At 45.1% G+C, this 128,749-nt stretch overlaps 4 protein-coding genes across 6 annotated transcripts in view; 3 read left to right on the top strand and 1 right to left on the bottom strand.

Moving 5' to 3' along the window:
- The first annotated feature begins 13,912 nt into the window (after positions 1-13,912).
- On the top strand, positions 13,913-33,583 carry TANGO2 (transport and golgi organization 2 homolog). Of its 3 annotated transcripts, none has more exons than XM_068124284.2 (8): positions 13,913-14,101; positions 22,480-22,568; positions 25,564-25,683; positions 25,877-25,994; positions 26,324-26,394; positions 26,731-26,800; positions 26,913-27,011; positions 33,137-33,583. In XM_068124284.2, the coding sequence occupies exons 1-8, from the start codon at positions 14,046-14,048 to the stop codon at positions 33,261-33,263; spliced, it is 750 nt and encodes a 249-aa protein (XP_067980385.1). In that variant the 5' UTR covers positions 13,913-14,045; the 3' UTR covers positions 33,264-33,583. The 3 variants fall into 3 exon arrangements, with proteins under 3 accessions (XP_067980385.1, XP_078639285.1, XP_067980384.1); XM_068124283.2 differs by having other exon boundaries at positions 13,914-14,101; positions 26,647-26,800; XM_078783159.1 differs by lacking the exons at positions 26,324-26,394; positions 26,731-26,800.
- A 3,114-nt stretch (positions 33,584-36,697) lies between these two features.
- On the bottom strand, positions 36,698-105,180 carry LOC137432394 (syntaxin-1A). Its single transcript, XM_068124289.2, has 10 exons — positions 105,008-105,180; positions 51,762-51,848; positions 48,757-48,856; positions 48,310-48,384; positions 46,639-46,712; positions 46,055-46,163; positions 44,306-44,379; positions 43,715-43,852; positions 43,400-43,510; positions 36,698-37,860 (listed from the first exon to the last, which is right to left on the bottom strand). The coding sequence occupies exons 1-10, from the start codon at positions 105,035-105,037 to the stop codon at positions 37,786-37,788; spliced, it is 873 nt and encodes a 290-aa protein (XP_067980390.2). The 5' UTR covers positions 105,038-105,180; the 3' UTR covers positions 36,698-37,785.
- Positions 105,181-105,528: 348 nt separating this feature from the next.
- On the top strand, positions 105,529-111,678 carry POLR2J (RNA polymerase II subunit J). Its single transcript, XM_068124280.2, has 4 exons — positions 105,529-105,855; positions 107,044-107,133; positions 107,310-107,484; positions 109,517-111,678. Exons 1-4 carry the CDS (start codon positions 105,803-105,805, stop codon positions 109,550-109,552), a joined length of 354 nt encoding a protein of 117 aa, XP_067980381.1. The 5' UTR covers positions 105,529-105,802; the 3' UTR covers positions 109,553-111,678.
- Positions 111,679-112,930: 1,252 nt separating this feature from the next.
- PRPF19 (pre-mRNA processing factor 19) overlaps positions 112,931-128,749 on the top strand; it is a 17,159-nt gene continuing 1,340 nt past the window's right edge. Inside the window, exons 1-13 of the mRNA XM_068124282.2 lie at positions 112,931-113,248; positions 115,305-115,454; positions 116,615-116,691; positions 116,908-117,049; positions 117,309-117,379; positions 120,573-120,635; positions 120,735-120,776; positions 120,884-120,958; positions 121,073-121,148; positions 121,284-121,393; positions 121,519-121,677; positions 122,541-122,610; positions 122,721-122,806. Coding sequence (XP_067980383.2) covers positions 113,230-113,248; positions 115,305-115,454; positions 116,615-116,691; positions 116,908-117,049; positions 117,309-117,379; positions 120,573-120,635; positions 120,735-120,776; positions 120,884-120,958; positions 121,073-121,148; positions 121,284-121,393; positions 121,519-121,677; positions 122,541-122,610; positions 122,721-122,806 — 1,140 coding nt within the window. The 5' untranslated portion in view covers positions 112,931-113,229. The remainder of the gene's footprint in view (positions 113,249-115,304; positions 115,455-116,614; positions 116,692-116,907; positions 117,050-117,308; positions 117,380-120,572; positions 120,636-120,734; positions 120,777-120,883; positions 120,959-121,072; positions 121,149-121,283; positions 121,394-121,518; positions 121,678-122,540; positions 122,611-122,720; positions 122,807-128,749) is intronic.

Genomic DNA, 128,749 nt, shown 5'->3' with positions numbered 1-128,749 from the left:
CAAAACTTTAAACAAAGGAGGGACTCCCCATGGGGAATATTTTAGTGATAGCTCTGACGTCATAGGTCACATGTTATGGCAGTCATCTTGGATTAAAGGGAAAAAATGACATCTGAAACAGTGAAACCACTCAACGAAAGCCAAGACCGAAAGTCTAACAGCGGCGTAGCCGGGCTTGTTAAATATTATATACCGCAAACACACATAATTAGCTTTTTTAAACAGTCGCTAATGCTGCCTATTACATGAAACAAAGAAATTTGGAGGAATCCCAACATCCGTGAGGTAAGTTTCACTTACAGAACCGAGGGAAGATCTACTGTAATCTAGATAATACTGTTACAGATTCGGCGCTTCCGCCTTTGTTGTTATTATATACTCGTAGGATTTTTTTAGTTTCAGGTAATATTGTTAAGATTCTGTGTGAAATGGGGATTACTTTAGTTAAAGGGAAAAAGAAATGTATGTGAAAGAAAAAGGAAAATGCGGCAAAGAAACCGAAAGAGGAGAGAGGCGGAGATCAGAGGGAGAGAGGATGGCCATGAGAGAAACAGCCATGAGTCGGATCGAGGCTGCGAGCGGAGTTTTATTATATTGGTCGCTGCGAATGAGTTGAGGCTTCCGGTGAAAGGGATTGTCAGTGACATCGTCCTATATTGCGATTGCAATTAAACCTGTGTCTCAGGTTTTATCACCAAGCGTGAGCAATTGTTGGCGGGAAAGCAAAAGCTTTCATTACAGGCCGATCGGCCATTTTTTCCTTGAAGAGGCCGTCCACCTTGTTCTTTGTGTTTTGTCGTTGGGATTCCATATCGACATCATTGTGTGCATCACCGTTGGTTCCCATATCGGCTCAATTCCCATATCGACCTCCCACCTCGTAACTCCTCATTCGCAGCCGCGCCGATACCTGCCTGTTCTTGTCGTTCTGCACGACTTCGACCTTCACCTCAAGTGGAGATTCGTGCACGGACTTTGGGATTGTTACATTCCACTCACGTTTGGCGTATCATGAGTTTATTGTTTTGAGAGCATTGGGGGAATGATGGTACCATCATATGCATTGTTCATTTGATGCAAGTGATATTTTCATGGTACTTTCTTTAAGAGTGTTATTATTGTGTATGTGAGAGTTCTTAATACAATTACTTGTTTTGTTCTACACAATTGCATTGGTGTGGTTTTACCATGGTTTATTAGAACACTCAAAATAACAAATCTTTCTGCCGTGTTCCCTCTCTAGACTCTGAGGAGCACCGTACCCGGAGTTTGGGGAGGTAACACGTAACAATACCCCTCAAGGGTTGTGTAGGTACCGTTTTGTTGGAAAAGATGTAACGCCGATGCTTTTGCTTTTTGATGGTTATTTTAACAATCGGTTTGTTTGTGTTTCACACTAAATGAAAAACAAAGGTAGAGCATGGCGATTGTGATATATGACAGGTTCGACGATATGTTCGGCATGAACGGCATATAAATCAAAATGTCTGTGTGTGGAGAGTCAGCCGCCGTACTGCCGTAATGACATCAGACGTAATCACATCACCCTGTCATGTCACAAGATCTTTAGCTCTGATTTGTATATGTTTGAGGGGACATAAATACATACATACATGCATGCATACATACATACATACATACATACATACATACATACATGCATACGGACGCACAAACACTGTTCTAGACGGCTTTGCCTATGGGCTACACCGTAAAAATTTGAAACTTGGCATGTCATCAGCTCCCCCTGGGGTGTACAACAGGATGATGCGTTGATGACATCGGTGGTGATATTCCAGCCATAATTATTTGAATTGAAATCCTTCTCCGAAAAATCTGAAACTTCACCCATCTGATCTACGACCCGATGTGAGTGGTGTTAAATTCAGGACGTAATGTGGTCTGGTGGCCATATTGGATTTAAAATATAAACGTAACAAGTAAACGAAAAAACATGTTTTAGGGCTACACACTTTTCTTTTTTTTAAAGTTTTAAACCTTTTTTAATTTTTATTTATTTATTTATTTAATTATATTTCAATACATGGAAATGTACCAGAAAACGTGGGCCAAATTTCAGCTCTCTAGGACATATGTAACCTAGAAAACAAACGGCTCAAAGATTTGAAACAGGACAAACAAACAAAGTTCAGATGAAGTTAAATAAAAGTGTGTAAAAAATCTTCTTCTCCAGAACCGCTTAACAGATCGATGCGAAATTTCATATCGACTAGCCATGAGGAATACAGTTTGAATTTATCTTCATATTCATCTTCATGAGCGCAATTTAGACTAAATGTGCTCAGAAGTGGTCATTAAATATTGTAATTAATCAATAAGCTACAGATGATAATGGCAATGTATGTGACATAATGGGGTGCATAAATTATATGAGTATAGGTATATCTATATGGCCCATAATAGCAGCTGCCGCCATAATAGTCGCGTGTTCAGTTAACAATGGAATCTATGTTCAGAATGAGTACCTGAGGTTGAGAATCTCCCAGAAAGTCTCCCAGAAAAGGTAAAGGCAGCAGAAACAGTAAATAAGTTTACATTGCAATTAGATAGGTACTCAGATGCATTTAGAGACAGAGGGGTATATTGGTAGGATACCTTGAGTATGCATAGGTGATTGTGAACACTTGCGCTTAGTGATGCCTGTGAGAAGGGTCTCATCAAGGGATAGTGTGTTGTTGCCTGGTGTTGTATATTTTCACCCTAAAACCCCCTTCCCCACCCCGAATCTTTTTTTAAAATAATGAAACAAAAACATTCTCCTCTTATTAATTTTTAGCCCCTTTTGTGATAATCCTGAGGCTGCCACTGTTCTCATCCACACTCCTCCCCTCACTCGCCCTGTAATGTCTCCTTCCACCGGCGACAACATTCCAATATGGTCATGTGACCGTTTTAGGGTGAAGCGTGGGTTTACCGTTTTAGGTTAATCACCAATCATCGTTTTTAGCTCACCTGGAACGAAGTTCAGGTGAGCTTATGCGATGGCGCGTCGTCCGTCCATCCGTAAACACTTGAAACTTCTCCGAAACCGCTGATGAGATTGTGACCAAATTTGGCACAAATGATATTTGTCGTGTTGTGACTAAAGTTTGTTCACGGCATTAAAAAGTCGGGGTTTAAGGGGGTCTACCGGGGGTCAAAGTGGGTCCGGGATTGACTCCCCAAAATAGGAATTTGCTTTCTTCTCTGAAACTACACACACGAGTTCGATGAAACTTGACCACAATATTCACCACCCATGATGTACCAAAGTTTGTTCACGGCATTAAAAAAAATCTGCCCCTTTGGGGATCTATGGGGGGCAGCCCCCCAAAATAGGTATTTGCTTTCTTCTCGGAAACTACACACGCAATTCCTATGACATCAAGTCTTCCTGGGAATTCTTCCAAAGCAAACTGCTCTCTCATGCACAGATTTATCCCATCTCGTCTTCAGTTGTCATACCCTTCCTCCCGTCCATGGTACACTGAATCTTGTGGTGAGGCAGTTGCCCTGAAACAACTTGCCTTTGCCTCTTGGAAGGCAAATCCAACCGAAGGCAATCTCAGTTCCTTCCACCAAGCTCGGAACAAGTGTGTTTCTACCCCCAGGAGTGCCAGGAAGCACTATCTCTCCACACTCAAGATTGAACTCTCAAACCTGTCTCCTTCCTCCAAATCCTGATGGCGTCTGGTCAAATCCGTTACTGGTGTTTCCCCTTCCAGCCCCTCCCTCACCTCAAACTGCCACACAGTTGACACCGCACGTGAAAAAGCCGAATGCCTCAACTCTGTGTTTGCCTCAAAATCTTGTGTCCCAAACCCATCTCTCTCAGTTCCCACCTTACCCAGTCGAACCCAGCTGCTCCTGGACACTGTGTCCTTCTCTCCTGACAAGGTGGATACGTTTTTGTCAAACCTCGACTCTGATTCTGCAACTGGACCAGACAGCATCAGCCCACGGGTCCTAAAATCCTGCTCTGCCGCTCTATCTCACCCCCTCTCTGTTCTCTTCACCCTATCTTTTGCTCAAGGTCATCTGCCAGCATCTTGGAAATCAGCCAACATCACCGCTTTACACAAAAAGGTGCAAAAACAGATCCTTGCAACTACAGACCAATCAGCCTGCTCCAAATAATCAATAAGGTTATGGAAGCCATCATCGCTTCTGACATCAAATCCTTTATCTTCTCCAATGGCTTGATCGCTGATCATCAATTTGTATTCAGACCATGTCACTCTACTCTGGACATGGTGCTTCTGCTGTCTGAACAATGGATGGAGGTCCTCAATGCCAAACCGGAAATTAGAGCTGTCTCACTTGACATATCATGTGCCTTCGATACAGTCTGGTATCCCTTCCTGCTCTCCAAACTCTCCTCCTATGGTATCCATGGAAATCTCCACTCTTGGCTTGCGAACTTCCTCTCTGGTCGTAGTCAACGTGTGGCCGTGAATGGGTTTCTCTCATCTCCTCTTCCTGTTCAGGCTGGAGTTCCCCAAGGCAGTGTTCTGGGCCCTGTGCTTTTTCTGGTCTTCATCAATGATCTCTCTGACTCTCTTGAAAATCCTCTCTATCTCTTTGCTGATGACTCCACTCTCTGCTGCTCCATTCCCCATCCCTCAGATCGGCAGTCTCCAGCCTCCTCACTTTCTGCAGACCTTGACAAAATCACAGACTGGTCAAACAAGTGGAACATGTCTTTCAATCCTGACAAGTCTCACACTCTCAGTATGTCTCTCCGAAAAGACCGACTGGACAACCCTCCCATCTACTTTCTAAATAATCCTCTCCAAGAAGTTCTGTCACTCAAGCTTTTGGGTCTCACTATCTGCCATGATCTTTCCTGGGAAAACCACATTTCAAATCTGGCCTCCAAAGCCAGTCGCCGACTGGGCATCCTCCGTCGTGCGAAGTCCTTCCTTGGCACACCTGAGCTCCTCACCACATACAAGGCTTTCATCCGCAGCTCAATGGAATACTGTTCTCCCATCTGGGCCGGTGCTCCTGCGTTACACCTAGCTCGGCTTCACGCTGTTGAAGCCAAAGCTTTCAGAATCATTGGAATCTCCCGCGATGAAGCTAACTCCAAGGGCCTCTCACTCACTCACCGCAGGCAGGTTGGTGGTCTTTCTGTCTTCTACCGACTCCTCTCCGGCCTTGCCCCCCCAGCTCTCTCTGTGCTCTGTCCCGCAAATATTCCTGCAGGTCGCACAAGATCTGCCAGCAACCCTCTTATGGTTAAACTGCCAAAATCTAGGCTCTCTGCTCACCTTCACTCTTTCATTCCTCTTTTCTCCCGCCTCTGGAACAAACTCCCCCAATCCCTTTAATCCCACTCATCCCTCCAGGTCTTTAAAACAGCTGTTCACCACCATCTCTTATCTTCCCACATCCAAAACCTTGATCTTTTCTAACCCTGTTAAATCACCCCAGATCCACTTTTTTGAAATACCGACTTCATTCCTGGAAGTCCTAGCAGTGTCCATGTGTTTTATACCTCTCCCACCGCCCCCCTTCTTCCCATGCGTCCTCCCCCCCTAAGCCTTCTCCCTCCCACAGATCTCCCGATGTCCCTGCTCTCAAATGTTGTACTTGTGTGCTTCCCGCTCTCTCCCAATCTTGTCTCCCGCTCCCTTTATTGTATGTTTTGTGTGTCCGTTTTTTTTTTGTGATTGATTTTTGGAACAAACTCCCTCACTCCCTCATTTTTGTGATCGAGCCTCGATCTTGTATCCAAAAAAAACAAAAAACAACGACCGCAATCTTAATCACCCGTGTTGTACCAAAGTTTGTTCCTGGCATTTTAAAAATCGGACTCTAAGCTGGTCAATGGGGGTGCTTTCCCCCCAAAATAGCTATTTGCTTTCTTCTCAGAACCTACACACACAATTTCGAGGAAACTTCACCACAACCTTCATCTTCCGTGATGTATCAATGTTTGTTCAAGGCATTGGAAAAAATTGAGGTCTGAGGAGGTACACTGGGTGGAGGAGGAGGGGGGGGGGGGATTGGCCCCCAAAATAGGCATTTTTTCTGTTTGTTTAAAGTCTTATTATTATGATCTTGGTATGATTCTACATGCTGCTCTGTCTTCTAGAAACCATTCAAATTGGTTTAAAATACCTTTAGTCGGTGCAGTACACTGTTTATTCTACCAGGTGTGCGCCAGGTGTATTGCCCCTATGTTTTATTTCTGGGTGCTTTTTGCACTCTTTGGTCTGATTTCGAAAGGAGGAAAGGCGATTTATTTTATTTAACGGCTGATCTCCATCGAGAGTGAATGACGTCACCGAGAGAGCTCAATTCTTGCTCCCGCCGAATTGGAGTTAAACCCAGAAGTGTTCTTCTTTTACTCAAGGATATTCCATCCCTGGGGAGTTTGTCTCTGAGTTCTCGGATTTTTCTGCTCACGAACATTTCACGAGTTATTTAGTTTTCTTTATACTGCTCGTCGTTGGTTTAATATCGTGATTCCTGAGTGGAGAGGGTTCTATTATGTTTATGAACTTGGAGGTAAATTTTCGGTCATGAACGTTTATCTTCCCCCGTCGCACCGCGGAGCGAAAGGGGGACTATGGTTTTCCGTGCGTGCGTCCGTCCGTGCGTGTGCGCTTGCGGGAGTGCGTGCATGCGGGCGTGCATGTGTGCATGCGTCCGTCCGTGCGTGTGTGCGTGTGTGCGTGCGTGCGTCCGTCCGTCCGTGCGTGTGTGCGTGCGCGCGTGCGTGGGTGCGTGCGTGCGTCCGTGCGTCCGTCCGTGCGTGTGTGCGTGCGGACGTGCCTGTGTGTGCGTGCGTGCGTCCGTGCGTGTGTGCGTGCGTACGTGCGTCCGTCCGTGCGGGCGTGCGTGCGTCCGTCCGTGCGTGCGTGGGTGCGTGCGTGCGTGCGGGCGTGCGTGCGTATGTGCGTCCGTCCGTGCATGTGTGCGTGCGGGCGTGCGTGCCTGTGCGTGCGTGTGTGCGTGCGTGCGTGCATGCGTGCGTGCATGCGTGCATGCGTGCGTGCATAAGCGAAGGACCGAATTCGAATTTGGTGTGCGGGTGCAACCCTCGTCAAAATCCAAGATGACCGCCGCCATGTATGTCTGAACATTGTGAGCGAAATATCTTGAAAAATAAGCGAAGTACCAACGTCTAATCTGGTGTGTGGGTGTATCTAGGCACAAGGAAGAACGCTATTGAAAATTGGGTCGCCACGTCAAAATCCAAGATGGCCGCCACCATATATATATGTCTGAACCTTGTGAGCGGAATATCTTGAAAAATAAGCGAAGTACCAACGTCTAATCTGGTGTGTGGGTGTATCTAGGCATAAGGAAGAACGCTATTGAAAATTGGGTCGCCACGTCAAAATCCAAGATGGCCGCCACCATATATATGTCTGAACCTTGTGAGCGAAATATCTTGAAAAATAAGCGAAGTACCAACTTCTAATCTGGTGTGTGGGTGTATCTAGGCATAAGGAAGAACCACATTGAAAATTGGGTCGCCACGTCAAAATCCAAGATGGCCGCCTAGCGTCTTCCACTTTGTCAACTCACATCACTTCACCGACCGGGGACCTCGGCGTAACACTTGTATATATTCGTATTATTACCTCCACTGCCGATGGTGGACGGAGGTTTCAATGTGTCACCCGTCGTCTGTCTGTCTGTTTCCTGTGATGCAGGATTTATTTATTTATTTATTTTTTTGTATACAAGATCGAGGCTCGTAAAAGAGCAAACATTAATCACACAGAAAGACAAACCGACACATAAAACATATAACATGGGGAGCGGTAGACAAGATGGGGAGGGAGGGGGAAGGACACAAACACAACATTTGAGAGCAGGGACATCGAGAGAACTGTGGGAGGGAGAGGGCTTTGGGGGGGGAGGCATGGGAAGGGGGGTGGGAGAGGTATAAAACATATGGACACTGCCAGGACTTCCAGGAAATAAGTTGGAATTTCAAACAAGGTGGATCTGGAGTGAATTAGCGGGGGAAGAAAAGATCAAGGTTTTGGATAGGGGAAGATAAGAGATGGTGGTGAAGAGCTGTTTTTAAAGACCTGGAGGGAGGAGTGGGACTGAAGAGAGTGGGGAGTTTGTTCCAGAGGCGGGAGAAAAGAGGAATGAAGGAGTGAAGGTGAGCAGAGAGTCTTGATTTTGGCAGTTTTACCATAAGAGGGTTGTAGGCAGATCTTGTGCGACCTGTAGGAATATTAGGGAGACAGAGCCCAGAGAGAGCTGGGGGAGCAAGGCCGGAGAGGAGTCGGTAGAGGACAGAAAGACCACCTACCTGCCTGCGGTGAGTGAGTGAAAGGCCCTCGGAGATAGCTACATCGCGGGAGATTCCAATGATTCTGAAAGCTTTGGTTTCAACAGCGTGAAGCCGAGCGAGGTGTGAGGCAGGAGCACTGGCCCATAGGGGAGAACAGTATTCCATTGAGCTGTGGATGAAAGCCTTGTATGTGGTGAGGAGCTCAGGTGTGCCAAGTGTTACGTGCTCCTCCCTGACCCCCTGGTCACGATGTACCTCCGAGCCCCGAGAGGAGCCACGGCAGAAAAATATGTTATTCTGTGTCAGAAATCAATAGTGAAACCACACCAATGATTATCAACAAACAAATATTGTATTAAAAATCACACAAAAATAACGGTACAACAAATAGCAAACAAAAGTACACTCAATACATCTTATGATGGTACCATCAACAAGCATAGGATAACTCACGGAGTTCCAGGTGAGTGGAAAAACCTTCCCCAATGTCTCTATATACCCGTCCTCAAGACGAAGTTGACTCGCTCCAGCGATCGCTAGAACAATGTCCAATCGAGACCAGGATATAATGTTTCTTTGAAGTTATGGACAGATTTGGACAAAATTTCGTGGACATGTTGATTGTGTGACAAGGACGAATTTATTAGATTTTGAAGAAGATCCGAATCCTTAAATTTTTCAGTGATTCTTCACCATTGAGTGATATGGCCAAAAGTGATATATAGCAGGATATCTTTAAAAGTTGTGGACGGATTTGGACGATACTTGTTGGACAGGTTGTGTGTGTGACAAGGAAGAATTGATTAAATTTTGGTGAAGATCCGGATCCGGCTACTATAAGTTTTTAAGTGATTCTTTACCATTGGGAGATAGGGCCAAAAACCAACATATAGCAGGATATCTCAAAAAGTTATTGATGGATTTGGACGGAACTTGTTGGAGAGGTTGTGTGTGTGACAAGGACTAATCGATTCGATTTTGGTGAAGATCTGAATATGGATTCGGCTACAATAATTATTTAATCTTTAAGTGATTCTTCATTAAGAGATCGGGTGAAAAGTGATAAATAACATATGATATTTAAAAAAGGTTATCGACGACTTATGAATAAACGTGGTGGATGAGTTGGTTTGGTGACAAAAACAGGCCGATTCGATTTTGGTTCAGGTCCGAATCCAGATCCGGCCTATGAGTGGGATACAAAACGTAAACTGTTCGCCAGGTGGAGGTATGCTCTCTACTGACTGCCGTTCTAGTTTCTGGTAATATTTCATATTTGTGTGAAATAAAATTATCACTTTTTGCTGCAATGTGTCCGTGTCCGTCTCTTCACATGTTGTGTCATTTTATTAGAGTTGCGGCAAGTTGCAGTGTCCTGATCACAAGTTTCACTGCCGATGGCACCAATTTGTCAAGTCCAGCAAGCGTGACAACTTGTGATTCCATAACTATGAGGGACACCTCTTCGTGGTGGTTGTACCCCCCCAATGCAAGTCTGGGGCCAAATATTCCCCATTCTTTCCTGCTGCCCAGATCCTAACGTTGCTGCTTGTTGGAGTCATGCAGCACTGAAAGAAGAAGAAGACCGTAGAAAATTAATCAGATGGAAATGTAACAATGTTTCATGTGTTGTCATTTCAATACATTCCTTTCTTCCTGAAGTTGCAGCTTGTGGGAGTAATGTGTTAATGCGGCACTGAAAGAGGAAGTTAAAAATTCGCTGGAAATGTACCAATGTTTTACAATATTTGTTTTTTTCTTCCTGACTTTGCTTCTTCGTCTCTTAAAAAAAATTCGATTTATATGTTTTTGATTTGAACTTTTAATAATGTTTTGAATAAATGTTTTTTTACAATTGCTCTTTGAAGCTCTTCAAACGGTATGGGTGAGGGTACTATGATGTCAGCCTAATGTCGGGCAAGCCTAATGTCACATTCAAGGCTTTCATCCGCAGCTCAATGGAATACTGTTCCCCCCTCTGGCCCGGTGCTCCTGCCGCACACCGAGCTCGGCTTCACACTGTTGAAACCAAAGCTTTCAGAATCAATGGAATCTCCCGAGGAATCTCCTGCGATGAAGTTAACTCCGAGGGCCTTTCACTCACTCAGCGCAGACAGGTTGGTGGTCTTTCTGTCTTCTACCGACTCCTCTCCGGCCTTGCCCCCCCCCCCCCCCCAGCTCTCTCTGGGCTCTGTCCCCCAAATATTCCTACAGGTCACACAAGATCTGCCTGCAACCCTCTTATGGTTAAACTGCCAAAATCAAGACTCTCTATTCACCTTCACTCTTTCAATCCTCTTTTCTCCCGCCTCTGGAACAAACTCCCTCACTCTATTCAATCCCACTCCTCCCTCCAGGTCTTTAAAACAGCTGTTCACCACCATCTCTTATCTTCCCCCATCCAAAACCTTGATCTTTTGTACCCCCGTTAATTCACCCCCAGATCCACTTTTTTGAAATTCCGACCTCTTTCCAGGAAGTCCTAGCAGTGTCCTTAAGTTTTATACTTCTCCCCCCCCCCCCCCTCCTTCGCACGCCGCCTCCCCCCAAGGCTTCTCCCTCCCACAGATCTCTCGATGTCCCTGCTCTCAAATGTTGTGTTTGTGTCCTTCCTCCTCTCTCCCCATCTTGTCTACCGCTCCCCTTATTATATGTTTTATGTGTCTGTTTGATTTTTTGTGTGATTAATGTCAACTCTTTCACGAGCCTTGATCTTGTATGTTGGGAAAACTCGGCTCGGCCTACAACATCTGATTAACGTTGGGACAATGCTACTTTCCTACATCTGATTAACGTTGGGACAATGCTACTTTCCTACATCTGATTAACGTTGGCCCAACTGTGGGACAGCGATCCCTACAACGTCTGATTAACATTGGCCCAACTGTAGTATAGCACTCCCTACAACGTCTGAATAACGTTGGCCCAACGGTGTGACAGCACTCCCTTCCAATGTCGACCCACTGTTGGCCCAATGGAAAAGATTTAACCTTTTTGACGTTGGCCCAACGATATAGATGACGTTGGCCCAATGACGGCGATGACGTTGGCCCAACGACAGCCCAGCATTGGAACAGTACCGTACTCCTTTCCAACGTCTGATTAACATTGGGCCAACACTTCATTCCAACGTGTGACCAACGTCTGTCTAACGTTGGTCCAACGTTGTGCCACCCTCCCTTCAAAGGTCGGCCCCCATATAGTAGCCTGGGCCGATGTTGGCTCGGCCTTTGTTTTTGACGTTGGTCCAACGAAAGTGCTGACGTTGCTCCAATGTTGGCCCAACGGTGTTGTGTTAGCCCACGTAGATATCCGCCCACGCACAGACACTCTTTGCTTCCTATAACTAGATGGTATTCATAGAATACTTACCCTGCACAGTCAACTTGGTGTGAGCCAACTCTTCTGTTTTTGAACGTTAAACAAAAAAATTGATCCAATATGGCTGCCAGACCCCATGAGTGAAGACATCATAAGTTTATATTCTCCAATATAATTGCTGCATAGATCACGCTCAATAAATTTCAAACTGATGAGACTAATCGTTGTCCCTGTGGAATTATGACGTCATAATTATGGCACCAATAACGTCAATATTAACATTTCTTATTCCCCATGAGGAGTTTGTTGACAATGAGCCAGGTCTCAATTCTTTCCATGGAGTGGTTTCACAGAGAGGTGCGAAGTTTTTCCAAGATGGCGCCTGTACCACGTGACCTATGACGTCATAATTATCATTCAAATATTCTACAGGAGGACGCCCCACCATGGTGAAAATTTCATGTCAATCAGACCAAGAATTGCAGAGAAAACAAATTCATACTGATCAAATCAAGTGTTGTACTCGTCGAATTATGACGTCATAATTAAGGCACCGATGGCATCATCATTAACATATCTTATTCCCCATGGGGAGTACTTGACAATGAGCCATGTTTCAATTTTTAACTCAACTGGACCACCGTCCAGTTGAGTTCATCACATTTTAAACCCTCTGGCGTCCGTCGTCTGTCGTCGCCGTCGTCGTCTGCCGTCCGTTAACTTTTCGACGTTAACACTCCAGCGTCCACAAATATCAACCAATTCTGATCAAACTTGACAGGCAGCATCCTTACCACAAGGACCAGGTTGGTATTACATTTCAGCCCGATCCGTTGAAAAATGGCGGACTTAGGCGACCATTTTGGTTTTGGTCATGAAAACGTCGTTAACACTCGAGCGTCCACAAATATTAACAGATTTTGATCAAACTTAGATTGATTAACCCTTACCACACAAGGTAGGTTGCTATTGCATTCCAACCCGATCCGTCACAAAATGGCCGCCATAGGCCGCCATATTGTTTTCAGCTCCAAAACGACGTTAAGACTTTAACGTCCACAAATATTCATGGATTTTGATCAAACTTGGTGTGTGAGACTCTTACCACACTAGGTAGGTTGCTATCGCATGTCAACCCGATCTGTCACAAAATGGCCGCCAGAGGCCGTTGTCCAGTCAGTTCAGTTGAGTTCTGCTTCACTGGAAGCTCTAGCTTTTCTATGGTGCGGTTTCGGACAGAGGTGAAACGTTTTTCGATTTTTCAAAGATGGCGCCGGTACCACGTGACATATGACGTCATAATTATCATTAAAAAATTCTACATTAGGAGCCGCTCATATTCTGAAAATTTAGTGTGCTTCGGGCTAACAGTTGCAGAGGAATTTTTTTTTTCATATTGATTAGATCAAGCGTTGTACTTGTCGAATTATGACGTCATAATGAAGGCACTGTTGACATCAATATCAACATACTTTATGCAACATACTTTAATTACCTGGCCAGCAACTGCACAAGCTCTCACCTTGGCTAACAACGTCCTATGTGGACCCTTATCAAAAGCCTTCTGAAAATGAAGCCACCCATATAACTCTTACCCATCTACATAACCATCAAATACTGTTTTCATTTCCTAGAGTGACGTCAGTTCAACATCCATACTAATCACAAATCACTAACTTTTTCTCTCCAGTCCAAAATTGATCGACACCCTTTCCCCCCCCCCCACCCCCCGAGGGACACGTCACTCACGTCATGACGTCACTTGGGAAAACGCAAAGCGCGATGACGAAACATTCCGTGGCGCATCTATGATGGACCGAATGGCCTTTTCCTGCGTCCAATTTTATTGTTATTCCTTATTTCGATTTTACAGAGCCGACTTAAATGGAGAAATCCTTCGCAAAAAACGTATATGTACCGATATCACAATTGAAGGGAATGCTAAATTCAAAATCAAAAAGAGCCGATGATCCAGGTTTATTTATATCATCACAAATTATAATAAATATGTTAATGTGTAAGAACATGCCGAAAAATTCTACTTACTAATATTAAAGCGAATCAAGGTATTGTAATTAAATTCTCAAGTAAGTCTCTTTGGGAGTCGGCAGTGTCCGGCGCTTTAACACATTGGGGTGTATATCATCGAATATTGTAAGCTCCGCTGGCGTTTTCAAAATGCTGTTTCACTGCTGCTTCCAAATACGGTGCGGTTAAAATTTTTATTTTTGAAAGTGTTTTTGCACATTTCTTTCCTTTATTTGAAGGTGCTCAATAGATATACAGGATGTTAAACTCTATAATGTTGGCATTCGATTGGCTCGCAATAACGCACTGTGTGATTGGGCAACTGATGACTGATGTTGTCACAAGACAAGGCTCGAGACATTCTCTCAGGGGATACGTAATTAAAGGGACGTTACAAGGGTAAAGATTATTTGAGCAGATTTTCTCATTAATGTGCATCATATTCTTTAAATTCGATCCCAGGGCGTCCACCACGGGGGCATACAGGTATTTCGCGTTGCACGATGGGATTGGAGGGGTTTTTAGTTTATTTATTTATATTCCTTATAATTATGTTATTTGTTTTTTATTTAACGTGGCATTTTTCCCCCCTTGAGGCCGAATGTATGTTCACAGAGTTTGTTTAATTTCTCTTTCAGCTTGACTATGGTTATTCTTCAGAATTTGGATATTGTACAAGGACGTTATGTCGGCTATATTATGACTGCACTCCAGAGTACCTACAAGTGGTATTTGCGATATTACTTGCATCCAAACTCCGCCACACACTTGTGTGTTCATTCAAAATAATGATGATTGGGGGCTGGCAGGATGATGTACAACTACATGAGTAGAGGTACGTGCACTCGCCACTACGTACAAGATGTACGTACAAGATGTACGCGCACTCGCCTCTACGTACAAGATGTACGCGCACTCGCCTCTACGTACAAGAGGTATGCGCACTCGCCTCGACGTACAGGAGTGGAGGTACGCGCACTCGCCTCGACGTACAGGAGTCCTGTGACAGAGTGGTGCTGGAAACCCACCTGAATATGCACCTGAATGCTGTGATGTCACCTAGCATGGTGAACGCTTTGAGACAACGCTTTGGATTTTATCCCAGCCGTCTGCACTCGAATTAAGGATCACAGGGCTGATGATCGTGGCGCTAGCTCCTGTGTCCACTACGGCGGCTACCCCCACGCCAGCAATTTTGCACCGAATTGTAAAGCTACCTGTACCAATTTGGCCACAATAGATGACCTGTCGCGTCAATGAGGGCTCTTCACCATCCCCTACTACCGAACACGGCCCTGCATGCTCGGCACATATTAGTTTCCCGGGCCCTGGCGGAGGGGTGTTTGGAGTCGGCTAGTCCGACCCGTACGAGGTGGGGTTGATGGTCCCGGCTGCCGGGGTCCGTCCCGGCGCGGGGCTCGACACTCCCATGCACGGTGACCCAGCCGGCTACAATTAAAGCACCTCACCTGGTAAGGTGCTTGCCTCCTAAATTCCAAATTGCCCCCCCTGTAGGTCCTAATTGGGGCATTTGTCCGTGGCCTACCGTGTGCCACTTCTGGAGCCGCCTGCCATGGTCCAGATCCCGCCAGGCGCTGGTCCACCAGCCTTCAGACCACGCCTTCCAGGTCAGGGCCCCTTTCGGGGGCGGACACCCTCAGGGGGCCGCCACCAGCCATGGGCCCTAGCTGTCGCACCGCCACTGCGTGGCGCTCACTTCCCCGGGCCAGGGGCCTCCCTGCTTCCCAATGGGCCGCAGCGTCGGCCGCCTGGCTCAAGGTACGCGGGCGCCACATGGTGAGCTGTTGCCGAAGCTCGGGGTCCGGGAAGGCCTGAATGAAATGGTCCAGCGCCAGGCTTTCCTGGGAGGTCGCTGCCATGTCTGCGTGTGCGATTCCCACTGCGTGGCGAATGTCATAGGCAAGCTCCCCGATGGTCTCCTGGGGCTTTCTTTTTCGCACCGCGAGCTGAGCTTTAACAAGCTCGCATTAATTAAGGATTAATTAAGATTAATTAAGGCCGCACGGAGATCTGGCAGGGTGATAGCACCCGGTGGTAAGGCCGTCAGAATCTTCGCTGCCGCGCCGCGCAGTGCCCCCACAAGGTGTACCCCACCTTCGTCCGGGTTCCAACCATTCCCCCTACACACGTGGTCGTACGCCCTCAAATCACTCTTGCGGTCATACGGCGCGAGTGGAACCTCATGGCTGCCCGAAGGCCGGACCCTGTGCGTCGCTCCCTGCGGAATTAATGCGGGGCCGAACCGTTCGAGCCCCCATAGTACACTATTCCCCGGGGGCTCGCGTGCGTCCCCCGTCCCTCTAAAGACTACCCCTGTCGGTGTCGATGCTTGGGTCGCCTCGTCGCAACCCGCTACCCATTCCATACTCACACACCCCGGCTCACCAACACCTCTCACACTCCCCATGGTCGGACATCCCTGGGCACACTTTCTCTCCACGCACTCAGGACCAGTCGCACACCTTACTATCAGCCTCTCACGAACGCCCGGGTCTATGCCCACTCCCAAGCTCGTCGAACCTCCCCTCACACCATATACATTTCCGACATTATCGCCACTCACCTCGGCGCTTCTTCCTCTTCGCTTCTCCGCCGCCACCTGCAAACTCTTTATTTGGTTAGCAAGCACGTCATCACGATGTGAACACAGACCTTGTACAAATTCCATCACCTCCTCCTTTATTTCATTTTTAGTCTTCCTCCGTCTCCTTTTAATTTCACTCACCCCTTCTTCTACCTCCTCTAACTTTTGTTTCACCTCTTCTATTTCCCGGTGCGCCCCCACAATCTCTTCTTCTAAGGCCACCTTGGTCGTCTCTATATGGGTCCTGACTTCTCGTTCCCTTGCCCCCAACGTCTCTACCACGTCATCCAACTTCTTTGTCAGCCCCTCGTGTACCATTTGACACCCTTTCTTCATCGCTATCAGTTCTCTTTTTATTTCTTTTTGTGCTGCTTTCAGTCCCCCTATCACATCCGTGTTCTTACCCACTTGCTCCTTTAATTATTTCTGTCCCACCGTCAGCTTTTCTATTTCCCGCGTCAACTCCTCTATACCCCCATGTAACCTAGCCGTACTCTTCCTCAACTCCTTCTCCACGCGCTTCTCGCGCTGCTTTACCTCGTTGCGTACCCCTACTACCTCTTCGCTCAACCCGTGCCTTATTTCCTCCCCCATTTCTTCTATTTCCCTTTTAGATGCCACCCTCATTTGCTCCAATTCATTCCTTTGGGCGTCCATTTTGCTTTCCAGCCCGTTCTTTACCTCTTCTAATTGTTTACCCATTTTTCTTATGTCCCTAGCTGATTTGTCCCCCATCTCCTTCAATTGGCCCCCCATTTCTTTCAATTGGCCACCAATTTCGCTTCCCAATTCATTTTTCGCCTTCTCCAATTCCCGGGTGGATTTGTCACTTTGGGCGTCCAATTTGTTTCCCAATTTATTCAACCCGTCTTTCATTTCTTTCATTTCTGCCCTTGATTTGTCCCCCTCTACTTTCAATTGGTTACTTAGTTCTTCCGTGGCTTCACCCGACCTGACCATAAAGGCCCTCAGTTGCGCCATAAAGAGGTGCATATCCATTGGCACCGTGGGCTCGGCTACCGCGGCCATGTGCGCGGCGCCGCCATTTTCTTCCCCTGCCACCCTTACTGCTGCACCCTCATCAATGCTCTCCTCTTCTTCCCATTCTTCCCGGGGGTCCTGGGTTGTCGATTCTAACCCCTCATCTATCTCCTCTTCTACCCCCACCGGCATCCGACCGTCCTGGTTATCCATGGCACGATCTTAAATTTGGATTTTACTAATTAAATTTCGGCCGCTCGTAATTTTGAGTGCGTTAAGTGCACTTCGGGTCCAATCCCACTCCTGACACCAATTGTTGCGGATCTCAGCATCAGCCTTTTCCCCTTACCAAGGGGAGATTAGTCCCCTTGTCTTTGACTAGCCGACGGGACCCGGGACTGATGACGTCCTTCCCGGACAGCGCGAAGTAGGGTCGTAGGACTAATCACTATTACCTAATTACTCGCGCTGACCGCAAACGAGGAAATAAGCCCCGCCCGAATCACGGGTGTTGGTGGAAACGCCGAGCGGTAGCGAACCCGTGACCCGAGCCATTATCAATGACTAAAACCCGACTAGTTTGAGCGAGCAAAGGGCAGCTAATGCTGCTAGCGGCCAAAGCGTAACAAACTTGAGGGATGCCAAATGGGGCACGGGATCGAGTTTGCCCATGATGAAAATGAAGGGTGGCCACAAAATGAAAAGGACCTCAGCTCATTTCTTTACACAACGCAGATGTCACTAGGGAAATTGCCTACTCTTACACATACTATGACATAACTAATTTTAATGGGCCTACGTGTTGCTTGTGGACTAACTATGGGGGGCAAGCCTTTAACCTTTAATGATGTCATATTTACAATCTCAAAACCGCAACAATATTCACTGTCGCTAAGTCACACGTTTGAAAAAAAAACAAAAAAAAAACCTTTATAAATCATACAATTTTTACAAAAACATATCGTGATTTTTTCATTACCTCTGCCACCAAAGGTGGATGAGGGTTATGTTTTCACCCCTGTCTGTCTGTCTGTTTGTCCGTTTGTCTGTGTTTGTTTGGGAACAAGATATCTCAAAAAGTTGTGGACATTTTCAGACGAAATTTGGCAGAGATGTAGTGTATGTGACACCGACGAAATGATTAGATTTTGCCTTTTGGTGAAGATCAGGAACCGGATCTGGTACTAGAATTTTTAAAGTGATTCTTCACCATTGGGTGATATGGCCAATCAGGCGGAGGTATGCTCTCTACTGAGTGTCGTTCTAGTTACTAATTCTTCATCTGAAATACACGTTTATTTATTTTGTGTATGAATAAGTTATCCCGCCATGTGTCATGTGAACTTGTGCCCTTGTTATTTTTGGTGGTGTGACAAATGAATGTCGCATTTGTCATCCTGCAAGCATGTCGAGCGATACCATGATGTCGAGTGAGATACCATGATGTCTCTTTGGAAGTTTTTGTCGCCTCGTGGGGGTGGTCAGGTCTAAAAGGATCCTCTTGGTCGCTGCCAATCAGTGTGGCTTTACATAAAAATGAACAATTATGTTTGAGATCAAGTTATGTCTCGCTTATGAAACTTCCCAGTGGTAAAATTCACTTGTCCTTTGGATAGGTTTACTTGGGTTTTCACATGTCTGACAGACAAAGTTTTCTGTCCCGGATAGTCGGATAAACGTTAATTTTTAGCCCTGGTATTAAAACAGCAGAAGATCAATTTAAATCTCAACCCTTTCTCTCTGTCTGTCTGTGTGTTCCATTACGAGCATTAGATCATGTATTTTAAAAGACAAAGTCCTCTCCAGTTATTCTTGTTTGGGTTTGTCTGCATTTAATTGGATGCGCACTTGTTATCTTCCTCTACGTACTCAACATTAACCAACAGTTGTTGATCAACCCCCAGTCAATTCTGCTCGAACAGGCCTGCGGCACGGAGATGGCCGATCGATCTCCCAGGAGTGACCCAGACCTCCCTCACATTTAAAATGTTGTGCTCTTGCCCTCGTGGAGCCAGGACCACGTAGTCTTCCATAATGTGTTTTATTGAGTGTGAGGCGGCCTCGCAGCGGTTGCAGGTGTTGCAGGTGTCGTCGGTGATGTCGTCGAGGCCATGTTTGTACTGGATGGTGTCCACAGTGGAGGTGTGAATGGTGAACACTGATCAGACCTGGGAAGCAATTTCTCTGCGCCATCGCTGGGTGGCGGTTTAGTGCCCAGGACACTGTTTTGGCCCGGGTTCGTTATTGTGTTTGTGGTGATTTGGGTGTAAATGTGTTTTTTGTAGTTGTCATTGATCGGTGGGAGATGCTTTTGAAGGACGTCGTTGTAGCGCGTTTGTGGTGTCTTGATGTGTCTCGGTGTCTGTAGATGGTTGGCCATGTGGTGGCATGAGTGATTACTCTGATAGACTACGGATTTTTATGTTAAGAAAATAGGCCTTTTATGTTTTGAAAAGCGGAATTTTTTTTTTTTTATGTGAAAAAATCCCGAAATATTTTTTTCCCCCGTTTTATTCATTTTTTATTATTACCAAGTTTTTCAGAAATCAGTCAAAAAAAGAACAAAAAATGGTAAGCTTTTTCCTGCACAACATTAAGCACTCTGGGCTAGTAAACAGGTAAAAAATGACGTTCAGGTACCTTTATTGCAACCGCATTGTTTGATAAGTAGAGGACTAGAAGAAATTGACAAGACCCTTTTAGGAACGGTTAAAGTAGGTGTTTGAAATCATTATCTTGGTAATGTTCTCCTTGGTGAGGCGGTGTCGGCGGTCGGTGAGGACGTTTCTGTAGACGGAGAAGGACCTTTCCACGTCGACGCTGACGATGGGGCAGTACCTCAAGAGGGGGATGTCAGCAAGCTTGACTCCAGCCGGCACACCAACCTCAGATCCGTGCTGATCTCCATCCAGGATCAAAGCCACTGTCCTCAGCACACCAATGTCGGGATTGCGCTGCAGCACCGCCTTGAACTTGGTGAGCAGGATCTCCTTACGGCAGCCTCGGATCTTTTCGAGCTCCTCCTTGGCCTGATCAAGGAGCTGGAAGGCCTTGGCCAGCTCCATGCCGGCCTCCTCCAGCTGCTTAAGGATCTTCGGGATGAACGACACATGGGCATTTAAGAAGACCAAACTGAGCTTGATGTCCGCCTTTCCGAACAGGTCCTTGGCACTCCGGATTGCCATCGCGTCGTCATCGTTCAGCTGGTCCACAATGTCCTTGACGGCCTCGAAGTGCTCGGCGTAAAACACCGCGGCGTCGATCCACGTCCCCCACCGAGTCAGAATGGGCTCCGGGGGGAGAGAAAGATTGGGCTGCTGCTCCTTCCAAAAGACAACACGCGACGGGGCTTTGACGAACACCTTCTTCGTCATGGCAATCAGGTCGTTGACGTCCTTGAACATTTCTCGGACCGTCTCGCAGACACGGTGGAGCGCGTGGGCAACGCAAGTCACATGCGTGCGTTTGAGATCGCAAGTTTGAGATCGATCGCAGCAAGTCCGGGAAGAGTTCCTTCAGGGCATGGCCGGCCTTGATCATATAGGCCGCGGCGTCGCTGACGAGGACCTTGAGGCACTCCGGCTTGAAATCAGGCCAAAGATAGCGCAGCGTGTCATTGACTGCACGCATGATCTCCCCGGAGTTGGTCTTCTCCAGAAACATGCACTGGACGAGGTGGGGACGAAAGTACCCCTCCTTGGACAAGCGTCCCGCGATGATGTTGGCCACATATCGACCTGCCGAATCGGTCGTCTCGTCGACGGACATCCAGATGGGCTGCTGTCTGATGTCGGCACGGATCCCCGCCAAGGCCTCGTCGTAGCACTTGTTGAGGTAGTGCTTTCGAATCCAGCTTTCATCGGGGATCTGGAGAGTGATGTGCTTCTCCAGGAACGACCGGAGGGCAGGGTTTTCCAATTTCGACCATGGGATGCCAGCGGCCAGCATGGCCTGGCACAGCTCCTGAGCCACGACGTCGCACTTGTGCCTCTTTCCGCCACCAAAGTCCTCCATGGTGGCTTGCGTGACTGTCCTCTTCTTCTTCAAGCCAAGTTGCTCTTGTGGCGGTCTCCTCGGACATGTTGGGCCAGCTCAGACTTCTGCTTCGCCCGGAAAGTCTTTTCACAAGCTCGACAGAAAGCCGTGTCACTCGACACGTACTTGAAGGTGGCCCCATCGCCGCCAGCGTTGAATTCCTTCAGCCACTTGTCACGAAGAGCAGCACTCATCTTGATAGGAGACTTGTTCACACTTTGTGTACACTCTCTCACTGTAGTACACCGCCTCACTGCTGTACACGCTGGGGACGCAACGCACGCAAGTGGACGCAACGTTTTGTTTTTGAGATCGATCGCAGTTAAAAATTTCGATCGCAGTTAAAAATTTCGATCGCAGTTTAAAATTTCGAAAAATTCCCTAATTTTTTTTAGCGTTGCCAGACATTTTCGACCAAAAAGGGCATTTTATTTTATTTTTCCCGAAAAAGGGCGAAATTCTTTTTTTCTCCGAAAATAGCAAAATAATTTTTTTGCGCGCAAAAAAGCCGTTTTATGTGAAAAAATATTTTTTCTTTTTTCACATAAAAATCCGATGTGCAGGATTAGGGTCGGCTCTTGCAGTTCTAAAGACCTGCACACCTCTCATGTATAAGTGGTGTTTGACTTTGTGCACTTAACCTTTGAGCTGTCTCGTCTGGATTCCTTTCCTGATCCGACTATAAATTGTTGGATTGGTGTTTGAGAGTGTACGGTGGTACGCAAATTATCCGGCCGACGGTTTCAAATGTGCAGAACGAAGCTGCCAAGCCATGCAGTTTGTCTCTCCTTTGCCAATTCAATTTGTTCACTCAGACTATTATGGAGGCCATTGTGTAAAACGTCTCGTTGTGCCCTATTCTGACACCCACCAGCACAAAGGTTCGCCATTACCCTAATTTGTACACTTGCGGTCATCTCCGAATGCCATTCTCAGTACTTGGTGATGGTGATGTAACTGATGATCTCACACCAACATCATGGTAAGAACACTTTAATCAGATCTCGTTGTTGAAGGTACATTTGATTCGCAAATTATGTCACCCCTGTTCCCGCAGTGTCATAAAGCCATCGGTCATTTTGGCATCGGTCATTTTGCAAGTTTGAGCATTCAGAAAGACAGTAATTTACTCGGACCAATAAAACTGGGATGGGGTTGTATTTCGGAACGGCTTTTAAATTGTAATGTCTGTAGTATTGCTACTTGTCGACTTATCTTGACCATATGTTGCTCTTGTGCTCAGGTTAGTTCTTGCTGCCAACCGCGATGAGTTGTACAGCCGCCCCTCAAAACAAGCACATTTCTGGCCTATCAATCCCGATGTACTTGCAGGTAATGTTACTGTATAGGAGGTGGGGAAGGTAAAGGGGGAAAGGGGATGGCAGCCCTTTCTTATTGGAGATGCAGCATTAGGACCTCAAGTTGAAGCATTTTATTACTTCTTCTTCTTGCACGGGTATTGCAGTTTTTACAATAAGTGCCAGGTTACCTTCGAATATTTTTCAGCCTTTTGTCAAACTGAAACATTTGACACATGTGGAACATGTTTATAGCGCAAAATGCTTGTTCGTGTGTTTGTAAAAATGAAGCCTCGTGTAATACATAATTTTCAGGATTCTGAATGGCATACATTTTGCACAGGTTTATAGTCCAGTGCAGGAAAAGCTTCATTGATCTGGGTTTTAATCACATCAACTTCCCAGAGCATCTACAAACAAGCAATGTTAACTCTACGATAACCTCATCTCACCATCTGCAATAAATCCGTTACTCATCTCAAGCTGATAGAGGAAATAGTATGGGGAAGGAAGGAAGGGATTTGTCGGATGTACGAGAGAACACGGTGGGGGGCTGGGGTTCCAAATTTCCACATTGCCTGCAAATGGCTTTTTCCTGTTAATTTAGAGATTCCAGGTTCGATTCTCTGATAAGATTATTGATTAGACCCAAAGTTCCACAAAGCTTTGGCCAAGCAAATGCTATTCCATCCGAAAAACGAAAGCGATGGCATGTCAGCGTGTGGTTGATGCCGTGACTGTTTGGTATTCACAAGTCAATACTTGTACTAAATGAACCTAACAGCATCAAATACACTTTGTTGTGAGGTTATTAAGAAGCAATAATTATTTATTTTTCCTCCCCTATCATATTGAGGATTTTTAGCTATGCATTATTTTAATCAGGGCACTGATCTTCCTTTTCAACCCTCCTCTCCCCCTTTTGCCCCCACAATATGCATATCATACATGTATATGGGAACGAAGAGGGCTCAATAGTGTGAGAGGATGAAAAAGGATAGGAGTCAGGGGCAGTACAGGTCACATGAGGCTTACAGGGAGGATATCAAAAGAAATCTCCACAATTTTGTATCTGTAATCTAGGTGGATGATCATGATTGACAATTATTCATCCAGAAAATGTTTAATATTGTTATGTTAATTGGGGAGGGTGGGGGAGGGATGGGGTCAGTTATTAGAATTGATGTATAGATTTACATTTTCAGGAAGGACATGGCATTTCTACCCTGTAATAAGGTCCTGTTTGTAGGGATAAGTCGTTCAGTTTGCTTGTGCCCTGCTGGAGGATGGTGTTGTGACCTGCAGCACCTAAGACAGGGTAAGGTGACTTGTCTTCGTTCTACCTGTTGAACCGGGTGCGGGGCAGTTAAGAGAGAGAGAAAAGTGTCAGTATATGCCACAGTGTGAACGTTTGCCACCCCACACCCTCCTTGAGATGGCACATGCAAGAATAAGAAGAAGTAGAAGAAGAAGAAGTATAAGAAGAAGAAGCCCTGTCCTCACACACAAGCTCCTCTGTTGTCGGCTTGTAAGACAATGTGTCATCGGGTGCACAGATCGAGGTCAGCATTGCTTTTTGGGAAAGAGCCAGGTTCGCCTGATTGGATGAGGCACAGTTGCTAGGCCAGGGGATGGCCGGAGATTGGCTGGAGGGCTCAGACAGCAAAGCCTGAGGGGGTGGGGTAATTTCAGGTGTGTGGGAGGCGTGGCTGTGAAGTGAGCAGTCAGTGGATGGACTGGACTGGAGGGACAATGCTTATCAAATGCTCTCGTCGAGGCTCACACTTAGCCCTGCAGCACGTCAGCATGTCCTCCTGCTATAGTAAAAGCTGCTCCTGTCGTCGATCTGAGGACATTTTCCTGACTGCTGCTGCTTCTCAAACTCGTCCGTTCTTTGTGTGCAGCATTTGTGTGTCCGTGACTCCCAGTTCTTTCAGTTCATTTACTATACTGTTAAAGGGAAACAATCATGAAATTTTTTGACGAGATATGTTTTAGAGGATGATATCCCTGACCCATTGGAGGAAAAGAAAAAAAAAATTGGCAGAATAATAAGCTGGATAATCGTGTTTTAAAATCGGACCGTTTCCACTTCCGTGAAGCAAATGAGCTACTTCCGTCTATTTGCGTGACATCACAGGTGCACAAGTCAAAAGTGTGTACCTGGTGTCGACTCACTAGCCAAAATAGCATGTACGCATTTCTTGTAAATTGCGCATTCCAAAATATTTTGTTTCTAAAGAAATAATTTCAGAATTGTTTATAAAATGTGATGAAACTACAAATGCTGAATCCGCGAATGTCGCGGGAGCAGGATGGAAACTACTCCATGATGTAGCACAGATCGACAGGTTAGGCCTGGGTGTTCGCCCACGAGCAATTGTGCTTATCCCAGGTGTATAACCACGATGTATTAGATATGCAGATAAGCCGTACCCATGTTTTTACTTCATGTATGTACATCGGGTTATTTATTTGTTATTATTTTCGGCACCGAACGCAGCATTATACACCGCCCAAATAAAGGGATGTGTTTACTGATAGTGAACCGAAACCTGGGAGGGGACATGTATTGCAAAGCAATTCTCGCTCTTGCTAGTTTGTCCTTTGATGTTCTTTGAAGCAGATAAATCCTTGTGGTGAAAGTTTCCATAATTTCATTTTGTTGAGGTACTGTTTTACATTTTGGGAGAATGCACTCCTCTGCAGTTTTCAATTTGGTGCCATCTACATAGTACATATGCATCACTCAACGTCCTCCTTGTTTTAACTATGTGCCAAATAAGTGTCCCTTTTTAGAACGGGTTCAGTTAAGACTCTTAAGCGTCGACAGCTCAAAAGTTCTGTTCAGCTCACAGTATCTGTGATCAAGTATGAGTTTTGGGCCTAGCAACAGTAACAGCGTATAGGTGTTTGTTTCCCCAATACTCGGCATTTTAATCAAAAGCTTATCTTTCAATAAAGTATGGCCCGTCTCATTTTTAAAGTGGAAAATCTTCTCACCATCTCAGCTCTAACATGACTTTCAGGCACAGATGAACAGGACAACTCCCGAGGAGGAACATGGTTGGGGATAACTAGAGGAGGACGACTGGCTGCCCTCACAAACATCGCTGCATCTTTACCTCGTCCCGAACTTCGGAGCAGGGGTAGAGTTGAATCTCTGGAACTTTCTTTGTTCTACGTCGCGAACACCACCGAGCTGTCTTAATTTATATGCTGACATATTTAATTGCGATATTGCTCGTTAACCGGTAACCAGTGTATCTTTTATTATTTGCTTTCCTGTCGTGTGCCACGCTGTTCATCGGGTTTGTTTTACCTGTGTGATGACCTGCACAGGTGAGCTTGTGACTGGGTTACTGCTCAACAATACAACAAGTGAACTGGAATACCTGCATTCTGTGGATAAGGAAGGAGAGAAATACAACCTTTTCAACCTCATCACTGCAAGCTTACCGTGAGAGAGTTTACAATGGGCACGAATAGGAGGTGAAGAAGGGAGTGTTTTACCTGGGCACGGGTGGTGGAGATTGAAGACAGAAATAAACAGTGGGGTTGGGGAAGGAGAGAGTGAGAGGTCACTCGGTGATATTTAATTGTCAAAACAAAATGACTATTGGTGAGAAGAGATAATCACATTTTAAAAAGTGAATTAAGCAACAAAAGCAGCCATTGAATTGAAAGAAAAGGAGTAAATCCTAATTGATTTAACTAGCGAGAGAGATGGGGGTAATGTAATGTAAGAGAAAAGAATCGGCAGATGGAAAGAAACCTTCCTTTCCACAGTGCAAATGGTGGAGGAAGGATGTTTTACTTCTCTAACTACGGGGGAATGAAGCCAGTGGAGCTGCAGGAAGGCATGTTCTCAATCTCACAACATTCACAAACACCCTCATTTTCACTCTGCCCTCTTTCAATGGTATTCAGCCCCCTCTTGTTAATTCCTCCACTAATTATTTATTTTTGACTACACACCTCTTCCATTGCCACCTCATTCCTTAAATTGCATCACACTTCCTTTTAACGTTGCCTCCTCCTCTTGGCAGTGTTCCCCGCGTGGTGTGTTCTTCGTTCCAGGCTAATTGTCCATTATGTACGACGGCTTGCAGGTGTATATGGATTGAGCAACTCTTATTTGGATGTACCATGGGGTAAGGTGTCTAAAGGAAAGCAGCTTTTCTCCTCCATATTAGAAAACCTGTCCTCTTTGACATCTCGTGCCCTGCTTAAGGAGCTTACAAATTTCCTCAGCAACACCGACGTGTGAGTCTGTGTGCACGTCCACGATCATTTCCTAATGTTCCGTGTTTTTGTGATTCAGCTGGAGTTTGAAAAATTGCCGTAACCTCACCGGTGGTTCCTGTGCCTTTCCCAGCAATTATCCTGATCCTTTGATGGAAGAGCAGTGGCATTCGCAAGCGCTCAGAAAAGACCAAACGGCCATCTTCGTTCAGGGTCCATACTCCGGCACAAGGTACAGGGGCAATTGGCCGAATGATGAGATTTAAATTCACCAATTTAAACCAAGGTTGCTTGAATTCCTGCCACTTTCACTGTGAAGTTTATCATCTGGCTCTCGGTATTTGCGCTAATAAGACTGGGCAAATCAAGAGAGACACTTTGTGAGATCTCCTAAAACTACAATCCAGATTTTTTAAAAATTGGTTTTGCAGATAGTTTCACTTCACACAATTTATTCTGAATTTGGCTTTTAGTCATCGCAAAGTGACAGCAGCAACTGCAGTGTTCCAATGTGGCAGCTGACACTGACGACGCATGAATTTCACCTAGGTCACAATTTTCTCAAATTTAAATATATCTTTATAATAAGCAGGCAGCAAAAGTACATTTTTGTTACCAATTGCTGAACTGATATTCTTACATGCAGATTATTTGTATTGTAGAAGAGATCGCGGTTTGGAATGAGGTGATTATGGGTTAAGGTTTCATGTAGATGCAATTGTTCCGTAAACCTAGATTTTGTATTCATCGCCCATTCATGAGTGGAGATTTTGTGTCCATGTTGATCCATGAGCCGGGATTTTGTAAATATGTCGCTCTTCAATCAGCCTAGATTTTGTTGAAAAAAACAAAAACAAATCAAGTAATGGTTTAATGTGTTTAATGTTTAATTAAATTATCCCCATAATGTGCAAAAGTTTGGAGTATTTTCAATCTTGTGATGCTATTCCCCATTAAACATTTGTAGGAAGTTTAAAAGTGTGCAATATAGGTAAACAGTAATTCAAATCTGTGCAAAAGTCAATTCGATATCAGATACCTTTAAGTAGACAAAATAAATTTGGAAAGTTTTTTTTTCTTCTTTTTTTTCCCCAATACATAATCGCATTATCGTCGCTCAGTTCGTCAGGTTACCCTGTTCGAATCCGAAAAGTTTCGTCAATGCAATTGTAATAGTCAGCTTAGTTGGCGGACCTGGGCCGGAATACGGCCTTTTCACTTACGATACCATACCCGTGGGACCGTAAAGCCAGCCAATTGTTATGCTGATTGATACCAGAGTCTTGTCCTCTATTCCGGACAAGTGATGCTGAGAGGCACGCAGTACGGTCTTGAAACGCGCTGCTTTTTATGTCTGGATGGCATGGGGTTTGGTGGATGTTATCCAACTAGACATAAACCATGCATCATCTTAGAAAGCTGAGTTTGTGTCTGTGGGTGGGCCATAAGTGCTGCCCATTCTACAGACCACACCCTCCCCCCCATCACAAGCACCTCCCATTAGCCAGGCGACACCAGTGGGCCAGAAAGGGCCGCCATTTTTTTTCTCTCCACATAAGCTCTTTGGCTTCATCGGCCTCTGGTGTACATTTGAAGACGAAACAATGTGTCCTATAATTAAATAAAAGGTACTGTTTTAAAGAAAAAATTGATTGCATCTCATGTAGAGGAAATGAGGTAATGCATGTTTTGTTTGGAGTAATCCCAGCTGCAGTGTAATATACACTGCCAAAACCATAAGTAATAATAGTGTGTAATAATAACAGTGTAATATATATATATATATATATATATACCCCACCCCTTCTCCTCCCCTCCTTCCACTCCTTCCCCTCCCTCCCACCCAACCTCTGCCGGACTCCCACCCGTGTGTGTGTGTGTGTGTGTGTGTTCATGACCTCCATAGTTCCAAAATGATGAAACATAGCAGCCCCAAACTTTGCATCCATACTTCTCAAACTCCAAGGGAGTGCATGAATGAAAACTAGGTGTTTGGGTGTATTACAACACCCCTTTTTGAAGATAAATGAATGGCCTTATTGTCCCCCGTCGCACAGCAGAGCGAAAGGGGGACTATGGTTTTCCCCTCCGTCCGTCCGTGCGGGCATGCGTGTGTGCGTAAGCGAAGGACCGCATTCGAATTTGGTGTGTGGGTGCAACCCACGTCAAAATCCAAGATGGCCGCCGCCATGTATGTCTGATGCCATGTATGCCTGAACCTTGTGAGATGAATATCTTGAAAAATAAGCGAAGTACCAACTTCTAATCTCGTGTGTGGGTGTATCTCGGCATAAGGAAGAACGATATTGAAAATTGGGTCGCCACGTCAAAATCCAAGATGGTCGCCACCATATATATGTCTGAACATTGTGAGCGAAATATCTTGAAAAATAAGCGAAGTACCAACTTCTAATCTCGTGTGTGGGTGTATCTAGGCACAAGCAAGAAGGCTGTTTAAAATTGGGTCGCCACGTCAAAATCCAAGATGGCCGCCGCCATGTATGTCTGAACCATGTGAGATGAATATCTTGAAAAATAAGCGAAGTACCAACTTCTAATTTGGTGTGTGGGTGTATCTAGGCATAAGGAAGAACGCTATTGAAAATTGGGTCGCCACGTCAAAATCCAAGATGGCCGCCTCCATGTATGTCTGAACCTTGAGCGAAATATCATATCATAGCATGTTTTCTGCGTCTTCCACTTTGTCAACTCACATCACTTCACCGACGGGGGACCTTGGCGTAACGCTTGTTTAATTGAAACAAAAACAGGCTATATCCTTGGTCAATCTGTTATTCCTCACAGGGTCTTGTACTTTTTCGGCCTGCTCAAAAACGCCTTTCCTTGGAACAGGCTGCAATGGTTTCTGTACAATTGAGCACTCAAAATTTACGTTTTCACTTTCCTCACACATCATCGAATGTCTGATATTTATACCTTTGAATCGCTGTGCACATCGGTATTGCAGGCGCCATCGTTTTCAAATTAAGGTCCTTCGAGCGATTTTATGCATTACATGATGCGATTTTCCACAATGACCTCTCATGGACAAATTAAAGTACAGTCGGACCTCGACATTCGCAGGGGATACGTTTCTCGAAAATGCCGTGAATGTTGGGACCGCAAATGTCATGGCATTGTTTCAATGGGGAAAAGGCAGACAGTAAATTGCACTAAGAGATGCTGTGGAGTATTTTCATTCTGTGTAATTCATGGGAGATGACGTATTACGCAGCTGGTGGGATATCCCGCAAAGCAATGTTCACAGTGTGAATGGTGGGACATCCCGTGAAGCTCGCTTAGACCGCAGCTTAAATATTATGTAGCCTCAAAGCCGTGAAAATGAGGAGCACACGGCTGAGAATGGAGAAGCCTGTCATACTCTCGGCTGGTGGAAGATGTGGTTTTTGCGTATGTCCATTTGCTTTGTGTATGGCTGGTGGAAGATGTGTTTTGGAGCTGTGTCAAGCGCGCGGCTCTTGGAAATATTTTTTTGCGCTCGTGGAAAACTGCGAATATGCGGAATACAGGGCCGCAAATGTAGAAGCAGGTCACAATTTATCAACCGCGAATAGGTGGAACCCATGAATTAGGGTGGTTCTTAGCTATGATAATGATGACATCATAGGTGAAGTGGTATACCAGCCAAAAATGTTTTAATCGAATTCCTTATTCTAAAAATCTGAAATTGCATGCACATGATCTATGACCCATTTGTATTGAACAATTAAATTTATGACATCATAGGTCACATGGTTTGGCAGCCAAATTGGATTGAAGGAAAATATTAAATAATTATATCTCTGAAACCGCTCACCCTATCGATGCGGAATTTTATAAATATCAACACTGTTGCATATAGTTTGAAAATGATGTCATAGGTCACGTGGCTTGGCAGCCATCTTGGATAGAAAAACGAACCTTATCCGATCAACACGAAACTTCAGAAACGTGATCCCCTACCCATACATATGCAGAGTGATGGCATCTACCCATTGTGGGACTATGCGGAGGCATATTGGCGACAGTCGTATTGTTCTAGTTTGAATTGTTTTACTCCTAAGGTTTAATTTTTTTTGGTATTGAGGTAAAATTTCTGCATGTGAAATATTTTTTGAATACATCACGTTTTAGGGGTTGCACAGTGACTCATGGTTGCCAGCCACTCATTGTTGCCCGATAAGCGTTTATTTCCTGCAATCGGGAAACCTCTTGCGATGTTCCGTCACAACTTGAAGCAGATACTGGGTTTGCTGTTCATCCCTTGTCAGGAGACGATTGTACTCTTCAATGAGACCAACTCCATACACCAGAGTACAGCTGTACTGTATTCAATTAACTTATAAAACAACTTCAAAATGTGCAGTACATAACAAGGTCATAGGTCAACTGTATTGGTCAAAATCACAAGTAGAGCAGTGGAGAATAAATAATCAACTCCAAACATTTATGCGAGCCAAATATGTGAAATTACAAACTCCGTGTGCAACCCCAAAATTTAGTCGAAATGGGTTAAAATTTCACCACAAGGGTTTTTTTTCATACATACAAAAAAATGTGTTTGGAGCATGAGTTTTCTAACTTTCATTTTGAAGAACCATCCTACCGTGAATGTTTGGGTCAGACTGTATTATAATCATATAATCATATATATATGTAATCATAGTTCTGATATTTTTAAGAGAGTGGGAAATCTATATAGTATTAGATTACATAAGATAAAGGCTTCTTCGTTCACCTCTTATATCTGGCTGCATGGCGTATATAGAGCGTCGCAAAATAATGTCATAAAAGCAAGCCATTCCTTATCAACCAATGTATGTAAGCCATGGCAATAGTCGCAAGCGGTTTTATCACGGTGGTCACAGTGGCAACTCGTTTTTAGAAACGAGCTGATAAAATGTTACGACAATGTTAAGGCGATTATATAAACATGTTGTTCTTCAACTGTTTTGTTGGAATGCTTGCTTGAGCGCTTTAGCCACTTGGCTTCCATGGTGATACGGCAGCTCGGTACAGTACTCTGTGTGGGGTCATCTCAGGAGTTAGGAAGGCAAATTAAATTGGAGAATTAAAAGCAACGGGACAAGCATGATGTCCGAGAGGCATGCACATTCTCTCCAAGCTGTCTGGCCTGGATTTGAATCCCGACCCAGCTATAAACTGTCATCCCTGTGCTTCATAGGCAGGGTGATTCATCAATTTGTGTGCCGTCCCTCGGATGGACATTAGACTGGGTGTCACGTCTGACAGCACGCACTAAACTAAACCGCACCTGAACGCTAAAATGCTCCTGAACGGTGAAAGATAGGAGGAAACCTCTGAAACAAAAAATGTTGGGACGGGCCCCGGGAAGGTTTTAGGCTAGGTGGCGAGGCCGGTCGAGGCCGCTTCGGCCGGGCCGGGCCCATTTCGCAATAAATCTTCTTTCAAAATTCTCTTGAAGTACTTACTGTATGTTTCTTAACTTATGTTATGTTAAGTCTTCAACTTATGCACTTAATAGGAATATCTGACTGATTGCAACACATGCTTTCAAAATTCTCTCTCGCGGGGCTCGACAGAAGAAAGAACAAGGAATCGTTGAGCACTAACTGATACTGGGCTCGCGTCAGACCTATGTACAGAAGATTAAATTCATTCAAAAAGAACCTGGGCAACGCCGGGTGCATTCAGCTAGTCAGTAATAATTCGATGAATTTACACTAAAGCATGAATATCATTCGAATAACACAAACTTTTGCACAGCACTGTATATAATAAGATCCAGTGTCTGTCATTTGTTGCATCTCCTCCCAACAAAATCTCAGCTTATGGAAGAGCAAGATGAGAAAAACCTTGTGGAAGAGAAAACCACGAATCACAAAGTTGGAAATGGTACCATATTAACTGGCAAAGACCCAGGCAGTGCAGGGCCAAGAAACAAATTGATTTGGACAAAAACATTTTCATTATTTACATTTATAAATAGCCAAGGCCAGTGTGAATTTGGCGTCATGCTTTGTGCGACCTGGCGACAGTGTGAGACGCTGCTGATTTGGTGTGTGAGGCTCAGTGCACTGTAATTGGCTCTTGGCAAGTGACATCAATACAACCTTGCTGCACATATTTTCCCGTCTCCCTTAGCAACAAGGTGATTTGTCGTTTCATGCCAATGCATATTGTGAATTTTTATGAAGTGTGATCTTTGAGACGATATTTAATCTGCAATCTTGTGAATAGTTTTGTTTTAATTACACGATTGTTCAGATTTTTAAAAACCAGCTTTTGCAAAGGCCAGTAACCCTGGAAATGGCACGAGAGGAAGTTCGGCCATTTGAAACTAACCTAATTCCAAGGCCTCCTGTGGATCTCCAGGGCTCAGACCGTGGTTCTCGTTGATGGGGCTGGCAATGTGATCTTCCAGGAGAGAGTACTTGAGTGGAAAGAAGGCAATGACAAGGTGTGGAATGAGAAAACATTTGATTTCACCATCAAAGGGTGAAAGTGCTGCAGTGACCAAATGTTATTTTGTCAAAGCTGAAGATTTGATTGTAAAATGTACTGTTTATAAAACGCAATGTTTGGTGAAAGTCGGTCTGGTTTACGTAACATCACTCAGGATGGAACATTACTGCTATTTTATTGCAACTTACCTCTTGGTTTGCAGTCATACATTTTGCTTGGGAAATTAAATAAAAGTTATCGAATCAGATGAAGGACAAAGTGGAATCGCTATTTTATTTTGAAATTATGATGTTCTGCATTTTGTGATATATGAAGCATGTTAAATGTGTTGAAATGGAGTGCTCACCTGCTTCACTACCTCAGTTGTCGTGTCCTTTTCTTTGTTGCAATTGTTAATCTTTCAATGATACATACCGTACTCTTTCCAGAGCGTCGGTGCCGCTGAAGCAGATTCTTGGCAAGGGTTATACTGGGTGGTTTGCAATTACCCTCCCGGCAGGGATTTGTAATTTGTTCAGGATGCCAGTGATAACTCGTCTGCCCTTCATGAAGGACATTGGGATCTTTAACGTCCACCGACTAATGCCTGTAGACAGGAAGCTTGTTTAGCATCCATTAGGGAAAGGCACACCGATGAATCACTGTGATGACAGTTTATAGCTTGGTTGGGATTTAAATCCTGGCTAGACGGCACACAGGTGTGTGTACCGTGATGCCATTCTTCCAGCTACGACCTTTCAATACATGGTTGAAATCTTGTATTTCTGCTCTTCCATGAGCCTCAGCACCTGCATTAAAAAAAAAAAAAAAAAAAAAACGGTCCTGCTTTTGGCCTTCACCTTCACTCTTTTCTTTGGAACAAACTCCCACACCTCCCTCCAGGTCTTCAAAACAGCTGTTCATGTCCATCTCATATCTTCCCCCATCCTAAACCTTTTTTCTACCCCCGTTTATACACCCCAAATCCACCTTTCTCAAATTCCGACTTCTTTTCTGAAATTCCTAGTTGTGTCCATTTGTTTTATACCGTATCCCCACCCCCAGCCCTCTCCCTTCCACAGATCTTTACTGTTGTGCTTCCCTCTCCACCCTTGTCCCCCGCTCCCTTTATTATGTTTTATGGGTCTCTGTTTATGTTTTTGTGTTTAAGTGTTAGCTCTTAAACGAGCCTCGACTTTGTATACATAAAAAAAAAAAAAAGAAGACCTTTGGCTATGTGTAATCATGGAGGTGGTATGATTGTCAACCAATCACCGTGTGTTGGCGGATGTTGGAAATGGCATGATTGGCAGCTTCATAGTTCAAACTCAAATTAACCAGTTAAATGAAAAGTTTTTCATTGATTAAAGTAACTAAACTCCACTCACTTGATCAGCAGACTTTTTCACTGAGTGACATGAACATAATTATACATACAAGCAGAGTACCCACTGTTTGGGTAGTTGTTCCAGGTGTGCAACACGTTCTTTTGACTCATCCTGCTATTTGTGTAGTATATGGGCAACGGACCATTGCCTAAATCGCTCCTGAAAAACAAACCTGAGTTGTGTACATGAAGCAAAAACGTGTACTGCTGTGCAGATATAATACCTAGTTGCTATATACAGGTAGTGGGCAAAAAATGGAAAAAGCTGGGTAAATGAGGGACTCCAAGAAACAGCTTCTACACAGGTGTGGCCCATGTTAATGAAGCAAATAACATCCCAGCATGCTTAGGGGCATGTATAAAAATGCTGCACAGGCCTGGTTGCCTATAATTATATACACCCCAAATCCCCCTTTTTCAAATTCCGACTTCTTTCCTGAAAGTCCTAGTTGTGTCCATTTGGTTTATACCACGTCCTTCCGTTACCCTCCCTTCCACAGATCTACTGATGTCCCTTTTCCCTATTGTCGTGCTTCTCTCTCCCCCTCTTGTCTCCCGCTCCCTTATATGTTGTGTGTTAGCCCTTACACGAGCCTAAACTTTGTATACAAAAAGTTTCACAAGTCCATGACTCCTATCGGCTCCAACCTTTTGATATTTGATCCTTTTAAGCCGCTTTGGTTTTACACTGAACAGAAAACTTAGAGGGCATGGGAATTGTGAATATGACACTTCTGAAGACATATTTAGGCTTACCAAAATGGCACATGTATGATTTATTTTTTTCCAAGTTACAATTGTGTGAGATCAGACGAGCTATGCAACCATGGTCATAGACCTGAAATACGTAAATACCCGCTCCATTAAATATAGATTGGAGTTTTCCTTCCTGTCCATCTTCTAATTTTGCCACTCCTCAACCTACCCCCTTTCATTTTCCTAATAATGCAACATGTCTACCTCTGAACTAATTTGATCCTCCATCTGACTCCATTGAGTACCAGTTCACTGGTAATTCCATGTTTGTCGTTAAAGGCGGCAAAAAGGGCATCCGGCCGTAAAACATTGCTTCAAAAAGGGGACCAAAAAACAACAACAACCACGGTTCCCGAAAAAGGCCAACCCCCACTTTGCGGGGAAAAATGGCCTCTAAAGGTGGTTATATATATCTGACAATCTTCTACCCTCAGCTTCGCTCTTACATGAGTGATGTATAAAAAGTGTGAGAAAAGATAGAAAATGAGGCCGATTATAGACATTGAGGGCAACCATCACCTTGAAAGCTTGAGCAATGACCAGCAAGGTATTTTGAGTGTCAGGACAAACCAAATTAATTACCAATGGACATGATTGAAGAGCCTTCCTTTGAGGAAGTGTTGAGGGGATGAATAAATATTTGGCCACCACTGTTGCAAGACCTGAAAATAAGTCCCAAATAACCAACAAAGGGAAAGCAGATTTACTATTCGGTTCTATAAAAAAAGTATGGCACTTGTCAATGGTTAAACAACCCTTGAGACCACTTCGCTGTCCTGTATGACCAATTAGTACCCCAAATCATAGGTGTGAACCCCATTAAAATCTGCTGCCCATAGCTGATACTTGGGGAATCTGCCATTTCTTGTATATTGCATCCCATAACTCTTGGTAATTTGATTTGTCATGAGCCCGTAGTTGGTGATCTCACCCAATCGCACAGAAGCCACTGGTAATCTTCCACCAAGATAACTTTATTGCACCACATCACACAACCCTGTGTATCAACACCAAAAGGCTTACGTACGGCTGCTTCAAGTGTTAGAATGGGATGCAACGTGACACCCGATATCACAATCACTCCTGAAAACCCCTTCGAACCAAAATGGTTGTTTTGTCAGCAGTTCATTGCAAGATTCTCATGTTTAAATTATTTCCTTTGGTCATCCAGATCCATGGAGAAGGGACTGTTCCCATTTTTTGTAACTGTAGTATGAGGTCATCACACTGCTTCATCAATCAGCACTGCTCGAGTCAGCAAAACCTATTGCCCAGTGATTAAGCAAAAAAAACAAAAAAAAACGATCTCAACCAAGCCAAAAAAACCCAAAAACAAACAAACAAAAAAAACAAGTTCAAAACCTTTATTACACTTTATACAAATAAAAACCAAAAATTTACTTCATTTAAATACATTTGTTACAATGACATTACTGCAACAGAAAAACAGCATTATAAACAAAAAAAACATTTTTAGATTGTTCCACAGACAAGGTACCATTGGCAGATAGTCATTAAATTGAGGTGCAATACAAGCAAGAGAACAGAATCAGAGTAGCAGGTTACGGGTGCTGCGATTAGTGTTCATGTACATGTACATGAGAAAATAGGTTTTCAAAACGAGTCCATGTTTGTTTTGAAACTTTTACAATCACTGGTTAGTGTTGCATCAATTGTACGAAGTCGAAGCATCATCCGAACAGGACTTAAATCTTGGAGGAAAAATGTCTAAAAGTTAAAGAATCTATGGGGGTTCGAGGACGGGGATGATGCAAAAAACAATGGGAATTTTTTTTATGGTGGATGTAATCTGGAAGATGTAATTAAAAAATTTTTATTTAAAAGTGGACGATGTAATCTGGAAATTTTTTTATGGTAGATGTATTCTGGTGGATGATGTAATGTAAAAATAATTTTTTTTAAAGTTGATGTAATCTGGAAAAGAAAAATTATGGTGGATAATATCTGGAAATTATTTTTAAATGGTGGCTCTATTCTATATTTTTATTGTGGAATGTTGAGCAAATTAGATGTTACATGAATAAATTGAAATAGTAGGAGTACAATACAATGGTCCCGTTTGTGCAATACGACATTACGGTTTGATTTTTTTTTAAAGGCAGCCTGAACCAAAGCAATTAGCTTCACAGTTTGAGTCAGAGGCACAGGTGAAACAGCGTGTTTTTTTACAGCCCTTTTTAAAACGACGCACAGAATGTTTAAAGAATTTGAGACAAATATAGCTTTACACGAGTAAAACAGTGTTCTGGTCACAAGAAGAAGAAAAAGTTTGAACTTCAAGTCCTTCTCTTGGTCAACACGTGAGTCGTTCTGCTTGTCGAAGCATCTTGGATAACGATGTTTGAACCACTTGCTGGCTTTGGAAGATGACAGAGTTGGTAAACCATCTTGTTCTCTGATCTAGAACCACCTAGGGTTAGCTTAGTGTTACGGCCAGAACGACGATGAGGATGAGAATAAGCGTTACACCCACTCCGATCAAAATTATTTTCTGCAAAAGGGAAAGGATGGAAAAGGAGGAAAGTGTCGGTAGGAGGTAAAAAAATAAAAACTCAGCCACATGATTGAAGAGCCAAATATAATGGGTTTACTCAACTGTGCAAGGTTTGGGCTTTTAAAATTCATAAAATAACTCACCGTCTCCATCTCAACAGTCCTAATTACTCACCGAGTGGGATCTCGTCGGGGAACAATTTTGGCCCAGGTCTTTCACGAACCGGATGGTCAGGATTATTGACATTCACATGAACGGCTCAGTTACAAAAGTTTATCCAGGGTGCCGGCGATAACTCGCCTCCTCTTCGTAAAAGACACTGTGGGATCATTTAATGTCCACCAGCTATTGCTAGCAGATGGGACGTGCAGATTCACATCCGCCCCATATACGGCACACATGTTGATGCACATAAAGCACCCTGCACATAAAACACCAGAATGGCAGTTTATAGCTGCACTGAGATTTGAAGCCAGGCTCAAAGGCACGTGTGCATACCTCTGTTGTTCTTCCGTGGCCATCTCAATGACTAAAAAATTTATTTTAAATTCAGAAACCCATTTTAGTTGTCAATTCAAAATATTCCCTCGAAGTTGAATGGCACCCCGAACAGCTATATATTGTAATTCAAAACAAAATGTTTATATGACCATCACCATGTGAGGAATGAGGTGATGTAGGCCAAAAATTGTAATTTGTTAAATAAATGAATAAAAGTGTGTATGTGGAAAATATACTTTTTTTTAACCTGGTCTATAGTTACAGCAATAATGTACACTACTGGTCAAAAGTTTTAGAACACCTCAATTTTTCCAGTTTTTATTGAAATTTATGCAGTTTGATGTCCCAATGTACTCTGAAATTAAGCATAGAACAAATAAACAATTGGAGATAAAAAAAGAAATCATAGAATCATTTTGTTTAACAAAATTTAATTTAAATGTTTGACTCGGCAAAGTAGCCACCTTTGTGCAGATATAACCGCCGAACACACTCGTGGCATTCTTTCTACAAAGGAAATAAAATATTGTTCGGGAAGTTCTTCCCAACACTTGCAGAAGTTCCCACAAATGTGTTGCACTTGTAGGTTGCTTTGCTTTCACCCTTCTGTCCAGTTCATCCCAAACCAGCTCGATTGGGTTTAAGTCTGGAGACTGTGCTGGCCATTCCATGATTTGAAGCCTACCATCTTGTTCTTTTCCTCGAATGTAGTTTTGACACAGCCTGGAGGTGTGTTTAGGGTCATTATCTTGCTGTAGGATGAATGGCGCTGGTATTGCATGGCACTGCAAAATGCTGTGGTAGCCCTTTTGGTTCAGGGTGCCAGTCACTCTGTGCAAGTCGCCGACTCTGGATCCAGCAAAAGAGCCCCAGACCATCACGCTTCCTCCTCCATGTTTGAGAGTTGGTGTCACACAATGAGGAACCATCCTTTCGCCTACTCGACGGCGTACAAAAACCCTGCATGTTGAACCAAAGATTTCAAATTTTGATTCATCAGTCCATAAGACCTTCCAGTCTTCAGTAGTCCACTGGCGGTGCTTCATGACCCAGGCAAGCCTCTTTTTCTTATTTTGCCATCTTAGCAATGGCTTTCTTACTGCCACTCGACCTGTCAAACCTGCAGCTCGAAGTCTTCTCTTCACAGTTGAAACTGAGACTTGCTTACTTCGACCAGTGTTAAGCTGTGCTTGAAGCTGTTGACTCAGAAACTTGTCTTCTGATTCTGTTGTGGCTTTGGGTCTGCCAGACCTCTTCCTGTCAGAGTTTCCTCCAGTTTCCAATATACTACTTCCTGCAGTGCAATATTGTCCAAATAATGCTTCAGAGGGTGTAATAACAGTCTGTTCCAATACTGCTTTTATACAGACAGGGGGTTTGTAATCAAGTAATCAGCAGAGGTTGGGACACCTGTAGGAATTGTTTGCATCAACTTTCAAGGCTTAATTTACTTACATTGCTGCAGAACAGCTGTAAGTTGTTAACCCATTACTTGTTCCCTGAAGAAGGCATTTTTTTAACAATATAACTCTGCAATTGCATTATTTTCCCGTTTTTGCTAACCTAAACTTCTTTTTTTTTTCTTTTTTTTTTTTACCTCGAGCAGTTTACTGCTTACTTTTGTACCATTTCAGGTTATTCACTGAACATTAAACTGGGTAAATTTCAATAAAAACTGGAAAAATTGAGGTGCTCTAAAACTTTTGACTGGTAGTGTGTATTGGTCAATAATAAAATGGCTGGAATAAACAGGCCATTGATTGACCGAGGTGATCAACGAAAAGCTAACCTCCAAAACAAGAACGAGAATTGCTTTGCAATACATGTCCCCTACCAATGTGATATTTTTCTTTGTCCAAAAAGGGCAAAACTGAATAATTGATGAAACTTCCTGAAACTCAAACTTGTTCTGTAACTTATTCTAATAAAGCCATGTACCAAGTTTCAGTTGAATATGTTATAGGGTATGTGGGGAAAAGTCTGAAAAACCACAGGTTGGGTGAACAAGACAGATGGAGAGCAAAACTAAAAGTCCTCTTCGGTGAAATCAGTAGGGGACTAGTAACCACTGATGGAACGAGACATTTGATTTGCTGCAACGAAAGGTTAACGCCCAAAACGTCACCACCTTGCTGCCCATGGCAGTTAGCATACCTCAATGAACATTCCATCCATTATTATGCCGGTGCATCTTCACGAGCGTGACTAGTTTTTCATTCTGCCACATATATCAAGACTTGGTCTCACGACCGGGTGGAGTTCATAACACATTTTGCAAAGTTATCCACTTGCATGCTACTTCCACAAAATGCGCCGGATGTCTCACTTACCCCACTTTGGTATGCACGTATGCAATCATCCTGCAATAAATACTGTAACGCAAGCAAATTGTACAAGGGAATGTGTGGAATACAATCAAAGCGCTTTGGCGAACCGACCTGATCGGTGTATTCTCTTCTACACAAAGAATGGGGCTTCCAGCTGAACCAGTTACTAGCAGAGGGTGGGGTGAGGGCATAGGCTTTTGTCGGTGCTTTCGTTTTCAAATTAAGAGTTTGGGGCGATTTAATGCTTCCTGTGATGCAATTTTCTATGATGGCCTCTCACAGACTAAAGAATATAATTGAAGTTCTGAGATTTTAAAAGGACTGGAAATCCATATATGATGGATTACATTAAGGCTTCTTCGGCCACCGCTGGCATATCTGGCTGCGTGGCATATATAAAGCCTCGCTGCTCTGAAAATGCCAAAAAAGCCAGCCGTTCCTCATCAACCGGTTTGTAAGACACAATCCACAAGCAGTGTAATTGACTTTTATGTGGGGCCATTCCCAGGAGTTAGGAAGGCAAAATAAATTGGAGGATTAGAATTAATAAAGCAATGGGACAAGCACTACGGCAGGATGGCCTGGGGGCAGGGGGAGGCTGGGAGTCCAGAGGGAGGGGAAGGAGTGGGAGGATGGACCCTGTGTTTCCAGCAGCACCAGGTACCTTTGCTAGTAATGAATAAAACTTGGTAGTAATGAGGTAAAATGATTGCAATAAAGCATGCACAATCACTTCAAACAGAGAATTGCAGAATGAGGGTGAGGGAAGTGAACAATCTCGGATGACGGGTTGGATGACTTAGCCGGCCAATGGGCAGTGGGAGATGGTGGGCAATCACAGGCGCACCGCACGTGCCCGCTGTAGCGAGTATGAAACTAAGTGCTCCTCAAAACTGTTTGGCTATGGGAATTCCGGATATGCGAGTATCCGCCAAATGTTACCATTCACAGAAATGCTGGGGGAAAAAAAAAAATATATATATGTATATATATTTATATAAATTGCACCCGTGTCCAAAGGAAGCGTTTCAGTTGGGCATTTTTCCCTGCGCTCGCGAAGTGAAAAGCAGGGTTAGGCATTCGGTTACGTACGTGCGGCGTACGTGTCTGCATTTTTAAAATTAACTTTCTCGGCAACCGTTAGTCTGATTGCCACGAAATATTACCATGGGGGTGCCTCCACCCGTAGAATTTTTTTTATTCATAATTATGACGTCATAGGTCACGTGGCACGGACGCCATCTTGGAAAAACGTTACACCTCAATATTCCTCAAACAGCTCCATGGAAAAAATTTAAACATGGCTCATTGTCAAGTACTCCCCATGGGGAATAAGATATGTTGATGTCATAGGTGCCTTCATTATGACGTCATAATTCGACAAGTATAATGCTTCACTCGATCAGTATGAATTTTTTTTTCTCTGCAATTGTTGGTGGCATGAAATTTTGACCATAGGAGCACATCCTCCTGTAGAATATTTTAATAATGACGATTGTGACGTCCTAGTTCACGTGGTATAGGCGCCATCTTGGAAAAATCGAAAAACGTTACACCTCTATATCTCCGAAACCTACGCAACAATTACATTAGAGAATGTAATTACCTCCGCCACCAAAGGTGGATGGAGGTTATGTTTTCACCCCCGTCTGTTTGTTTGTCAACAAGATGTCTCAAAAAGTTGTGGACGGATTCGGACAAAATTTGGCAGAGATGTAGCATATCTGACAAGGATGAAATGATTACACTTTGGTGAAGATCCTGATTCGGCTACGAGAATTTAAGTGATTCTTCACCATTGGGAGATAGGGCCAAAAACGATATATAGCAGGATATCTCAAAAAGTTATGGATGGATTTGGATGAAACTTATTGGACAGGTTGTGTGTGTGACAAGAATTGATTCAATTTTGGTGTAGATCCGGATCCGGATCCAGCTAGTATTTTTTTTTTAAAGCAATTCTTCACCATTGAGTGACATGGCCAACCAGGCAGAGGTTTGCTCTCGACTGAATGCCGTTCTAGTTTTATGATGTAATCGCTCACGTGGTCTGGCAGTCATATTGGATCAAATTTTTTAAACGTTCAAAAACAGAACTGTTGGCTTGCACCAAGTTGACTGAGCAGGGTAAGTATTCTATTAATACCATCTCGTTGAAATATTAAATAGGCAAAGCCAAGAAACAAATGAAACCCATAAGAATTACCCTTTATAATCCTTTAGAATTAAACATGGTAGTTAGAAAGGTTCTTCTTCATTTTTTATGAATGAAAGGAAGGACATAGCCAAATATTGAAGTGGCTTCACAGCTTAAAAATAGAAGGCTGCTCTTGAGCAAAAGATGAGTGTTTGTGTGACAAACAAGGAGAGTTCAGTGTACACATTTGCTGTATGTTCTTAGTGATGTGTATATTTTAGAAAAATTCACCGTCCTACGACATTACCATTTGAAAGGGTGTCCAAGGATCATGAATAAGCTCGCAAATAGATAACTTGAAGGAAAGTTAACATGATAAATTAATGTACTTCCTCATGGAATTCAATATGTGCTACTTGGCAACCACCAAAATATGTAAAATCTTCCTTGTATGAATATCATGATTGCTAAAATACCCAAAATTGGAAATAAATGGTAAAAGGCTACTATTGCACCTTCGTGCAAGATCAATCGAATGTCATCATGTGGTGAGTGGTTGAAAGGAACCAACCTTTCTGGCCTTGCTCTGCATACGGACAGCGTGCTTTGTCTCCTGCTTGGCTTGTTCAACATAATCGACAGAACAGAGTACCGATCGCTCGATATTGTTCACCATATCACCCTGCACCCAAACAGGAACCGAGGAAATGGTGGTGAGGCACAATGGGTCACGGTGTCAGGCAGCACGTGCCAAAAGACGTGCTATTCAGAGAACTGTGAAAGGAAGTGGTTCTAGGCAGCAAGCTAAGGGTCAGGTATTGAAGGCACTGCTAAAGAAAAAAAAGAAAAAAATTGGTGCCAAGGTACAGTACTAATGCATGGATACCTGGCTTTGTACGAGTGAAGCCATATCCAAAAACATGTCATGCAGCTCACGGATGCTGCTCTCGAGGCGGATTATGTCAGTGTGCCGTGCCTCGATCTCGGACAATGCTTGACGGATCTCACCACTGTTCACCTGAATCTATAAAACATTACATCAGGTGTGTGAGGACAAACCAAGGTGAGACGAACAAATGCATTCCACTATCCAGCATCAAAGATGGTCCAGGATCACAACCGCAGTGTCCCTTAAACCACCTGGTTCTTTCTTATAATTACTAGTGGGGAAGAGAGAGAGAGAGACCGAGAGACAGAGACAGAGACCATAGAGAAGGTGATCATCTTTCACGAAGAGTTGTTGAGTTACCTTTGCCAAGTTACAACACCCTTGCCAAGTTTTAACTTCCTGTCCCGACTGAGGGTCGATAAATTTTCAGGAGAACCTTTCGTAGGTTTATTATTTAATTGGTCACCAAACATGTTCAAATGTATTCCACATTCAACCAATCATCTTTTCATCCTCCTACTCCCCCCGTTTGTCCGTGTTGCACGGGCTCTCTGTCCCATTCACCCACAATGCACACCTTCCCTTTACCCCGTCTGTGAAGACCGACGACGTGTTGGATTCCAACATATTTTCCATCTCTTCATCCGTTCTTGATTTACCAGCTGAAAAATAAAAGAAGCAACAATCAGCACACTAGTTTTACAATCACTATCACCACCAAAAATATCAAGATACAAGATAGTAAATGCCGGCAATCAAAGCTATATTTTTAGGAAAATCTTTCGGTTTTCCTGGTGACGGTATATCCATCATGGATAGTCCTTTTCTAGTTTAATCCACCACCTGATGCATCGCCACAAATGAATGGGTGTTGATACTTTAATTCGGTGCTTGGCAATGGACGAAACGGTAGGTTTCACATCCCATCTTTAATACCACATACACAATCCCTCCTGATATGCTCCAGGATGCAGAACTCCTGGGTCTAGTAACTAATAACAACCGACAGTCATTCGATTCAATCAAAATTGGACGTCAGTTTAGTTACAAGTCCACTAGTAATTGCTGTTACATCCATAATTAGAAATAGTTCCTTAATCCCATTTTGGCAAAAGCTGCTGGAAGTGTGTTGCTGTGGTATCGTGTCTTGGTACAGACAAGTATATACTTGGTATTTGACAAGTGCTACCTGTGCTGCGTCACATTGTGTCAACTACAGTGCTGTTTGTTGTTCCCTTCGGGAGCCAACGGCCATCCAGTAAGGAGACAGTGTCTCCTAAAAAAACACCCATCTAGCTGTTCTGGTTTTTAGGTAGTAGGTTGTAGACAGCAACTGTTCAGGGTAGTACTATTGTTCGGATTTAGGAGCATTAAAGTGGTGCCTGGAACCATCTTGCACTCTTCGTGTCAGCATTGCTGGTCTTACTTTCTGTGACACTCAATCACTACCGGCCGAGCTTCAATCTCTCTTTCTTACAAACAAACATCAAAGACTTATCGGACACTTTTCTTAGTCATTTTTACTCCTCACTTTTACATTCTCTCTTTTATTTATCTTTCCTCACATTTAACAATGGAGTTATTTTATTAAGGCCTGGCCTCAATGAGGACTATATTGTCCGTGACTGGAGCTTTCAATATTGAAGCAAAAAAAAACAAACAAACAAAAAAACTGCTAGCAGTAGGCTCTCAACATGTGGATTACACATAGATGTGCCCGCCATCAAAAGACAGTCTATCTAAGCAAACTATGTGTATTTGACAAGGCTTTGACTTCATTCACTCCACAGTTGTTCCAAATACCAACAGGGAAATGCCACATTTAAAGTGCAGTGTCCCCCATCATGGTCGTTTTAGAAATGCAGGCAATTCGAAATATGGCACTAAAAATGGACAAATGTACAAATACATAAATAAATTAGAACGGCACTCAGTAGAGAGCAAACCTCCGCCTGGTTGGCCATATCACTCAATGGTGAAGAATCACTTAAAAAATTAAATAAACCTCATTATTGCGACCCACAACGAGTCGCAATGGTCCGTGGGAGGAATACGACCAATTCAGTCTTTGCTTTGACACATTACCTTTAACAGGTAGGAGTCCCATATAATATGGATGCAAATATGGCATAAAGTTTCAGGTCACCCCACTCAGTACATGTATGCACCAGATAAAACATACCATATAACACCCCTCCCAACCCTCATCTCACTCAGTGTATATGTAATACATGGCCATTAAGTTACCCTCCACAAGAAACTATAAACCTTACATACATGACAGACTCAAACTGGAACTCTAAAATAGACCAGTTTTGATATTGTTGACTCCCGTACCAATTTCCAACTGCCGTTGGATGCGCTGTTTGCATCGCTCACGGTACTCGCACTGCATTGTGTTGTAATTAGACATGATGTCCATGAACTTCTGAGAAAGTGTCGTGTACTGGAAGACAAAATGGCGGATGTTATGTTAATCAAACAAAAGTCAAAATATAACTAGAACGGCACTCGGTAGAGCGCATACCCCCGCCAGGCTGAACAGTTTACGTTTTGTATCCCACTGATAGGCAGAAGAGTCTCTGCCCATAAAATGATCTCAAAGCCTACCTTACTCGTAGAGGGCATGTGGAACCTGTGCCAACTCATTTGCATTGAAGGAAAACACATGACAGGTTAGAACAAAGGTGGGGAAATGAAGCTTAGAAACAAACATTTTGGAGGGAAGACAAAGGGATCTTTACTCAAACAACCTGACTCTGCCTGGTATACAGGTATACACTTACTACATGCTGAACATGTTCTATGAAATAACAATTACAAACTACTCCACCTTTACGGTCGGTACTCCTCAAGCCATTACAGTAACAATATCCAAGGCAATTGTTGTGGTGTCATAGCTTGGCATCGTAGTTAGTTACCTGGACTTTTTCGATTCTTTGCTTTGACACATTTTCTCCTGATTGTTCGTCATGTGAGATCCTTTTGTCCATGGCTGAAAAGCAAACACCAGGTAACCATGCAATCATGCTTGTAAATATCACTCAACACAAGGTCAGCGCATGTCCCCCAAAACCGTTAATCCATAAACGGAATGGAATAGCAATACACACAAAAAAATTAAACATTAACCTACTTTCCTGAACCTGCTCCCAAATGAAACTTTCCTCAAGAAAATTCCCAACACATTTACATTCCAAAATGGAAGCTAAAATCATTAGGAAGGGATAATCTATCAAGTGGAAGGGATAATGATGGGGGTTACGTCCCTGGTAAATTCGACGATATTCAAAACCAATTTCCTTGAGGAATAAGGGGGTTAGGTTCCTGTGCTTCGAAAATGTAGAGGAAGGAGGGCGGCAGCCAAACAAACATCACAATTTAAAGAAACACGTAAACATAAATCGCTTTACGAGTCTCCTGCCAAGTTCAAGCAGATTAAACCACGGCTCTCAACATTCCTCCCATATTAATCTCTTGAAATTGTAATCTGTCGATGTGTTTCTGTTACAAATTGTTCTGCAGTTCCAAAAACAGCGAATCATACAAAAATACGCAATTTGGTGTCTGTTTGACTGGGGGGGGGGGGGGGGGGGGGAGTTTGACCACGATACATTTGGTCGTTCCTTGTCCAACCGCAAACAAACTTGACAGGGGCCTAAGGGTCACACGACGGAGGTTGTAGTGATTTAACTTCCCTCCCCAAGGGGGGATTTGCACCTTGGATGAACTCCGCGCTCAGGTGTACATCCGTATTAAGATAGCTTATCGTGGCGTTTTTACAAGGCCGCTTCCAATAACAAAACTAATAACACGAAAGATAACAGCATAATACGTTATTACAAAACAATATCGATACTAATAATATTCCCACTCCCCAAGTGGTTTTCCTCCTTGGACAAACGCTGTGATAATGGGTATAAATAGATCATCATGGCGTTTCGTGGAAAACCCTTACCGGAAGTAAAAACAAACAAACATTTAAACCACAAACACGTATGATTACCTTTTGAAACAGTCGCCACTGCTGTTTAACACTAAACTGAAAGGGAGGAAACCCAGGGTGTGTTCATTTACCATGCAGCTATAGCTAGCATTCGCCAAGCCAGCCGTTCTTATAAACGCTTTTGAATGGAGTGCTTGCTCGAATGATTAATCGACTCGTCGAGCGGTCTATAAGAACCTTGGTAAATAAACACACACCCTCCCAACGTCCTTGAGCCCCAACCCTAAAAAAACAAAAAAACAAACAAAAAAAAAAACCCTAGATCTACAAACCCTACACACCCCAACCCTAGATCTACTGTAATCAATATACCCCAGAGAGGCATGACCCTTGCTGCCACTCCCATGGGGAATGGGGGTACTGGTACATAAAATTAAGAGAATCACTTTTGTTTATAGTTTTTCTTCACGCACCTCTTCCCGACCCTGCAATCACATCCAAACCTTATTCCCATTGTCTCCTAAAGCCCCTAACCTCGATACGTGCAATATTATTCAAAAAGGAGTTTTTATTTCAGTTACACCAAAGCACAACTCCTGTGTAAGTATAATCCTAAGTGTCCATATATCCGAATGAAATGACATACCCTTCAGCACAGTCCGTACAAATGTAGCATCTTTTTTGACATCGTCCATCAGCTGATCAAGCTCCGCCTTCCTGTCTAGGTTACAAAAAAGAAAAGAATGATGGAATTTATAAACATTTATTATGCAAATAACATGACAGGTATTGTGTATGGGTTGTCAACAGCTGGGTGCTATGAGCCGATTGCCAGGTGCCAGGTACAGTGTGCGAATAAACCATTATGTCAGTATTTGTAATCGGGTACTTGTGGCTGGCTTTAGGCCAAGCACTCAAGATGTATACACTGGTATTTGGTTAGATGCTTTTCAAGATGGAGTAATCTTGTCGCTTATGACCGACTGATGGTGCTGGCTGGGTACCCGATGACCGACTGATGGTGCTGGCTGGGTACCCGATGACCGACTGATGGTGCTGGCTGGGTACCCGATGCCCGTCTGCAAACACTCACCATTATCTGCTTGTGGAGTTGTAAGGATATCGGAATGCTTTTCACGCATGAGTTTGAGATTTTCTTCCATTTTCTCAAAAGTTGCGTTCACATTTTCAACCTGCCATAAAGAGGAAGATACATTTAGGGAGGACGACGAGTCGTGCTTCGCCAGCATGCAATACATCAACCAAATAACATTTTAGTTACAGAATCACAGTTTAACTAACGTGCCGATGACCATTTCTGAACGTATTTGGGTCATATCGTGATGTTAATTATATAACACGAGACCAAAGCTGCTCCCTCCGGGAGGGATGATAAAGAAGAACCCTACCTGGACCTCTCTCCTTGGTGTTAATTATACAAGACTGACATGCTAACTTTTGCAAGTGAACGAAGTTAAACGCAGACAGAGCCTCGTGTTTTGTCCCGTCAAGATAGATTTCCAATTCTGAACACCACCCGTGACAAAGCTTAGTGAATGACTGTCTTTTTGATCATGCCTTGTTACTTGCGGGGCCCTCGGCTGTGCCAATGACTGATCTAGACGTTTAATGAACAACCACAGAGTACTACGACTCCCGATACACGAATTTCATTTCATCACTTCGACGACATTTGGCAGTAAAATGGACAAATGGCTGCAGGTATGTATTTTTCCTCACGTAGTAAGGAATTAGAGACTTCACTCCAAGTTTTTTTTTTTCTAAAAATAATAAATGTAGTACGCACGCACGCACGCACGCACACACACACACACACACACACACACACACACACACACACACACACACACACACACACACACACACACACACACACACACACACACACACACACACACACACACACACACACACACACACGACAGGGTGGTGTGGTGACCTTCAATACTTCCAGTTGGGGACTCATTATAACTATTTATTGATCAAACAAGTACCTGACACAGCAACAATTTATTAGCCTTGGCAACAGAGGACTCTGGTCCTGACTGAGTCTTTGGGCTGGTTATTACTCTTACTGTAGTGTTAGTGATATTGAACTGGGAAATGGCTGTTAACAATATCGGGTCATAACTAGGCCTCAAGCCTGGTTTTTACTTCACGGTCAAGGTGGCTGGCTTAAGATCTTGAGTTTGAGCCTGTGTCGTGCTGTTAACACCAGGTGGGTTGACTCAGCCTGCCATACTTACGTAATGGAAAACCAATGACCAGGTTAGCAACTATCATGCCACTGAATAATGGAACAGCTGATGGTCTCCTGTAGGAGTGGAGGGTATAAAATCAGCTATTTCTGAAGTTGACTTAAAGGGGAACCCAAATGCTCAGACCATGCTAATCTAGCCCTTGACATCCTAAAAATGTCGTTTTGCGATTTATAAAGTGGGTAATTTTGCGATCGTGACTTTCCCTTTGACACGCCACAGCACGTTCTCATGGGTGTGCTCACCAGTACATGCCTTCTTCTGCTGTCAATCATCCCCGAGCTTGAGCCCGACTCTGAGTAGCATCTACTCCTCCTTTAAAAGGTTTTCCTGCCCGGTGGTCTTTCCCGCCCAGCGCGCTCAAAAAAGCAGGAACGTTATTCCTTCCTTCATCTGAATTGCAGTTGCCTGTGATGCAGTGGCTTACAAGGTGTGTGTGTGCGTGCGTGTGTGTTGTATGAGAGTGTTGATACAACAACAACAACAACATGCATTTTAAGGCCATTTTCCCTGCTAGAGCGGGGGTTAGCCTTGCGGGGGTCCCCATGACAATCTTCTCCATATTGCCCTATTTTCTGCATCTCTCCTTGTTAACCCCCTTGCTCGGAATTTCTTCTTCCACCACCTTCAGCCTAGTCTTTTTCGGTCTTCCCCGTCCTCCAATTCCTTCTACATTCATTTCCATCACTCTTCTCAACCAGTCACTTTCATCCTTCCTCAACACATGACCAAACCATCTCAACCTGTTCCTCTTCACAGCATCAATCACAGGCTTTATTCCCATCATCTTTCGCAATTCATCATTTGTCTTCCTCTCTCTCAACGATACTCCGCACATCCACCAAACCATTCGCATTTCCACCCTTTCCAGCCTTCGTTGCTGCTCTACGTTTACTACCCATGTCTCGCTCCCATAAATCATAACACTTCTCACACATGCAGCATACACCTTTCCCTTCAGCTTCAACGACACTCCCCTCCTCGTCAGCACGCCACTCAGTTCCCGAAACTTCTTCCATGCACATCTCACTCGAGCAACCGTTGCCGAGTCTGATCCACCTTCTCCATTCAGCATGTCTCCGAGGTAGCAAAATGTTTTCACACCTTCCAGCTTCACGCTGTCTCCAAGATCCAACTCAACATTTCCTCCATCTGCAGCTCCCTCTGTGCACACCTTACATTTGAATGTAGCTGCCACACTGGTTAATGACCCTCTCAGATCACTACATTTTTGATGAACCCACTCAGCGCACATTGTACATTGAATGGAGTTCACTCCGACACCCCTCCTGCACACAGCACACGGCCACTTCCCAGTTCTTTCCACCTCACCACATGCTTTACCACTTGCCATCACCTTCGTCTTTCCGATATTCACCTTCAGAACTTTTGTCTCCATACATTCGAGTGTTGACAAAAAACAAAAACAAAAGGAATTTACGAATAGCGGGTTGTACCTGATATAAACGTGAATAATGTAAAATGGTAATTTGAAAAAGAGAACCGAATTTGTACTGTGGTGCATGTAATGGCAACCGCTGTATGTGAGCCATAAATAAAAGATGATTTAAAGGAGAAATAAAGGAAGAAGAGGGATATAGAGGAGGAGGAAGAAGAAGACCTACTATAGCTCACACAACGCATATCCACCACTTCCCTTAGACAACGGGTGGGAGCCTATCTGGGCACATATACCAATGACATAACTGACTCGGGGACTACTCCCACATGTCAGGATGTGTGTTCACCTGGGGTACAGTTCAATAACCATCACAGTATCTACTGAGAACCAAGCACTGAACATTAATCAGTAACAAACCTCCTTAAAGAAATCTGGCATGAATAGTTCTTCCATAGTGATGCTGATGCTGATGCCATCTGCCTCAGCGTCTTCATCCTCCTTTTCCTGTTCAACAAAACAAGTGTAGACAGCAACAAATTTCAGGATTATATATATACACAAAGAATTAAGTTAAGCACCCCCCCCGTTTTTTTACAACCTCGCACATTACAAGTTTGTCGTCGTCAAAACAGTGTAATATACCCATGATATTGCTATATTTTCTGGAGAAGTGATATTATGGTCACATAAAAACATAACAATCATGCCGTTTTCAATATTTTATTCTGAATAATTTAAGGTGAAATTTTTTGGGAATTTTAGGCATATTTTCACCTCAATTTAAGTATGGAGCTATAGGTCCATCACGGACAGTGTGGATGACGTTTATGTTTTCTAACGTACAGTCATTGTTCTGAGAAGACCTCTAGCGATCTTTGCGTCAATAACGTGTGTAGGACCCACGTGATCGGATCACTGACTCAGCCCTACGTCTCATAGACCCTGTAAGCCGTCGTATGCGTTGCTGTGGCAGGTTGAACCCCCTCGAGCACGTTTGGGACATGTTGGGACGACAAATTGCGAAGATGGTCCCTCCAATAGCCAATCTGGATGAATTGGAACGTGCATTACATCGGGAATGGAACAACCTGCCACAGCAACGCATACGACGGCTTACAGGGTCTATGAGACGTAGGGTTGAGTCAGTGATCCGATCACGTGGGTCCTACACACGTTATTGACGCAAAGATCGCTAGAGATCTTCTCAGAACAATGACTGTACGTTAGAAAACATAAACGTCATCCACACTGTCCGTGATGGACCTATAGCTCCATACTTAAATTGAGGTGCAAATATGCCTAAAATTCCCAAAAAAATTCACCTTAAATTATTCAGAATAAAATATTGAAAACGGCATGATTGTTATGTTTTTATGTGACCATAATATCACTTCTCCAGAAAATATAGCAATATCATGGGTATATTACACTGTTTTGACGACAACAAACTTGTAATGTGCGAGGTTGTAAAAAAACGGGGGGGGTGCTTAACTTAATTCTTTGTGTATATATCAACAGAATGTGTACAAAACTAATACATTTTACATCTAACATTACCCCACATTTCAGAGTACTGGATATTTCATCCACCAATAATTAATTATTCAGCAAAGAAACCACACAGTACAAACCTGAGTGAATCAGAACAGTTCTTTGATAAAACAATGTACAGTATTGTTACGGCCACGGGTTTCGGGGCTACTACGAAGAGGTTTGCCTCCGTTCCCTCCTGAACTTACCAGATCTCAGGCTGCCGTGCACGAATACGTTCGTACTTCGGCAAGTTGCTAAGCAACTACAAATGCCAATTGGTCGGTCGCACGATATCAAGGTCCTACCAATATGGCACCGTTTACCTGCATCACGTGACTTGTCCAATCGGGGAACGTACCTTCTGGCAGTGTATCAATCTTGTCCTTGGATTGCAATTTGGGCGGCTGAGCTACCACTTGATACCCACCGGGCCAATTAATGAGCCGATTATGCGGGGAAGAACCTCCCGCCTTCGCAAACGCAAACAGTTGAAAAGGAAAACTTCAACAAATAATTTATTTACTGGTATTTACAAGCACATGGATCATGCGGAATGTGGGGAGGGACTTGAGGGCATTAATGTTCAGAGGAGAGGGATGGGGCATGCAAAGGCTTCAATGGGGAAAGGTGAATCAATATTTACCAACAGTCGCTGATAGCGTACAGCGGAACTTAAAAATAGCAAAGCAAAAATGGATGAGCAGCAGAAACTTAACTTAACCTGTGCCTTAGGATGATAACTATGATTAAACAAGAGAGGGCGCCACATCAGACATTCATGGAGGGGGAAAACGAACGACGGGAGTGAAGGCCGTGTGGGGAGCACGGCCTCCCGTTTACCGGACGGAACCAGTCGTGGTTCCGTAACCCATCACTAAGGGAGGGGGAGTGAATGGGATGAATACTGGTGGGGTGTAAGGGTGTAGCCATGTAGTGCATGTGTTTTGGCCCCAAATTTAGTCAGCGCTCCTCCATCGCAAGGCTCCCAGCCCGAGCCACCAACACAAGAGACAAGCAGGCAAAGGGCAGGCACCAACATGAGCACGGGCAGGCAACGGCAGTCACCAACACGAGCATGGGCAGGCAACGGCAGTCACCAATATGAGCACCACACAGCAATCAGGCATGCAGGCGAACAAGCAGGCAGGCGATCAGGCAGTCAGGGTGAGAGAGAGCAAGAGAGCCCGGGGCCTTTTAGCAAGGCCATGGCAAGGGTGGGGGCCACTTAAGAAGGTTCTTCGGCCTTCTGATTGGTGGGCCGTCGCATTGCCCCGCCCCCACTAGTCCTCTAGAAGGTTCAAGAAAATTCCTCAGGCCCTGATTGGTGGCCTGTTGCTCCTCGTCAGCAGCCTTCTAGAAAGCCAGTCGGCGAATTCTAGGCTCCGATTGGTCGGCTGCCCCGCCCCATTAGCCCTTCATAGCCGGATGCAGTCATTCGGTCCTTCCGGCCGGCGCACCGAACGGTTCTCTCCTCAATCACTACTGGGCCGGACGCCCGCCATCTACACTACAAGCACGGAGCAGATCCCGCTGCCTGCTGATGGCTTTCAGGATGAATGAAGCGTCTGGACAGGTCGCTAATGGCCAATTAGTACCTGCAGCAAAGGCCGTTGCTTTTGAGTGAGCCAACCAACCAGGTGTGGAATCGACGTCTTGCGTCATGAAAATAAAACCAAGTGTAAATAAAAAGTGTATGAATTTAAGGTTGTATTTATGGGTTGTAAAAAGGAAATGATACTCGGGAATAAAGAAAAGGTGCGATGTTTATATTAGCGTGCGTACAGTGCATCAATGAAGCTCGTATGGACTGTATTTACCTCAACGAGTCTTTGTCCCAATGCCGTTTGTACGGGCTTTTACCATTATGCCCTTTGTCGCCTGTGGGACATAGGGCTGCACTCATTTCTCGGACGACGGCGTGACATGCAAATGGCGCGATAAGTAAATTAGAGCACCTGCTGCACCCGCTGTCAAGCCTGTCTGTATACACTGTCCGGTGAATTATCCCTAACGAGTGGATGGCCTCTACCCATTCTCCAACGCATAATGACATGCCATATCCGTACAAGGGGAAGAAATTTTTTTCCGCTTTTTAAGGCCATTTTTCCTGCTGGAACGAGGGTTAGCCTTGCGGGCCCCATGACAATCATCATGGTTCCCTTTTTGAGGCAATGTTTTTATGGCCGAATGCCCTTCCTGACGCCAACCCTTTCGTCATCACTTACGACACGCAGAGATACAGTGTACCTATTCTAGACTGGGGCACACCGGCACGTTCATCCCAGCAATCTGGTACTCAATTTGCCGACCTCGGAAGGACGATAGGCTGAGTCAACCCCCGTATAAGGGGAAGAAACTACGATAATCTTCTGCTATTAAATAACTATTGTAAGGGACCTGTATGGTGGCTGCCATTGTGTCTTAGCCATTTCCTAAAACCGCAGCAGTATTATACCAGAGGGCCAATCACTTGTCAGGCAGGCATTTTTATGTTCACAGATGAATGAATCAAAAGGAATGAATGCATCCAATGATCAACTGCCTTAACGACTGGTGGAATGACAAAACGATGGCACCGTTAGATGGAATGGTAAAATTACCTTTGGTGGGCACACGATGGGTGGGGTAAAACAAAAATATCATCTCAGCATGCACATGAAGCACAAACTCAAAATTACCCAATCACTATCAAGATAATGGAAATGCAACTTATGAAAGTACAAATTTTTATGCCTCTGCCGATGAAGTGGCCGGAGGCATTATGTTTTCGGGTTGCCCGTCTGGCTGTCCGCTTGTGATAACTTGAGAATGGCAGAAGAGACCTATGTCAAACGTGGTACAGGTATGTATAACACAGCGTTACCGTATTAACGTACAGTCACGCGACACACACCACACACACCCCGCTATTCGCCTGGAATGTGCTGCAAACTACAAAACCACGAACAGCAGGGCATTGTTTCAATCGAAAAAGTGGGGATTGGTTCCCGATTCGCAAAAATCCACAAATGTCGAGGCAAATCCCGTGAATGTCGAGATGAAGAAATGATGCAAACCAGCAGCCACATGCTGCATACGAAACAAGAACAACCAACAAGTGGACAATTTTTTTTTGGTGAACACAGTTTGGATTTTGACACCATTTCAAAACTATACAAGATTTATATTGAGAGTATGTAGAAAAAGATATACATTTGCCTTCACACGCAGCTTCGGAAATAAGTAGGTTAACAATTTAAACTAATTTGAGAAATTGAAAAATGCACTCATTCATCCTCTAAACATGTCAGCATTATCAAGTTATAATCCTAGCAAACTGCAAGACATAATAAAATAGACCATGCTTTTACAACAGTACAAACAGTAATACAATACCAACTCACAGTGAACTGGGGTACAAACACAAAGGCTAGATCAAGATAAAAATAACCTGAGGGCAGCAACTGTGCACAAACCAACAATTTAAAAACAGATGAAACAAGAAAAAGAGCAATCAGAGATTGCAAACCCTCACCAGGATGTATTTTCAGTGGTTTTTAAGGCTTTTGTGTTAACAAATATGGCGGCCGAACCACGTGACCAATGACATCAATATATTTTTTTCTAAACTAATTTATTCCTAGATTATGCTCAAGAAATTTCATCTTAATCGGATTAAGTTTTGTACTTGTCGAATTATGACCATAATGGAGGCACCGATGACATCATCATTAACATATTTTATTGCCTATGGAGAGTTCTTTACAATGAGCCATGTCTCAATTTTTTCTATTCAGCACTTTTGGAGATATAGAGGTGCAAATTTTTTCAGTTTTTCCAAGATGGCGGCCAAACCACGTGACCTACGACATCATAATTATCATTAAAAAAATTATACAGGTGGAGTTGCACCTATGGTGAAAATTTCCTGTCAATCGGACCAACGGTTGCAGAGAAAAATCACATTTATTCTGTGCGGACAAACAAACAAACACACAAACAAACTGACTCAAATGCAATACCCTCTCCTCTGGCGAGGGTAACTAGAACGACACTCAGTAGAGAGCATACCTCCGCCAGGTGAACAGTTTACATTTTGTATCCGAGAGTAGACCAGAAAATCAAAATACAAAATCACATTGAAGCAAAATCATCCATCCACAAACTTTTTGAGATATCCTGCTGTGTATAAAAATTTTGGCCATATCACTCAATCGTGAAGAATCACTAAGAAATTAAATAAATCTCATGTGCGAATCCATATTCAGATCTTCATCAAAATAGGTTCGAAACGTCCTTGTCAGACACCCAACCAGTCCACCAAGTGTCGTCCAAATCCGTCCACAACTTTTTGAGATATCCTGCTATGTATCGTTTTTGGCCCTATCTCCCAATGGCGAAGAATCACTTAATAAATTCTAGTACTGGATCCGAATCCGGATCTTCACCAAAATCTAATCATTTCGTCCTCGTCACATACACTACCTCTCTGCCAAATTTCGTCCAAATCCGTCCACAACTGTGATATTTTGTTCACAAACAAACGGACAGACAGATAAGATAGACAGACGTGAAAACATAACCTCCATCCACCTTTGGTGGCGGAGGTAATAAATAGACAGATGGTGAAGAAAACAGTGTTGCTTCTTTCTTTTTGGGATGTGATGCTCCATCCTGAAGTGGTTGACTCTGAGAGAAGGTCCTCCACATCCTCGATTAATGTCATCGTAATTAAAAGCTTGTTCAAATGTTCCTCCTTTCAGATACAGTCATATCCCAACTAACTGGACAGCTTGGTAAAAATGGATGTTTGTTGTTCAGAATCGGTTTATAGTTTTGTTATGGAAGGAAGGATTTTGGTTAAATCCACTTAGGAGACATTATCAAACTAATCCCAGAAATAAAAGCTGATACTATGCTCCAAGAAGTTCATGCCATGGTACATCAATCTCGATCTTTTTTATACTTCTTTATTCATCAATTAAATGCCCTCATAAACTGCTGGTGGGATATTGAGGAAACCCAGAAGGAACCTTCCATACAGTGGTCATTCCTAGGTTTGTTGGAGCCAACTCCCAACTCGTACTTCATGTGGGTCGTTGTCAGGTAAGGGATGACAGGATAACTCAGGGGCTCCATACTTGCATTCGCGCCATCTTGTATGCATTTGATTCCCAACCCGACAAACTGCAAAAAGGCTTTGCATCGATTAATCAGTTATCCTTTGGAGACGATATTGAGGTAGCTGATGAACCTCCTAACATTTCCTTGTGATGCCAAACATCCCATGGTAATTGTTAGAACGTCTTTCCTGCGATGCCAAAACAGTCACGTGAAAAAGTAAGTACACCCCATGTAAAGTTTTTACTTTTTCAACATATTTCAACATAGATATTTGATCTTCATTTCAACAATATTGATAGATAAAGGTGATATAATATAACAAATGTCCTGAAACATTTACATTTTGTAGTCCATTGTATAATTAAATTTAACATAAATGCAAATTTCGCATGTGGAAAAAGTAAGTACACCCTTGGCTCTAATAGGTGGTATTGCCCCCTTTGGCAGAAACAACCTCAAGTAGGCGTTTCTTATAACTGTCTACCAGTCTCTGACTGACTGGGAAAAAATTTTGCCCACTCCGCCATGCAGAATTCTTTCAGCTGTGCGATGTTTGAAGGGTTTCTTGCATGCACAGCTCGTTTCAAATCCCCCCACAACATCTCGATGGGATTTAGATCCAGGCTTTGACTTGGCCATTCCAGAACCCTCCATTTCTTTCTTTTCAGCCATTCCTTGGTGGATTTACTGGTATGTTTAGGGTCATTGTCATGTTGCAAGGTCCACTTTCGGTTGAGCTTCAACTTTCCGACAGATGGTCTCACATTATCCTCAAGCACCCTCTGGTACAATGAAGAATTCATTGTGGATTCTATGATGGTGTGCTGCCCAGGCCCTGATGCAGCAAAGCTGCCCCAAACCATAATATTTCCACCACCATGCTTTACAGTTGGTATCAGGTTCTTGTGGTCAAATCCTGTCTTTGGTTTTCGCCAAACATGTCTTCTGGTACTGTGGCCAAATAGCTCTACCTTGGACTCATCTGTCCAGAGCACATTGTTCCAGAAGTGCTGGTCTTTGCCTTGGTGTTCATTGGCAAACTTTAGTCTTGCCCTGATGTTCTTTCTGGACAGCAAATGTTTCCTCCTGGCACACCTCCCATGTAGATCAAATTTGTGCAGCCTCTTTCTAATGGTAGACTCGTGCACTTTGACAACAGCGGCAAGAGCTACCTGTCGGTCCGGTGATGACATTCTGGGGTTCTTAGAGACTTCTTTCAGCATCTTGCGGTCTGCTCTCGGGCTGAACTTGCTGGGGCGGCGTGGCCTGAACAAGTTGGCAGTTGTTTGGAATCTTCTCCACTTGTCGATTATCTTCCAGACAGTCGAATGATTGATTTCAAATTGTTTGGAGATCTTTTTAAATCCCTTCCCAGACCTGTAGGCATCTATAACCTTCTTTCTGAAGACCTCAGAGAGCTCTTTTGATCTAGGCATGTTGACGCCGCACACTTCAACAACAAAGAGCAAACCAAACTAAATGTCTGAGGTTTAAATAAGACAGGTTCCTCCAAGATCCTCTCTAACGATGTTCTAATCATTTGCACCTGAGCTGGTGCACCTGATTCTAATGTTAGGTATTTGAAGTAGTGATAAATGTAGGGGTGTACTTACTTTTTCCACATGCGAAATTTGAATTTATGTTCATATAAATTATACAATGGATGACAAAATGTAAATGTTTCATGATATTTGTTATATTATATCACCTTTATCTATCAATATTGTTGAAATGAAGATCAAATAGCTGTATGTTGAAATATGTTGAAAAAGTCAAAACTTTACATGGGGTGTACTTACTTTTTCACGTGACTGTGTGTGTGTGTGTGTGTGTGTGTGTGTGTGTGTATATATATATATATATATATATATATATATATATATATATATATATATATATATATATATATATATATATTGTTGCGGATATGAGGACTGTATTTTTTTTGATTGTGTTGTATTGTGGTAAATTGGTGATGAATATTGCTCGAGTCTGCGCCTCCTGCCTCCGGAGCTGTGTAAAGGTCAAAAGGGCGTCCCATAATTAGTCCACAAGCATACACGTCAGCCAATAATAGAATACCCCTGTTCGATCGTTTTTTTTTTGTTGTTGTTGTTGTTGTTGTTGTTGTTGTTGTTGTATACAAGATCGAGGCTCGTGAAAGAGCGAACATTAATCACACAGAAAGACAAACAGACACACAAAACAAATAACATCGGGAGCGGTAGACAAGATGGGGAGAGAGGGGGAAGGACACAAACACAACATTTGAGAGCAGGGACCGAGAGACATGGAGACATCGAGAGAACTGTGGGAGGGAGAGGGCTTTGGGGGGGAGGCATGGGAAGGGGGGGGGGGGTGGGAGAGGTATAAAACATATGGACACTGCCAAGACTTCCAGGAAAGAAGTTGGAATTTCAAACAAGGTGGATCTGGGGTGAATTAGTGGGGGTAGAAAAGATCAAGGTTTTGGATGGGGGAAGATAAGAGATGGTGGTGAACAGCTGTTTTGAAGACCTGGAGGGAGGAGTGTGATTGAAGTGAGTGTGGGAGTTTGTTCCAGAGGCGGGAGAAAAGAGGAATGAAAGAGTGAAGGTGAGCAGAGAGCCGAGATTTCGGCAGTTTAACCATCAGAGGGTGGCTGGCAGATCTTGTGCGACCTGTAGGAATATTTGGGGGACAGAGCACAGAGAGAGCTGGGGGAGCAAGGCCGGAGAGGAGTCGGTAGAAGACAGAAAGACCACCTACCTGCCTGCGGTGAGTGAGTGAAAGGCCCTCAGAGATAGCTTCATCGCGGGAGATTCCAATGATTCTGAAAGCTTTGGATTCAACAGCGTGAAGCCGAGCCAGGTGTGAAGCAGGAGCACCAGCCCATAGGGGAGAACAGTATTCCATTGAGCTGCGGATGAAAGCCTTGTATGTGGTGAGGAGCTCAGGTGTGCCTAGGAAGGACTTCGCACGACGGAGGATGCCCAGTCGGCGACTGGCTTTGGAGGCCAGCTTGGAAATGTGGTTTTCCCAAGAAAGATCATGGCAGATGGTGAGACCCAAAAGCTTGAGCGACAGAACTTCTTGGAGAGGATTGTTGAGAAAGTAGATGGGAGGGTTGTCCAGTCGATCTTTTCGGAGAGACATAGTAAGAGTGTGAGATTTGTCAGGATTGAAAGACATGTTCCACATGTTTGACCAGTCTGTGATTTTGTCCAGGTCTTCAGAGAGTGAGGAGGCTGCAGACTGCCGATCTGAGGGAAGAGGAATGGAGCGGCAGAGAGTGGAGTCATCAGCAAAGAGATACAGAGGATTTTCCAGAGAGTCGGAGAGATCATTGATAAAGACCAGAAAAAGCACAGGGCCCAGCACACTGCCTTGGGGAACTCCAGCCTGAAAGGGAAGGGGAGATGAGAGAAATCCATTCAGGGCCACAAGTTGACTACGACCAGAGAGGAAGTCCGCAAGCCATGCATGGAGATTTCCATGGATACCATAGGAGGAGAGTTTGGTGAGCAGAGCTGGGTGCCAGACCGTATCGAAGGCACGTGATATGTCAAGGGAGACAGCTCTGATTTCCTGTTTGGCATTGAGGACCTCCATCCATTGTTGAGACAGCAGAAGCAGCATGTCCAGAGTAGAGTGACCTGGTCTGAAACCAAATTGATGATCAGAGATCAATCCATTGGAGAGGAGGAAAGATTTCATATCCGAAGCAATGATGGATTCCATGACTTTGCTGATAATTGGGAGAAGGCTGATTGGTCTGTAGTTGCAAGGATCTGTTTTTGCACCTTTTTTGTGTAAAGCGGTAATGTTTGCTGATTTTCAGGATGCTGGCAGATGACCTTGAGCAAAGGATAGGGTGAAAAGAACAGAGAGAGGGTGAGATAGAGCGGCAGAGCAGGCTTTTAGGACCCGTGGGCTGATGCCATCTGGTCCAGTTGCAGAATCAGAGTCGAGGTTTGACAAAAACTCCTCCACCTTGTCAGGAGAGAAGGTCACAGAGTCCAGGAGCAGTTTGGTTCGACTGGGAAAGGTGGGAACAGAGAGAGATGGGTTTGGGACTAAGGATTTTGAGGCAAACACAGAGTTGAGGCATTCGGCTTTGTCACGTGCGATGTCAACTGTGTGGCCATTTGAGGTAAGGGAGGGGATGGAGGGGGAACAAACACCAGAAACGGATTTGACCAGACGCCACCAGGATTTGGAGGAAGGAGACAGGTTTGAGAGTTCATTCTTGAGTGAGGAGAGATAGTGCTTCCTGGCACTCCTGAGGGTAGACACACACTTGTTCCGAGCTTGGTGGAAGGAACTGAGATTTCCTTCAGTTGGATTAGCCTTCCAAGAGGCAAAGGCAAGTTGTTTCAGGGCAACTGCCTCACCACAAGATTCAGTGTACCATGGACGGGAGGAAGGGTAAGACAACTGAAGGCGAGATGGGATAAATCTGTGCATGAGAGAGATCAGTTTGCTTTGGAAGAATTCCCAGGAAGAATTGATGTCAGAGGCAGTGGAGATGGGAGACCAATCCAGACGATTGATGGCTGCTTGAAGACCGTCCCAGTCGGCCTGAGTGAAATGCCAGACTCGTCGACGCTGAGGAGGCTCTCTGAGAATGGCCAGAGAGATGTCCACTTTGACAAGCACATGATCAGAAGAACCGATTGGAGCAGAAGAAGAGCAGCAGACATTAGCAGGGAAGTTAGTCATAACCAAGTCTAGAAGAGAAGATACTCCATTGGCTGAGATCCGGGTCGGGAAATTGACAGATTGTGTCAATCCCAGTGAGTCACAGAAGTCCTTTGCTGAGGTGCCATGACTGGTGAGAGAGGAACCCACACCCAACCAGGTGGCATGATGACAATTGAAGTCACCACATATGAGGAAGAGAGAGTTGGGATGAGTGGATAGAAGTTGGTCCATGTTGTCAGACAGTGAAATGTAGATGGAGTCATCACTGTTTGGGGGACGGTACAGAACACATATGAACAAAAGGTGGGAGCGGAGAGGAAGCCGTAGCCAGAGGTACTCCTGGGGGTGAGGAGGAGAGAGGGCAGTGCAAGGAGAGTGAGGAAGAGAGTTTTTGATAAAGATAGCCACCCCACCACCAGGCCGAGGCTCAGGTCTATCATACCGGAGGAGGGAGTAACCAGGAAGAGATATTAAGGAATCAGAGACATCTTGAAGGAGGAAAGTCTCTGTTAAGCAGATCAAGTCTGGATTGTCAGAAGCAACCTGTATGGAGAGATCAGTCAGGTTTGAGCGAAGGCCCCGGATGTTTGAGGTCCATACCGTTAATGAAGAGAGAGGGGGAGCATCGGGTACAGGACAGGGGAGGGGAGGAGTAGGGTAAGATGAAGGATGAGAGGGGGAGGTAGGGAGAGCAGTTGTTAGTGTGTCAGCGATTGCAGAAGAGTTCCAAGAAAGGGAAGGATGAGGAGGATGAAAGGTTTGAAGGTGAAGGGATGAGGCACAGAGAGGGGTTGTTTGAGGGGGGGCAGAGGAAAGAAGAAGGTTGGGGGGGGTGGAGGTATGAGATAGAAGGGAGACGAAGTGGGGAGGAGGCAGCTTTGAGGAGGAGGGGGGAGGAGGGAGAATTGGAGAGGAATGGTATGGGGGGAGATTTGAATGGGAGGGGTTGGGGGGGAGTTTTGAAGGGGAGGAGTGAGGGGGGAGTTTAGGAGGGGAAGGGCAAGGGGGGAGTTCAGGAGTGGAAGGGCAAGGGGGGAGTTCAGGAGTGGAGGGGTAGGGGGGGAGTTTAAGAGTGGCAGGGCAAGGGGGGAGTTTAGGAGTGTAGGTGCAAGGGGAGGGATTTGGATGGGAGGGGCAAGAGGGGAGTTTAGAAAGTGGATGATTAATGAAAGACGAACATTGAAAACAAATTGGGTTTGTTGTGATTTTCAAGTTAGCAATCCGGTTCAGAATGATGGAGGAGGGATGGAATGAATGTGAATTTAGACCATGTAGTGAGGGAGACGTATAAGATATTGAATTTCTTTTTTTTGAGGTGGAATGAGTTGGAGAGGAAATTGAGAAAAGCCTTTTAAATAGGAAGAAAAACAGCGTGTTGTAAAATACCACTGAGTAAAACACTGAAGGGGAAAGGTTATACATATTTAAATAATATTTAAACAGAACCGTGAACAATCTTATGTGCACAAAAATACCAACGGGGGGAGAGCCGAGAGGGACCACCACGAGTCACGTGAAGGGCAAACGGTCAATCTTATATCTTATTCTGTTATATCTGTTAAACGGTCCACCAAGCGTTCACCTCCACCAAGGCTCCACCAAGCTCCGCGTATCGGCTCCGGTAGTTATATCTTATTTTGTGTTTTAGGGTAAGGCTGTGTCTCCCATTAATTGAAATACTCCATTGCACCAGTGAAAGACATAGATTCCCTTCATTCCCACTCCCAAAACTTCATTCCCACTCCCAAAACTTTCATTCCCCTTCCCAAAACCTCCATTCCCCCTTTTCGTCGATTCGAAACTACCTCCGCTCCAATTACCGCCATTGACCACGAGGCAGGGTCGGAGAAGAAAGGCGTGTCTCCACCTCGTCATAGAGGGGAGGAGTGAGCCAGCCCCACTCGACCAACCATGAGCCAGGGGTTTGGCTAGAGAGGGCGGAGGAAGAGCGATCGGGGAGGTTCGCAAAGGTTGAGGGGCGGGACCTATATAACCCACGGCAGGGCGTTTCCCGAGGAGATGAGCTTTTACAGAGTCGAGGAGGGAGGAGATCAGAAGACAGGAAGGCCTTGAGTTGGACTAAGCAAGAGAGGAAGTTGTTGGACTGGGTGGGACTAAGAAAGAGAGAGAAAGAGTCCTGAAGCTTGTGAGGGAAGGAGAGAGAACCCGTCACACCAACCCCCCACCAGCCGCGTTGGCTCCACCAAGCGTTCACCTCCACCAAGGCTCCACCAAGCTCCGCGTTGGCTCCACCAAGCATTCACCTCCACCAAGGCTCCACCAAGCTCCGCGTTGGCTCCACCAAGCGTTCACCTCCACCAAGGCTCCACCAAGCGTTCACCTCCACCAAGGCTCCACCAAGCGTTCACCTCCACCAAGGCTCCACCAAGCGTTCACCTCCACCAAAGCTCCACCAAGCTCCGCGTTGGCTCCACCAAGCGTTCACCTCCAGCGATCCACCTCCTGCGATTCATGTCAGCATTCCCCGCGTGAGTCTGTCTTTTGTTTGTTCTGTCCCTGGGTTAATTAAGACTGTAGGTAAGCTAGCGTTGCACTGTGTATCTAATCTCGTCTGTAAATAAACGTGACTGCTTTCTTCTTGATTATATGTGTAAATAATAAATCCAATTACTCTTCTGTACGTCTTCTCGTCTTATTCCTTTTTCCTCCTTGTATTCGGTCGCTTTAGAGTTTTCCCGATTGAATAGCGGTGGCGCGATCCAGCCAAAGTTTGGGGTAAATCGGGTGTTAGAGTCGGGGAATAACTGTTCGGTCGCGGTAATACACCACCGCTCGGTCAAAATAACATCTTAACCGCGTCCGCAACAATTGGTGTCGAGGAGTGCGATACGAGGCCCGAAGCGCGCTTAACGCGCTCAAAATTACAAAGTGCTGGAAATTTGTGTTGTTGTAAAGGAAAACCCGAATTTTGAAATCGCGCCATGGCTGGTCAAGGCGATCGGATGCCGGTGGGTGAGCTAGGAGGGGTTAGGAGTAACCCAGGATCAAATGGAGGGGAGCAATGAGGAGGCGGTTGAGGGAGTATCAGACGCACAAAATGGCGCTCTCGTGCACGTGGTTTCAGACGCACAAAGTGGCAGCTCGCACGAGCGCGGGGTAGCCGCGCCCGCTGCGCAAATAGCGGGAATTGATGTGCGGGACCTCATGGCGCAGATTAATGCAGCCATACTAATGGCAAATATGGGGCTAGAAGCAAAAATGGATGCTCAGGGTGAGCGAATGGGACAAATGGGGAACCGGATGGATGCTCAGAGTGAGCAAATGAGGGCTCAGAGTGAGCAATTGGGGGTAATGGGGGGCGAAATGGGGGGCAAAATGGGAGAAATGGGGGGCAAAATGGGAGAAATGGGGGAACGGCTAGAAGCTAAATTTGAGGGGTTAGACAACGGGATAAAAGAGGTAAAGAATGGGTTAACGGGGGTGGAAAATAGAATGGCTGCCCAGGAGAATCAGTTAGAGGGGGTGAAAAATGGGTTAATGGGGTTAGAAAATAGGATGGAAGACAAATTGCGGGAAATAGGGGAGCAATCCGCCCGGGAAATCGAACAGATGGGGAACCAGATAGAGGAGGTGAAAATCGGGTTAGAAAGTAAACTGGATGCTCAGAGGGATGAATTGGGACAGATGAGGGTGGCATCTACAAAAGAGAGGGAGGAGATGAAAGAGGAGATACGACGAGGTGTAAGTGAGAAGGTCTCGGGGGTACGCGAGGAGGTAAAGCGAGGCGAAAAGCGTATCGAGAAAGAGGTGAGGAATAATACGGCAAAGTTACAAGGGGGAATAGAAGATCTGACGGGGGAACAAAAAGAACTAGTGGAGCAGGTACAAAAGAACACTGCGGTACTAGGAGGGTTAAAGGCGACACAAAAAGAAATTAAAAATGACTTAATAGCGACACAGAGGCAATGTCAGATGGTACGTGAGGGACTGACAATGAGGTTGGACGAGGTGACAGAGGTAATGGAGACGAAGGACCGGCAGGTGAGGATGCACCTAGAGACGGTCACGGTAGCCTTAGAGGACGAACTTGAGGAGACGCACCGGGAAATAAAAGAGGTGAAGCAAAAATTAGAGGAAGTGGAAGAAGAGGTGAGTGAAATTAAGAAGGGATGGACAGAAACTAAGAGGGAGATAAAGGAGGAAGTAATGGAATATGTACAAGGTCGGTGCTCAACTCATGATGTGCTGCTCACTAACCAAATAAAGAGTTTGCAGGTGGCAGAGGAGGTGCGGAGACGAGGTGCCAAGGTGAGTGGCGATATACGAGGAAATGTACATGATGTGAGGGGAGCTTCAGTCGGCTTGGGGATTGGTTTGGATCCGGGTGTTCGTGAAAGGCCGTTGGTGAAGTGTGCGACAGGTCTGGTGTGCGAAGAAAGAGGTGTGCGAGAATGTCCGACCATGGGGTGTGTGAGGAAAAAGTGCACGCCGAGGAGTGTGTGCCGTCAAGAGTGAGTTGGTCGAAGCGCGTGTGCGAGGGGGTACATGGAAGCGCGGTGTGGTAAGTGTTACGGAGGAAGTAACGAAAGAGTGTGCGCAAGAAAGGTGTGTAACGGACAGGTGCATGGGGAAAGAGTGCGCTGTCAAGAGTAAGGGGGAATGCACGCCTGTGGTGAGTGTTACAGAGGGTGTAACGGGAGAGTGTGCGCAAGAAAGGTGTGTAACGGACAGGTGCATGAGGAAAGAGTGCGCTGTCGAGAGTAAGGGTGAGTGCGCGACCGAGAGTGGAGGTGAAAGTAGTGAGAGTGACACGGAGCGTGAGTTGGTTGTGACAGGTGAGCGAGGATGTACACCTGGAATGGAAGGAAGCACACCTGGAATGGTAGAGCGTGTATGGGAATGCACGCTGGAATTAGTAGTGAGGCACGTGGTTGGTTGTGCGAGTGAGAGCACACCTGTGATTGTCACAGAGGAGGTGACCGAGGAGGGGGCGCGAAGAGGTGTGTTGGTGAGGTGTGCGAGCGACGAGTGCGTGCAAAGGTGTTCGGTGGTCAGGTGTGTGACCAAGTCTGTGAGCGGAATGAGTGTACCGAGGTGTGTAAGAGAAGGTGCAATGACGAGGAGCATGGGAATAGCTGGATGTATGAGCAAGAAAGGGGTAGCGTATGCGTGTAAGCATGCAGGTGAGGCATCGACGATAACCGGGTTAGCGGTTAGAGCGACTTATAGCCGAATCGGACCCTCGGTGCGTGCCGGGCTTCGCGTGCCGCGAGAACCAGCGGGGATCCGAGCCACGGCGGGTTCGAAAGGACCGCCGTACGCGATCCACGCTGGGCCTCGCTTGGAACGGCCGCGTCCGTGCTCCACGAGGCGGAGCGGGCAGCCCGATAGGAAGGGTCGTCATGGTGACCACTTTTTATTGAGACGTTCCGGCAGGTCGAGATCGGGCAATTGGATGGCTCCGCGCCGAGGTGGTGCGTGGGATCTCGGCACGGGTAAGCCCCCGTCCCTGCACCGAGTGCCGGACGCATCCAGCCGCCGGCACCAAAGAACCCGCGTTCATTGCTCGGCTGTACGAAGCCGGGCTGTAGACGTGAATTGGCGCACCGAGAGGATCTAATAAGTAGACGGGTGATGAGGTTAGTGTTTTGGACCCAAAATTAGAAAAAGGCAAAATTTAATGATTGGCAAAGGATTGGCAGAGTGATTGGTAATGGTACAGTGATTGGCAGAGGATTGGCAAATTTTTGATTTGTTGGATTAGGTGTGCAAAATTTATAGTGGGACCTCCCCGATGTGGTGGGATGGCAACCTTGCCATCCCTCACGGCGGGGGGGCAAAGGAGCACTAGTTTATGGGGTTGATGGCAGTGAAAACTAGCCCGGGTGGGTTAGGATATTGTGTGTAGGGCCCTAGAAGATGACATTAGGTAACGTTAAGATTAGTTAGTGACAAGGATACCTGTAGTGGGGACGCAGGTAGATTAGTGTGGATGATAATGACGTGGGAGCGCAATAGTTTAAAGGGACGACTGGGAAGCGCAAGTTTCAGAGGGGAGTAGTTAGATGAGATGATGCCGTGTGTTTGAGGATTGAACAGGTGAGGTTGAACAGGTGTGATTGCACAGGTGTGCAACTGGACAGGTGTGTGGAGCAGTGTATGAGTGAGTGAAGGTGATTGTGTATTGTGCTGACTGAATGGTCCAGGAAGAGGAGGAGGGTGCAGGTGGCACCAGGTGTGATTGCACAGGTGTGCAACAACAGGTGTATGGAGAATGGTTGTGTGAAATACATGGAGTGTGGAATATCTGGAGGATTGGAATGGATGGTCGTGGAGTGAGTATGGTGAAAACTATGGAGTGGAGTGGATGGTGCGAAGGTGTGAATGGGGGAAGGATGGACCCCCATCACGGATACCCGGGGCGGGTAGTGTAAGTGTTAGGTAAGAAGGTATAGGTAAATTGTGGTTGGATATTGGCATCTGTGGTGCGAGTGGAAGAATGATATTTGGATGGGTGCATTAGTGTCGTGGAAATGGCTGGGCATGTAGCCTGTTAGTGTGTGTAGTTGGTTTGGGCACTCCACCACTGTGAGGATGTCGGCCAGGTGAGGCCGCAGGTGGGCTCTGGGAGCCGGTAGTTGTGGATGGGGCCCGAGGATCCGGAGGACGGACCCGGGTAGCCCAGTGCCAGAGGGCACCATGGGGTGACAGAGCCAGGAGGGGCCTTCCCCAGTTAGATAGGTTAGGTTGAGGAGCAGGTAAGCTCGGGAGGCAACTGCAGTGGTGGAGGTGTGCAGGTGGGTAGACCTGCTGGGAGAGCTACACGTCACAGCCCAGAAATTGTGCAAGGGCACCGGGAGATGAATCAGGGGAGTGAGACCCCAAATTGAGAAGCACCACAGTTTGGTCAATGGGAATTTGGTTTTTAGAACCCATAGTGTAAGTTGGCCAATGGATTGGCAGGGAGAGACCCCGGGTAGTGTAAAGTGTGTTAATGTCATTTAGAGGATAGTTAGGATTAGGAAGTCTCCTCGCACCATCTGCATCCACTCACCTGAGGTGGCAGGTACTCCACACCATGCCAGGTTGTTTTATTATTTTTGATGCAAATGTTTGGATTGTGAGACGCATCATGACGTGGGTGTGACATTGTGCTTTGTTGTTCCATCTCTTCCTCCTTATAAGGATTGATGACGAATTGGGTGATGGCAAATTTTGGATAGTGGGGGAGTGAAGACGAATTTGGTATAAGGGAAATAAGGGGAAGACGTGACGGTAGCGACGGATTGGTAATGTGTAGATTTTTGTACATATGGGGTAAGGGCAAGGGTAGTGTAGGTGACAGGGGGGTGACGTACGGTAGGGACGAGCTTTCTCACTTCGCCCTCCGTACGCATTTCGCCTTGCATTGCCTTATTGATGTATACCCTTGTGACCTTACCCCTCGCTCATTTGTCTCTTTTGTCTCCCACATGACCTGTGCGCCATTGGGCGCCGAGGGGAGCGTGCGTGAGTCGGCCATTGTGCGCCCGGCACTCTCAGAACCAGCTGTCTGCATCGAAGCACCACATTATGGACCACATGCCTGTGGCCGAACACCACTGATGGACCCCATGGGTTGGGGCATGGCCCCTCTGCTGGAACCGGCCATGAGGGCCCGAAATCTTGCTGGCGGACCTGGGCCACAGGGCACCGATGCCCCACAGGTGAACCACATGTAGTCGGCCCTGTGGGCCATAAATAAAATAAAATAAAATGGACACGTTGGGCACACTTTATTGCAAATAGGCCGCCAGTAAGAAAATGAAAGAATGACAACATCTGGAAGAACAAATAATAATAACCAGCGGAGGGAGCCGAAGAGCAAGAGATCACCTGCAGGGTTAGGGGTTGTTGGTTTTATTTTCTTGAACAATGGTGACTGCACCGATTGGTGCTTGGGTGTGTATTGGTGCGTTTTTGGGTGCTTTAATGGTGCATTGATGCAGAGCAGACTGTCAACCCCCCAGAAAGAACAATTACAGGTCCTGGGTTAGTTTTGTAAATAAAAATAGCGTCATTGTAAATAATGCTCCCCACCGTCAGTGTATAGTTTGAAGACAATTCCGCAATTCGGTTAACTGTGGGCGTAAATCTGTTAGGCAGGGTGCAATGGAGCAGCGGGACACATTTATTTATGTTTTAAAAACTGTCGCACTCAGGGTCAGGTTAAAAGTAGAGGGAACTACACCTACGTGTCACACTAAATAAAAAGTTGTAGGCCCGGGCCGTGCCTAAGAGGAGGAGGGTGCAGTGTTGCGGATATGAGGACTGTATTTTTTTTGATTGTGTTGTATTGTGGTAAATTGGTGATGAATATTGCTTGAGTCTGCGCCTCCTGCCTCCGGAGCTGTGTAAAGGTCAAAAGGGCGTCCCATAATTAGTCCACAAGCATACACGTCAGCCAATAATAGAATACCCCTGTTCGATAGTTATATCTTATTCTGTGTTTTAGGGTAAGGCTGTGTCTCCCATTAATTGAAATACTCCATTGCACCAGTGAAAGAGATAGATTCCCTTCATTCCCACTCCCAAAACTTCATTCCCACTCCCAAAACTTTCATTCCCATTCCCAAAACCTCCATTCCCCCTTTTCGTCGATTAGAAACTACCTCCGCTCCAATTACCGCCATTGACCACGAAGCAGGGTCGGAGAAGAAAGGCGTGTCTCCACCTCGTCATAGAGGGGAGGAGTGAGCCAGCCCCACTCGACCAACCATGAGCCAGGGGTTTGGCTAGAGAGGGCGGAGGAAGAGCGATCGGGGAGGTTCGCAAAGGTTGAGGGGCGGGGCCTATATAACCCACGGCAGGGCGTTTCCCGAGGAGATGAGCTTTTACAGAGTCGAGGAGGGAGGAGATCAGAAGACAGGAAGGCCTTGAGTTGGACTAAGCAAGAGAGGAAGTTGTTGGACTGGGTGGGACTAAGAAAGAGAGAGAAAGAGTCCTGAAGCTTGTGAGGGAAGGAGAGAGAACCCGTCACACCAACCCCCCCACCAGCCGCGTTGGCTCCACCAAGCATTCACCTCCACCAAGGCTCCACCAAGCTCCGCGTTGGCTCCACCAAGCGTTCACCTCCACCAAGGCTCCACCAAGCTCCGCGTTGGCTCCACCAAGCGTTCAGCTCCACCAAAGCTCCACCAAGCTCCGCGTTGGCTCCACCAAGCGTTTACCTCCAGCGATCCACCTCCTGCGATTCCTGTCAGCATTCCCCGCGTGAGTGTCTTTTGTTTGTTCTGTCCCTGGGTTAATTAAGACTGTAGGTAAGCTAGCGTTGCACTGTGTATCTAATCTCGTCTGTAAATAAACGTGACTGCTTTCTTCTTGATTATATGTGTAAATAATAAATCCAATTACTCTTCTGTACGTCTTCTCGTCTTATTCCTTTTTCCTCCTTGTATTCGGTCGCTTTAGAGTTTTCCCGATTGAATAGCGGTGGTGCGATCCAGCCAAAGTTTGGGGTAAATCGGGTGTTAGAGTCGGGGAATAACTGTTCGGTCGCGGTAATACACCACCGCTCAGTCAAAATAACATCTTAACCGCGTCTGCAACAATATATATATATACTGTATATATATATATATATATATATATATATATATATATATATATATATATATATATATATATATATTGTAACGATTTTGAGAAGTGTGTAACGAATGTGAGAAGTGTAACGGTTTTTGAGAAGTGTAACAATTTTGGAGGAAGTGTAACGAAGTGGAAATGTTACAATGTGAACGTTACAATGTGAACGTTACAAAAGGTACGGTAACACCCTGTTAATGTAAATAATGGTCGCAGTCAGCGTCCTAGTTAATTGCATGAAATGTACACGCAGGCCACGATATATCTTTTAAATAGTGTATTTCCTTATTCCATGTAGGCTAAGTATGTGTTTTCCCACTAGATTGACTTTGCATTGTATCAAACAAAATAAGCGTAGGCCCTTCCAATTTCCCCAAAACCTCCCTTCCAATTGCCTTCCGCATTTTGGCCGGTTTTCTTCAAACCACCATTGGCCACGAGGTAAGGTTGGGGAAGAAAGGCGTGTCTCCACCTCGTCATAAGAGGGAAGGAGTGAACCAGGCCTAACAGCCAATCAACACCGCGGTAAGTGACCCGGTAGGCGTGCCCTCGGAGTCGGCGGCTTGATTTCGCTCGAGGTGATAAAAGCGACTGCAAGGGACTGCTTAGAGAGATGAGCTGGAGATGACCCTGGGAGAGGAGCAAAGAGGCTGCACCAAAGAGAGGCGGTGAGATGCGAAACGCTCCAAGCAAAAGAGGAGAGGTACTCGGCAAGGAGACCAGCTTTGGAGAGACGCGCTGAAAGGAGGGAGACGGCCCCACCCCAGAAGAGGAGCAGGTGTGCCGAACCAGCGCGTGCCGTCGACCACAGCGGATACACGACGAGGGTTTCCCGCCAAAACCGCGAGGAATTGCGAACGGCGGCCTCCCGACCTTGCCTCCATCTCAAGCCTACCTGCCTGCAATTATCCCCTGTGTAAGTGTGAACGTCCTGTCCTGCTCGTTTGTCTTGGGGCTAAGTAAAAATGAATAGTGTAAGTTAAGGATTCGCTGTGTTACTGCTTCTTCCATCCATTGCTTGTGTGTGTATAATAAAACCTGTTCTTCCTCCGTATTCTTCTTCTTCTTCTTTTTCATTCTCTTTCGGTCGCTTTAGAGATTTCCCGATTGAATATCTGTGGGGCGATCGGGTCAACGTCGGGTGGAATCGGGTTTTAATCGGGGAGGAACTGTTCGGACGCGGTTAAATACACCACCGCTCGGTCAATATAACATCTAAAAGCCGCGTCTGTAACATTTGGTTGTCAGGAGTTGGATTCGGACCTGGGACTAAATTTGTTAGGCCCAAATTTTGGAACACCAATTGTACTATTAGAGTAACAATTGGTGTCGAGGAGGGAGATCGGACCCGAAATCGGACCCGAAGCGCGTTTAACGCGCTCAAAATTACAAGCTGCCGAAATTTATTTTGTTTTATAAAGCAAAACCCGAAGTTTGAGATCGCGCCATGGACAATCAAGGCGATCGGATGTCGGTGGGAGAGATAGACAGGGTGGAATCGACCCAGGACCTCGGGGAAATGTATGTGGAGGAAAGGGAGGAGGAGAACATTGGCAATGTGGTTGAGGGGGTATCAGGTGCACAAAATGGCGCTCTCGCGCACGTGGTATCAGACGCACAAAGTGGCGGCTCGCACGAGCGCGGGGTAGCCGCGCCCGCTGCGCAAATAGCGGGAATTGATGTGCGGGACCTCATGGCGCAGATTAATGCAACCATACTAATGGCAAATATGGGGCTAGAAGCAAAAATGGATGCTCAGGGTGAGCAAATGAGGGTAATGAGGGACGAAGCGAGGGGTACCGGTGAGGGATTAGACAAGAAATTTGAGGGGTTAGACAACGGGATAAAAGAGGTAAAGAATGGGTTAACGGGGGTGGAAAACAGAATGGCTGCCCAGGAGAATCAGTTAGAGGGGGTGAAAAATGGGTTAATGGGGTTAGAAATAGGATGGAGGACAAATTGCGGGAAATAGGGGAACAATCTGCCAGGGAAATCAAACAAATGGGAGAGCAGATAGAGGAGGTGAAAATCGGGGTAGAAACCAAACTGGATGCTCAGAGGGATGAATTGGGACAGATGAGGGTGGCACCTACAAAAGAGATGGAGGAAATACGACGAGGGGTAAGTGAGGAGGTTTCGGGGCTGCGCGAGGAGGTAAAGCGAGGTGAGAGGCGTATGGAGAAAGAGGTGAGAAATAATACGGCTAAGTTACAAGGGGGAATAGAAGATCTGACGGAGGAGGTGGAACAGCTGACAGAGGGACAAACTAAGTTAGTGGAGCAGGTTCAAAGGAACACTGCAGTACTCGGAGGGTTAAAGGCGACACAAAAAGAAATTAAAAACGAATTAATAGCGACACAGAGGCAATGTCAGATGGTACGGGAGGAACTGACAATGAGGGTGGACGAGGTGACAGAGATAATGGAGACAAAGGACCGGCAGGTGAGGATGCACATAGAGACGGTCACGGTAGCCTTAGAGGACGAACTTGAGGGGACGCACCGAGAAATAAAAGAGGTTAAACAAAAACTAGAGGAAGTGGAAGAAGAGGTGAGTGAAATTAAGAAGAGACGGACAGAAACTAAGAGAGAAATCCAGGAGGAGGTAATGGAATATGTACAAGGTCTGTGTTCAAATCATGATGTGATGCTCACTAACCAAATAAAGAGTTTGCAGGTGGCAAAGGAGGTGCGGAGACGAAGTACGGAGGTGAGTGGCAATGTATATGATGTGAGGAAAGCTTCAGTCGGCTTGGGGATTGGTTTGGATCCGGGTGTTCGTGAAAGGCCGTTGGTGAAGTGTGTGACAGGTCAGGTGTGCAAAAAAAGAGGTGTGCGAGAATGTCCGACCATGGGGTGTGTGAGGAAAAAGTGCACGCCGAGGAGTGAGTGTGCCGTCAAGAGTGAGTTGGTCGAAGCGCGTGTGCGAGGGGGTACATGGAAGCGCGGTGTGGTGAGTGTTACAGAGGATGTAACGAGAGAGTGTACACCTGTGGTGAGTGTTACAGAGGATGTAACGAGAAAGGGTACGTCTGTGGTGAGTGTTACAGAGGGTGTAACGGGAGAGTGTGCGCGAGAAAGGTGTGTAACGGACGGGTGCATGAGGAAAGAGTGTGCTGTCGAGAGTAAGGGTGAGTGCGCGGTCAAGAATGGAGGTGAGAGTAGTGAGAGTGAAACGGAGCGTGAGTTGGTTATGACAGGTGAGCGAGGATGTACACCTGGAATGGAAGGATGCACACCTGGAATGGTAGAGCGTGTGTGGGAAGGCACATTTGAGTTGGTAGTGAGGCACGTGGTTGGGTGTGCGAATGAGGGCACACCTGTGATTGTCACAGAGGAAGTGACCGAGGAGGGGGCGCGAAGAGGTGTGTTGGTGAGGTGTGCGACCAACGAATGTGTGCCAAAGTGTTCAGTGGTCAGGTGTGTGACCAAGTCGGCGAGCGGAATGAGTGTACCGAGGTGTGTAAGGAAAGGTACGAGGAGAATGGGAACCGCTGCATGTATGAGCAAGAAAGGGGTAGCGTATGCATGTAAGCGTCCAGGTGAAGCGTCGACGGTAACCGGTTTAGCGGATAGGGCGACTTATAGCCGAATCGGGCCCTCGGTGCGTGCCGGGCTTCGCGTGCCGCGAGAACCAGCGGGGATCCGAGCCACGGCGGGTTCGAAAGGACCGCCGTGCGCGATCCACGCTGGGCCTCGCGTGGAACGGCCGCGGCCGGGCTCCACTAGGCGGAGCGGGCGGCTGGATAGGAAGGGTCGCTATGGCGACCACGTTTTGTTGAGACGTGCCGGCAGGTCGAGATCGGGACATTGGATGGCTCCACGCCGAGGTGATGCGTGGGATCTCGGCCCGGGTAAGCCCCCGCCCCTGCCCCGAATGCGGGACGCATCCAGCCGCCAGCACAAAAGAATCCGCGTTCATGGCTCGGCTGTACGAAGCCGGGCTGTAAACGTGAATTGGCGCACCGAGAGGATGTAATAAGTAGACGGATGATGATGGTAGTGATTTGAAACGAAATTTAGAAAAGTGAATAGAATTGGCAGTAAATGGAAAATTTTTGAATTGGTTGGAATTTGGACGAGCAAAAATTGATAGAGAGACCCCCGATGTGGTGGGATGGCAAATCCACCATCCCTCACAGACGAGGGGGCAAAGGAGCAATAGCTTATGGGGTGTATGGCAGTGAAAACTAGCCCGGGTGGGTTAGGTTATATTGATAGGGCTCTAGAAGATGACATTAGGTGACGTTAAGTTTAGTTAGTGACTGATACCTGTAGTGGGGACGCAGGTAGATTAGTGTGGATTATAATGACGTGGGAGCGCAATAGTTTAAAGGGACGACTGGGAAGCGCAAGTTTCAGAGGGGAGTAGTTAGCTGAGATGATGCCGTGTGTGTGAGGATTGAACAGGTGAGAATGGAACAGGTGTGATTGCACAGGTGTGCAACTGAACAGGTGTGTGGAGCAGTGTATGAGGGAGTAGTGGTGATTGCGTGTTGTGTTGACCAAATGGTCCAGGAAGAAAGGAGGGTGCAGGTGGCACCAGGTATGATTGCACAGGTGTGCAACGACAGGTGAATGAAGAACAGGTGTATGTGGCTGTGTGGAATAAATGGTAGTGTGGAATATCTGGAGTATTGGAATGGATGGTCGTGGAGTGAGAATGGTGGAAATTGTGGAGTGGAGTGGATGGTGCGAAGGTGTGAATGGGGGAAGAGTGGACCCCCATCACGGATACCCGGGGCGGGCAGTGTAAGTGTTAGGTAGAGGGTACAGGTAAATTGTGGTTGGATATTGGCATCTGTGGTGCGGGTGACAGAATGGTATGTGGATGGGTGCGTTGGTGTTGTGGAAATGGCTGGGCGTGTAGCCTGTTAGTGTGTGTAGTTGGTTTGGGCACTCCACCACTGTGAGGATGTCGGCCAGGTGAGGCCGCAGGTGGGCTCTGGGAGCCGGTAGTAGTTGTTGTGGATGGGGCCCGAGGATCCGGAGGACGGACCCGGGTAGCCCAGTGCCAGAGGGCACCATGGGGTGACAGAGCCAGGAGAGGGGCTGTCCCCAGTTAGTTAGGTTAGGGTGAGGAGCTAGGTAAGCTCGGGTGGCAACTACAGTGGTGGAGGTGTGCAGGTGGGTAGACCTGCTGGGAGAGGTACACGTCGCAGCCCAGAAATTGTGCTAGAGCACCGGGAGATGAATCGGGGGAGTGGGACCCCAAATTGAGAAGCACCACAGTTGGGCAATGGGAATTGGTTATTAGAACCCATAGTGTAAGTTGGCCAATGGATTGGCAGGGAAAGACCCCGGGTAGTGTAAAGTGTGTTAAAGTCATTTAGAGGATAGTGAGGATGAAGGATCTCCTCGCACCATCTGCATCCACTCACCTGAGGTGACAGGTACTCCACACCATGCCATGTTTTGATTATTTTTTATGATGCAGATGTTTGGATTGTGAGACGCATCATGACGTGGGTGTGACATTGTGCGTAATTCCATCTCTCTCTCCTTATGAGGATTGATGATGAATTGGTGATGGCAAATTTTGAAGTAAAGGGATTGTGGAGACGAATTTGGTATAGGGGAAATATGGGGAAGACGTGACAGTAGTGACGAATTTGTAAATGTGTAGATTTTTGTACATATGGGGTGAGAACAAGGGTAGGGTAGGTGACAGGGGGGTGACGTACGGTAGGGACGAGCTTTCTCACTTCGGCCTCCGTACGCATTTCACCTTGCATTGCCTTATTGACGTGTACCCTTGTGACCTTACCCCTCGCTCAATTCTTTCTTTTGTCTCCCACATGACCTGTGCGCCATTGGGTGCCGATGGGAGCGTGCGTGAGGTGGCCATTGTGCGCCCGAGATTCCCAGAACCAGCATGCATTGCGTTGATGTACCACATTATGGACCGCTGTTCTGCGGCCAAGTACCACTTGATGGACCCCAGGTTCTGGGGCAGGGCACCTCTGTTGGAAACCGGCCATAGTGGCCAGGGAATCTTGCTTGCGGACCTCGGTAAGGTGGCACCTATGCCAAACAGGTGGACCACCCTTAGTTGGCCCCTGAGGCCCTAAATAAAAATGGACACAAGTTGTGCTTTTTATTATGTCCAAATAGGCCGCATGAAGCCAGAAGACGTCGGGAAGAACATCGGCCCAGCAGAGAAAGAGAAGACCACCACCAGTTGTTTTGTTGTGTTTATTATGAGCCATGGTGACTGCGCACTGGATGGTGCTTTTGGGTGCTTTGTGGTGCTTTGTGGTGTTTGGTGCTTTTGGGTGCTTTGATGGTATTGGTACTGGTGCATCGATGCAATGCGTGCTGTCTCCTCCCTCCCAACAGGAATTTCTTTCTCTTGTTCCCTAAAAAGAAGAAAAAAAAAAAAAAACCACAGGTCCTGGGTTGCGTTGTAAATAAGAAATCACGTCATTGTAAATAATGCTCCCCACCGTAAATGTATAGTTTGAGAATAATTCCGTAATTCGGTTAGCTGTGGGCTTGAGTCTGTTAGACAGGGTGCAATGCAATAGGGGGACATACTTATTTGTGTTTTAAAATTGTCACACTCAGGGTCAGGTTAATTGTAGAGGGAATTACACCTACGTGTCACACTAAGTTAAAGTTTAATAGGCCCGAGGACGGACCTGAAGAAAGGGGGGTGCAGTGTAACGATTTTGAGAAGTGTGTAACGAATGTGAGAAGTGTAACGGTTTTTGAGAAGTGTAACAATTTTGGAGGAAGTGTAACGAAGTGGAAATGTTACAATGTGAACGTTACAATGTGAACGTTACAAAAGGTACGGTAACACCCTGTTAATGTAAATAATGGTCGCAGTCAGCGTCCTAGTTAATTGCATGAAATGTACACGCAGGCCACGATATATCTTTTAAATAGTGTATTTCCTTATTCCATGTAGGCTAAGTATGTGTTTTCCCACTAGATTGACTTTGCATTGTATCAAACAAAATAAGCGTAGGCCCTTCCAATTTCCCCAAAACCTCCCTTCCAATTGCCTTCCGCATTTTGGCCGGTTTTCTTCAAACCACCATTGGCCACGAGGTAAGGTTGGGGAAGAAAGGCGTGTCTCCACCTCGTCATAAGAGGGAAGGAGTGAACCAGCCCCAACAGCCAATCAACACCGCGGTGAGTGACCCGGTAGGCGTGCCCTCGGAGTCGGCGGCTTGATTTCGCTCGAGGTGATAAAAGCGACTGCAAGGGACTGCTTAGAGAGATGAGCTGGAGATGACCCTGGGAGAGGAGCAAAGAGGCTGCACCAAAGAGAGGCGGTGAGATGCGAAACGCTCCAAGCAAAAGAGGAGAGGTACTCGGCAAGGAGACCAGCTTTGGAGAGACGCGCTGAAAGGGGGGAGACGGCCCCACCCCAGAAGAGGAGCAGGTGTGCCGAACCAGCGCGTGCCGTCGACCACAGCGGATACACGATGAGGGTTTCCCGCCAAAACCGCGAGGAATTGCGAACGGCGGCCTCCCGACCTTGCCTCCATCTCAAGCCTACCTGCCTGCAATTATCCCCTGTGTAAGTGTGAACGTCCTGTCCTGCTCGTTTGTCTTGGGGCTAAGTAAAAATGAATAGTGTAAGTTAAGGATTCGCTGTGTTACTGCTTCTTCCATCCATTGCTTGTGTGTGTATAATAAAACCTGTTCTTCCTCTGTATTCTTCTTCTTCTTCTTTTTCATTCTCTTTCGGTCGCTTTAGAGATTTCCCGATTGAATATCTGTGGGGCGATCGGGTCAACGTCGGGTGGAATCGGGTTTTAATCGGGGAGGAACTGTTCGGACGCGGTTAAATACACCACCGCTCGGTCAATATAACATCTAAAAGCCGCGTCTGTAACAATATATATATATATTGTTGTGGATATGAGGATTGTGTTTTTTTTATTGTGTTTTTATTGTATAGTAAATTGTTGTAAAATATCGCCTTCCTGCCTCCAGTCTGTTGTATAAAGGTCAAAGGGCGTTCAGGTAGTTAATTCCATAAAGCATACATTGAAGGACACTATAATACCCTTGTTCAGTAGCTTATATCCTTATTATGTGTGTTAGGGTAAGGCTGTGTCTCCCATTAATTTAAATACTCCATTGCACCAAGTGAAATAAGAGTAGATCCCCTTTCATTTCATTTCAATGGCCAACTGCATTTTGGGCGGTTTTCTTCAACCACCATTGGCCACGAGGCAAGGTTGGGGAAGAAGGGCGGGTCTGGACCTCGTCATCAAGGGCGGAGCCAGAGGGCTGTGCCCACCAATCAGGGCCGAAGGAGCTCACCGATGGGCGTGTCCAGGAGGCTGGCGGCTTGATTTGCCCACGGCGATATAAAAGAGCGCGCGCGGAAGCCGTGAGGGAGGTCCATGACAAGAGTTGCGGCGAAGAGATCACCGAGAAGAGAGTTGAGTAAGTGATCCCTGAAGAGAGCAGCTTGAGCCACCGCGGCTGCATCAACAGCAGCTTGAGCCACCGAAACTGCAGCCACAGCAGCTTGGGGCCTGGACGGACGTTTTGAGCAGGACCGAAAAGGAACGGCGGCTGCCAAACGTGCCGATCGTGCTGCGGTATCCGTGGACCGGCCTCCCCCCTCCAAGCCATCCACCTCCGCCATTCCTATCATCATTCCCCGTGTGAGTCGTCTTCGTTTGTTCTGTCTTGGGGTATTAATTAAGCCAGTTTAGATAAGCTAGTATTTTCACTGTCACCTGCTTTTTCCATGTTCCCTGTATATAACCTTGACTGCTCCTTTTGCTTGTGTGTGTAAATAATAAATCCCGTTACTCTTCTGTACGTCTTCTTCTTCCTCTTTACATTCGGTCGCTTTAGAGGTTTCCAAATTGAATATCTGTGGCGCGATCCGGCCAACGTTCGGGAATCGGGTTTAGTCGGGGAAAACTGTTCGGCCGCGGTACCATCCGCTCGGCAAACAACATCCTTATCCGCGGACCGTAACAATATATATATTGTTACGGATCGCGGTTTAGATGTTATGATGGGCCGAGCGGATGGTCCACCGCGACCTAACAGTTCCCCCGATTCTTCCCCAACTCACCCGATTCACCCAGACGTTGGCCAAATCGCGCTACGCTAAATCAATGATGGAAAGGACACAACGACTGGGATAAATGAAACGACGCCAGGGGTACAGTTCTCAAGACCTCCGGAGGAGGGTATAATTAGTGGTGGAGAAAAGGGGTAGATTACAAGGTAGAGTGAGGTAAAAGACACAGAAGAGATAGGCACTTAGATACAATCTTATCTATCCCAGACAGACCACAGACAAACGGAACAAGGCTGACTTACACAGGGATTGATGGCAGGGAAGGACAGGTAGGTTGATAGCACAAGGTGCACCTTGGCTCGGGGACAGGATCAAGCACGGTCCAAGAGATGCAGGGAGGCCTCACAGCGCTCGGAGGTGGCGTCTTTCTTTCTCCAAGCTCAGCGCGCATCTGACGTCACCTCCCTCTTCCTGCGCATGCTCAGCGGGGAGTGACACGCCCTCGGCTGGTTGGCTCCGCCCCAGATGGGACCGGTCCGCCGCTTCCATTGGGTGCAGGGGTTACCGGGCTCCGCCCTTGACGAGGAGCTGACAGGGAGCCCCTAGTTGGTAACCCCGTCGAGCACATGTTTGATGGCGGCTCGTGGGGAAGGCCTCGTGCCCTCCCAACACCCCCTACCAACCAAGCCGGAGTGAGGACGCGCACTCCCTGTGCACGCCGCCGCTGTTGCTGTTGTTGTTGTTGTTGTTGTTGTTTCTGAACCGTGAGGAAGAGCTGCGGGGAGGTATTGGGAGGTCCTAAACTTCCTAACGGTGCCATACAATCACATTCTGGTGCAACGAAGGGTCAGAATTAATGGAAACGAGTCCTTAACTGACATAGACTAAGAATAACTAGCAAGATGTCCTATAGTTGTCTACGTGAGATGCGGTGGACCTGGATGCGACATTTAATGGGGAGAAATAGGGGGAGGTCGGGTCTACAGAGTGTTGTTTACAGAAAATGGGACTAGGGAATGGGGGATTGGGGATAGTTGGGAAGTATTGAGGAAATAGGGGAATATTTACAAGCGGATATGGATGGATGCAAATCCCATATCCGCAACAATATATATATATATATATACACACAGTGCGTATCAAAAAAAAGGTAATCCGAATTCAAGGGGTTAATATGCAAAGGTTATTTAGTTTGACAATTTACATATGGTTTACCAATTATGAGGAGATCCTCAGCAACCATTGATGCCTTTCATGCATCATTGCTGTCACACATGACCGAGTACATGTTCATTGAAAATGACAAGTTCAAATCACATTTTTACAAGTTTGTCTATTCGGTGCAAAACAGTTTGAAATGGACGCATTACTTGTCGACTGCCAAGTTGATTATGTAAAATTGTTAAGCTGGTCTGGCAATCGTCGGTTGCGTCATCCTTTGTTTAAGATGGGTATTTAAGATGGGCCTACAGTGTATGGGTTTAGAGACAGTCTGAGTCATTGAAAAGATGGTTCAACTTACGACTGAACAGCGGACCTTCGTGGTTACAACCTTTCACCAAACTGGAAGTTTGCAGCGAACTTGTGATGCGTTCAGGGAACGTTTCCCAGAACGGGAGCCTCCAGCAGCCAAAACCATCTGGGCGAATGTTAGAAAATACCAAGAGAATGGCACTCGCCTCAACCGCAACAAGGGGAATTCTGGTACGAGGCGCACTGGGTGATAGGAAATGAACATTGCAGCAGTAAGGCAGCAAGTTTTGGAGCATCCTAGGGATACCAGTGCAAGACGAAATGGGACGGGATTGCCTTCCGCAACATTCAACCGAATCACAAGACTGGACCTCCACAAACATCCATATCGGAATCACATCCGGCATCAACTTATGCCAGGGGATTTTGCCAGGAGGCTGGTGCTTGCCGGACGGTTGATAGCACGTTGCGAAGCAGATGTCAATTTCCTGCGGAATCTCGTTATCGGCGACGAAGCTGCTTTCGCCATGGACGGCAAGGTAAATATCCATAATGTCCTTGAATATGCACAGACAGGACAACCCCTGGAATTTAATTTTGACACCAACATGAATCGACAAAAGTGGACTGTTTGGTTGGGACTTTGTGGAAGTGGTCAGGTGATCGGACCATTTTTCTTTCAAAGGAATGTCATTGGTAACAGGTATCTACAGATGATCAATGATGAAGTTTTACCACAGCTGGAGGAGAACTTTGAGCGACAGGCTCATGGTGTCTTCAAATATCTCTGGTGGGCCCAAGACGGCGCCCCAGCACATCGTCTTATCACTGTCCGAGATCGACTGAGGGAACTCTTTGGAGACCGAGTCATCACCCTCAACCATGCAGTGGAATGGCCAAGATCACCTGACCTCACACCATGTGATTATTTCCTTTGGGGACATTTAAAGAACAAGGTGTTCATAACTCCTCCCCGTGATCTTGACGAATTGTAGGGCCGTATTCGACATGAAGTGGATGCTTTGCACAATGACCCGGCTATGGTGAGACGAGCAGTCAGGGCATGCTCCGCCGCTGTGAGCTTTGTGTTGAAAGGGGAGGTGGACAAGTTGAAGGTGTGGGTGCATAAAGGCCAATCATTCCTGAGAAAAGTTCACATCTGACGTTCATTTTGCACCAATTATCCTGACTTGCATCGATTAGCCAAACTTGTAAAAATGCAATTTGAACTTGTCATTTTCAATGAACATGTACTCGGTCATGTGTGACATCAATGATGCATGGAAGTTATCAATGGAAAGCTGAGGATCTCCTCTTAATTAGTAAACCACATGTAAATTGTCAAAATAAATAACCTTTGCATATTAACCCCTTGAATTCGGATTACCTTTTTTTTGATACGCACTGTGTATATATATATAGACTTGGCATTTAATATGGAACATTTTTTTTTCTCGACTTGGGTTTACTTTCTGAACTCAGTATATCAATCTGGTGAGTTTCTTTTTCCCTTCGGTGATGTCTTTGTTGAAAGAACCATGTCACTGATTGTCTGTCGCAGCAAGAAGTCAATAACAGGATTATATCACAGGTGGCGTGACAAAATGTAAGGACAGGTACATTTGACGATTGGCTTCACAATCGGGTATATAAGGGTTGTTGCGTTCTGTATTAGTGGAAAACAACTGCTGCACATCTACAAAAGTTATTGCCGCTTCCTCTGGAGATGGTCCGTCAACTTGACAATGCTGTTTGTCATGGAGTGGTGGCTTTACGAAATTCTGGCATGAAACAGCGTGCTATTGCTCGGCAGTATGGCATCACTCAAGGTCAGGTGTCAAAGATCCTGAAACGAAATGCTCAGAGGGGTGTCCCTACTCCAATACCAAGGCCAGGACGTCCACGCAGAACCACAAGGAGAGATGATCGCCAGCTGCACCGGTTAGTCTGCAATGGCCGTACCAAGTCAGCTAATCGGCTTAGGTCTAAGTGGCAGCAACTGACAAATGTGCCTGTATCCAGAAGGCTAGTCAACCAACGACTGGTTCAAGCAGGCTATCGTGCCAGGCGTCCCCTGAGAAAGCCACACCTGACCAGACAACACAGCCAGCGCCGATTGCAGTGGGCCAGAGAGTACAGTCAATGGCAGCCAGGACACTGGAATCACGTGACCTTCAGTGACGAGTCTAGATTTCTGGTCTATCGTCAAGATGGCCATGTCCCAGTATGCAGACAAGTGCATGAAGCCCACAACGAAGATTGTATAGTGCCAAGAGTCCAAGCTGGAGGTGGTGGGGTGACCGTTTGGGCTGTTTTTCATGCAGGGGGCAAAACTGACCTGGTTGTTCTGAATGGAAACCTGAACCAGTTCAAGTACAGGGTCATTCTGGAAGAAACATTGCTTCCATTTGCTCGTGCAGCCTTTCGAGGAAACTTTGTCTTCCAAGATGACAATGCACGGCCTCATCGTGCTCGCATGATCCAACACTCTTGCTGACCGTGGTGTAGAGCATATGGAGTGGCCTGCCATGTCCCCGGATATGAATCCGATAGAGAACTTGTGGGCAGAATTAACGCTTCAAATCGACAACTTGGACCAGCAGCCGACCTCTGTGCGTGAATTGCAGCAGGCTATTGTCACTGCATGGCAGGCGATTCCTGTCCAAACCTTGGCAAATCTCGTGAACAGCATGCCTCGACGTGTACGTGCTCTCCTGAATGCTCGTGGTGGTTACACGAAGTACTGAACTGTAATTTTACTGTCCGTAATCCCAGTCATAATTTAGCTTTTGTTTTTGTTGAAATTTTTTTTGGCTAATGTGCAAAATAAAGAAATACTTCTGGAAAACGTACAGAAGTTTAACACAGTACTGTCCGTGAATTGAGTTCGATATCAGTTTACATCACTTTCAAGGATCAATTTATTTGCTTCGAAATGTCAAATGTGGTTTTTGTTTCTTTTAAAGGTCACATTAACAAAATCTAGAATAATTTCAACATAATTCCAATGAACTTTTGGTTCTAAGTCATCTTGGAAAGTAAGTTCACCCCCACAAAAAAAATATTCCATATTAAATGCCAAGTCTGTGTGTGTGTGTGTGTGTGTGTGTGTGTGTGTGTGTGTGTGTGCGTGTGTGTGTGTGTGATGTGTGTGTGTATATATATATATATATATATATATATATATATATATATACTAGCAGAAGTACCCGGCATTGCCGGACGGGGGGGAAGGGAGGGGAGGGGGAAGGGGAGGGGAGGGGAGGGGAGGGGATGGGAGGGGAGGGGAGGGGAGGGAGGGAATGGGGGGGAATGGGGGGAATGGGGGGGGGAGGGGCGGAGAGGGTGGGGAGGGGAGAAGAGGGGGGGGAGGGGAGAAGAGGGGGGGAGGGGAGAAGAGGGGGGGGGAGGGGAGAAGAGGGGGGGAGGGGAGAAGAGGGGGGGAGGGGAGAAGAGGGGGGAGGGGGAGGGGAGAAGAGGGGGGAGGGGGAGGGAGAAGAGGGGGGAGGGGGAGGGGGAGGAGGAGAGGGGAGAAGAGGAGGGGGATGGGCAGGGGGAGGGTTGGGAGGGAGGCGGTAGGCGGAGGGGGAGAGGCAGAAGAGGGGGGGGGGGATGGAGGCGGTAGGCGGAGGGGGAGAGGGCAGAAGAGGGGGGGGGGATGGGGAGGGGGAGTGGGAGGGATGGGAGGGGGAGGGGGGATAATATTCCATATAAATGCCAAGTCTGTATACATACATACATACATAATATATATATATATATATATATATATATATATATATATATATATATATTAATATATATATATATATATATATATATATATATATATATATACTGTATATATATGAATGAAGGATTTACTGCTGTGCTTATGAATGTTTTCATGCAATCTGCCAATGCCATGTTGGTATTGTGCCTTGCCTGCAATTCTTGCCTCCTTTTCGTATCATTTCTAATTTCCACCAAAGAGGAGGCTGCTTCTTGCTCATGTGAGGGAGACTGGTTTGCCATCTTTGCCTTGCTTTAATAAACCATTGTGAATGAAAGGAATTTGGTGTCTTGTTCTTATCCAACCGATTTGAGATCTACTGTTCACTATATCCTCTGTACTCGGTAGCCTTACCATAGGATTCCAGAGCCTACTTTTCAGTGATTTTCAAAAAAGAAGGTCGGTCATGCGCTGGTTACCCTCGCTAAATTTGAAACTCTAGGGCGAGGCAAGGGTTACTTCAGCAACACCCTGCAATGGAATAGCAGCAACCTGTCCAGCATTCAGTTCTCAGCTGAAGAAATATTCACACCTTATCAAAGTTTAACCCTCACAAATTAATCAATACCAGAAATAACATATTTGGTACACAAGTAACAAAAAGGAAGGGGGAGATGCGTGCTTTTATGGCTTTTGTAGGTTAAAAATACTCATTGCGTGTAGATTACCTTTTGCTTTATTATTCCTCACAGGCTACAAGTTAGAAGTGTTATGGGAAAGGGCAAGTGCCTGTTTCTTGTTTGGTGCTCTCTCAAGTTATGGAGCAAAATGACCCCCCCCCCCCCCCCCCACCTCCTCCCCACCCCACAAAACAAAACCACAATACATAGACAATCCACACACGTGGACAGTAGTTAATTTTTTTTAAACAAACAAATTTACCCTTGTGATAGTAAGGCATTAGCTTATAAAATTAAATTGCTGTGGCATTTGATGATGTTTTTAATGGCCTGTGTAACGGGTACCTTTTTATTTATTTATTTATTGATAATGACATATCACCTGCGACAAAGACTTTTAGGCCACTTGAGGTGAGGGCTACAAAGGACAGTATAGACAGAAAGGAGGAATCTATTGACATTCCTCTTGAATTGAGGTTGGTCGGGATAGAGGGGAAAGCAGGATGCAGATAAGCTGCTCCGGAGTGATGCCGTGCGGGGGGGGGGGGGGGGGGGAGCTAGAATACCTCATAGTCTTATTCCTTGGGACAGATACAGTGTATGAATGAATGATCGTTTTAAGGCCATTTTCCCCGCTAGAGCAGGGGTTAGCCTTGCGGGCCCCATGACAATCATGGTTCCCTGTTTGAGGCAATGTTTTTATGGCCGGATGCCCTTCCTGACAGTGTATGGATGGGGAGAAATTGCCAAACGTGTCGAGCGACAAAGTATGCTCAGGTTAAACAACCTGTGAGACCCTCGGAGCACATTCAGTGGTAATATCTGTAGAAAAGGCCCAATGAAGCAACAGAGGCAGACAGAGCTCCCAGGGATGATGCCAACTCCTGTCCCACCAGAATGGAAGCACGTCGCTAGGTTCTGTCAAGAAGAGATAGGTGACAGGCCGGAGTACCAGCCCAAATATGACAATGATACTCCATGACTGTGTTGGGTCCAAAAACCTCTAACGACATTCAAATAAAAATTACCGTTTTGGGGAAATAGAAAAAAGAAACTAGATTTTATTGAATTACCTTTACACTGTCCAAAAATAAATGTCATTTGGTTTGATGCCAAATACATTTACAGCCCCTGGGTTTCTGAGGATCCTGAAATGGAAGGATTTGTTAAGGTAACCATAAATGTACGTTCAGTTGCCAAACATATTTTTCTAGTAATACATCTGTAATGTGCTAGGAGCTGGACTCCAACAAGCCGTTGCCACAGGTGACATCGTGCAGGCTTCCCTGCAGGGTCGCTTTCCCAATAGTCTCATCCACAGATCTCAAAATGGCGTTTGGATCGACTGATGATTCTTGAACTGAGTGATGCGAATGATTTCAACTGATTCACAGGACACCATTGAACATGTTCCACACGTGTGCAAAAATGCAGAAGCACAATTTGAACATATCATTACAAGTAAAACAGCACTCTGTAGAATGCGTACCTCCGCCAGGCTGAACAGTTTATGTCTGTATTCCACCGATAGGCCGGATCTGCATCCGAACCTTTACCAAAATCTAATCACCTTGTTCTTGTCACACACCCAACTCATCCACCCAGTCTTGTCATAAGCCGTTCATAACTTTGTGATATATTGTGCTAAATATTGGTTTTAGCCCAATCACTCAATGGTGAAGAATCACTTTTTAAAAATTCACTGATCTGGATCCGGATTCAGATCTTCACCAAAATCGAACCAATTAGTCCTCGTCATACACTCAAACTGTACTCCAAGTTTCATCCGAATCCATCCATAACGTTTTGAGATATTGTGCTCCATATCAGTTTTAGCTGGTGTTGGGCTAGCGGTTAGGGTGCTGGCTTAGGATCCTAGGATCCTGGGTTCGAATCCCGGTCGATCGCTGAATTAACGCCAGGGGGGTTGACTCAGCCTGTCATCCTTCCGAGGTCGGCTAATTGAGTACCAGTTCACTGGTAATTCCCTGCTTGTCGTAAAAGGCGACAAAAAGGGTTGGCGACAGGAAGGGCATCCGGCCGTAAAACATTGCTTCAAAAAGGGGACCAAAAAACAACAACAACCACGGTGCCCGAAAAAGGCCAACCCCCGCTTTGCGGGGGAAAAATGGCCTCTAAAGGTGTTTTTTAATATTTTTTATTATCAGTTTTAGCCATATTATTCAATAGTGAAGAATCACAAAAATATATATATTTAAATTCTCTGATCCGGATCCAGATTCAAATCCAACTCGGTTTCCATATAGTAAACCATTAAAATATCATGGGGGTTACATTCCTGGAAAATGTCGCGATCGTTAAACCCAATTTCCTATTGGAACAAGCGTTACGCCTAGGTCCCCCGTCGGTGAAGTGATGCGAGTTGACAAAGTGGAAGACGCAAGGCGGCCATCTTGGATTTTTTACGTGGCGACCCAATTCTCAATAGCTTTCTCCCTTATGCATAGATACACCCACACACCAGATTAGAAGTTGGTACTTCGCTTATTTTTCAAGATATTTTGCTCACAAGGTTCAGACATATATATGGTGGCGGCCATCTTGGATTTTGACATAGCGACCCATTTTTCAATAGCGTTCTTCCTTATGCCGAGATACACCCACACACCAAATTAGAAGTTGGTACTTCGCTTATTTTTCAAGATATTCATCTCACAAGGTTCAGACATAAATGGCGGCGGCCATCTTGGATTTTGACGTGGCGACCCAATTTTCAATAGCGTTCTTCCTTATGCCGAGATACATCCATACACCAGATTAGAGGTTGGTACTTTGCTTATTTTTCAAGATATTCAGCTCACAAGGTTCAGACATACATAGCATCAGACATACATGGCGGCGGCCATCTTGGATTTTGACGTGGGTTGCACCCACACATCAAATTCGAATGCGGTCCTTCGCTTACGCATGCACGCACGCCCGCACGGGAAAACCATAGTCCCCCTTTCGCTCCGCGGTGCGATGGGGGACAATAATGGGGTTAGGTGCCTGAGCTTCGAGAAAATAGATAGGAAGGTCGGGGGCAGCCAAAAATAAACATCACAATTGAAATAAACATGTAAAATAAATAGGCTTTATGATTGATGTTTAGAAGTCTCCTGCTGCTGTTGAAGCAGATTAAATGGGCTGCGGCCTTGCTCCCTCCCTCTTCTGCTGCGCCATGGACTGGATAATGTCATGGTTTGCAGATCAGCTTGGAATAAATGTCGGTAGAGAGGTCATTACCGATCTACTCTTATGCATATGATGCTGCCCTATTTGAGAGAGGGCCGACCGTGTTCAACCGCTTTGAATCGATTGCTAAAAGCCTCGGCCTTAATGCACTCATGACAAAAAACCACGGTACAGAATGCTGGCATTGGACCCTCCCCACTACCAGTACCTATCTCCGGCATAGTTGCAGAGTCAGCGGACCACTTCATCTACCTGGGCTACAAAATTCATTCATCTGGAATCTGGATATTAGGGCAACTAGACACTGTCTGGAAACAGCACCATCTTAGCTTACCATCAAAGCTCTGTATTTACAGAACATGTGTCCTTCCTGTTCTACTCCATGGTTATGAGACTTGGACACTTGTGAAAAAGGACCAAAACAAGATATCCTACAAGCTTTTCACATGCGATGTCAGCACCACATCCTTGGGGTTTGATGATATGGCCGAGTCTCAAACAGGATCGTTTGAGAGATCACTAGACTCGGCCCGATCACACTCGATATTGCAAGGAGACGCTATTCCCCGTTTGACAAAACACCTGCCACTTAAGTGAACATGTACCGGCTCATATCTCCCTGGAATTTGCCACAAATCTTTACTATGGTCACCGACCCGATCCAACCTGGCGGCGCCCTCGAGGACGCCCAAGACTCTCGTGGTTAGGCCAGTGTGCCAATGAGATTGGCCTTAACCCACGAGAATGTTGGCAGAAGGCGGAAGATCGACAGTTAGGGGGGTCGCTACGTCCCTTAGTCAGGCATGCGGATTAGTAGTAGTAGTAGTTTACTGTGTGTGTGTGTGTGTGTATATATATATATATACAGTGGTACCTCGGCTTACGAGTTTAATCCGTTCCGTGACGGAGCTCGTAAGCCAAATCGCTCGTAAGTCAAAGCAAATTTTCCCATTCAAATGCATTGAAATGCTATTAATCCGTTCCAGCCTCAAAAAAAAAACACCAATTTTTTTTGTTAGGTGCTTTTAAATAACAAAAATGTACTTTATAAATAACAAATAATGTATAAACAAGCACGACCTCGTATATACTGTACATAATACAAGAGAATGTAAAGAAATAAACTGGACCTCTATCCATGAAGATATGGAGAAGTTGTTGCTTGTGTGGTTGAAGGAGAAGCAGCTCGCAGGAGATACCGTGACCGAGAGCATCATGTGTTTGAAAAGATTGAAACTCGGATATCGAGCACGGACCACGAGGTGTTTTTTCTTTTTTCTTAATCTCGGTTTCAGTGAACTTTTGCTCTGTGCTCACGTGTACTGTACCTGTACCTGTAATGGTACGTCAGAGGATGGCACCTGTTGTCATCATATTAAGTGCAAGATGTTCTGCATCGTAAGTTGGTACACCGTGGTCTTTCGGCGGTGTTTAAGCCGGCCGTCTTGGCTTCTGTCACCATTGGCATTGAGTCTTTCGATGTAGGTAGGTCGTTGTGTGCCGGTGCCTTGGCCGAATTCCTTCATTGCTGCATTGTTAGCTCACCTGGTTTTTTATACCACATCTTTGGTTATCGGACCAGCGAATGACGTCATCTCCAAAGTATGGCTTATTCTCACTTGTCTTGGACGATCTTCTACTTCTAGCCTTCCACCGTGCATTTGGTGTCCACTGTACTTACTGTACAGTGCCTGGTAAAATTGATGTAATGGGTTTTTGACCGTCAACGCCATGAACCGCCATGAACCGTCAACGCCATGAACCGCTAACACTCAAAAGCCCATTTATCGCGCCTTATAAAGCAAAACGCAAACCGAAAGCCATGCCTCTCAAGCGAGGCGTGCTTCCGTGGTCACGTGATCCACAGGTGTAGCTCATTATACCCGCACGCGCGACACGCTTTGGCGGTCACGTGACCAGCCACTCTGGAGGCGGGGATCCCCGCCGATGACGTCACCGGCTGGAGCAAGGAGATTCCTCGCTAATGTATTTCGACGATTGCGTGTTTTATATCCAAGCAGAGATGCTTTCACGGCAAGATAACCACGTGACCGGAACCGGAAGCCACAACCGGAAAATTCAAAAAAATAAATTTTTTGAGCTCGTACATCGGATCTCGGCTCGTATCCCAAAGCAACAAACCGCCCGAGCGACGGCTCGTATCCCGAAAAACTCGTACGTTGGGGCACTCGTAAGCCGAGGTACCACTGTATATATATATATATATATATATATATATATATATAGTTGCGGATATGGGATTTGGCCTCCATCCATATCCGCTTGTAAATATTCCCCTATTTCCCCAATACTTCCCAACTATCCCCAATCCCCCATTCCCTAGTCCCATTGTCTGTAAACAACACTCTGTAGCCCGACCTTCCCCTATTTCCCCCATTAAATGTCGCATCCAGGTTCACCGCATCTCACGTAGACAACTATAGGACATCTTGCTAGTTATTCTTAGTCTATGTCAGTTAAGGACTCGTTTCCATTAATTCTGACTTCGTTGCACCAGAATGTGATTGTATGGCACCGTTAGAAAGTTTAGGACCTCCCAATACCTCCCCGCAGCTCTTCCTCGTGGTACAACAACAACAACAGCGGCGGCGGCGCGGGGAGTGTGCGTCCTCACTCCGGCTTGGTTAGCCGCCATTGAACATGTGCTCCGACGGGGTTACCACGCAGGGGCTCGCTGTCAGCTCCTCGTCAAGGGCGGAGCCCGGTAACCCCCCGCACCCAATAGGAGCGGCGGACCGATTCCATCTGGGGCGGAGCTAACGAGCCGAGGGCGTGTCACTCCCCGCTGGACATGCGCAGGAAGAGGGAGGTGACGTCAGATGCGCCTCAGCTTGGAGAGAAAAGGACGCCACCTCCGAGCGCGACAATACCTCCCCGCATCTCTGGACCGGACCGGGTCGATTCTGCCCCTGAGCCAAGGTGCACCTTGTGCTATCGACTGCCTGCCCTTCCTTGCCATCAATCCCTGTGTAAGTCAGTCTTGTCCCGTTTGTCTGTGGTCTGTCGGGGATAAGATAAGACTGTGTCTAAGTGCCCATCTTTCTGTGCTTTACCTCTTACCGTGTAATCTACCCGTTTCTGCATCACCAATATTATATCCTCCTCCGGAGGTCTTGAGAACTGTACCCCTTGTGTCGTTGCATTTATCCCAGCCGTTGTGTCCTTTCCTTCATCGATTTAGCATAGCGCGACTTGGTCAACGTCGAGTGGAATCGGGCGGGATAGGGTTCTAATCGGGGAGTAACTGTGCGGACGCGGTAATACCAAACCGCTCGGTAAACTAACATCTAAAACCGCGTCTGTAACAATATATATATATACATATATATATATATATATATATATATATATATATATATATATATATATATATATAATTAATAGGATATGCATTATCTATCCTACCACTCCCCCCCCCCCCCCCTCACCCAAGCTATGGCCAAACCCAACCCTCTTACTTGCAGATTGTCATTTACATCATCGGATTTGGGGACGAAGGTGATCATGTAACACCCTGGACTCTTCGTCATCGCAATCCATAATGAACTTTAGTGTGAGCACATGGTTGAGAAGAACAGTTATGGAAGGTGGAAGCACTCATTCCACCAGTGCTTGTCGAATTTAGACGTAAATTCATTTGTCGTCTTGGCTTCAACTATTTCCTGTGGAAGACAATTCCAATCATCCACTACTCTGCTCTTTGAAGAGAGGAAAAAACAGAAACACTTCCTGAAGTCAAGTCTGCACCTCTCCTTAAACAACTTTCTTGAGTGACCTCTGGTTGAAGTGTGTCTGGCTGGCTTGAGATGACTAGGATCGATCCCGATTAGCCCATGAAGAACCTGGTGTGCCATAATCATATCACTCCTCCTCATGTCATAAAGGGATTGTAGATTCAAGATCCTCAACCTATCTTGGAAAGGAGGCTCTTGAAATCTGGCACCATTTTAGTGGCCCTCCTCCGGCTCCCTCCTCCGGCTTCAGGGGATATTTCAATATTCTAGGAGAGGTCAACCAATGTTGACAACAAAAGTGGCAAGGAAGGCCTGTTCAGGTGACTGAACATCTTCCTCATGATGCCAAGTAGCTGGTTATCCTTTATTAAGAGCTGCCGAAACAAGTTTGTGGAACTTAAATTCCCTGTCCACTAGAACTCACAAGTCTCACACAATTGACTTTCTGTACTGAAACTTTATCCATACCATACTCCTGTTTGAGGTGGTTTCTGTCTATGTGTGCCGCCTTACCTTTACCATGGTTAAAGGGCAGTTTTGCCACATGTCTGGCCATCTAGTTACACTGTCCAAGTCCTTTTGTCGTATTTCAGTTTGCTCTGTGGTTCTGGCTGGGCTGTACAGTTTTGAGTCGTCAATATCGTTCCTTTCTGAATCGTTCCTTCCACCATGTCAAAGAGATAGTTATATGAAGACAGCAAATAATGCAGGACCCAGTACACGCAATGTTAGTACATCGCCATTTCTCTAACCGTTACCAGACAGGACAAATTTCACATTGATCAGTGAAGCTGTTTCGGAGGAGTATTTTTTTTTTAAATTAAATATATATCGGCTTCAAAGCTAATATGGCTGCCACACCACGTCACATATGATATTAAAAAATACACTCTGCATACAGTGCATTCAGAAAGTATTCAGACCGCTTCACTTTTTTCACATTTTGTTATGTTGCAGCCTTATGCTGAAATCGTTTGAATTCATTTTTTCCCTCATCAATCTACACTCAATAACCCCATAATGACAAAGAGAAAACAGGATTTCAGAAAGTTTTGCAAATTTATTAAAAAGAAAAAAACCGAAATACAGTAGTGACCCCTAATTCCGAACGCCCCTCATCTCGAACTACTCTAATTCCGAACCGTAAATTCGAGAAAATTTTGTCCCCAATTCCGAATGTATTTCTATAACCGAACCGCCAACATAGCGTTAGCGTCGTTCATATTTCCCGCCGCGAGCGTCGTTCATATTTCCAGTGCTGAAATTAGAGAACTGTGCTTCCATTGGTCTAAAACACAGGCCATTGTTGAAAAGTGGCACCCTAATAAAGCAGTGGTTAACAGGAGCATTAACTTGAAAAGTTAAGAAAAGTCGCCAACACCAGGCAACTTTGGAGAGGTGGTTCTCTAAAGAAAGCAAGCCTTGTGAGCCCCAACCCTCTACAAGTGGTGTTAAGAGACAAAGAGAGCAAACACCAGAAGCACAGTCATCTGATGTTAGCTTGGAAGGTGCCTCACCTTCCAAGCAATAAAACCCTCTCCCTCCTTCCTCCTCTCCGGCTTCCACATGCACCATCAGAACTCTCCACTAAGGTAAATGCAGTTATTTTCATGTTAGTACATTTATTTCTTTTTTTTATTATTATTATTATTAGATATTTAGGGCAATTACTCATCTTATTTTACCTTGAATCATGTGTATTTGCAGTTAACAGTGTCTTGATAATGGGTTTTTGGGGTCCAGGAACGGATTAATTCACTTTCCATTATTTCTTATGAGGAAAATAGTTTCTAATTCCGAACTTTTCCCAATCCGAACTGCCGCTGGAACGAATTAAATTCGGATTTAGAGGTCCCACTGTATAAGTATTCAGACCCTTTGCTGTGACACTTGAAATTTAGCTCAGGTGCCTCCCATTTCTCTTGATCATCTGAGATGTTTCTACACCTTGATTGGAGTCCACCTATGGTAAATTCGATTGATTGGACATGATTTGGAAAGGTACACACCTGTCTATATAAGGTCTCACAGCTGACAATGCACATCAGAGCAAAAACCAAGCCATTAGGTCAAAAGAACTGCCTGCGGAGCTCAGAGACAGGATTGTGTCGAGGCACAGATCTGGGGAAGCCTACAAAAAAAAAATTCTGCTGCATTGAAGGTTCCCAAGAGCACAATGGCCTCCATAATTCATAAATGGAAGAAGTTTGGAACAACCAGGACTCTTCCTAGAGCTGGCCGCCCGGCCAAACTGAGCAATCGGGGGAGAAGGGCATTGGTAAGAGAGGTGACCAAGAACCCGGTGGTCACTCTGGCTGAGCTCCAGAGATCGTGTGGAGATGGGAGAAACTTCCAGAAGGACAACCGTTACGTGCTCCTCCCCGACCCCCTGGTCACGGGGTACCTCCGAGCCCCGAGAGGAGTCACGGCAGAAAAATGTGTTATTCTGGGTGTCAAAGATCAATGGAGAAGCCACCCCAATTGTTACTCACAAACAAATATTGTATTTTAAAAAATCACACAAGAATAACAGTACAACAATAATAGCAGTCAAAAGTACAATCAATACATCTTATGATGGTACCATCAGCTAGTATAAGGTAACTCACTGTGCTCCAAGTGAGTGAAAAAAGAACATTCCCCAATGTCTCTATATTCCCGTATTCAAGCTCAAAGTTGATCCCCTCCAGCGATCGTCAGAGCGATGTCGAATCGAAACCAGAATCCCGTTCAGCTGACGGGCCCCGTCACGCCGCCAAAACTGCACAAAGGCGTACACGGCTAAAGCAGCGCAAAGAGTCATGCGGCCCAAAGCTGCGTCAAAAAGCGCACTCAATGTGACTGGGAAATCCAAAGGCGCCCTCCAGGTATGAACTTTCACGGCTCACAGTCGGCGAGCCGCAAATTAATCCTCAAAAGCCACGGTGCACACACACACACACATATCAGATACGTCTGAAAGCAGTGGAAACGGCTGACGAAGCAACGAAACCTTGCTCGACGCGTGAAGTGCGCGAGTCAAAATGGCCGACGGCCCATACTCGGGTCGAAACGACACGACGATGATTCCTCGGAATTCAACGCCAAACCTGACACACAGGTTGATCAGTCACCGCGAGAACAACTTTGTCGCAGGAATTCCTTTCCCAGGAACCCCGAAAGTTCACTAGCGACTTTCGTTCGACAACGTTCGCCCGGGACCTTGAAGCGAATCACTTCTTGTCCGACTTCACTCGCTCCGCCCTCTTTTCTCTCTTCTTCCTCTTTGTCCTCTTCGTCATCTGGTTCCCGATCCGGTTTCCTGCTTCTTTTAACATTAACTTTTAAAAATAGAAATATCTATTCCCTTTAAATGACAGCAATAATACATGGAATAAGAAATATTTACAGTGGATGCAAACCACCACAACGGAAGGGACGAATCCATAACACTGCCCCCCCTCAAGAAAATGTTTTCACTATGTTCAAACTTTCTTTGTAGGCAAAATTCTCCCAACAAACAAAAGTAAACTCACACCCAAATCATCAATTCCCGTGAGCAACGATACTCAATATTTCCCAAAAATAAAGGAACAAAACTTTAAACAACGTACAGAGATTTCCAAAGTTATTTCACTCTGGACAAAGCATCAGCAACGACATTGTCCCTGCCCTTTATATGCTCAATTTCCAAGTTGAACTCCTGCAAAGCCAAACGCCATCTCCTCAACCTCTGATTTTTATTTTTTTTATTTTTTGAATGAAGGTTAAGGGGTTGTGATCAAAAATCCAAAGTCAAGCAAATCTACAGCACTTTTCTTAAGGAGGCCGAGCTGAGAGCCAGGTTTCATGGTGGTTGGGTGGTGAGGCCTGGAAGTATTCACTACATGGACGCCTTTAGGAACGTGGAGTTCACGGTTAATCCGTGTCGGAATCTTGGCTCGGCTGCTCCACAGCATTCAGTGCTTCAAACTCTTCCTAACTTTCATAATAATCACGGTTGGAGCGCTTGTCGCTGTAGTCACGGGAATAGCTGTCTCCTTCTCGGCCACTACCCTGATAATCATCCCTGCGGGAGCTGCCGTAACTCTGGGAGCCTCCATAAGTAATCTCGACTGCGGCCACCACCAAAACTACCACTTCCACCCCGGGAGCCATAGCCACCCCTGAAACTACCTCCACGTTTTCCTCCTCTGTAGCCCCCTCGCCGCCGATGGCCTGCCTTCTCTACTATCAAGGTCCGTCCATCCAAATCCTTGCCATTCAAATCCTTTTCTGCATCTTTGGCATCCTTTGTGTTTTCAAACGTGACAAAGCCAAACCCTCTTGACTTTTGCGTCTCCCTGTCTTATCAGCTGCACTTCCAAGAGTGGTCCATATTGGCCGAAGACAGAGTCCAGAACAACTTCCCTTGTTTTGAAGTTCAGTCCACCTACAAAGAGCTTGCCAACATTGCCTCCATCCCTGACTTGTGTGTGCTGACACTTAGTTTTTGGGTACCTGACAAAACGTCCCTGTGCAAAGCGTGACGTCAGTACCTTCCTCTTCTCTTCAGAGCGCTTCCTACCCATAGCACAAGTCGCGGCACAGGATGGAAAGATACCCGGAATCTTCTGCTCTAACTGTGCAGTGTTATTTTTCATGCTAGGCTTTTCAACAAACATCGGGTTACCAGAAACTTGACCACTGGCCAAATCATTCCCGATAACAAAAGATATTCCCTCTACAGGTAGAGTAGCTTGTAACCCTACGCCCCTACGGTGACCGGTCCTGACAACAAATCAGACTTCAAATGGATGACATGAAGTGGGGCTTTAACACAGCCACCAACCCCCTGTAAAAGAACACTAACACCAGTTGCCGTCTTCTCCGACAATGGCAAAATGCCTTCAAGCATCAACGATTGATGTGCTCCTGTGTCCCTCTATACCCTAACAGGTCTCTGGTTCATTAGGTCTCCATCCAATGACACAAACCCCTCTGAAATAAAAGGTTTGCAAACCCTCTTGAACAAGGTCGTTTTGTGATGCCGTAACTTTGGCATGGGAACCTTCACAAGGCACTGTCCGCCAAAGACGATTTCTCGCATTTGCCAATGCATTCGGAGTTCTACTAGTCTGACTCCGCTCCTGATTTTGCCTTTTCAGGGCGTAACATTGGGACATCAAATGTCCAGGTTTCTTGCAAAAAGCGCAAGTAGGCCCGGAGGACAAACTCATGGTCTGCCTCGGGCCCTCCGGAAGATAAGTCTGTCTTGGAACTGTCGTCTTCTGATCCCTAGAAGTCGCGGTATCAGATTTGTCCCCATAGTCATCTCTGCGCCGCCTCCACGAATATTTGTTCTCCGCCCCTGATTTACCATAACTCCCCTGGCTAACTCTAGATGGGAAGTTAGGTTTGTGGAACCCCATCCTGTGTGTCAAGGCATAGTCATCTGCCACGGTTGCTGCCTCATACAACTCTGGTACTTTCTTTTCCTCCAGATGTACTTTAATGTCTGCGTGGACACACTGTTTGAATTCCTCCACCAAGATCAATTGTCGCAACAGGTTGAAGTCTTTCCCAACCCCCTTCGAATCACACCATCGATCAAACATGGTTTCCTTCATTCTGGCAAACTCCATATGGGTCTCACTCTCCCTCTTCCTGGCATTCCGAAATTTTTGCCGGTAAGCTTCAGGAACCAATTCATAGGCTTTGAGAATGGCTTTCTTCACTTCCTCATAATCTATACATTTGTCAATCGGTAAAGCCGAAAATATATCTTGAGCTTTACCCACCAGAACACTTTGCACCAACATAGTCCAGGACCCCACAGGCCATTTTAGCATTTGAGCCACTTTCTCAAAGTGTAAAAAAAAAAAACTTGGCTACCTCCTTTTAATTTAAGGGTGGAACCAGCCTCACACGTCTACCAACATCCCAGGTGTTCCGACTAGTTGTCGAACCAGCCGGCATGGATGCTACCTCTCTCCGTTCTCCCATTATTTGCAGCTCCTTGAGTTTAAGTTCCCTCTGATAATTATCCATGCCACGTTCCTTTAACTCCCGTTCGGCTCTCCTCTCCTCTGCTCTGCTCTTTCCTTTTCTCTTCTTTCTTCGAGTTCCCTTTCAGTTCTCCTTTCTTCTGCTCTTCTCTCCTCGAGTTCTCTTGCAGCTCTCCTTTCCTCTGCTTTTAACCTTTCCTGGCTCTGCAGTTGCATCTCCGTTTTACGGCGCTCCACATTTTCTTTTTCCTCGGGTAACCAATCCAAGGCTACCTCTGTCCATGTTCCCTGTTCCACCAGAGATTCTACCACCAATGTCTGCATCTCTGCTTTCTTCATATTAACTCGGACCTCCAAATTAAAATGTCTGGCCAATATCAAGAGTTCCGATTTTTTTTAACGCTTGGAACTGTGCCTCATTAGGGGATGCCGCAAACTGTTCTGCATCAAACACTATGGTGACTATCAGTTAGCACCTGTTAACCTTCACACAAAAATTTTCCAATTTTTTTTGAAAAATTTGGGAATGTTAGAAAAAAATTCCAAATTTGGGAATTTTGGCAATGTTTGGGAATTCTATCCTGGATGAATGTTCTTAGGGAATTTAATCCCATATGAAGACCCAATTTCGAGCCCCTGAGTCAATTGGACGAGCCCCCAATTTCTGTTACCTGCTCCTCCCCGACCCCCTGGTCACGGGGTACCTCCGAGCCCCGAGAGGAGTCACGGCAGAAAAATGTGTTATTCTGGGTGTGAAAGATCAATGGAGAAGCCACCCCAATTGTTACTCACAAACAAATATTGTATTAAAAAAAAATCACACAAGAATAATAACAGTACAACAATAATAGCAGTCAAAAGTACAATCAATACATCTTATGATGGTACCATCAGCCAGTATAAGGTAACTCACTGTGCTCCAAGTGAGTCAAAAAAGAACATTCCCCAATGTCTCTATATTCCCGTCTTTAAGCTCAAAGTTGATCCCCTCCAGCGATCGTCAGAACGATGTCGAATCGAAACCAGAATCCCGTTCAGCTGACGGGCCCCTGTCACGCCGCCAAAACTGCACAAAGGCGTACGCGGCTAAGGCAGCGCAAAGAGTTACGCGGCCCAAAGCTGCGTCAAAAAGCGCACTCAAGGTGACTGAGAAATCCAAAGGCGCCCTCCAGGTATGAACTTTCATGGCTCAGTCGGCGAGCCGCAAATTAATCCTCAAAAGCCACGGTGTGCGCGCGCGCACACACACACACACACACACACACACACACACACACACACACACACACACACACACACACACACACACACACACACACACACACACACACACACACACACACACACACACACACACACACACACACACACACACACACACACACACACACACACACCTCTGAAAGCGGTGGAAACGGCTGACGAAGCAACGAAACCTTGCTCGATGCACGAAGCGCGCGAGTCAAAATGGCCGACGGCCCATACTCGGGTCGAACCGACACGACGATGATTCCTCGGAATCCAACGCCAAACCTGACATGCAGGTTGATCAGTCACCGCGAGAACAACTCTGTTGCAGGAATTCCTTTCCCAGGAACCCCAAAAGTTCACTAGCGACTTTCGTTCGACAACGTTCACCCTGGACCTTGAAGCGACTCGCTTATTGTCCGACTTCACTCGCTCCGCCCTCTTTTCTCCCTTCTTCCTCTTTGTCGTCCGGTTCCCGATCCGGTTTCCTGTTTCTTTTAACATTAACTTTTGAAAATAGAAATATCTATTCCCTTCAAATGACAATAATAAATACATGGAATCATAAATATTTACAGTGGATGCAAACCACCACAACGGAAGTGACGAATCCGTAACACAACCATCACTGCAACATTCCACCGATCTGGGCTTTATGGCAGAGTGGCCAGACGGAAGCCTCTCCTCAGTGAAAGACACATGAAAGCCTGCTTGGAGTTTGCAAAAAAGCACCTGAAGGACTATCAGACTGTGAGAAACAAGATTCTGTGGTCTGATGAAACAAGGATTGAACTGTTTGGCCTCAATTCTAAGCGCCATGTCTGGAGGAAACCAGGCACCGCTCATCACCTGCCCAATACCATCCCAACGGTGAAGCATGGTGGTGGCAGCATCATGCTGTGGGGGTGTTTTTCAGCAGCAGGGACTGGGGGAGTGGTCAGGGTTGAGGGAACAATGAACGGAGCAAAGTAGAGATATCCTCAATGAAAACCTGAAACAGAGCGCTCAGGACCACAGACTGGGCCAAAGGTTCACCTTCCAACAGGACAATGACCCTAAACACACAGCCAAGACAACGCATGAGTGGCTTAGGGACAACTCTGTGAAGGTCCTTGAGTGGCCCTGCCAGAGCCCTGACTTGAACCCAATCGAACATCTCTGGAGAGACCTGAAAAATGGCTGTCCACCAACGGTCTCCATCCAACCTGACAGAGATTGGGAGGATCTGCAGAGAAGAATGGCAGAAAATCCCCAAATCCAGGTGTGCAAAGGTTGTATCGTACCAAAGAAGACTCGAGGCTGTAATCGCTGCCAAAGGTGCTTCAACTAAGTACCGAGTTAAGGGTCTGAATACTTATGTCAATGTGATATTTCAGTTTTTTCTTTTTAATAAATTAGCAAAACCTTCTAAAATCCTGTTTTCTCTTTGTCGTTATGGGTATTGAGTGTAGATTGATGAGGGAAAAAAAGAATTTAAACGATTTCAGCATAAGGCTGCAACATAACAAAATGTGAAAAAAGTGAAGGGGTCTGAATACTTTCTGAATGCACTGTATGCAGAGTGTGTATTTTTTAAATATCATATGTGACGTGGTGTGGCAGCCATATTAGCTTGAAAACCGATATACATATATTTAATAAATAAAATAAAATAATTAACTCCTCCGAAACAGCTTCACTGATCAATGTGAAATCTGTCCTGTCTGGTGAAAATGTGATACTTGAAAACAGCTGAAGTTATTTAAATAAAACGTTAATTTAAATAAAAAAAATGGGTATCGAGTGTAAAGAAGTTATTTTGTAGGACAGTGAAAAGGGCATCTACCCGTTGTCATGGGCAGGGACTATGCGGGGGGCATATTGATGACAGGCGCATTGCTCTAGTTTTTGTGAAGTGATTCTTCACCATCAAGTTATTGGGCTAAAACAAATATATAGCACGACAAGTCAGGAGACGACGATGGTTCACAAGCGAGCGGTATTCAATGACAAAGGCTGGACGAGCCGGACCCGGAAATGTCAAAACGAAGGTTACTGACCTTGAAATTAGATAGAAAATAATGTATAATCAGTTCTGAGGTTAGTTAGCTACACAACACTGAAAATTTGGTTAGATTCCGAAAACTTTGAAAATTTGACCTTTGTGACCTCCAAAGGTCAAAGAGTCTGAAATTTGTTGGAAAACTTGAATTTCATGATGTATGTGATAATATAAGATCATGTACGACATTTCACCCTATCAGGAAGCGAACAATGTAATAAAACCATCAAAAATCGACTTTTCTAAATTTCATGACCTTATGACCTTGACCTTGGGGCGAAAATGAAAAATCGAGCTCCATGGGGCTAGACACATAACATTGGCCTAACCAAATACCGAAACCCCTGTCAGATTGCACCAAACCCCTCGGAGAAGATGTAGCTTCAACTCGATTACCCCCTAAAAAGACATCTTTTTCGGGCGTGGCTCCGCCCATAATGGGCGCAATACGCCCACTCTAGGCAGGACACAACTAGATCATGACATCAACCTCCCACCCAAGTTTCATCAAGATCGGATGATATCATCGGGTAGTTATGCTGCGGGGACACACACACACACACACACACACACACACACACACACACACACACACACACACACACACACACACACACACACACACACACACACACACACACACACACACACACACACACACACACACACACACACACACACACACACACACACACACACACAGAATATAGTGGTCACTTGATAACGCGTGAACCAATATCTCAAAAAGTTATGGACGAGTTATGACAAAACCAGGTGGACGGGTGTGTGACAATAAAAGCCGATTAGATTTTGGTTCAGGTCCAGATCAGACCTTTCAGTGGGATACAAAACGTAGATGATTGTTCAACCTGGCGGAGGTATTCTCGCTACCGAGTTTCGTGTTTGTTCATTCTCTTGCCTGTTGTGTTCAACTACCAGTACCACTACCACCCACGCCGTTGTCAGTACAATGGACTTTTCTTTTTCTTTTCTAAACCCTCTGCCACCTTCACTCTTCCCGGAAGTTCAATCAGGTAAAGGAAAGGGACGGAGGGGAGAGATTAAAAAAAAAAATCAGGCATTCTTCACATTGCAGAGAAAAGTATAAATACAAGCTCGAGTTGCTCTCTCATTCAATTTCATGTCATACAAAGAGAAGCCGAAGAGCGTCAACACATCACGCCCATATCATTATCACTCACAAAGAAACCTGCATTTTGACAGCTCGATAAATTTATTTATTTAATAAAGTACTTGAACCACCGACCTCACAGACTCAGAGCGGACGCTCCAAACATCACAACACAGTCTGGTGCGAGTACATCCTATAAACCTTCAATATCATCATAATCATCACCATCACCATCATCATCATGGTCATGGTCATGGTCATGGTCATGGTCCTCGTCATACGGAAGTATAATGTAGTCGACTCGCCGTGTTGAATTTTTCCCGATTATTCGTTTTACATTCAAAGTTATAGTTTACAAAAGAAGAGCTCCACAAGACGTCAAGAGTATTTATCTACATCGAAACATTTCCCTCCCGCGCTCTCAATATATAAACATGAAAAGCAAACACCGGTTCGGCGGTTGTATCCGGCACAACTTGGTGCACAGCCAGGTGGGTACAAAACTATTCGAGTACAGTCGCAAAAGGCTTAAAGGCCTAACAAGTGAAACTCACCGATGCAAGCTCGGCCAGTCGGTCCTTCATGGTCAATATACCATGTGACGCGTCAACAAAATAACTGGAGATCTTCGTCGTTCTCTCCGCCTTCAGCAGCTTTCACGCTCGGCTCGCCCGGCTCTGTGACGTCCATCGACGCGCATGCGCAATAGACAATAGTTAACGGGTCCAAGTGACCCGTAACCCGATGATGTCATAAGAGTTAGTCCAGTCATGAGTTCAATGTTAAGTTCACCTGAGGTATTTATATTAAAGGGTCACATTTAAATAAATGACACAGCGGTCGTGGGAAAAAACATTCTATATTGCCACTTAAGCCAATATTTGTCAAATATTAAACGATACCGGTACTTCATATTTCCTTACCACAAGCACAGTGAGTTTTTCATCCGATAAATGTTAGTGATAGTGACCATTCTTTCTCCCATTTAACAATATTTGTAATACTCAATAGCGTCTTAGTTATTTTTTAAACTATTCTTTGGCTCAACTTTCATCCGCTGAGATAATTAGGCGGTGTATTGCAATCGTTGTATCTCTATCGGTTTGGATGTGACCGGCACTTCTCTCATGGTAATTCCGATTTTTAAAAATTCTTAATTCAATGCTTAAGTTATGATAAAGTGTTAACCAATCTCAAGTTAAAATAAAGAGGAAGCAGAAGATTATAAAATAAGCAGAAGAAGAAGAAGAATAAAAAGAAGAAGAAGAAGCAGGAAATATAAATACAATTACAATTAGACAGCGACAATCGATGTTAAGCTTCGAGCTGGTTGGTTCAGGTTTAGCAACATGAACGCACCTCCAGCATTCGAGTCATTCCTGCTCTTCGAAGGCGAGAAAAAGTAAGCGTTTTACCTTTCTCGTCTTAATGGCGTACGGGTGTGTTAAAAATAAAATTGTTACGAGGACTCGGGTGCCGTTTTTTGTATGACAGATGCAAAGACACCAAGGTGCCTCTGGGCCTGGTTTTTAAGTTGAGCCTCGGTTTATGTTCGGCCTTGTTCATCCTTGAGAAATCCCAGTCCATATTGGCGTAGACTTGATTTCGTTCAAGGTGGAATTTCGTTAATTGTTTCGGGTTTAGCGAAATGTAAAAATATTTCCCCGGACCTATTATTTATTTAATTCCCCCACTTCCCAACTTTATCACTTCTCTTTTTCGACAAGGCAACCTCGCCCCCTTTGCATACGTAATAAATGAATGCCCTTTATTTAGTTAATGTGTGTGTGATGTTATGTCGACTTCAATATAGTGTAAATCTCAATTGCACTGGAAACCAAGTTCATAATTTATATCCTGGGCAATAAAATTGATAACTCTAACCCTAACAACCCTAACTCTAACCCTAACAACTCTAACCCTAACCCTAACCACATGACAATTAAGCATTTGTCATGTGATGATTGGTTAACAACCCTAACAACTCTAACCCTAACAACTCTAACCCTAACAACTCTAACCCTAACAACTCTAACCCTAACAACTCTAACCCTAACAACTCTAACCCTAACAACTCTAACCCTAACAACTCTAACCCTAACAACTCTAACCCTAACAACTCTAACCCTAACAACTCTAACCCTAACAACTCTAACCCTAACAACTCTAACCCTAACAACTCTAACCCTAACAACTCTAACCCTAACAACTCTAACCCTAACAACTCTAACCCTAACAACTCTAACCCTAACAACTCTAACCCTAACAACTCTAACCCTAACAACTCTAACCCTAACAACTCTAACCCTAACAACTCTAACCCTAACAACTCTAACCCTAACAACTCTAACCCTAACAACTCTAACCCTAACAACTCTAACCCTAACAACTCTAACCCTAACAACTCTAACCCTAACAACTCTAACCCTAACCACATGACAATTAAGCATTTGTCATGTGATGATTGGTTAACAACAACCTAAGCACTTAGTTAAACTTGGGTGGGAATTTCTATCTTTGTTTGAGAATACAAAGTAAATGATTTTACACTTGAGTTCAAAATTTCCTGAATTGTCTGGTTTCTTTTTAGGATTGTGATCACCAAAGACACCAAGGTGCCAAATGCATGCGTCTTCACTATAAACAAGGAGGATCATACTTTGGGGAACATTGTCAGAGCGTGAGATTCTCCACTTCTTATCGTCACCCAAACCTAGCTATGATGATCCTTTACTTTTCAGTTAATACGCTCTGACCCCTCATTCAACCCCCTCCTGCCATACCCCATCAAAAACCAATTTATCCGAGAGCAAGTCAACATGGGATCTTTATTCCTTTAAATTTTTTCCTCCACAGCCAATTACTGAAAGATCCCCAGGTATTGTTTGCTGGATACAAACTTCCTCACCCTCTGGATCACAAGGTTGTCGTCAGAGTGCAGACAACAGCCGACTACAGTCCACAAGAAGCTTTTACAAACACTGTCACGGATCTCATCTCTGAGGTTTCTTTACTGGAGGAAAGGTTTAAGGTGATTTTAACTTGGCCTTACCCTTGCACAATAGAACTGCTGTAGCACCGATTAAATCCAACATTAATAATAATAATAATAATGCATTTATTTTATATAGTGCTTTTCAGGGAGCCCAAAGACGCTTTGACAGAGTGGAAAACATAATGCATAGCAAAACATAAAAACAATTGCAAAAAACAAGAATCAATAGGGAAGTATTCAAAGCAAAAAGGAGGGAGAAGGAGAAGAGATAGTCAGGGGTTAAATGCTGTGGGTTAAATGTTGAATTTAGTGTTGAACAGGTGGGTCTTGAGTGATGTTTTGAATGTGGTGAGTGAGGAGGAGTCTCTGATGGTGTGAGGTAGTGCGTTCCAGAGGGTGGGAGCAGTGATGGAGAAGGCCCTGTCCCCCCAGGATCTGAATTTGGTCCAGATGGGGGGGGGGGGGGGGGTTTTATGAGCGTTTTTGGGCCAATGATTATTTCAGATTTATCACAGTTGAGTTTGAGGAAGTTGATTTGAAGCCAGGATTTTATTTCAGTGATGCAGTTTGTCAGGATAGAGTGGGTGGCGGTGGAGATGGACTTGGTGGAGATGAAAAGCTGGATGTCATCGGCAAAGCAGTGGAATTAGAGACTATGACGGCGGATTAAGTGACCGAGGGGAGACAGGTACAGGATGAAGAGGAGGGGGCCAAGAACTGAACCTTGGGGGACACCTTGGGGGAGGGGAGCAGTGGGGGATTTGCAGTTATTGATGGAGATGAACTGGCGTCTGTCAGAGAGGTATGATTTAATCTGAGAGGGCAGTGCCGGTAATGTTAAAGGTGGTTTCAAGTCGGGTGAGGAGGATGGTGTGATCGATGGTGTCAAAGGCGGCGCTGAGGTCTAGGAGGATGAGAATGTTGAGGTGTTGCCAGCGTCAGAGGAGAGGAGAAGGTCGTTTGATTTTGAGGAGAGCAGTTTCAGTACTGTGGTTGGAGCGGAATCCAGATTGGAATGTTTCATACAGGTTATTTGCAGAGAGGTGATGTTTGAGTTGAGCGGCTACAGCGCGTTCCAAAACTTTCGACAGAAAGGGTAGGTTGGAGATGGGTCTGAAGTTGTTTAGGGTGTCAGGGTTTAGTCCAGGTTTTTTCAGAATGGGGGTAACAGCAGCAATTTTGAGGGTTGGTGGGACGATGCCTGTAGACAGGGAGGAGTTTATTGTTGCAATGATAAGTGGAGAGAGAGCAGGAAGGGAGGCCTTGACAAAGCTGGAGGGGATGGGGTCAAGAGTGCAGGTGGCAGTTTTCATTCCTATGAGGAGTTCAGAGAGGTCAGTAGGGGAGATTGGGGAGAATTGAGACAGGGGATGGCAGGATAAGGGGGGGGCAGGTGGTTTGAGGGGGAGCGGGTGCGGTGGTGGTCAAGCTGTTGTAGATGTTTTCAACTTTGCGTTGGAAGAATGAAAGGAAGCAGATGCAGTTGTCTACTGTGAATGACTGGGTGGTGGTGTTCAGGGGGCTGAGGAGTTTGTTTATTGTAGAGAAGAGTGCTTTTGGGTTTCCGGAGCCAGAGTGGATAATTTGAGAGTAGTAGGCGGAGCGGGCGCGGGAGAGGGCATCTTTGTAGTGTTGTAGGTGGTCCATGTAGGCTTGGGAGTGAATTGTGAGACCTGTTTTATTGCGGAGTCTTTCAAGTTGGCGAGCACGAGTTTTCATCAGGCGGAGTTCAGGGGTAAACCAGGGAGCAGAATGGGTGAAAGAAACTGTTTTGGTTTTTATAGGCGCAAGTTGGTCAAGGCAGGAGGAGAGAGTGTGGTTGTAGTCGTCAGTGAGTTGTCGGTTGTAGACGTTGTAGGTTGTAGACATTCTCAAATTCAATCACTTTGTATTCCATTGAACTCTTTATTAATGTGACTGGTCTGAAGAACGTCTAGTTGTTGTGCGTGGTGTGATGTTAGGATGTACCCACTTTTAAAGGCCCAATTAGAAAGTTGGATGTGGGATGCGTGTAGCTCTGAATTGTCACCTTTCTTTGCACCTATTTTTATGGGATGATATTTTGCAGGTTGCCATCAAGGAGAAACAGGAAGGCATCGAGTAAGAAAAGAAAATGAGAATTTATTCGCCGATGGTCTACTGGTGATAGAACATGCTCTTTTACAGAATCTACTTTGGATAATTTGTTGAATCATTGTGGACGTCATCCGTCTGAATGCCACACCTCTATATAATGGTCAATCTGTCCCATTCTCCCAAATTTGCTTTTAAAAGGTTTATTGGTAGGTTTGCCTGAATGTATTCTTTTTCCAATATAACCTCTCTTAGCGCATGTAATTTGGGGCCACCAAAGTAGTCTCATGTTAATGGGAGAAACTTGGATTTTAGTCAAACTTCATCAATGCAATGATTTTCTCTCCAAAAAAAACAAAAAAAAAACTCGTGTCTCACATCAATGAGTCGGTGGCAACAGATGATACAGAACTGACTGTTGGAGGGCATGTTTATATATTCCCCAGTATTTCAATTTACGAATCTATTCTTGTTACTCCTAAAATAGTTGGTGTACCCATGCTTTCATCATGTTGGAGGCTGTTTCTTGTTCGTACTGTGGCCCTGATTCCAAAGCTCTGGTTTTGTATCCATGTGAACTTGTTTTCAGAACTTTACAGGTTAGGAGGCAATGCCCAAGCTCTTTAATACAATATTATTACATGCTGAACTACCTAGTGATTTTGTCTAACTAGGAACACTCGCTCCCTGTGGGAGGGGGTCATGGTATTGTCATTATTATTATTATGCTATTATCATTTGATGTTACTGTTGTTTGAAAATTTGAAGCAAAAAAAACGCCTCAATAATGTGATGATGCTTGAGCTGTTATCTGTACATCTTAACGTGGCATTTTCCCAAGGTTGAAAAGGGCAATAAAATGTGTGAATTTCGGATTATTTACGGTTGATTCGCAGGAGTAGTGATGTGATGGTGATGTAGTGATGGTGCGATCACTGTAGTGATGTAGTGATGGTGCGATCCAGGGAATTTTGGAATAGAGTGCAATTCCCAGTTCTTTTAATTCCTTTTTATTTTTGTTGATTTTTGGGTGATGTGGGACTATTAAATTTCATATGAACTTGCTAATAACAAAACGCATGCAAATTCCAATCGCTGTCAAGGAACATGGGCCATTAGAGTGATGCATGCCTGTTTGACAAGATTTCCAGATGCCTATGAGGGAAATGAAAGAAGCAGCATCGATTTATCTTTGCAAGCTTTAACCTGGTTTCTGAATATGTTGCGCAAAGCATAGTTTGCATGATTGTACGCCGACTTGGGAGGTGATGTTTTCAGTCTGCAGGCCACAACAATGTTTTTGAAGCCACAGTCTTCAACAACAGATACAGGCTGCATGTTTCCCATTCATATTTATCAACATCTCGTTAATAATGCGATTTTTGTCTTTGGGAATAGGCGCTGTACTTTGAGCAGTGCGCGATTTTGCAGAACTTGCTTTGAATGATCGACTGCAAACTTGTTGCCATTGCTGACTTTGGGTTTTTTTAATTTTTCATTCTCAACGGTCACTAATTAGTACTGGTGCTTGGTTTTCAAGTGCTACAGCATTGTTTTGATGAGTAATGTCTGTTGAACAAAGAAACCATCTACCTTTTGTTAAGATATACAAACCAAGTAGCTACAATCTCTGTCTTATGACCCTTAGTCCCCTGTCAAGTTTGCTTGAGATTGTAATTGTACAAGTAATGACTGAACACACACGCACATGCACACGCACACATGCACACAACACAGATGTCAGCTGGAAGTTGTATATTTGGGGACGTTTTTGGCCGTAACAGAAAATTCCGTCTGGGGGGTTCGGAGTGTGGAGAGGAAACTAAATTATCTCTGTAAATATGTATGGCATAGCACTGCTCCTAGTGTCCTACTAAAATTGACAAGTGTGGGGCAGTTGGCCTGTAAGGATGGGTTCTTTGCTAACCTTACGCGAGGTTATCAAATTTATCACAACCATAATATTGAACAGTCGGTTTCAAAGATTAGCAACTGTTGTGGATTCTGTGCACAATTTACGTTTGTGAAAGCATCGTTCTCCTTTGCAAAATATGACTTTCAAAAGCCTTTGTTTATTTGGTAGAAATTTGTCATTTTAATGCAATGGAAAATACCTTTATTTATGAATTTTTGGACAATAAATTCTTTTTTCCACTCTTTGGGTGTTATTTGATGTTTAACAATGTCAATAACCATGAAATCACATTACATATATGCAATTTAATTATTTTGTGTTCAATTGTTTGCCACACTCAGCTTATCCCCTAGCCACAGCCATGATATTTTATACCCCCATCAACCCTTGCCAAGCCACCTCTTTCCAAATGTCTTTATTTATTTATTTCCCCCCCCCCCCCCCTGTTCAATCCTGAGTTTGCTTCTGTATCAATCTTGATCACCCCATGTGTCCTCTCTTTGCCCTCATTCTTTCATCCCTCACTTGTCCAACTCCCCCCATAATATTTTGCCTCTCAACCCTGCTCTTGTTTCTCCCCTTTTGCTACTGTTCATTTTGTTATTTTATGTCCTGATCTGTTCTATGTTCTAGCTCCTCCACGAGATTCGACTTTGTATATCAAAAAGTGTGTGCACCAAACGTGCATATTCTTGAAACATGAATAAAAGACCAAGAAAATTGGTAAAATAAATGAGCAAAATAAACAAGAAGACGTGCGTAGCACGAAACTTGCAAATTGTCCATTTCATGAAGATTAAAATTTACGATCTTGATCAAAGCTCAGGTCAACAGGATGAAAAGTGATGATTTTAGAAGTTTGACCTTGAGTTGACCTCAATTAGGTGGTTTCCCAATTCAGTGAGGCAATACACAAATGCTGTTCTATTTTCAAGTCAATCGGATGAAAATTGATGATTTTGGAAGTTTGACCTTGAGTTGACATTTGACCGATTGACCTAAAAAATAGTATGTTTCCCAATTTAGTGACTCCATATGCAAATGCTGTTCAATTTTCAAGTCAATCGGTTGAGAATTGATGGCTTTTTAGATGAAAATTGATTTTTAAAATTTGACCTTTTGACCTCAGAGTTCATTTCCCAATTTATTGACGATATACAAATGTTATTCAATTTTCAAGTCAATCGTATTTGAAATGGCGATTTTAGAAATTTGACCTCCAGATGACCTTTGACCTCGATCAATAGGCTTCTCAATTGGGGCGACCTAGACAGCTTAGTGAAGTTTCGTGACGATCAGTTTAGAATTGTGACCTGTAGACTGGTGACAGACAGAACCACAAACGCAACCGACCAATATACAGGACTTGAAAAATCTTCGATTTTGCAAATAATACATTGCGAAATATCGTCAGTCAAGATGCACATAGAATTTCATGTGGTGCAGTTCATTGTCACCATGGCAGTAGAGTTGGTGCTAGTGTTTTTAACAAGGATATATATGTTTTTTTTTATTGTCGCTATACGCAAAAGTGTACTTTTGTCATTGTTTGATACTACATCTGGAAGTATATTCGTCCTTTAAGAGGCATTGTAATTGAAAAGAATTTGTAGGTGTGAGGGGGGTAAAATAGCCTATCGAATCGAATAGTGTTCACCTCGCGGCTCGCTCCCGCCATCAGCACTTCGTTGCTGTTGCATTTCCCTTTACGTGAATTCCCTATTTCTTTCCTATTGGTCGGTCATTTCACTCATTTGGATCTGTTCGGTGCTGTTCGTCGTGTGGTCGCCCTTATGGCGCTCATCTGCTCAAGTGAGTGACGAAAAAGTGTTAACGCCTCGGTTAAGGCCTATTCGACTGGGAACCCCGTGGCTAAGTTGTGAGGTAACAGTAACGTTGTTCATTAAATCAGCGACATCACGGGTGTGTTCAGTTACCAAGCAGCTAGCTAGCGCTTGCCAAGCCAGCCGTTCCTTAAAAGTTTTGAATGGAGTGCATAAGCAACTTTGAGCGCTGTACAAGAAAATTGGTGAATGGACAAATTCCACGTCTGATAGGAAGACGTAATTTATGTATGTGGAGGATCTTATCAGAGACAGAGGCCACGCACAATATGAACCATTTTTTCCAGGAATAATTGGCTTTCAATTTGGTGTTTGTCTCTAGAAAAACAACTTCTATACATATTGTATGAATGAGCTGAGCTGTCAGTAGACAAAGTGGTTACACTTGGTTCAGTTAATTATGACGTGGATCTTGGTATGAACTTTGGTTCAAAACTTTATTTCCATCACGACATGGCGAAGTGGTGTGTTCGGATGGCAAGTGGATGTTTGAATTGGTGTGGTGTCATTTTGGAGACCTTCCATTGGACCACTTTCTTATTCCTGTGCAAGTCTCGTTCTACATCTACAGTTCGGATGTGCTTTTCCATTGCGGTATTCCAATGGCCTTGAATATTATTGAAATCTCCCACGATGAAGCTGATTCTATGACTATGGGCCCATCATGTCGACATCGCAGACAGGTCGGTGGTCTCCGTCATCTCCAGCCTCCTTTCTGGTCTTGCATCTTCTGCTCTTTCCATGCTTTGCACCCCCCCCCCCCCCCCCCCCCCCCCAGGTTTCTGCAGGACTCACACGGTCCACCGTCAACCCCCTTCTGGTGAAACAACCTAAATCCAGGATCACTGCTTATCTCCACTCATTCGTTCCTTTTCTTTCCCGCCTGTGGAACCAACTTCCATGTTCTCTTCAATCCCATTCTTCCCTTCGGGTCTTCAAGACAGCTGTTCACCACAATCTCAGATCATCCCCTCTAACCCCCTTTTTTTTTTTTTTTTTTTTTCACACAAAAACATTATCTTTTATATCCTCATTAGCCACACGTTAAGCACCCTCTGTCGGACATCATCCTCCACCTCGGTCTGGCAGCACCCTCCACCTCTGTCTGGCAGCACCCTCCACCTCTGTCTGGCAGCACCCTCCACCTCTGTCTGGCAGCACCCTCCACCTCTGTCTGGCAGCACCCTCCACCTCTGTCTGGCAGCACCCTCCACCTCTGTCTGGCAGCACCCTCCACCTCTGTCTGGCAGCACCCTCCACCTCTGTCTGGCAGCACCCTCCACCTCTGTCTGGCAGCACCCTCCACCTCTGTCTGGCACCACCCTCCACCTCTGTCTGGCAGCACCCTCCACCTCTGTCTGGCAGCACCCTCCACCTCTGTCGGGCAGCTCCCTCCACCTCTGTCGGACAGCACCCTCCACCTCTGTCTGGCAGCACCCTCCACCTCTGTCTGGCAGCACCCTCCACCTCTGTCTGGCAGCACCCTCCACCTCTGTCTGGCAGCACCCTCCACCTCTGTCTGGCAGCACCCTCCACCTCTGTCTGGCAGCACCCTCCACCTCTGTCTGCCAGCACCCTCCACCTCTGTCTGGCAGCACCCTCCACCTCTGTCTGGCAGCACCCTCCACCTCTGTCGGACAGCACCCTAGATTGATGGGGATGTGGGGAGGGGGAGTCATAACTCCCGTGCTCTGTTCAGCTTTAGCCTTAACGGAGTCTTGAAGCTTGAAGCACCACCCTAGGAAATATTAATCACCATTTATGTACGTCCATCTCATAACCAGGTGTGCAACAGTAGCCAATCGATCACATTGAAGAAGAAAGTTCATAACGAGTACTCTTGATGCTTTCCAAATGACTTGAGAATTCTTATAAATTAATGCAACTAAGATAGATCTCAAGATATTCAATTTTTGGGAGTACAGATGACTGCCTTTCATATATCTGAGGGTCATGACCGGCTATAACACTTAGCTGTGTAAAGGTGGGCTGATTGATTGAAACACAATTTTGCTTTCTCCAAGTATCGAATGAGGTTCCAGAGCAACCTTGCGTCTCTCCTGTGTCGAACCACGTATTTGAGAGGCGTTTGCTGGAAAGGTTCATCGCAGAGAATGGCACGGACCCAGTGAGTGGTGAGCCCCTCTCAGTGCAACAGCTGGTGGATATTAAAGGTAAGAATGGTGACTGGAGGTCCTAATGAGTAAAATATATGAGGGTATTTGGAGGAGGCTTTTGATTTGGAAAGAAGTGAGAAAAAGATGAAAGACAGAGGGGATGTTTTGCAGTAGTATTGTAAATGCTTGTTTTTGATCTTTTAATAGTTCCCATAATAGTTGAAAGGGTAATCCCAAGTAATGTCTATTTTCGTGTCACCGGAGCCCTTTTTTTTTTCTTTTTTCTTTTTTGTTGGGTTGTTTAGGGTTTTTTGGGTTTTTTTGGGGGGGGTTTTTAGGGTCTGTGCCTCCGTCTGTAATAGAATTTGTTTCCGCGATAACTTGAGAACGGCTGACGGGATCCAAGTCAAACTTGGTGCAGGTATCAATGTGTAATGATGTGAAGATTAACCAATTGATGAACCAATTTTGGGGTCGAGGTCAAAGGTCATGTTAGGTCAAAAAATCCTGTTGCTGTGCTAACTTGTGAACCAGTGATGGAATTTTGACCAAACGTGGTACAAGTATATATGATGAAACGATGAACCGGTTAGATTTTGGCATCAAAGGTCAGAGGTCATGTCAGGTAAAAATGTGATACTTGAGAACAGCCGAAGGGATTTAAATCAAACTTGCTTGGTACAATGATGTAATAATGTGTGCGGAGGAATATCGGTCGCCCTCGCGACGTCAGAGTGCCGTTCTAGTTCTTCATTCCAATATGATACTTGACTTCACATTTGAGTCAAACGTTGCACGTCAGCTGCGGTATTCTTTGTCATGAATTATCAATAGCTTATTGATAATTTATAATCGAATATATTTTTGTGTCCATGTCATCTCTACTCCCTTCATACACTATCCCAAATGAAAGCACTCATTTAACAAATATAATTTCCCTCAAACGTCAAACCTTTTCAATTACTAGTGGTCCCGGTGGTCCATTTGACAATTTTCATTGGTCTTCATGGCCTTGTAGCATACCTGCCTACTGTACTGATTGAGCATTAGCTTTTCTTTCAACAAGCCCAGATGTGCTTGGGCCAGGGCAGTGAATGGCGGAGGGGGAATTAGGGGGGGGGGTGGGGGGGGGGGGGGAGGGAGGTTTGCCAGTTGCTGTTCTGTACTTGTTGCATTCATTGGGGTTTGATCTGTTTAGACAATTTTTATTTTGTCAGCTCCGCACCCAGTGAAACCCAAACCTCCATCTGCCACCAGTATTCCTGCCATATTGAAATCTCTACAAGACGAATGGGTGAGTTTACCTTGACCTCTTCGTCTTGCTTTAATGGTTGTGCTCTGTCCCTAACTTTGGTTGTCTGTCCAACACTGATTATTTGCCTCCTACTATCCCATCCTGATCTGCTCTTTTGTCAATTTGGGATTCTTCCTCTCACACCAACTCAGTAATTTGGGCTTCCTCCATTCGTGCCATTTTGCCATCAATCACAATATGGTGTCTCTTCTCCAGGATGCCGTGATGCTGCAAAGCTTCACACTCAGGCAGCAGTTGCAGACCACCCGACAGGAGCTGTCGCATGCCCTTTACCAACACGATGCCGCCTGTCGTGTTATTGCCCGCCTCACCAAGGAGGTCACTGCTGCAAGAGAGGGTAACTCGTTTCCTCACTTGATCTCCTGCCCCAAACTTGCAGTTCTCCCTACCTAGTTCATAGCATGCCCTGTGCAATTATTATTCATTGACCCTGTTACCTCCTCGACTTGCCTTATTTGAATTAACTGATCTATAAATGTTTTCATTTGGTTGAAAATAATTTCTTAATCGATAAACCAGCACAGCAAATTGATCAATCCAGAAGAAGATGGGTTACTTTTTTTGTGCTCTTAATCGACTGTCCATTTTGTCCACAGCCTTGGCCACCTTGAAGCCCCAAGCAGGCCTCCCCGCTCCACCATCAGCTCCCCCGTCGCAGCCAGTGATGGTACGTCCCATGCAACTTTGTTGCAATTCCAAGATCCGATCCATTTATTTTGACCTTTAGAACTTCCACGCAGAAATTTGCACAGAAGAAGAGCGTGAACTCATCTTCATTACCTGCTTACAGTTCCACAACCAAAACCATACATCTAGTTTTTCACATTCCCAGTCTTTATGCATATCTGCTTCAGTTTAGGTTCCAAGATACTAAAGATTTTCCACTGAAACCATCTCTCTATATATAAAGGAGTGTCTGTGTGTCTGTCTGGATGTCCACTTATAACTCAAGAACTACACATCGGAGAAAAGTTTTAGACACAGATTCGGAATCGGCATAAAATCCTGGTGGTTATAGGCTACTTTTTATTTTAATATCAATCAATGGTTTAAAAAACCCCCCAGGGGGTTTTAATGGTTTTTTTTTTTAAACCATTAAAACCCCCTGGGGGGTTTTAATGGTTTAAAAAACCGGACCAGCTGCAATTCCATGGTGTAGTTTGTGGCGGCGCTATTGCCCCTTTCCGATCCCATGACGCATTGCGGTTCCGATTCGCGATAAAGTCTATGCTCTATCACCGACACTTTTCCACCTTTTCCATACCTTTTAATCAGATTTACCTTATCGTCCATCGTAACCACATTACGCTTGGAAACACTAGCATTATCCGTCTTCGGACCCATGGCTAACACAGACACGGTAAAGGAATACTGTACGTCGCCTGTTTTGAATGAGAATCGGCGGTTGCGCGTACGTACAGTATACTGTACGTACATATTTCTATATTTTTAATGTGCTTTTTATTGTATTTTAAATTGTTTTTTTAGCTTCTTTTATTGTTAATTTATGTACTATTTTATTTATTTTAAATATATTTTTACGGAAAACAAATGTTTTCACGTCCGTAGGAGTGACGTAATGTCGCACATAATGACGTTCGCTGCCCGGTCATGAAAGAAATTATGATTCTCTTGCCAAAGTGACATGAAGATCAGGCAGTAAACCTCCCAACTGAGTTTCTCAACAGTCGTCGGCCTCAAGGACTCCCAACACACAGGTTGATTCTCAAGGTGGGAGCACCAATCATGCTTCTAAGGAATCTTGATCCACCAAAGCTGTGTAATGGAACACGATTGACAATCCAGCAAATGATGCCGCATGTCCTAGAGGCAACCATCCTCTCAGGACAATACAGAGGAGAGAAAGTATTCATTCCAAGGATACCACTTATTCCACCTGACTTTCCATTCTCCTTCAAGAGGATTCAGTTCCCCCATCAGGCTATGTTTTGCTATGTCCATCAACAGGGCGCAGGGGCAATCAATGAAGGTTGTAGGCCTGAACTTCACAGAACAAGTGTTTGCCCATGGCTAGCTGTACGTGGGCTGCTCGAGGGTTGGAAAACCAAGCAATCTTTGTCTTGGCACCAAGTAAGAAAACCAGAAATGTTGTATACCCAGAGGTTTTGAGAAATTGAAAATTGAAAAAACGTCTTGTAGGAAATGTACCGTGATATTGCTCTAAAATATACATGTTCTTTTCGTCATATATTTGTCTTATTCTTATTCAACCCGGGCGAAGCCGGGTACCTCAGCTAGTGTTTTATATGGGAGCATGGCAGTAACATGTAATGGGCTAACAGGATGGCCGAGAGGTACGTGCATTCACCTTTAAGCTGTCTAACCTAGGTTTGAATCCCAACACAGCTATAAACAAACTATCATCCCGGTGTTTCATATGCAGGGTGATTCATCAATGCGTGTGCCGTCCCTCGGATGAACATTAAACTTGGTACCCCATTTGTACCAGCATTAGTTGATGGACATTAAATATCCCGTGGTGTACTTCTCGAAGAGTAGGCGAGCTATCGCCGGCACCCTGAACAAATTCCAAATTCCTACCCTAACCAGCATAAGGCGTGGCATCAGTGGCATAGCAGCGCCCTCGGCCAGTGGTGTCACCCCGCAGCTTTGTGCTGCATACAAACAAAAAGAGTACATGTAATCATCATGTGGTTTTTAATAGATCTTTAACTAAATTTGCACAGCATGAAACTGTACACTCCCCATCCCATATTGTTGTTATTTAATAATGGAATTTCATTGCTTCTGAGCTCATAATTTTAAATCCTGTGGATGCATTTGAACTCTGCATCCACATGTCCAATCAAACTCTGCATCCTGTTACGTGCTCCTCCCCGACCCCCTGGTCTCGGTATACCCCCAAACCCCGGGAAGAGCCACGACAGAAAAGAAATATATTACTCCGTGTCAAAATGAAGATCGAAACCACACCAATGGTTATCAACAAAAAATATATTAAAAATCACAGGAATAATGATACAACCTGGCTAGCCAGCCACCATACAATCAATATCTTAGGATGGTACCCTCTGTTAAAGTAATCGAACTCACTGTTCCCAGTACATAGAAAGAACCTCTTCAGTGTCTCTATAACCTTCAAGGCGAAGTTGATTCGTTCCGGCGATCGCTGGAACAATGTCTGATCAAGATCAATTGAGGCGTAGACGGTCGAAGCGTCACAGAAGTCACGTGGTCAAACACCCAGCAAACTCGCGGTAGAAATGAAAATCTCCAAAGACGCGCGCCGACGTACACGTTTGCCGTTCAATCAGCGAGTTGCCGTGTAATCCTCAAACGCCGCTTTAGTGCACAGCCGTCCCCGGCAAACCACCGGAGGATAAGGCCAGTCGACGCGACCAAAACCTTTTCCGATGAAGGCAGCGCGCGGGGCGAAATGGCGGACGGCTCTCACTCAAGCCGGAGCTTCTAGGCAAGCATTCTCCGGAACCTCAATGCCGATACCCGACTACACAGGCTCCACAATACTCCGGCGATGTACGCTCGACCGCCCGATACGGAGCTTCAACCACGCTTCTTCTCCGACCTTTTGCCTCATGACGTCCTCCTCTTTTCTGCCTTTTTCTTCCGGGTCAGTTTCTTGGATCATTTTACGTTAATCTTTTTAACTTTAGATAGCTGTTCCTGAATACTAAACCTTTTGAGAATAATAATAATACATGATATCAGAAACATGTCAAGTGGGTGAAAACCACAACAGCGGAAGTGACGAATCCGTAACAATCCACATGTTTGGAAAAGCTACCACTACCATTAGATGTCCAAAATGGTCGTTTTGCTTGTCTGAATAAACTCTCACCCCTGTTCCACAACCCAAGGGAGGCACAGAACCAATGGAGATGGGAGAAGCTTCTGGTATGACTCCTGAAATAATACAGAAGGTAAGCTCTTTGTTTTGGGTGTTTGGCTTGGTTATGGTGAAGGCAGCTTTATTGATCGGAAGTAATGGATTCATTTCGAAACTTCCTCTTTCCTGACAGCTCCAAGAGAAGGCGACCGTTCTTACGACAGAGCGCAAGAAGGTGAGAAAATGTTTTCATTTGAAACCCACGTGCCCATTTTTCGACAGGGTTTCTAACCCCACCCAACTACACACTCTATTAATTTCCTTTTATCTTCTAACCCGTAGCGCGGGAAATCGGTTCCAGAAAACCTCATCAGAGCTGACGATCTGTCCAAGTACCGACCTATCGCCTCACACGTGGTACAGCAGCACTTTGAGCCATTCCTATCACTTCGCGGCTGTAATGTTCTGCACCTCAACACCTGTACAAGTGTGCAGTTGCTGAAGTGAAAATATTTTGCTGTTTTTCATTAGGGCTTGCACAGTGCTAGCGTGCCTGGAATCCTCTCATTGGATCTTTGTCCCAGCAACCAAAACCGTATTCTTACAGGTACCCGTTACGGTCGTGGGTAGACAGAGGAAATTTATGATTTAGCTCAATAAGGGGTTTGAGTGGAAGGGAAGTTCTCAAAGATGAATCCAATGTTGACGAACTGTATTTGTGATCATCTTTTTGTGTGGTTAGGTGGTGCAGATAAGAATGTGGTGGTGTTTGATAAGAGCTCTGAGCAGATTGTGGCCACTTTGAAAGGTCACACCAAAAAGGTCACAAGTGTGGTCTTCCATCCAACCCAGGTAATGGTATCATCGTTTTTACCCCTTTACTCCTCCTACAAACTGATTTTATTTAAATTTCCTCCACTCCCTCCATTACCTCCTTCACTCATCTCGTGATTGCGTTTTGTGCGCGCGTCTCCCAGGACCTCGTGCTCAGTGCTTCTCCAGATTGCTCCATCCGTGTGTGGACTCTTGCCGGTGGTGGTTCCAACCTGCAAATCCTGCGTGCCCACGATGCTCCAGTCACTGGAATTAGCTTGCATGCTACTGGGGACTTTTTGCTGTCTTCTTCGGAAGATCAGGTAACGATGACATGAATTCTGAACGATTCCCATAATGTGTATTTTTCTTTATTTTATTTTTATTTTTATCTTTTGTATACAAAGTTAAGGCTCATGTAAGAGCTAACACATTAAACACAAAAAACATAAACTGACGCATAAAATATATAGTAAAGGGAGAGAGAGACAGAAGCACACAAGCACAATGGTAGAGAACAGGGATGTCGGTAGATCTGTGGAAGGGAGAGGGCTGGGAAGGTGGGGGGTGGTGGAGGAGTGGGGGTACATGGTATAAAACAAATTGACACTACTAGGAATTAAGTTGGAGATTGAAAGAGGTGGATTTGGGGTGTATTAATGGGGGTAGAAAAGATGAAGGTTTTGGATGGGGAAAGATAAGAGATGGTGGTGAACAGCTGCTTTGAAGACCTGGAGGGAGGAGAAAGATTGTGTTGTTTTTATTTATTTATTTAATAGAAAACAATTAAAGAAATTTATCAACGCTTTTGATTTTTTTTTTTTTTTTTTTTTTTTTTTTGTTGCATACAAGATCGAGGGTCGTGTAAGAGCTAAGATTGATCACAAAAAGACAAACTGACACATAAAACATATGATAAAGGGAGCGGGAGACAAGATGGGGATGGAGGGAAGCACACAAGTACAACAGTAGAGAACAGGGACATCGGGAGATCTGTGGGAGGTAGGGGGCTTGGGTGGAGGAGGCATGGGGGGGGGGTTGCAAGATCACATAGTAAATAATCTGGCAACTTCTTATCAGACAACAGATTTTTTTTGTTTTGATAATAATGTCGCGCATGTTAGGCTGTCTGTCCTTTGGTTGACCTGTATGACCCAACATGGTTTTACCACACCTCCTTCCCAAGTACTGGGCCTTTTCCGATATAGAGACCGGGCGTGTGCTCTGCAAGGTGACTGATGAAAGCGTGCCCAGTGGTGAGGAAAAGGATAAGCTCTGCAATTTCTTTCTCACCTTTTTGTTCCTTGGCACCTCCATTGATTCTTGTTCTCTGATTCCCTCCTCCCCTCACCCCACTTTCTCCCAGCTCTTACCTGTGCCCAGTTTCATCCTGATGGGTTGATCTTTGGTACTGGAACGGCTGACTCGCAGATCAAGATCTGGGATCTCAAGGTGTGTCTGTTGCCACACTTGCATTGGTTTTATGTGATGTCATACTAAAATATGCAATTTGATGTCTGGTCTGTCTGACTGATCTTCTTCTTTATTTTTTTTTTGACCACGATACATTTGATTGTTACTTATTCAATCACAACCAAACCAGACGGGGAGACTAAGGGTCACATGACTGAGGTCGTAGCGATTTAACTCCTCCCCTCCCCTTGCCCCCACTCCAAGGGGGTTTTCCTCTGCCAAAGGGATTGTGTGCTGAGGTGTATATCGGTGTCAAGATACCTTTTCGTGGCGTTTTTCCAAGGCCACTTAGAACAACAAAAATGATAACAACAATAATGATAATAGCATAATATCAACTAGTTAGGTACCTGTGCTACGCACGAGTGGGAGGCCAGAAGCAAACAGACAATGCAGAAACGGCGAATTCTGCAGCATGAAACCAATAAATTCCACATTCCTGTAACACCTTCAGTCGCACGTCAGACATGGCCAAAAAGTTCGTGAAGGACTTCCATGAAAAACGTACCCGTTCGCAAACAAACGGGTACTAGTCTAGTAGGAAGACTAGGTCCCCCTGCACCCCCCGGAGATATACTTCTAATCAGTGTTTCTAGATTGGAAAAAATGTGTAGAAAATGACTAGCTATGGCCCCAAGCTGAAAAAATGTCCCACATACCATTTTTATGCAAATTACTGCTGCCATTATCAAAAAAACGATTTTTGACATATCTCAGCCAATATTGCAGATAATTGAAAAATGAAGGTGTCTAGACCCATGTTTTGAAGGGCATAGATCATGATAGAACTATTCATAACATGATTACATGTGTCTATGGTATACTAGTATGCATATTAATGCTGTAATTACAAAATAATCAGTTTTACAAATGATAAGGATACGTTAATACTGCAGATAACTTAACATGGTACATAAGGGGTCTAAACCCAGGTATTTTCAAGGTTAAATGTCAACAAGATGCTCCTGAGTCTTGCATAGGGGCGGGACATTGGCAGTAACATTGGTACCACTCAACTTTTCTTCCCACCATTGACTTTGTATTGCGAGAGATTTTCACTTGCTTATTTAAAGGTTTCTCACCCAGCCCACGTAAAATCTACCAACTCCTGCTGTTAACTCCCAAACATATTTTTTTATGTTATCCAATCACAGTGCAGAAATGACAGACTAGAGATCCAAATTAGTGCTGCTATAGCTGCCATTTTACATTTCCATCCATGTAACATGCGCGCTCGCGCGCTCGTATCAATTGGTAATGTCGCGCGCTCGTATCAATTGGTAACGTTGATGTTATTGAATACCTCAGTTGAAAGTTCAGTCTTCCATTCCATCTGTGTGTTGTTCTTGGTATTCATCCTCCAATCTAGCCAGGTAAGATGCTAACTATAATGTTACTCACACTCTTGACTTCAGTTTCTGCATGAAATCATAAACAGGCAGAATAACAGCTGAGCCAGCTAGCACCATGTTAGCTAACGTTAAAGCTAGCCTCATCTATGTACAGTATGTTCCTAATGTCGGTGTAACTTAAACTTTTGTTAATGCCAAACATGAGACATATCTGTTGACTTCTGTATATGAATTGAACCAGAAAGAGGCACGACAGCTGAGCTAGCTACAGTAACTTAGCACAATGTTTCATTGGCCTAGATAGCTAACGTTAGTGTGGAAGAATTTAGATGTTTTAGCTATTAGCACTTTTGATGCCACTAAACATGGTTTAGTCAGCTAAAAAGTACCCTAGTGTAGAACATGACTCAGAACCTCTGTTGCCTCACTGAAAACTCAGAGCCTCCTTTCACAGGCACTTTTAACATCATTCGTGATTTCTTATTTGTCATTTAACAGTGATGGTAGACATCGACAGCAAGCATGCCCAAAAGAAAACGGAGTGTAGAACCTGCAGCCCAAAGCTCTCCTCCTACATGCATCCTTCATGTACCATCCATGTCTGATCATGGGGATTTCACGCCCCTCCGTAAAATTAAAGGATCTGCTTCAGAAAAACTGCAACTGCTTCAAAAGATCCGGGATAGACGTCTCAACCAACCGCATGACTCCCCATGTCGTATGCAATCAGTATGTGATCAGATCCCGGCAACTCTTCCTGATGACCTAGAAAGAGTAGGATATCACAGCAAGTGTTATAAGCACTTTGTCCGCCACTTTCATCGTCTGGGAGATGATACAGAACCAGGGCCATCAACCTCATCATGGCATCACTCTCCTCGTAAACCAGGAGGTTCTGCTGAACCCATCTTCCCGCCAGAGTGTATATTTTGTGAGAAAGTTGAGACCAAAGATGCTCATCGCAATACTGAGAGGCCTACAACCTTCCCATCCTTTAAAAACAAAGAAAATGCATGGGAGCAAATCGAAACACGGGCTGAGAAAATGGGTCTCTATCGACTCCATCGAAAGGTGAAAAACAAAGACCTCTTTGCATGTGAGGCCAAACACCATCCGTCATGTTTTAAAGCTTTCCGCACAGCATTCTACAACTATGAGCGTGCGATTCACAGAGCCGAAGCACCAAAGGAGCAGGCTTGCATGTCAGCCGCCCATGAAAAGGCATTCAACTCAGTACTGGAACACATTCAAACCCAGGTCATCCAGCAGAATAAAGTTCTACAGCTTTCTTCCTTGCGCTTGCTCTATGTCGAGGAACTGAAACTGAATGGATATGAGAACTCAAATTATCGGTCAGAGAAACTACTGAAACGCCTACAGAATGACCCAATCAAGGAGCATATCCACTTCACGAAGATTGATCATGACAAATGTGATGTCATTTCTTTCTGGCTTGTGCACAGCTCAAACATAACAGTTTCCAATGCTCTCGCACGAGCATTCACACTCGGAAGCACAAACAAGAACCAAAATGGACCTTAATATGAGTCTGTGTAGACGGACCTTAATATGAGTCTATTATTTCGTAAAACTGTGATTATTTTGTAAATAAAGCACTAATTAGCATACTAGTATACCATAGACACATGTAATCATGTTATGAATAGTTCTATCATGATCTATGCCCTTCAAAACATGGGTCTAGACACCTTCATTTTTCAATTATCTGCAATATTGGCTGAGATATGTCAAAAATCGTTTTTTTGATAATGGCAGCAGTAATTTGCATAAAAATGGTATGTGGGACATTTTTTCAGCTTGGGGCCATAGCTAGTCATGTTCTACACATTTTTTCCAATCTAGAAACACTGATTAGAAGTATATCTCCGGGGGGTGCAGGGGGACCTAGTCTTCCTACTAGACTAATTTGGTTTCAAAAACTGAACCTCAAGGCAGCACCGGATTTGGATTCGGTTTCCTTCCCGGCGATGAGCTGCCTACCAATGATAACGAGCCGCATCTGCCCCCAAGCGACTAGTTTAAGGTGCCAGTGATTCATCTTTCACCACTTCAAACCCGTTGGTGAAAAACAACCGCCCACAAGAGAGAGCTTATCCTCAGTCATTCCGTGGCATAACAGTCCATATAATGCAAAATATTACACCACACAGCCACCAGGTTTAATTTACAGCATATGCTTTATTCAACAAATAATGAATGTACTCCATCCACCGGAAGGGTGGGTAAACTGCTAGTAGATTATAAAATAAGCCATCGGCCAACATTTTCACACCAACCATTAAACATTATTTGATTTGTTGCAATTGCCAGTTTATTCGTTCTTTTGTTTTTCTCATTCGTTTAGAATGGATGATTTAACTTCACATTTTTCGACTTAAAATTTGCTTTGTTCTTGTACTGACTGCTTCCCTTAAATAAATAAATATGTATATATATAAAAGTTCAAAACACACCTGGTCACAAGTGTGCCGCACTGACCGGGTCCTCAGTCGAAGTCCTCAGCATCATCCAGTTTCGGCCCTTCAACCTCTACGGTCAGCTAAGGTGGGCCAGCAGGGGCGCATACACATCCACATGCAGCAACTGCACCTGGATGCGTACATACGCCCCACCCAAGCCAGTGCGAACAACAACACCTCCACATCCAGAGTCCACAGCACCAAACAAACATGGTGGAACACTCAAACACCCACCTTTATACACTTCACCACTCACCAACAAAACACACCAGATCATTCATACACACCCATATACACACATATATATATATATATATATACACACACACACACACACACACACACACACACACACACACACACACACACACACACACACACACACACACAACCAACCACCCCTACATCATACACCACTCAACATACAAAAACACACTCATACAAAAATTAATTCATGCAAAAACACACCCTCACCCACTCACTCATATACACAAAATAAGAAATAATAATCATAAGAAAAAAAACAAAAAAAACACAACCAACCTACACCGTTCGACGTGCCTCCATAAACTTCCTCCATATCCAAAATGAGCCTTTCAAGGCAACCTGGGCCACCTCGTCACACATCCTCCTTCTTTCTGTCCCACACACTCCCAGCCTAGCAAGAAATGCAGAAAAGGAATTGCCAATATACCCTCTACACCCCACCTCAAATGGCTGACACGACACTCGTCAACCCTTCTCCCGGCACTCTGCCTCCAGCTCACTGTACTTTCCTCTCTTCCTCTCGTGCAGCTCCTCCATGTTCTCTTCCCAAGGTACCGACAACTCCCCTAAGATGACCTGTCTTGTTGCATCTGACCAAATGACAGTCAGGCCGCAACCTTGTCACACAGATCCCCGCCGGGAATACCAATTGTGGCTTTAGGTCTGCCACCACCTGCCAATCACAAGCATCTGACAGCCCTCTTGCTTTCCACCTCCTCCTCTTTCCACCTCTTACCACTTGGCCCTCTTTGACAAACCACACCTCTCCCCCATCAGTCTCCTTCTCCATTCCTCTTTCTCTCGACCTCAACACCTCTTGTTGCACCATCTGCACCACCACCGCCAGCACCTGATCATGTCACCACCTGTATTGTCCTGCTGCCAATGCTACCGAACATGCACTCAGTGCATGCTGCACCGTTCCCACACCTCCACACAAATAACATCTCTCCTCCTGTAACAACCCCCACAATCTCAAGTTTACTGGTGACGGAAGCACATCATACGTTGCCCGCAACCGGAAATTCAACAATATTGGCTCCATCCTCCAATCTCTTGCCACTTCAATATCCTCACCCGCACACCTTCCCACTTAGTCCAAGCACCTTGCTGTGCCTGACCGACTGCTTTCACATATCTCCCCTCCTCTTCCTTTCTTCTCACCTCCCTCTCAACCATCTTCCTCCTCTTTCATACATGCCTTTCCCCATTGCTCATGCTCCATCCACCCCAAGCCATGCTTCCCATGCTGTACCATCCCCATGACCTCCTCCTGTTGCAACCGCTCCTCCATCTCGTCCACCTCTGCTCTTGCATTCCACTTCCGACTTCCCTTCTTCTCTGGGAGAGCATTCTTTACCACCATCACTTGAATCCCGCAACATCATGAACTCCCGCACCCTCGCCACCTTAAACTCCTCGGTTAATGATGTCAAGGGAAACTGGAGTTTTCCACCCTGACCAGAAAAGGCAATGTTCGTCAAACAGCGTGGCACTCCCAACCACCTCCTCACAAACCCACTCACCACAACCTCCATCCTCGCTACATGCCCAATCGCAATATCATACATCAATGGCCACAATACTCGTGGCATCAACCCGAACTTCAAACACCATACCTTCAACTTACCTGGCAAACCACATCCATCAATCCTCTTCAAACCTCTCAAAAGCTTGTTTCTGACCTCCTCCACTCTTCCCACATCATTCAACTCCACTGTATACCATCTTCCCAAACTTCACAGGGGCCTCTACCAATGATGGAACCATCTCCCCGCCCAGCTCAAACCTGTGCATGTTATCCACCACTCCTCGTCTCACGA

This window comes from Myxine glutinosa, chromosome 8 (genome assembly GCF_964187855.1).
Source record: "Myxine glutinosa chromosome 8, kmMyxGlut1.1, whole genome shotgun sequence".
Taxonomy (NCBI): domain Eukaryota; kingdom Metazoa; phylum Chordata; class Myxini; order Myxiniformes; family Myxinidae; genus Myxine; species Myxine glutinosa.
The sequence above is the reverse complement of the archived record's forward strand: the minus strand, read 5'-3'. Positions and strand labels throughout refer to the sequence as shown.

Coding starts and splice junctions, on each gene's coding strand:
- TANGO2 (XM_068124283.2), top strand. CDS start 14,046: ATGTGCATCATATTCTTTAAATTCGATCCCAGGGCGTCCACCACGGGG. Junction 14,102..22,479: donor TCCACCACGGGGGCATACAG/GTATTTCGCGTT, acceptor TCTTGTGCTCAG/GTTAGTTCTTGCTGCCAACC. Junction 25,684..25,876: donor TCCCGAACTTCGGAGCAGGG/GTAGAGTTGAAT, acceptor TGACCTGCACAG/GTGAGCTTGTGACTGGGTTA.
- LOC137432394 (XM_068124289.2), bottom strand. CDS start 105,037: ATGAAGGACCGACTGGCCGAGCTTGCATCG. Junction 43,853..44,305: donor CGTCGGTCTTCACAGACGGG/GTAAAGGGAAGG, acceptor AATGTTTTATAG/ATTCAGGTGAACAGTGGTGA. Junction 37,861..43,399: donor TGCAGAGCAAGGCCAGAAAG/GTTGGTTCCTTT, acceptor TCCCTTTTGCAG/AAAATAATTTTGATCGGAGT.
- POLR2J (XM_068124280.2), top strand. CDS start 105,803: ATGAACGCACCTCCAGCATTCGAGTCATTCCTGCTCTTCGAAGGCGAG. Junction 105,856..107,043: donor CTCTTCGAAGGCGAGAAAAA/GTAAGCGTTTTA, acceptor GTTTCTTTTTAG/GATTGTGATCACCAAAGACA. Junction 107,485..109,516: donor TACTGGAGGAAAGGTTTAAG/GTGATTTTAACT, acceptor GATATTTTGCAG/GTTGCCATCAAGGAGAAACA.